We start from the raw sequence: 138021 nt of genomic DNA, 5'->3' as shown, positions 1-138021 counted from the left end.
GAAAAAAAAATGAACATTACATTAATGATATATTTGTCGTAAAACATAAGAGAAGATCCATTAATTATTTCATGAGAAACTGATTAAACTGTCTCACAATATTAAGGAAAATGATTAATAGAAATTCCTGCTTAAACCGGATTCACACCAAAATTTAAGTGGTTCTTTTCTGGCCCACGTCCCATCCCTCCACTCAGTTTAGTGCAAAACACACCAACAGACGGCGGTGAAAACATACTCGGTGGAAGTTTTAGCACATTTTTTGTCTTTGTCAGAAAAAAAAACAAAAAAAAACAAACAAAAAACATCAAAACTCACAGGTACACATTCACACACGCCCAGACTCTCAAACACACATATTATGCTCATGTACATGTTTGTCCATGCAAACATGAAGAGACAGTTGTCTTTGCCAAACTCCAGAAATTCCAGTTCCCATCTTACAGGGAGAGGGCTTGTGATGCTGCAGGTCCGGACATGCACCAGACAGCAGATGAAGACAGAGACAGAAGGAAGGAAGGCTCCATCATTATTAATCTGTCCTTTAAGTCACTGCCTTCTAATCAATACCTGTAAGTGCTTTGTATATTGCATTTTCACTGCTTTCATAAGGGAGGTTTTTTTTTTTTTTTGGTTCAAAGCTGTCCTTAAAGGCTTTCTCTGCCACCAGAGTTCAGCCTAAAAAAACCATTTGAACTCTGCTTTTTAAAGAGCAATGTTCACAATGAAAACATTCAGACTTAAAGGGACAAAGGTTACTACTTAATTCCTGTCCCGTGTGGTCAATATTATTCTATCACCGAGTGTGTTTACATCAAACAGCAACTTCCAGGATGAAAAATTAACACTGAAGCAAAAACTGCAGTTCTTTGAATGGCCGCTTGAGTCTGGCTCCAAAAGTGAGCCAATCCCCATAAACATGTAAAAATGCCCAACTTCACAGCAGAAATAAACATGTTGTAGTCTCTATAGCTAATTTCCCCCTTCATGACAACTGTAGGGGGGGGTGGATTATTTTTAACTCACCATTCAAAATTTTATGACTGAGTTACGGAGGCTACATCCATCATTATTTACAGTGTATAGTTTACATGCACACTTGTTTCCTGGTTATGCCTGGGTTTTTGGAGTATATATGGTTATATTTTGTGCATGTAAACTGCTTCTCACAGTTTTGTAAACCTGGATAAGACCTTATCCCCGTTCTGAGAAACCTGGATAGACCACCTGGAGTGCTCTGATTGAAACCAGACTAATGTGGCATGTAAACACCTTATCCAGATTTGTGAACCATCTCATAAGTGACTGAGATGGTGAGAAGTCACCGCACACCAGCAGTTACATGATCAGAAACCTGGATAGTTATTATCACACAGGAAAATGAATAAGCAAGTTTTCATGTTCCATGTAAACACCATGTCCCAAATGTAATCAAGAACAGGATGAGGTTCAAAATCAGGATACTAATGCATATGTAAACACACTCACTGCGCTGTGATAACAACTCCCGTTAATTTGTGTGGCAGAGGCAGAGAGCTGACAGCACATTAATCTGAAACTTAATCAGCAGGACTCCTCAGAAGAGGCAGAGCTCATCAACATGGTGTTAATAAAATGGCTTTTTAATAGCATGTCTTCCTTCTTTGTGCACAGTCAGGCCATGCGTTTTTTACACTGTGAAGAATAAAGTGCTGGTAGTTTGTTAATCGAGTATGTTGTCATGCTGCATGCACAGAAGGAATTTATAATACTGCTTGCACAGCCTTCTTACAGATTAACTGAGTTAGGAGCATGAACACATAGACACACACATAATACATAGACTCCACTACAGTGGAAGTTATTATCAATCAAGTAAAAACAGCATGCTTTCAATGCACCAGAGTTAGTCATGAGGTGCTGATGATGGCGAAGAGGACTCATCCATCACTTTAGAAACAATGTGAAGCAGTGTGTGGGCTACTGACTGTATCTGCTTTATATGAGCTGTTAGACCATCTTATTTATCTGATTATAAACTAATATTGTGAAGGCTTTATAATAACGAGCTGTGTTCAGGACTGATAACATTTGCTGTTGTAAAGTCAATTAAACAACTACAAAGAGAGGCTAAATGACCACATAAAGAGACAAAACAACCACAAAGAAATGCAGTAATTGTTTTTCGTCTGTTTGAATCTGTGGTCTGTGCCCATTGTCTTGTAATCCGTCCATGGATACGTACTAATAGTCATCCTAGTATCCCGTTTTAGCAGGTTACAATACAAAGAAATATTAACATACTACTACAATTTTATTATAACAGGAACTGAATATATATATATTTTGGTTGTAAATCAAAGTGCAACTTTGGAAAGTTACTGGCAGTTAAACTTCACAAATGCTTTTTGATTTAATATACTTTTGATTTTCAGCAGCAGCAGCTCCTCCATTTCCTTTGTGTATTGCATTATGGGAGAACACTGTCCATAGTCGTCTCAAAAGTCGTGTTTATTATGCATGCTGTCTGGTTTGAAACACTTTGAATCAGTATGTAGTATGGAACTGGGACAGGGAACATCTATACTCATGCTAGTGGCTCTGTGAGGCTGTACTTAGGCTTTGAATATGATACTTATGGCAGCACACGTACACGCTCATGCTGATGGGAATGTCATTGGTTTTTGTCATTGGACAAATTTAAATTTTACTGGATGACGGTGCTATGTGAAACATTATCACAAAAGAATTTTGTGGCTAAAAATGTGAAGCAAAGTGTGGTGTGTTGACTGTATCTACCTGAAATGTTAGACCTTATCATTAGTCTGAGTACAAAGCCGGGAAAAAAAAAAACTGTGGCGGCTTTATAATAAAAAATTTTAAAAACCTGACGTCAAGTCTGAATATATTTCTGTCTCACAAGCTAAACGACAGTAAAATCAATATCCCAAAATAAGATGTTTGTGCTCAATAAGCAGAAAACTCAAGCTCAAAGGTTTAAATGTAAAATATCCAAGATAATGGGTTTCAAAATGAGGAAACGTTCAAGGATACCAAAATGTCTCACTTGTGCCCAATGGCACATTAGATTCTGTTCTCAATTAAAGCCATTATGTGCTCCTTTGAGCCTGAGTGTGCATGTGTGAGAGTGTGCATGTGTAATTTTTCAGTTTAATTATGGAGTGTCTGGTTAGTTCAAGAGTGTGGAGTCGAGCTGGATTTACGGCTTCATACACTGCAGCCTCAGATATTGAACATATTACAAAGCCTCACCACAACTTGCATTTTAAAGGGATAGTTTGACATTCTGGGAAATTAACCTTTTTGCTGATGAGAAGATCTCACATTGTTCCGTACAATATGAAGCTACAGCCAACATGTAGTTTACCACGAAGACTGGAAACTTGTGTAAAATGTATATGGAAGTCATTTTGTGTGGTGTTGAAATTATTTTTCTGTTGGGACTGAATGAATTTATTAGATTTTGGCCAAAGAGCAAAGGTCAAGGTCACAGTGACCTCACAAAATTTGGTTTTGGCCTTGTGAACATGATATCTCAGTAATGCTTTGAGGAAATTTCTTCAAATTTGGCACAAAACATTCACCTGGACTCAAGGATGAACTGGTTAGATTTTAGCTTTAACACTGAGGTTTAAGCTTAAAGTTCAAGACTTCACACAGAAATAATGACCAAATTTCACACAAATGGTTCATATTTTATATGATTCTGGATAAACATGGATGCAATCTGAAACTAGTCTGAGGCATACAACTGCAAGGCGGTAATTCTAGTTTATGCTAAGCTGAGCTAATCACTATGAGAGTGGTATCAATCATTTCATCTAACTGTCAACAAGAACATGAATAGGTGTATTTCCCAAAATGTCAAACTATTCATTTGAGGTGCCTGGAGGCCAGCAGACATTTACAGTCATTCATTCGCTTCAACCTCTTGAAGATCCATAAACCTCCAGACAGACTGTATCTTTGTGCACAGACTTAACGCCTGCTTTACATCTGCACTGTCTACTGGTTGGAGATACCAGCCTGGTATGTAAGCAAAAGTGTTTTGTGTCACATATCAAGAGGCAGAATCAAACTATATCTCCTCTAAAAGAAATCATCTTTCTACTATCTGTCTCTGTCCTGTCATTCCACCACCATCTAACCCTGAACCTCGCCCTGCCTGGGTGTTTCCACAAAATAAAAAAAGATTAAAAAAACGTTGTCATATTCTGGCAAATTCTGATCATCCACATTATTTCCACTGAAGTAGCAGATGTGGGCACATGCTGGGTACTCTCATCTCACAATGGTACATTCAGTCAGTGCGCCCCATTTAGTGAGCCTTTTACCTTTATCTGGTTACACACACACAGGGTAGGCATAGACGTGGGTCCTATTGTAGTCAACTGTAATAAATGCATGTGAATAGCCTGCACTTGATCCAAGTTTTCTTTCTGATAAGTGGCAGCTGTGGTATTTAGTGTAATCCTGTCTAATGGAGTGGCTGAATGGTTTTCTATGCTGCTGCTTGATCCAAATGGATGTCTTACCCCGCTGCCGTTTCCCAAAGTGGGGTCCAGTTTTGTGGTCAGTTTGAGGGGCTTCCAGGGTGTCCCCAGAGAAAATAGAGATCAGATCATATTCCAGTTATTTCTCTAGCCATGGATGGATTACTCAGTGGGTCTACTGGGCTACAGGGGCAGAGAGGTCAGAGGGGCCCTGGGCCAGAGCATTTGTTTGACTGTTAACATTTCTTGTTGCAAAGTCAATCAAACAACTATTGTAAAAAGAGGTGCAAAGAAGGACATAAAATGACCACAGAGAGACAAAATTATCACAAAGACACACAGAACAACCTCAAAGAGACATACAACAAACAATGTGAGATGCAAAACAACCACAAAAAGACAGAGACCCAAAACAACTACAAAGAGTTGTTCAAATACAAATAGACACAAAATGACCATAAAAACAACACAAAGTGACGATAAACAGTTGCATCGTTTGCAATCATTGTCTATCTCTTTCAGCCTGGCCATCTTGCTCCTATGTAAGAGCGGTGGGGGGGCCTGATCTTGAACATGTCTGTGCTCAGAGACGCATTGTCTCATAGTCCACCCATGCTGCTAGCACAAGATCATGTACAGGCAAAACAGATGTTATTTTTCTTGCAGCCAGAGCCACGTTTACATCTGGCATGCTCATGATGAGATTTTCTTGGTTCCTCTGGGGCACCCCATCTTTTGTCCATCTGGTCTAGTGCCTGAATGTTTGTATGATTAAGTGTGATGACCCCTGGACTGTGAAAGTTACAGTACAGGAGGAAAGCAGGGAAACAGCAGTCATCCTGGAAGCTTTTTAAAAGTCCCATCAAAGTCCAAAGTCCAGAAAAAGGTGACAATGGTTTTTATTTCCTGGCTCAGCAGCTGGAGGAGGAGGAGTAATCTCAGCTCCCTAGAAAGTGAACTGTGTAGAGTCATGAAACAGTACGGGAGACTGGGAGAGTAAGTAATGTTACATTAATTGAAATAACTGCACCGCGGAAACAGCCCTGTGGAGAGTGAGGAGTATGAATGACGCAGGTGTTTTCTAAAGAAAATTTACCACAAGTGGCGGCAGCGCTGCTTCGACACAGAGTGGATCATTAGTGACAGTGATCAGTGCGATGGGAACCGGGGGATCCGGTGTGAATTCTTTCACTTGATTGATCTGTCTGTTTTTAATCACACGGGGGTTTTTGATGCTGCCCGGAGAGGATGCAGGCCTTTTTACTTCGCTGCGTTTTTCTCTGGGCGACGTTGCCGCGGAGCAACATGCAAATTACTGTACCTGCCACAGGTGAGTTGATAACATAAGCTACGACACAGATATGAAACAGAAGATGTGCAGATATGTAGCCGAACAAAACATTAACAGCACACATACCTAATACACAAATGCAACGTTTAAAGACTGCAGTCGTATTCGTCTTCAGGGTTGGATAATGAAAAATAGACTTTTTGTAAGTGGAGTCTGGGCTTAAAGTTAAAGACCCGAGAACACGTTTCTTTAATTGTATAAATCACCTAACAGCTCTAAAGCGAGAGCAATCTTTTTCCTTTCAGTGTGTAAATTATTTACACATTGTTGTTAATAAATGTTGATGAGTCAGATCGCAGCAAACCGCAGTGAGACATAAAAACATGATCATTGACATTTAATAAGTAGCAACAGGCCGGGATCATTTGCATAGGCAGTCTGGTTTGAACAAGTAGTCACATGGACAGTGTTGTTCCGGGGGGGTTAATGTGTGGTTATACGTTGCGTAACAGTGGTTCATCACTTTTAATTCAGAACATAAAGAATGTCATTTATATGGGCACAGTTTATTATCTAATCAATATCTGTAATATAAATATAATGAATGTAAATAATGGCTGTTATAGACAACAGTATGAAGGGTCACTGGAGAAAAACGTAATATACTTCAGCACAGCTTTTGTACTTTCTTGAGCATTTAAATTTAATGCTTCTTATGCTTTAACTCTGACAGCTGCAGTCACTGCAGATGATCATTTTACACATAAAACGCTTGATCACTGTATAAAATATGATGCATTATTAAAGATAAAACTACCCAACAGTATATAAAGTAGTTAAAGCTGTCTTCACCTTAATTATCTAATATTAACATGCTACTTTTTGAATATTTTGCTGATAATGCTAGCGTACCTTTACTTAAGTAAGGTTTTTAATTCTACTTCTAATAGAGTATTTTTATATATTAGTACAGCAATTCTTCCCTCGTCTCTGCAGCTGATATCAGATTTATTTCAGTTTAAGCTGGAAAAGAAGCCAGGTGGCTGTAACTGGACTGAAGTCACAAAGTTGTTTTTGTGACTTTCTATGGAACAAATTATTAGAGGGTATGAACTGCAACAAACTATAATGTCATCTTTTCCAAATTATGACACCACTAGAGATATTACAGCTAAATTGGAGCCCAACCAGAAACATATGCAAGTAAACAGTGTGTTCAGTGTCACCACTGGTCTGCCCTAAAACATTTCAGCTGCCTGAGTGACTCTTAAAGGGGTTAGTCCAGCTAATTATTAATGCATGTCTGTAAAGGTGGGAACTTGGAAAGTCTTTGTGGCAGAGGTTGAGATATCCATACTTTTATTTGCTATTAATCAAACTCCAGATCCTATATTTCCCATAATGCACCCCTCAATTTGTAATGCAGGTTTTCTGTTGATTCTTTCTCTCTGTAGTCTCCAAGCCGAAGCCAAGATAACCCTGCTTACTTTTGATTATTTCTGATTACTTGACAAACCACCTTTTGCAGACTCCCCATGATCATCACACTGACCTTTATTTGTAAAATTTGTTGAGTAGCCATTTAAACACAGACCAGTTTGTTGGGTTTAGATGTGTTTTGGAGGTTTGACAAGATAACGTGCTGTAGATGCCTGTCTTTTCTGCAGCGTGCTTTTGATGCTGTTGGGGGGAGGCTGACTAGTGTCATTATCAACATTCAACAAATCATTGTTTTAGACCAGACAAGATGCCCAAATGTTGGGGAAACAAGCACCTACACAGGCTTGTTGGTATATTTATATACTGAGTCAAATCAACAGATAAGACACTGTTAATTAGTTATCCTTCAAACACAATTTGTGCATATTAACTGACCTAAAATACTGAACTAGAATACAGATCTGTTGGGTGTTAATAATGACACTAGACAGCTTTTGTCCAGTTGCAAAAGAAGCAGAGAGCAGTCAGGAAATGCATATGTCCACAGTAATGCACAGTACTGTATATCAGTACATAAGAAATGGAAATAATCAATTGTAATTAAACATACAAGGACACAATTAGAATATTCCACAATAAATCAGCCATGTCATGTCATAACTTTCAAAATGCTAAATAAAACCAATGGTTCTTAAAGAAATAGTTTGACATTTTGGGAATTGTACATACTTTCTTGCAGACTGTTAGATGGGTGGAATAATACACTATGTCTTTACACTAGCAACTACACCAGCATCTCTGAACCTGGAGCCCACAGCTGATTAGCTTAGCTTAGCACAAAAACTGCAAACAGGCAAACAGCTGGGCGGCCAGCAGACACTCCATAAAGTTACTGCTCACAGCCAAGAAGTAGTACAGAACTAGGTAAGCTGCTTCCCCCGTTTTCCAATCTTTATGCTAAGCTAAGCTAACCCAGAGGTTGCCTCCAGCTTCATATTTGCAATGTGAAATGAGAGTTGTTTATCGTCTAACTCTCAACAAGAAAATGTATTTCCACTAATATCAAACTATTAATCTAACATGAGTTGTAAGGGAAGATCTAATACTCTGGGACAAACTGTTCAACAGCCTGTCCTTTAAAATAAAGTGTGTAATGAAGAGCAGTGATTATTTATCAGATGTGAGAGGTCTGAGGGTAGAACAGGGACGAAAGAGATTAGAGATAAAAACTGGTGCATGCCGTGTTTGGATCTTCCACATCATCTCATTAATGCAGGTGAACTGTTTATTGTTCATGTTTAATTCTTCTCCAGGTGCAGTGCATTACGGACAATAGGGATGATAGGAGCTTTGGTCTTAATGCTGACTTTGACACAGAGAAAGTTGTGGTCCTTACAGGTGGCCACAGCTAATTAAAAGAAAATATTTTGACTGATTACCTAAGTTAGAGACCCCCTGACCCCCCCAGAAAAAAGGCCATGTGGAATGTGTGGAATTTTTAATTAATTTGCGGTTTCACTTTTCTGCAGGAAATCTGTAAATGTTTAAAGCAACAAAAAGCAACATGCAGTTTATGTGTAAAAATCAACAGTTTAGTTGCCTGGAATGATTTTGATCTGACAGAGTCTACCATCTGTCTGTTTGATGTCAGTGCATGTTGATAGTGCACTCAGTAAACTTCACAGGAAGCATTAACATATTTTTCATTCATCTGTGCAGCTCTGCCGTGTGGCATATGGCCTTGGCACAGCTTGAAACCAATTAAATGACAGATGACATGCTCAAATCTCCCTCTCGCTCACACAGATATACAAATGCACATGCACTTCTCTGAGGAACGCAAAGATGGAGCAATTCCTCCACATCTCCATCACCAACTCTAATATCTCCTTATCTTTCTGTCGCTTTTCTGTGTTCTCCGTCTCATTTTCCTCTTTTAGTTACACACACACACACACACACACACACACACACACACACACACACAAATATATATACAATATATATATATGTATATAGGTAGGTAGTAGATAGGTAGGTAGGTATAGGTCTGTTGAAACTTCTGCTGTTTCCCCCTGCAGCATCTGTCTCCTCTTGTAATCTTTGTAAGTTAAGATGTTGGCTGACGCCTCTTCATCTGATTGCGCTTTTCTCCCTCATTTCCTCTCTGCCTGTTTATTTTCTCACTGCTTCAATTTCTGCCTTCCTATGAAAGTTTAATGATTATGGACCATTGCTGCAATAAAATAATGGGTGTGTTCTGCAGAGGAGCTGCAAATGGAAAAGACAGAGAAGTGTGAACGACATGGAAGAAGTGATGCAATAAAGCAAATGTATCATGCAGTGGACAATTAATGAATGAATGGGTCCTCAATTCAAATTATTCTAAGAACTAATGTCACAGTATTAGTCATTTATAATAGGTAAAGGTGTAAGACCAATATTTCATATAGTACAGGCACCAAATGTACCAAAGGTCTCTTGCACTTAGCAGGATTTTCAGGAAACACTCATTGTTTTTCTTGGAGAAACAGATGAGAAACGGATGAGTGAGTCACCAGATGCATTGGACATGTATCTGATTGTACAGGATGGTGCTTGTAGATAAAATTGATTCCTTTCATTGAAAGTTATTCCAGTAAGACGACTTTGTGACAACGAAATGGAGCACAATTGCTTCTGAGAAATGATGATGGGTGAAATGGAGAAACCAGTGTGTGTTCGTTCAAGTGGAGAAATCCCATGATGCTGGATGTGCTTTCTCTTCTTCTCTCTGCACTGTTTCTTTTTTACTGATTTATTTACAAAGTAAATCTCACGCCGGTTTCATACAATAAATCGTTTCCTGTGACCAATTCTCTCAGCTCCTCACCATCATAAATCCTCTGATGTAGCTCCATTTAAAGTATTGTCACTGCACTATTTTTGACATGTTTTGATACAGTGCAAGCTGAACAGCAGATTGTACTCAGGACTTCAGCCATATGTATGAAACAAGACATCTCATATACCTGTTATTGCTTCTCGTTTTTTATATTAATGCTTCTCCAAGAACTAACTGCATCTGTGGCATTAATAAGATCAGTCATGTCTTAAATACCACAAATCAGTGTGCCTTTTTATGTGACTGAGATATTACCGTGGTCACGGGGTGGAATGGGATGATTCATCACTGCGAGCAGTTGCTAGTATCTTTGCAGGATGCAGCGTTAGCACCTTATAATTCACCATGGTTTATAAAAATTCTACATTAACCATTAATTAAAACCTTGCCTGTCTGTACCTTGATCCAGTGCCTAAAAAAGGGGAAATTGAAGCTCTTCCTTAAAGCTGTTGTCATCAGTATTCTTACATTAACATGGATCAAATGACGATGTAATGTAAAAGGTTTCACTCATAATGACAAACCCACAGAGAACTATCACTTGACTCTGCTGCTCTCATCAGCATCTTTTCTAGGTGCAGCATGCACCTGCCCAGCATCAAATATCAGGCAGACAAAGTCAAAGACGAGCTTGTGAACATAGTGGCGAATACGGCGGGTAAAGACCCAGATATTTCCCTTTGTTTTGGAGACAAAATAGAGCAGAAAGGAGAGAGAATATATTAACCTGCTGCACAAACGACCTATGTGCTCGTTTTTTTACAGGAGGACAGTCTCATCCAGAAACATGACTTTAAATTAAGGCTAATGTTACTGTGTAACTGCTGAAAGTGTAAATACACCAATCTGTCTACTCAAGTTTGCCATATCAATTTAAAAGGTTTAGAAAAATAGAGTGTGAAGTTCACACAGCATTCACATATTAAAATAGCCTTCCTGTTTTCCCTCCTGTTGTTCACAGTGTTGAACTGCTGTGAAGGGGATATTCTCCTTTTGCTGGACTCCTCAGGAAGTGTTGCAAACTACGAGTTCTCACGCCTGCTGCATTTCACTGCCGAGCTGCTTCGCCCCTTCTCATTGGGCCGTGGGCATGTAAGAGTCGGGCTGCTGCAGGTGGGCACCACCCCAAACCTGAAGTTTGACCTGGACGTCCACAACAGTCAGGAGAGTTTGCAGAAAGCCCTGCAAAGTGTCAGCCACCTGCAAGGAGACACCAACACTGTGGCGGCGCTCAAGGTGGCCCAGCGGCTCCTGACAGAGAAGAACGTCCCAAAGGTGCTGCTGTGGCTGACTGATGGTGTGCAGCCTGGAGACGTGGACAAGCCCATGACGGAGCTGAAGGCGCAGGGAGTTTCTGTGTTAATTATATCTACAGTACATGGTAACTACCAGGTGTTACAACGTGTAGTGACACCTCCTCTGGAGTCCCACCTCTACTCTGTGGACATTGATAACATCGACATCATCACAGAAGACCTGAGGGAGGCCATCATCAGTATGTGTGTGTTTTAAATTTTGGGTTCAGCACGGTACAGCACAGTAGTTCCACGGTAGACATTTTATTTTAAGAAAGAAAAAGTGTCTTGTGACAACAGAATTAATAACTCCAGTCTCTATATTTTATCTCTTTTTCTCTCTCTATCTCTCTTATCCCTGCTCTCTGTCCCCTCGTCTTGTTTTATCTATAGAAATTATTCGTGCAGAACGGCTGAGTGTGGTTCACTTGACTTCCCACAGTGCTGTGCTGCAATGGCGTCCTATTCTCAGAGCAGACAGCGGTTACTATGAGCTCTGGTATAACTCCATATTGAAAACAGAACCTGAAGGTAGACGTACCCTCTCAGGTGACTCCAGCTGGGTAGAGCTGACTAACCTCCAGCCTGATACCACCTATACAGCATCCCTCCGCCCAGAGTCCAACCACAGGCTGTTCAACACACTCTCTGTCGACTTCACCACACTTCCTGGTGAGATGATTTACAAGGGATTTCCACATGTGTTTTTATAGTCCTGCAATGAGCTTCACTTAAGAAGAAATAGCTGACAAGTCCACTCAGTCATGGAGCTTTTGAGCATTTTTCACTATCTTCCTCAGAAGATGGAGTTTGTAGACATTCGAATTTCCATTTTCCTCATATTAGAAAACTGAGCACCAAATCATTCAGCTAGTCAAGAGGGTTCTTGGTTTTCTACAATACAGATATTCATGCCATTAGTGAGCTGTTTATTGCAACATGAGTGCACATGTCTGCACATTTACAGTTTGTAATAACACACAAAACCCTGTACAGCTGCACATCAATCTAAAGCACAGTAGGGTTTCTGTAGTGCGATTGTTTGCTTCAAGTGAGGTGTTCAAACAGGTAACATCGGGCGTGTTTATATTCACCAGATTTGATCTAATCTAAGTTCATAAGAGTTCATCTAAATTCAGTGCTGGTAGTCATAACCTTACCTTTATCCCTTCTTCCTGCGCTCACTTCAGATGTTTTAAGCCCGGCAGTGGTCTCTGTGTCAGACTCCGGCCCTCATCAGATCCGTGTGAGCTGGGGTCCCCTGCAACTGGCTCGGGTCCAGAGATACACGGTGGAGTATGGAGCCATTCCAAGCGGACATGTCCAGACTGTGACGTTAGACAGCCACAAAAACTCGACCTTACTTACGGGCCTGGAGCCAGGCGCTCAGTACCTGGTCACAGTCAGTGCTCTGCATATGAATGGGAAAGAAATAGCCATGTCAGTGAGGGCATGCACTCAGGAGGGTACGCTTTCTGTTTGACATTTGTATACCATGTTTTATGTCTGTGTGTAAGTATGAGCTTGTGTCTTTCCAATGTTATTCCAGGTAATTCAGTTGTCCTTGCTTAAAAGCATCACATTTGTTCTGTTTATTTTCCTTTTGTGAAAGCTGACCTTTTGAAGTTGCCAATTTAGAGTTCCTTTATGAATCACTCCTACTTTTTTCTCGGTGTATCAGCTTCACTTGACTAAACTGTTAAAATCTTGCCCTTGTTTTCTTTTGTTTCTTTCCCTTGCAACAGCTCTGCCTGCTCTGGCTGACCTTCAGCTGACCCCAGTGGAGCGTAAGGAGGTGCAGGTAGCATGGCAGGCCCATCAGGAAGGCTTGAAAGGTTATTGGCTCAACTGGGAGAGAGAAAACACTCACAGGTCCTCCTCAAAGTCCTCTGTCTACCTGTCTGCTGCCTCTCAATCCACACGGCTCACACATCTCGCCCCGAGCAGCCGAGTGTGTGTGTCTCCAGTCTATAGCTCAGGCCTAGGAGACGGGTTATGCTGCACTGCCGAGAGTCACACAGGTTAGCTGAGCTGAATATTATCATCTGCTTTTTTCCTAATTCCTGCAATTATGTTCATACATAGCAGATTTGATTCAATAGAGGAAGTGTAATTTCCCGTTTCTCTGTCTCTGTCTCTGTCTCTGATAGATTCCAGCCAGTAGGGTTAACAGCCAGAGTATGAAAGAGCGTCTGCAGCAAAAAACATGGATGAAATCAAGCATTAAGTGCTGGATGCACTAGATAACTTGTGCAGGACTGAATATTATTTCAAGTTAAGTTCAGTTTTCATCTTAAAATGAATTACAATGACAGAAAAGACTTTATCGCATCACCTCAGCCCTCTGTCCTCACAATGGCTGAGTAAATACCCTGCAAAATAGTCTTTTTCTCCTGCAAATGAAAATATCACCAACTTCATAAGAAGTGCCACGGCACTACACCTTTGTTCAGACATATCAGTTAATCAGGAACATACACAGCTGCAGAGTATGCAGATTCAACATTCAGTCAGTATGAGGAACTACTGTTACTGAAAAAAGTTATTCATTATTCCGATTACCAGTCTGCAATGTCAGCCTTCTCTTAAATTGTACTGTTAATAATATAATTATAATTATAGCTGGTATTTACTTGAAATTAAATGAAAATGTATTTACTGTACCTTCCTACTGGGCCTGGTGTCAGATCATGTAGAGCTAATGCTATGCAATTAAAAATACAAGTACCCTAATGAATTTCAACCTGAGAAGTTGAGCTGCAGGAGCCTGATAATCACGTTGACCTGCATTTCATTTTCACAGCATTAGTAATTTCAGTTGCTACAAAAAGAGACATGGGCATCAATTTGGAGGCCTGGCACTACAGTGGTATTGCCACAAAGTCCTCACACAGGTCACCATATCCCTCAAACCCTTTTAAAACACAGTATTTTAAATTCAATGATGTCTTCATTCACAAATGTAATATCTTTCCACTACTAGTTTTCACATGAATGTTGTTAAATGAGTTAGTCTAAATTTAGCCTGAAGCTGAAGAAACTTTGAATGCTTAGGACTATGACTTTTCCTGTTAATGTTTTTCTCAGATTGGCAAATCACTTGCTCTGACTGTGAATGACTCATCCTTTGAAACGTATGAAAACAGTGTTAATTTGTGAAAATGATCAAAATACATTAATATAACACAGAGTGGTATCAGTGCAAAGTCACTGTCTACAATCCGAGGGCTGCCGACAACAAATCATGATAGATATGATGAGTTGATAGAAGATAAAAGACCAACAAAAAATAATGCTGCATCATAGTCCTTTTGGAATCATTTTCAGTGGCCAGATTTCTGCTTGTTATTTACCACTTTGTGGCTTCTCAAGTGACTCTTCACTAGTTGGACTGTTGATTGTGTTGATTATAGGAGTTTAAAATGTTCTGATTTTAAAGCTGATCACGAATGAGTTAGGAAAAATGTTTTTTTTGCCCAGAAAGAAAAGCTGCATTCATGATTTTTTGGGTTTCACTGAGTGATGGAGATTTAGCAGGCAACAAGCAAACAAGCAGCAAATACAGAAGTCACAGACAGGTGCGTTTCTGTATTGCTGTGAGTGATAAGAAGCAGGGAGGAAGTGATGCCTGCATGAAGATGACTGTGGTATTTTATGTTATCCACTTTTGAGATCAGAGTAAATTCCTCTCTGTACCAGCATCCGGTTTCTGTACATTGTGTGCGCTGCAGAGTGAATATCTACTGTGAACATTCTTTGCTTTGTATTTAACTTTATGTGCTACTGAATTTGTGGCCAGGTTTGTCTGGTGAAATGTTTTTCTTAGCAAATTAAATGACAAGATTTCCAGATTAAAAAAAAACAAAAACATATTTGCACTGTGTCCATATGCATTTGATCTTTTTGTAATTAATAGGGAATAAAAAGTTCTCTATAAAAAATGTGTTGTTCTCTCTGGTGTTGTGGTTTTTGGTTGTTTGTGGGGCCATCTAGTGGCTTTAGACTGTAATCAGATGTTTCAAACTAATATCTTTCACTGTAAGAACGAAATAGGATACACTGCATATACTGTATATTTGTCTGCAGTGTCCTGGATACACCTACTCCACCAGGACCTACCACAGAGACTGTTTTGAGTACTTTGGCAGGTGTCTGTCTGTCGTCAGCTTTTGTCACCAGTAGTTGAGATCTAAATGAAGGTCGAGCTAAAAAATGGGTGGTCCAACCCATGAGTGTTGAGTACCCATGGGTCTAAGTACTAATGTAGTAATGACTACTGAGTGCTCATGGGTCAGCATGCTGACAGGCGTCACAGCGGGTGTGATCTCATTTTACGATAGCCTCTAGTTTTAGTATTTTCTAATTACAATAATTTACGTTAATGTTGAATATCTCTTGCATGGACTCCCTGTCACGGGGTAAGGGTTTGAGGGGTAAAGGGCTGGACCCAAAATGCAGCCAACGCATGGGAGACGGTGCAGACAGGTTTATTAAACTAAAAAGGCTTACACAACACGGGGGAAGACCAGGGAAACACAGGAACTTAAAAAAGAAACAGGTACAGGCAACATGAGCAGACCGAGGGAAAAGCCGACATGAACAGACTAAGGACAAACCCAGAAATCAACAGACGAACCGACACAGACAAAGGGGAGCACAAAGACTATATAGACAAGGGAGGCAAGGGTGATTGCACACAGGTGAAACACATTAGGGCGGGGCAGACAATCACCACACAGAAAACAGGACCAAGACAGGAAGCAAAACACTGAGACACACAAGGAAACCAATTACAAAATAAAACACGAAGTGCAAAAAGTCCAAACAAAACTAACAAAAAGTGTCTGCCATAGCAAACCATGACACTCCCTGCTTATTACAATCCCTGAACCAAGTGACAAGTGGAGGTTTGTATAGGATATGAACTGTGGACTTCTCACACCCCAAGCAACAAATAAACCTCTAGACCCATCACCTGCTGCTAATGGTGGCACATCTTGTTTCTAGTAATGTTAGTGATCAATGTGATTTGTGACTTGTGGTTCATTCAATGCTAAATGACAAGTGTTTCAGTGTTTATGAGCACCCACCTCTGGCCTGCTGACTTTAAGCCAAAATACTGCGTTAAAGTTCCTTCAGTTTTTTGCTCATTTGCTGAAACCCCACCCACATGCGTTACATACATGAAATAATGCAAAAAAGCTTCCACTCCCCAAAGGATGATGGTGTAACGAATTAAGTGGCAAAGAAAGCAGATTTCACTCAGGGAAGCTGATTAATCTCTTGTGTCTCATCGACATGCACCTCAAGCTCCCTGAGGCATAAAACATAATGTTGCTTTGTGGCTTTCTGAGGGCCTAACAGGGGTTGCCTTACCAGAACGTAGCGTAGAGACAGTCCTGCTATCATGATGACACGAGTTGGATTGCCTTTTTCCATTGGCCCAAAAGGGTGTTTTAAATGACTGCACCTGCAAAGATCAAGCAGAACAAAGCACCAAGAGGGGATCAAACTGGTGCTCACCTTGTCGGCAGCATGTTGGAGTACAAAGGCTGAGTTTTATCCACCTGACATACATCAAAAATGATGATGAAGGATGCTTTAAGACTTTATATCATCTGTTAAAACTGATTCACAGACAAGGTTGTTAAATCAGTGGCAACAATGAGCAACACAATGGAGCAAGATGAAGATGAGACGCTTGTTGGGATGGGACTTCGTGTTTCTGTGTCCCCTACACAGTTGTCTTTTTACGTCATCTTGGTGACGTTGGGCATCCTGGGTAATGCCATTGTGATTGGAGTGATTGGTAAGAGTGTGTTTATGGACCGTGTTGGAGGACGTAACTCGGATATCATTATCATCAACATGGCACTGTCTAACGTGCTGGTGTCCGTGATGAGGAACACACTGCTTGTTATTTCAGACATGGGACTCGAGGTACGTAATCTTCAAGATCAATAGTTTTTAAGAGTTCCAGTGAGAAACCCTTTAGCAAGTTAAAAGAGCATGTTTTTACTCAACCTAGCATAATGGTGATCAAAGTGTAGATTGTTGACAAGAAGGTTTAGTCGAGGAAGTTTGTGTTTGCCACAACAAACTTATAGTAGCCGAAAAGTTAAGTTGATGTTACAGGTTTTTATTCATACTCTCATCTTTCTTTTATAGCTGTACTCATCCAAAGAGTGGTGTCAGTTCCTGATGGGTGTGTGGGTGTGGCTGCGATCGGTCAATGTCTGGTCAACACTCTTCCTCAGTGCGTTCCACCTCCAGACTTTGAGGCGCGTGGCTCCCACTATCGGGAATGTTCATGGGCCCCGGGGTGCTCCTAAGCTACTGCTGAGTCTTGGCTTCATCTGGCTTCTCAACTTTATCTACTCCATTCCTGCTTATGTATTTTCCACTAATGGGGGTGTGAACACCACAGAGGTGATTCCAGTGGTTTTGCATGTTTCAGTCCATTGAACTAGCAATAGCACAGTATAAAACATCCTTTTTTCAAGTATATTTCATTTCAGTTCAGACAGATTAGCAGTAAAATGTAAACGAGTGTCAAAAGTAGAACTAAATTTTCTGAAGAAAGTGTATGTTTAGCTAAATTGCTGGTGTATGTTCCTCTCTCTTTCCGCCATGTTCTGCCTTCACTCCTTTCTTCCTCATCTCAGACTCTGATGCTGGTGAGCAGCACAACACGCCCCCTGCTGGGCTGTGTGTGGAACTTTCCCAGCAGCCACAGTGGCCTGGCCTATGCCACCACATCTATGGTGATCCATGAGTCAGTCCCCATAATCTTGATGGCTTTTACCAACCTGGGCTCCCTTTACACACTCTACACCCATGGCAGCACGCGCAGTACGGTGCAAGATGCACCTGTCATAAAACGGGTGCCAGCTGAGCGACGAGCAGCCAAGGTGAGGAAGAAGAGGGTGACTAGAAGCCATGTAAATAAGTTGTAAATGAGTAAATTAAAATGTACAGCAGACCTGAGATTTTATTAATAGAACAGACAAACATAGCCAATATGGAAATTGTTTTAAGAACAGTTTTATTGGACTCAAGGTGACCGTATTTGATCATATCTTATCATATGTTTTTGTGACCTGATTCTTTGTCCTGTGTGTGTGATTTTCAGGTGATTCTTGGTCTCATAATGCTCTTCATTGCATCCTGGGGAACCAGCATTATCTCTGTCAACTATTACAACTACAACCGTGGCGGAGCGGCTGAGTTTCTTCTGGTTATTGCTCGTTTTGCTAACATTATCTTCATCGCCATGTCACCTGTTGTTCTGGCAGTCGGCCACAGGCGGCTGCGTTCTTTCGTCAAGTCTCTGCTCTCTCACTGACAGAGCTCTTGGCCGACAGTTCACTCTGCTGAAGCCATGGAGGTGCATCTCACACAATTCTGCTAACCATAAACTATTCCTAGCCTCATCTTCTCCAAGTAGTTAAAGGTGGTTTGTGGGCACAGGTGTGAATATACTGTATGTTTTTCTCTGTAAACCTCCACATATGTGTGCGTTAATGGAGATGGACTCAATGGAAAGGAAAGTCATTCAGGTTACAAGGATTTGTGCTACATGACCCAGTGAATTCAATTCTTTATGTAAATGGTGCTGATAGTTGGTGTGATAATTTACAATCCAAACAAATGGTCCAAATAAAAATGAAAATCTACCAAAACTGTCAAAACCAATTCATTTAGATTGTATTGCAACATTTTCTATTAGTTTGCCAGCCAATATCTGGGTCTAACATTTTTTTGTATATGTTCAGTGTAACGTTATTTGTTACCTCAATGGCTTCGGACTAAGCATTTCATATTTTGACCATCTATTTGTAAAAGCACAGAATAATATTTTAAGTACATCTCAAAGAAATAAATTATGGCTCAGAAATCCCTGGCACACAATTTGAAATATCTTGGTTTCTGGATCTGTTTGTAGATCCTTATAAGAGATTTTAGTGATAAAAAAGGGGGAAAGCCGTAAGAAAACATAAAGGACAACTTATGATAAATTTATAGTATTAGACCTACAATAATAGCAAACTTTCAAGGATCACTTATTGAGTTACGTCACCCAAGTTACTTCTCATTTTCCGTATGTGCTAAATTTTTGGGGAACAGTTTTACTTTTTGCTATTAGAGATTGGAGATTGACCGGACTGGGTTTGAGCTATTAGAAAGTTGTGTTGGAAGTGTGTGAAGCCTTTAACAAAAATACCCTTGAATTGACGGCACAAACAACATGTACAAGTGAGATAATCAAAACTCAAAGTATTATTAGAATACATCTCAGCTAAAATGAAACAACAAAGAAGCAATAATGTGTTGTGTCTCAATTTGACTTCCATTAAATGGCTGCTTGTAATGACAAATCTCAAAATAATCTAAAATAATACCTGACAACAGTTCTGTCCAGACAGTAAGGGGGAGGATTCAAACAGATAATGCATCAGTGCTTATCTGGGTATACATTTTTTTGTACTTTTCAGTGTTTAAATGAATATCATGCAGTCACACTTTGCATCATTTGCTTGCGTTACCTTTCTCCTCTACTTTTATGACTTTCCTCTCTTGTTGAACAACAGAAATGGTTTGTTCTTCCTTTTTTCCTTTAGTCTTTGGGGATTTACTCCCCTGATCAGTGTCCTCACTAGCACATTTAAGATCTTTAGAACACCCCAGTATCATGTTCGTGATTCTCCTCCTCAGCTTGCCATGTCCTAGGGCCACCACCATTGGACTGAATCCTACAAACAGAGAGGCAGAAAAATGGGCCACGGTCAGCAGCCCTTCAGCATGGTGTCCCCCATCGTGGTTGTAGTACGTCACTGCAGCGACCTGTAGCGCCCAGCAGACCACGAACAGCGACACCAGCGACATGATGACATTAGCTGCCTTGCGTTCAGTGGACACATGTTTGTCCAGCTCTCCATGAGTTCCTCCTGACTCTCCCCCTGAAGTGACAGCTCTGATGTGCTTGGCCAGAGCATGAAGTGTGGCCAGATTAGTGAAAACCATCAGCACCAGCGGCAGCACCTCATTAAGTGCCAGTGAAGTGGAGGCAAAAGCTGAGCCCTGCTGTTCAGAGGGGAATTCCCAGATGCAGCCCAGCAGAGGCCTGGTGGTGCAGCTGATCACCATCAGCTCCACAGTGGCATTGCCATGAACATGGGTGCTATACACCAGAGCTGGAATAGAGAAGGCCAGGTTAGCTCCCCACACCAGCGCCAGAATGATCCATACCCGCCGCCTTTCCCTCTGCTGTGCGAGAGGTCCAAAGGCCACATGCTGTCGCTTCAGGGTTGTGCAGTGGAAGACACTAAGTGCTAGAGTCACCCAACAGCCCACAGCTCGCCACCACACCCAGAGCAGCATGAAGACTCGACACCAGCCCGGAGACAGAGACACATTCAAGCCCAGGTCTGACACAAAGATGGGCACGGTGCGGAAAAGTGAGGTCAGCAAGTTGGCCAGTGACAGGTGCACCAAAATAGTGTCAGAAGGAGGAAGCCTCCGAGCTGGACTCTCACTGGCTGACTGAAACACCTGAGAGTAAAAGCAAGACAGACTGAGAACAATGCTACCAAAAACACTGAGCCCACAACTACAAATATAATATTCCATATCATCTCACCACATGGATGACCAAGATGTTTCCCAGTATGCCAGAAAATACCAAGAGCCCAAACAAAATAGCGTCTACAGTGAGGACTTCTGACATGGCATCATCCTCTGCATGGCGACATAGTTTGCTTTTTCTTTTTGTACAGCATGTGTAAGAGAGTAGAGCGAAACATCAAGGCTTCATTTATACAACCGCTGCTGCTGATATTCCTCGTGATATTTTATATATGCACACACAGACAAACAAATAGGTTCATCAGACAGAAGGTTTCATCTTTGCTGACCAGGTTCAAGGTCGATTTAGTTCAATATGCTGATGTGTTCACTGTATATGCAAAGGCTGGCATTTTCCACATTAGCTTTCTGCATCGCCGACCAACTATAAATGAAACGTCTCATCAACAGGTGTTCATTGCTGTTATTTGTTCTGTTCAAGAGTCTGTTCACATTAAATAAATATAAATAAAATAATTCATACGTTACTTAAGTCTGCTACGGAAATGCATGTTGTGATGGACCAGTAATCCATCCAGGGTGTTTCCCCTGTTGGCTCATTTATTTTTCAGTTCATCTTGTTAACGTCCCATGACTATCTTGGCTAAATAAGAATGTGTGGTGTCAGACAATCATATGTGCCAAAAACTACTGATCACACAGATTTAAGCAATTATCCAACGTGACCTTTTAGGAACAGGTGGTGCTGAGCCAGTCCCACTGATGCAGCATTTTTTTCTCTTATTAGTCAGCTATTCATACTCTCCCCTGATATTAATTGTTTGCTGGGTTGCCAAGTTTCTCCCTTGGGATGAGGCATTGTTCATAATTGTTAAGAATAATCTCACATAAGCACTACTTAATTAAATGTAATGTCAATGATGCATCTTAATCATAAATCAATATTAGATTTATTCTTATTGTGTTTGGTATTATTTATTATCTGTAGATCTTCCTTCATTTTTAAGAACCCATGGACAAAATGAAAGCAACACTTGTACAGCTACATAATGCAATCTGATACAAAAACCCTGCATTTATTACTGCCTTGCAGCATTTGATTTTGTTAAGACTGTGTCAGAGAGGTCTTAGTACAACTGAGCTTTAACTTTTGAGGGTGTATTTAGCATTTTGGCAATATCCTGTACTGTTTAAGTATTTCTGTCATTGCTATCAGAGGGGTGGACAATATGATGAAGACCTTACAACATAATTCACCATTTAGCACATTCAAAAAATACCATAAAGTTGAACATCTAAACTCTGACACAGTCTCAACAAAATGCAAACACAAGCTTCACAAAGGTATAACTGCAGGGATTGATGTAACTGCATTATGCTGTAGTCATTCCCTTCAACATAAACTACTTTTTTACTGAAGTGAAGTTAAACCAGCAAAGAAATCAGTAGCAACCACTTTCTGTTTTGCAATATAGTTAATCCCCCTGTTGTGGTGGATAACTGCAGAATAAAGGGTTTGAAATTGTATTTTATTTTTGTCTTGTCAATTTCTCCAAAGGTATGTGCAGAAACACGCAGATAAGACAATTCATATTTCAGATATGCAAACTGTTTGTAAATACAGGTTTTCCAATACATGTCTTGCTTTAGTGCCAACACTCTGTACGGTATTTCTGCCTGCAAGGCAGTCGTTGAAGGGCACCAAGACATAAGTTTACAGAGAGCATGTGTAGTCAAGCAAGTCATCCTTATCACAAAACTGACCAGGTTTTAGCATTTAAACATATGCATACATTTATAGGTAATATTGAGTCAGTATCATTGCATGAATGTTGAATTAATTTCCAAAACAATGAGCATAACTGATAATTCAACACAAAATATTAATGTTAATTTTTAATATACATTTTTACCTGATAGTCTATCTAAGCAACATTATTTCAAACACTTCTGGCTCTCTGGGACCAATAAAATAATACAGGATTAGGAAAAGGTGTCAGATTGTTTTAGGGAAACAGTTTTGGATGTTGCTGTAGGTGTTATTTGCACTGATGGGCCTAAGAGCAGCACTGATCTGATGCGTACTCCGCCTGGATGTGAGAGACGTGCAGGTGAGCAGCACAGGTGTTTAAACCCTCCATCCATCGGTGTTGTCAGGACTCTGATTGTTGTCTCTGTTACTGACAGACGCCTGAAGCACTGTGTGGGATGATGACTCACAGACCGACTGTTTATAACTACAAATATTTTGTGCACGCACCCACGCTCCCAAGCACTCCGCGGCGCGCGCGCCTCCACGTGCACTCTCACACAGCGGGCATCAAAGCCTTTACGTCAAGCCAGGCAGGAAGAAGAAAGCAAATCTGATGGCACGATAGCCGGATCCTCTCATCCCACCGAAACAAGTAAGTGGTTTTCATAAATGCCTGTGAGTCGGTAGCTACACTGAGGTGACTTGATCACCATTTATCCTTTACTAACATCACCCTGCAAGCTTATCCTATGCAAGGTCATACTCGGATCTCTTACTGTCTGAATGGACGCATGATTAAATGTTATTTATTTCTGTCGTAGATGCAAACCCGCTTCTCTCGCCCATGGACGTACAATCCAGTTTTACACGGATTTCGTCGAGTGCACTGAAGCTGAGCTGATCCTATGGCAGACATCAGCCCGCCCTGTACCGTCGCCAAACTGATCCACTGTGAGAGAAAATAATTTGATGAGAGTGAGTGAGATGAAAAGCCAACAACGACCATCATTGCTCGCCTTATCGGCGCTCCTGCTCTGCACATTACACCAGACAGCTGGGTCCAGCAGATCTCAACGCAGCAGCTCAACATCATCAAGATTATCATCACCAACAACAACCGCATCAGAGGTGAGAGGCAGGAATAATGTGGGGACACTCCAAAACTGGCTAAAAGAGAATAACATCAGCTCTAACTATGGCAATCACAGCCACAAAAGTAGGCCATCGCCAAAGCTTGAAGAGGTAACAGGCCATGTGAAAAGCTTCTCTTTCAACACCAGCAGAGGCAATATTACTACTGTGATATCTGAAAGGTCTGGCAGGGCACCAAGCTGGAGCCCAGAGGAAGGGGTGTCACCACTGTGTGCCTACCGAGTGATTGAGGGCGGCATTGGGGGGCAGCTGTGTTTTCGAGACACACTGTTTGGGTACAAGTGTCACAAGGGAGACTGCAGGACAGTGGTGTCTTTCAGGAATCTGGTGGCAAATATTCTTATCAATGGCAGCGTACTGTTACAGTGGACCCATGAGGGAGAATCCACGACGACTGGCCGAGGTATAAAGACAGAAGAGACTGCAGCTGGTCAGAAGAGCAGTGGGGATCCTGGGACAAATTTAACAAGAGAGGAAACACAACGATCAAACACTGTTTTAAGTGGCCGACGCCACAGACGTGGAGGCTATGAGTTAAGCTGCTGGTGGAATGGAAGCTATACTCAGTTTGAGTGTGCTGGTGTCCATCTTGGATCTGGCTGCAGGGACTTTCTCCTGACCGAGCTGCATGAGAACATCCCGTACCGACTCTGCCTGCGTTCCCTGCCCCGCTCTGATCCAGCTCAGAGAGCAGACCACCAGGACTGTGTAGAGTTTACCCTGCCGCCATCTGGGATGCAGGACATTGTGATTGCCATGACAACGGTGGGGGGAGCTATTTGTGTGATGCTGGTCATCATTTGCTTGCTGGTGGCATATATCACAGAAAACATAATGAGCCCCACAACACAACACACATACTCCTATCGCACTCACTCGCGTCACTGATGCACTGCTAAATAAATAAAATGTCCTACATTTAACATAGTCACTCATTGTCTGAAATAATTATTTTTCAATCAGCCACATAATATGATATATACATCCTGTTATGACTGAATTGAAGCACAATCTACTATGGCTCTGCAAATAACATGCCTTGTCAACCTCTGCGAGGATGCACTGAACCAAAAGTACTGATAACCTACGTTTAGTAAATACAGTAGTTTACTGTGTTTTGTTTTTGTTCAAGGTTGTCTGTGAATAAGTCTGTCAATGTGTGTGCTGGCAGCATTTACACAGCAATACAATTAATGAAATGGCTTTGAGTACATCAGAAAGAGCAGTTTTGCTAAATGTGCACCCTGTGAAAGAGTCCTGACAGGTCCTGTCCTTGTTGGGTCACAGACGTAACTGAATCACATTTTTCCACTTGACCAAATCGTCTCACCATCTTGTTTTGCTTTTAGCTCTGCATACAGTATGTACTTGTACCATTTTGTGAAGGGCAATACAATCTGGTGTACAATCTCCAAATACTGTGCCAAAGTTAGGACGAGTTAAAATGCCTTCATGTCCAGCTGTCAGTGAATAAAAAACCATGAGGTCATTTCTAATACATTGCAGCTGTTGTTATTTTTCTCCTTGTGTGTTTGAGTGTGTGTGGATGTGATAGCTTTCACATCCCAGGCCGAGCTACAAGAATCAGAACAACAGGAATTAAAAATGTTTATATAAACGCAAACCCTTACAGGGCAATCACAAAACAGAAAAGGGGGATTAATCCCATTATTAGCTTGTTTTGTTTTATATGAATAATGCCTTAACGGATAGTTAAACTGGAAATAAATGTATCGTAAAATATGATCAGAGTGGGAATGGGTGATATGATCTATCACTGTACATGTAATATAGTTATATCGCAATACATATAGTGATTTTCTGAAAAGACCAAAAATAATCACACAGAAATGTCCATTTTTGGCCGACCCCGTAAATTAAATACGGAGAAAATCAAAGTAGTCTATCACATTGATCCATGAATCATATCAAAATCCCATTTTGCCATAGAGTGTATTCATTGATTTGCAGCATTGCCTAAAATGGCTAAATACATCCAGAGATAATAAAGCGAGCATTAGACCAATATAACACTGTCGCAAAATTTCTGATGTTGTCTGAGGCTGTGTTTTATCTCTGGGTAAACACATAAATATTGATACTGAACGAGTAAAGGGAAAAATTATGCCATGAAATGTGGCATAAAGGTTTGCACTATGTATTTTTATGTAGTACTCCACTGTAAGAACTGCATCTACTTACATACTACTCCAGGGCCGGAAGCATTATGTTTTCGGGTTGCCCGTCGTTCTGTCCATCCATTTGCCCATCCATCCGTCCCATCCTCGTGAACGCGAAATCTCAAAATGCTGTAACTCAGGAAGGGGAGATTGGGAGATAATTCTAGTTCACTCAGGTATACTGGGAGTCACTCAGTTTGAAACACAAATTAGCCCCAATTTTTTATGTCCCACCACCATGCAGGATGTCATCTTCCTATGCTTCCTCCATGCCTACACCCCAGGTATGGAGTAGATAATCTGATTAGATTTTGGAGCACCTTTTATCAATTAGCATATTAAGGAGGTAACAAAGATTTCCCCAGAAATGCTGTAACTCATTAACACTTCAAGTTAACAAATTCAAACTGACAGCAGATATTTAATATGCAAAATCACACATTTTGGTGTAAAATTCTTCTAATAAGCTACTTGGCTCTAAAAAGGATGAAACAGATTTTTCTTGTGAACACGACCACTAAAGAACGATAGCCTACATAAGTACGAACTTCATCATACACCACAGGTACCCCATATGTACTAGATTATAAAATTAAATTGTGGTGTGTCTTGCTACATTCATTTGCATATTAATTGGGTATTTAAAAAAAAAAAAAAAAACTTCTGTTAGCATCCTTGATGAAAAACTGCTAGTACTATGAGCATATGTTTTATTTTGTCCTGGGGGTCATGGCGGTACATAAGGCAATCCAAGTGCATGTTAGAAAATACCCTGGGTCTTCTCGTAGCCACTGTTACTGTAGTACAAACTATTTCAAAGAAAGTCATATTTTTCACAGAATGTTTGTGTATAGTTTGGCTTGGCAAGTACGAAACCCCACCCTCACATGACATCACCGGATAAAGCCGTATTCAAGTCACAGGACTCCGCCATTTTAACTTCCTGCTTCTAAAGGAGACGAGCACGTCGCACAGTATTTGTTCTCGAACCGCGTTGTTGTTTAGCCTAACGTAGGGGTTTGTCTTGTTATTTTTTTCTTACAGGAATCAAACTAACTACTTTTGTTAGTTTCTGACAGCTTGTATCGGGTAGTTTCAGCCGAAGAGTCGCAATGCCGAGCCACCCGCTGCGTGTAGCGGTTGTGTGCTCGAGCAACCAGAACCGCAGTATGGAAGCGCACAATATCCTCAGGTAAAGACGAGCTGCCGGGAAGAGGAGAGACGAGAAACGACCGTCAAGTGAACGAAATCTGTGCGGAATCGGGACATTTTCTGAGCGATCTTAAGCCATACCGACACGGTTACAGATAGTTCGTCGGGCCTCAGCTGCGTTTAACAATGGATTCGCTCCTCCACAACTACACCGGGGCCACAGCGCACTGTTAACGCTGCTTTTCACTAGGGTTCAGGTTTACTGTTGCCTAAAGTAAACGTCAACACAGATTGTTGTCAAAAAGATTTCAGGGTTTTCAAAATTACCGGCCCAAGTTGTTAGGTAGTTGTCTTTTTTTCCCCCCACATGTTGACAAGAGCGCCCCCCTGTAGGGAAAAATCCGGAAGGGAGGAACTGCAACTTCACAATACAGTGGGGCTTGTCATTTCTGATCAGTCCCCTCATTCCCATTTAGAAAATTTTGCTTGACTTATTAATTTTTAAACAAAGGTGTGTGCTGGTTGTACAGCCTTACAGTGCACACTTGGTCTCATTTCCACATAGTTGTTAAGTTCTCATTGGACATTTGCTGAACAACAGGACCTGACTGGAAACAAAAACCAGGAGTCACAATTACTGGTAGTGTGACTCACTAAGATAAAATGATCTACAGACCAAGATAGCTTGTTGGTGACATATTGTCACCCATGTGATCGTCTGAAATAAAAAAAAATCCCCCCTATAGGGTTTTGTCTGATTCTGATACAGCACGGGAGAGAGGTGGCAATGACAGACAGTGATGTCTTAATTCAACCTGTGACGCACAACAGCCACTGTTTTGCTTACTCATTATGCTTAGGTCTGAGGAGACACCTGAACATGCAGATTGTGTAGGATACACTGCAGGCATGGAAAGATGCTGATTAATGCGTTCTGCTTGTATGTAATATTTTCTTGTATCTAATGTTGATTCCAGAAATGTTTATGTAATTTACTCTGTTGTCTTTTCCTCTTTGCAGCAAACGTGGATTTGATGTGCGTTCATTTGGGACAGGGTCTCATGTCAAGCTACCCGGTCCTGCCCCGGATAAGCCAAATGTGTATGACTTCAAAACAACATATGAACAGATGTACAACGACTTGGTCCGCAAGGACAAGGAACTGTATCCCCTTCTCACTCACTTTTTCCTTACTCACTCTCTCTCACACACACACACACACACACACACACACACAGATACACTAGAAGCCAGAAAAGTGAACATGGCCTATGTACATGTATCTTGTTTAGGTATTAATCATTGTGGGGGTTCACGCACTGTGATGGCGTTGGAGCGACTCAGCAGAACGGAGACCACTGATGGGTAAATCACATGTTGGGATTTTAAAATGGGTGACGGATATACAGTACGCTTTAAGAAACTGAAATACAGGAGAAGCACGTTGCAGTACAACAGCTGTGCAGCAGTAAGTGCAATTTGGTGAAGATCATAAAGTTTTTGCTGAGACCATCTGATTGAAATCTATAGTCTCTTCTAACACCTTAGCTTATATTGTGTGTATTTGCAAGGGTCTTCTTGTCACCACTGTTCCTTTTATAATGCAGTTTTCCTATATTGTCAATATGTTGTAACTTCTCTCTTTGTCACAGTAGATACTTTTGCAATTTGCGTAACGCCAGAAAGTTAGACAGAACCTTTTTTTCTTGTCTTCACTTTGATCTTGCTCACTTGTTTGTTTTTTGGGGGTTTTTTTTGTATTAATTGCACTAAATTAGGCACTGGTGCTTTGTTTAAGATATTATTGACTATAGTGCCCCGAGGTAAGTTAAAGCTTATCAATTACAATCACCTGCGTCACCTGAGCACTCAAACATGGACCATGTTACAAAAAGCCTGTAATGTGCTTGAGGAGTACAAATTGCAGTAGTGTGTGATTTCTGCTGCACTTTATTTGAACATGCATAAGCTGTCTGGTTTGGTCTTCACCGACACCATTCAAAATATTAATGCCAGCGGTTATACCTGCCCCATTAGTTGTTCATTTTGAGTGCTTCTTTTATTACTGCATTATCTCAGATTTTCCTATTAGGTAATTGGTTTGTTTACTAAAATACCAGGCTAAATGTGGAGATGTCCAGGACAAAACTACTTCACCAGATTTTTACTTACTATTGTGCTATTTTTATTAATATTATTGTATTGCAGGTGTAAATGTTGCTTACCTACTATACTATGTTGCAAAATTGTAAACTAGCTGTTACACACTGCATTATGAATAGAGGGTGTACATAAAACTGTAGTGTTCTTGCAACTGTGCATGGATTTCTTACAAATATAGCCACAGTTATAGACAATCCAGCATAGTGGTTGGTCTTTGTTCCTTTTTTTTTTTTTTTTTTTGGGGGGGGGGGGGGTATTTGGCAATGCCAAGCAAGGTGGCCATGGAGGGAACAATGCAGTACAGACACACTGAGTATCTTTGTTGTAAGTCAGCCTAGCAGTATCAGAACAGTTTGATAACATTAATATCAAAACTTGGTTGAATGGATTAATTGCAGTCAGTAAAAGTTTCACATTTTACTGACATTGCACTGAAACGCCTTTCTTCTATCCACCTTGGTTTTTACAGCTGACCACTAACATAGTCTTTTCGTACCCCACTAGAGGGTGCTGCAGTTTGACTAATGCAAACACTGACACTATTCAAATGTGTATGTACTGCTCTTTGTGTCTATGATTTGACTGACGCATAACCCGACAGGTACAAGCAAAATATATAGTCCCATTCAGAAAAATGAATATCTGTCTTACTGGGTGCTGAAATCCTGTCTCTGATAGTGCGGTGAATGTGTTGTATTACCTTGAAATGTTTCTGTTGCACGAGCTGTGTTCCTTGACCTTCCCACTCTTCAGATACACACAGAACGGCATCCTGCACATGCTGGACCGCAACAAGCGCATCAAATCAAAGCCAGAGCGCTTTCAAAACTGCAAGGAGAAGTTTGACCTGGTCATCACCTGTGAAGAGAGAGTGTATGACCAAGTGCTGGAGGGTGAGGCTTCTTTATAAGAAATGTCTAGTCACTGAAGGAATAGAGTTGGTGACTGAGAGCCACTCATACTCACAAATATTGCACTAATACAATCTTTATGGGCATTTTTTTTTTATAGCTGTTTTCACCCCATTAGCCACAGCACTGAGTCATTGCATGGTTACAAACGCCCTCTTTTTGTGTGTAGTTCAAGGTTGTACTCCAACACTTCTGAGTGTATGGCACTTTCTCTCTTATCTGTTGTTGCTCCACAGATCTGAACTCAAGAGAGCAGGAGACTTTGCAGCCTGTACACGTCATCAATGTAGACATTCAGGACAACCATGAGGAAGCCACGCTGGGCGCCTTCCTTATCTGTGAGCTGTGTCAATGTGTGAGTGTCTGCTAGGGTTCTCAAATACTATTGCACAGTGGGAGCAAAGTAAAATGAAGTCACCACAGACTACTGTAGTTATTATATGACAGGCATGTTAAGGCACTGAGTGGTTAAATAACATTTTTAAGTAAATCTATATCTTCAGGTAATATACATTAAATTACTTTTGTGTAGATAATCTAAGTCATATATTTCTAAAAGAAGAGATTCTGTCATCACCTAATGAAAACGCCAATGAAATGTTGGTGTGTCTTTGTGTGTGAGCAGGCTGTGTTTAATGTGTGTCCTCCTCCACCCCTGCAGATCCAGCACACTGATGACATGGAGAATGAAATCGATGAGCTCCTACAAGAGTTTGAGGAGAAGAGCAACAGGCCTTTTCTTCACACTGTCTGCTTCTACTGATGCACAGAAAAATTGCAATAAACACAGACCCAGATCACAAGCAATCAGACAATAGAACACGGACACACACTACCTGCACCTCAATCATCTGTAACAAATACACACACACACACACACACACACACACACACACACACACACACACACACACACACACACACACACACACACACACATAGGTTTGGGTCAGGACCTAACAAGTGGCTGCTGTTGGACATATTGGTGATGATGGGTTTTTCCTCTATGCAGAGGACGGACTCGCTGCTCTCGCTCTGCCTTTATTCCTTCGGATCAAGGTCAGGCCAAGGTCCTCCCTCCATCCCAGTTCAGTGAAATCACTCAGCCATGTCTCCTCAGGGAGAGCCATAACACCCACACCCCAGTCAAACAACTGCTTTACAAGTTCCTCTGATTTTTGTTGAGTACAGCATATTGATGCAGATTTTTTTTTTCTCTAGATGATATATAATTGTAATTCATTTTCAGCATTCAGCATATATGTCAGATTTTTATTTCTGACCTAAGACAGTGTAAATGTCTTTCTTGGGGTCAGATAGGGAAGATAATTAATTGAATTGAATGCGTGTTTTGTGCGACCATGTGTTGTAGATTAGTTAGGAATAAGTTAAAGTGGGTGGGCTAATAATAAATAACCAAACCTAGACCTCTCTGAGGCTCTCCTCCAATGTGTTTCCAATATAATGTGTTGATTCATATTTAAACTCGGATATGCTATCTTTCAGGGCATAGTATTTTTTTTCCTTTGTAAATGTCAAAGAATTGAAGCATTGTAATTATCTGCAAATTGCGAGCTCAGCTCAGAGTGCCTGAATTTTCTGTATGTACATATGAATCCACTAAAGAGAGAAACATCTCTAAGAAACATGCTGTGACTCTTTATTTGCTTTGTGATATGTGGTTTATGTTCGAGCAGTAATACACTTAAACATTAGTATGCTACTTGAAAATACTATAATACAGAAGTCAAAACAATCGCTCATCCGGTTTGATTTTGTTAATTGTTAGAGCTTTGTGTGAACAAGGGCAATAATTTCATTAATTTAAAATATTTTTAACAAATCAATAATGGGTTAAAGCAAAAATATATTTAAACCATAATCATCAGTTTGGCTTTGTTTGGACAGTAATCACTCCCTCTCCATCTTGTGGTTTACAGAAATTTCGTGTAAGTTATTGAGGTGTGCTGAATAAAGCCGACCTGGGTGAAGCATAAGTAAATGTGCATGGACTGACTATCTACCCATCTATCTGTCTATCTATCTAATCTTCATTTTAACAATAAAAACAAACGAAAAATTCAAAAGAAAACTGACGTTAGCTAACTTGGTACTGAGAGTAACCATGACAACTCATTTCATTCGTTTTAAGCATTGACTCATTAAACTACTTCTGACTTGGAAAGTAACAGTACCTTGTCAGCCATCACCGAGTTCACCCCAGCGGCGTCCAGCTCGATTGGGTTGAACACTGAGGGCAGGACCGAGTGGATGCACGGTTTGAACAGTTACCGGTAATATCCCCCTTGTCTTGCCTCGGAGTGCAATAATATGTAAGTTAACTTGATATGAAAACACCTCAATGCTAATGTTATGGTCTTCTGAAGTCGCGGTAATAACTAGTGCCACTTTAATGACAACGACAATTAGCGAATAAATCGATAGTAAGCCAGTTAATCAATATTTCAAAACTCGTTTTACCCCGACTTGTTTTGAATATGTGTCAATGCTGTGGTCTATCTCCGCGTACTCCAGTTATTATTTTGTTTCAGATCGTTACTATCCTAATGGACATGAACGCGCTTCTCGACCGCATTCACAACTTCATCATACCGTTAGTGCGAGGGAGTGACCACGTCTGTGCCTGCACCTGCGGAAGGTAAGATACAATTCAGCAGTAACCTTAGTAAATTTGATCTATCGTTTATATATTGTGTGTGACACTGTGTGTATTCCCAAAATTGTTTTGATGACTGTCGTTGCATTTCAAAAACCAGAGGTCACTCAGCGTTAATTATGAACCCTGGGTATTTATCTCCTGGATGTCAGCTCATCAGTTTTCTGTAAGATGCTCACTCTGTGTCAAAGTTGTGTGTGCAATCAATGCTCAGTTAAACCCCAGAGGGCATGCAGGCCAGCTGTAGGTGATTTCTCTGTCCTGCTATTTCAGATTGTGGCACATTGGTGGAGACCTTTATTTATAGATGCACCAACATATCAGCAAGGGTATTAGCCTATATATATAGCCTATATACTAGAAAATGTGTCAGATAAAAATAATACACTATTCCTCAAGCAAGGATATGTCTCTTAATTTATGAAAAGTTCACATTTTGGAAATTTTAGTTTACACCAAACAACCATAGAAATATTCATGTCCTTATCATTTTTCAGCATCATGGGTTAATTTTTCTGTGTACAAATCTCCCAATGGCTACTGCTCTGTCTGCTGCAGGCATCAAGCCTATCATGTCATTCCATATAATGGGGCAGAGGAGATGGTGGATTCCAGAGAAAATGACTTCGTAAGTGACATCATGACCCGGCAGGAGATGGACGTGATAAGTGGACTGCTGTTGGGCCTCTGCATCGGCTGGTTCTTGTTGTGGCTGGATGGTGTTTGGCACTCGGGGCTCATATACTGGAGGGCAAACCGAATGAACGGTGAGTAATAAGCCAGCTGAAACTGAACTAACATAGAGGAAAAGCTTCGGGGTTCCTGAGGAATATTTAAATATATTTAAGCAGTGCTTTCTTTAAAGTGACAATTTTCATCCTGATGTCACAGCAAATTCATACACAACCATACCTCCCACAACTTAAATAAAACAGAAGTAAATACATTTGTAGGAAATGCACCAAAATTAGAACCACTTTGGGAAACATGTTGAATTGTCTCAGGTATTACAAACTATTCTGTCCTCAAAGAAACACTGGGGAGGAAATTGGTGGACAGGGTGCAAACAAATTACCTTCTTAAATGCCCTCTATTTGCTCCCTCTCACCTCTTCTTGTGTTAATTGCTCTGAGTAATTAAATGGACCACTCCCCTTACACTTCATCCAGCAGCAAACACACTGTAAATATACAGGAAACCCTAAAACGCAGACTTGGCTGTACATGAGGAGTCTTAACTACATCCATGTATTTCCTTCTCATGCCATCAAAATTATATGTTTTCTTTTAAAAATGCAATCCCCTCTTTACCTTTCTGATTTTTCACTTCCTTTAATTTCCAGGCAGGTACTTCCAAAACACAAAGGACTCCAGGGGGAATATAGTGCACCATGATGTTAATGACACTTAAAACATAAAATGTGTATTAAATTCAACAGTTGCTGTGTGCTGTTTTCTGTTGAATAAGCAAATGCCTTGCAGTAATGATTTAGTTTTTAAAGTATTCATGGAAGCATGTGCCTTTATTAAATAGTTTATAGTAGAGACCTGATAGAAAATTAAGGGAGACATGAGAAGTGAAGTGAGACATGCAACAAAGGTCTCCAGCCAGGGAGGTTACAATTTTATGGTCAGTATCTAAAACCACCAGGCAAAGTCACCACTTATTAATCTATCATATAGGAACAGTTACAGGGTTCCTGTGTGATGACCTATGACTGCCCACCCACTTACTGTATAAGGAATTAAAAGATCAAAAAATTGGGGTCAGTCTACTAAGAGAGCCTTAAAATTATTTCTGAACGAGGTGACCTTGTTGCAGTGTTGTGAGCACACTTTTTAATTCATGAAAAAAACTTTCACTTATATATCATACTTATGTTAACACATACGTACATCTTAGTACACGGAGGCATCCTTTAATGTCTGACAGGGAGTTTTATCATGAAGCCTATTCCAAACCAAGGGCAGTTCCATGCCCTTGACTTTGCAGACGCAGACGCAGCTCCCTCAATCCATTAGCTATTAGTGTGAAATATTGAAATTCCTGCATGCACCTCTGCTGTTAGGGTAAAGCAACACAAAACATGTCTGCCTTGCAAAACAACATATACTGCTTGACAACATCATTGATAAGACTGCAATCTCTAAATACTACATCAGCATTTTAAAAAGGGCCTGGTAGGGCTAGACCAACAGATACCAAACCACTGACTGTTGATTTGACAATGTAGCTTTCTGAGAGAAATTTTAACTTCAATTTGTACCACAAGCTACATTGTTGATTGTGTATTTCCATGTAACAACTGTACCCCAACCAGTTTCCAAGAACCATCAGAACCTTTAGTGTTTATAAAAACACAGACCCATTTAATCATTTCAACAGAGACGCTCCACTGTGCACAACATTTATATACTGTTATTACAGACACAGAATCTGATTCCCATGTAAAGTACACTTTTACAATGTATACATTATATATTAGAATGAAAGTCTCCGGCATTGTTTTGTTAATGGATTATCTCCCCCAACCATGTGAACTCATCTTCTGTCATAAAAGACAGTCCAACAGGTTTATGGACATTAACTGACAGAATAGTTAAAGGGGCAGGACACTAATCTTTCAAATCCGGCACCCTGCTGGAAAAAAATCTTGGATTCAAACTGGAGTTCCATCCTTTGGAGGAGAGGATCCAGTCTTGTCTTCCTTTTCCACCTTGCTCTCACTGTCAGTGGAGGTAGCAGGCGGGGCTAAACTCTCCGCTGCTGTTGTAGCTTCTGCTTTGACAGCATCTTCACAGTCCTGCCCAACGGCATTTTTGCCCTCTGCCGATTGGTCGATATCAGAAGGAGGTGGTATATTGTCACCTTCTTGCTTTGCATTTACCTCAAGGACTGGAGCGATCACCTCCTGAGCCTCGGGTGCTTCACTGAGAGGCAGATTGAAGCCCATTTTGCCTCCACTGCCTGCCACCCCAGCTGCAGGAGGGGTAAGGGTCTGAGCCTCCTCATCTCCACGCAGCCAGTCCATCTTCTGAAGGTGTTGCTTGACAGCGTCGTCAACCCGAGCGTCAATCATAGCCTCTGTCAGGACACCATCTTCAGAGGAATATGCTGCTGCCTATGAGAACATGAAGCACAACACGTGTTTTACATCTTTTTTTTTGTTTACTAAATGAAATGAAAATCTTATATAGTAACAGCTTCACAATGACTTCAGGGAACATACCTGCCAGGCCACACCCAGCTTGGAGATCTCTCTTCCCGACATGCCCTCTGTCCTCTTTGCTATCTCAGAGCACTTTTTACCGTAGTCAAACTGTGCCAGCTTCATCCTCCTGCAGAACAGAAACACAAAGATGATAGTGCGATGAGTTCCCACTTTGCTAGCCTGGATGCAATTTCTTTCAGATCTTGTTGTGTTTTTGCAGCTGACTTGAATGACTCCTGGCCGGTGTGTGTCACCCCACCCACCCATCAGCCTCCATCACACATCTGAGCTCACATCTGTAATTAATGCCTCAGCATGGCTGGCCAACCTTCACATGCTCAGCAGGCTATTTCTTGGCCTTCAGCTCAAAAAGGCCCTGAATCTAAACTAACCCTCATTCTGGCATTTAAGTGAAGGAATATAAAACAACACCTTAAAATTACTTTGCATCTACACGTGTGAGTGTGTACACATGGTCGACTGAACCCAATAACTTCTTTCAGTATGCATCGCAAAGCTGTGTTATAGTGTTGGGATTTTACTCACTGCCTCCCTCCAGTGGCGGGCTCCAGCACATATCTGTCAAAGTACAACCGCACCAGCCTCTCCCTCTCCTCAGGACCCGGCAGAGCAAAATTCACTATTTCATCTATACGGTCGTTTATGGCCCAGTCAAACTGCTCTGGTTGGTTACTGGCCAACACCAGCATGAATCTGCAGGAAAAAAAAAAAAAAAAAAAACAGAAATTAAATAGCTTAGAGATGTGATGGAAAGAGTATGAAACAGTTAAGGTTTAGGGTCAAAGCCCCAGTGTGGCACCGAATGTAAATAAATGTTTACTTGTTGCTCTGTTCTCCAGTGCGATACAAGAACGCATTCAAAGTGGCTCTGAGGTCTTCACTGATCTTCTCCTACAAATGTAAAAATGAAGAATACACATTATGTAGTTCAAGATAAATGAAGGGATATATAATTATAAAAGCAATAAACTTCCAAGGCTTCTGTGTCCGGAAATACATGGACACTTACAGTGGATCTCTTGCGAAGGAAGGCATCAGCTTCATCAACAAAGAGCAGCAGCCTGTAACAGAATAAAAACACATTAGATCTTCACTGTCTTATCTTCAGATTATTTGTTTGTACATCATCAATTTCTTCACTTAATATAGTAACATACCCTCGTCGACTTGTGCCGGCCCAGTCAAAAACTTTATGCATGGCGGTCACACCATCACGACCCATGGGTGCTACATCACCACCGGTCATAATTGCATAGTCCATGCCAGAATGCATTGCCAGCTTCTACTCAGCACAAAGAGAGAAGTGTCACAATTAGATAAAGCATCACTGTCCATCTACCGTATGTAACATTGAACATCACTCAGTCCTCAGGTGTACCTTGGCAAACAGTGTTTTGCCCGTGCCTGGTGGGCCGTACATTAGGATGTTCCTGTAGAGGCCGTTATTCTGTCTTGTGTTTCTTGTTGCTATGGCGATGTCACGCACACGTTCTTCAAGGGAAGGCTAAGAAAAAACAAAAAAGTATTTATTTCAACCGGTTACAAAACTTTAATAAATGCAAATTCGTTTCACCTTCTGTGAAGACTTTGAGGTCCACTTACGTTGAGCACGACTCCCTCAAGTGCATCCTGAGGTTTGCTCTTCAGTCGTTTAGCTGTCTAAATAGTTGAGGCGGGACAGGAAAAATTATAATTAACATATTATAATCTGCAGTTACAAAATATAAAAAAGGATCAATATCTAATCAGCTACCTTGACTGGATGCTTGATTGCCTCTCCCACAGTGAATCGGGACGTCTCTCGCACCAGCGACGGCTTCCCGAGCCTCGCCTCGATGTAACGTCCGGCCACCGCTGTTGCGTTTCGGGCTGAATAGACTCCCACAGCTAAAAGGGTCAGTCCTGCCACCTGGTGACATGATAAAACAGTACGACCTTATTCAAATATTGGTCACAGCAAAGATCAGGAAAACTTGTCCAATCAAACCAGTTTTTTTGTTTGCCCATACTAATGGTCCAAACATTTTAATGGAAATTTCTGGTTACTTGTCTATTGGATGTCCTCAATGGCATAATACCAGTAAATACAAATACACCATAGAAGGATTGTAATTGTATGATGGAATCACTACTTTTCTGCTTTAAACTAAATTTTTCTCATGGGCTTAATGTGTGAGAATGAATGATGGTCCAGTCATTTTACACACACTGTGTGTGTTGAACGGACTCTTCAGTCAGTGATAGACATCTCTGTATATCTGTAGTGTATTTATTTGCTGGTACTTATACACCTAACTAACCCTGACTGTATTTCAGAGAACTAATCTGGCTGCCCAGTCTGTCTTTCTATCAGTGAAATCCAGTCCTTACTATGTATTTTTTTAATATAATCTCTCACTAAACCAACTGTGGATGGAAACAGACGTCTCACCGTGGCTGTGACTTTGTCCCAGTCTGACACAAAGGCCCTGAATCCTTCTCCAAACACAGCACCTGCAGTCCTAAAAGCAAATACACATTAACCGTCAGTTGGACTTTACGGTGTTGTGACAGTACGCAACTGTCGAGTAACTGACCATTTCTGTGCCATATACTGGTGTGATGGTGACTGCATGCGTTTGAAATACTCCTTCAACATCTTCAGTTATGACTAGATATACGATTCAGGACACCGACAACCATCCATACACTACATCTAGTCATTCCCATCATAAACACTGTGGTGTGAAATCACAGATGAGACAGTGTGTCTTACTTTATGGACTCCAGGACAGTCTGTCTGTGTTCTGCAGCCTTCAGTCGGATTTGCTCGCGGATTATATCGGCGTTCTCTCTCTCCACACGGCCTCGAGCTTTAGATTCGGCCTCTATGCGCAGTAGCTCGTTTTTGTGCCTCAGCTCCATCTCATGCTCTATCGTGGCTATAAAAACCATGACACAACAAGCACATAAACCACCGCTCGTCAGCTACAAAAGCTTCCACATGATCCTGTCATCAGTGTATAACAGTGGGGACCTCCGCACCTTTCCTCATGGCCTCCTGTTTTTGTACAGACTCCTCCTGTTTGCGGAGGTTCTCCTCATTCAGGGCTTGCTGTTGGAACAAAAGAAAGAGAAACGATCGTCAGTTTGGTACTGCAGCTCCTTTTAAAGCATTTTAAACTAAATATGGAGGAGATAAACTCACCTGTTGCCTTAGTTGGTCCTCATACCGCTGCCGAGCCAGCTTATCTTGGTACTGAGCTCTCTGCAGAAATAATGAACTGTAACTAGTCTAGTTCACTGCCATGATATACTTCTAATTATTCTTTACTTCAAAATAATAAAAGAAAAAGAAACATCTTTTGTGTTCTTACCGCTTGATGCTGCTTGGTCTCCTCATTCAGAGTTTTCCTCCTCTCCTCAGCTTGGACTCGGATCTGGTCGCCTTTTAGCTGCTCAACTGCTGCTTCGTACTCCTGTTGCAGAGGCAAGCAAAGGATGCCAAAACTCTATTAAACCGAAGCAACACACTAGAGCACACTTAACATTCATTGTAAGCCCTTGGTTGACTGGGTCATGCCATGAAAGTCCTCAACAAGATACAGAGGTACACACATGGGGCTAGATCAAACTTATGTTTTATTACACTATACTTCAGTCTGAAACGTGGACACATCCTAGATAGAGCTTAAGTGGAAATGCAAATGAAAACTTTATTTATACGTGCCATTAGTCTGTATTTTTAAGTTACATTAATTATAAATATATGTATATGTATATATATATATATATATATACTTTGAACTTAATTCAAAAGCCATAACAGCAATCTTTAACTCTTGTGGTTAAAATCTGTTCAACTTCCATCTAGATGTAAAGTTAAAGCTCTAAATAAACTTTTGACCCTGTAAATAATGTGCAATATTTACTGTAGATTATTTCTCTGTTCTGTTTTCTCAGTGTTCAACTTTCACAACATAACAGCACACACAAAAATCACTACTGACAAACTCACTACTTTACTAAAATATAGATATGGGCAGTATCCACACTCAGTGTTGCTCCAAAACACAGGGTAAGAAAAAAAAAAAAAAGGATTATTCCAATCTTACTATCCAGCTGATGAAATGACACTAGCAAACTAACTCTAATCCTCTGGAAATCTACCACCGTCCTGCAGAAGATCAAGAGTGAAGTATGATTTAACTCTGAGTTCAGTGGAGGTGTAAAGTGTCTGCTTTACCTTTATTTTGCTCTGGTGCTCCATCTGAGTGCTCTGCTCCTGCATGCGAGCCAAATCCAGAGCTTCTTTGGCATGTCCTGGAAAGAGGTGACAAGGAAAGACAACAACACAAAGTTCAAAGACCTATCTTACACAAAAACGGGAGATTTTGATTCATCTTGGTGGCTCCGGCTCAGTGATCTGCAGTGTGCAGCCATGACTGATCTGACTCTGAATGCTGGGATCCTCTTCATCTTTTTAATGTGCCTTTCTGGTTTTCATTCCCCCTTTTAAAATGCAATGATAAACACACAACACGAAAGCAGCAATTGGTGAAAGCTGTGCATGCATGTGGCACAGGTGGAATTTGGGTGTTGCAAGCCAGAGTGATAGGTGATGACCTTTGAACCCAATCCGCTAGTTTGAATGAAATTGATGGCAGCAGAGGGTTGTTTTAATAAGCTACCGGAAAATTAACAAAGATTAAATCAAATATATATGTTCAGCTGCTGTCTTAGATCATGAGGGTGGGCCTCGTTGCATCACTGAAGCGACCATGAACCAGAGAGGGGCTGGGTGCCGGTGCATCAAGACTTTCGGGCTGCAGTAATGTTGTTAGAAACTGGATAAACCTCCACCGCGGTGGCCCCACTGAGCTCAACACTTACGGGACTTGTCGAGCTCCTTGGCCGCCTGAGCAGCCCGCTCCAGCCCAGTGGGATCAAAGTTGCTCCATTTGTCCTTGGGTTTATCTCCGCCGCCGCTGGAGCCTCCGGCCGGCGGCGGTGGTGGTGGAGGCTGAACCGGGAGGCCGGAAGGCGCTTCAGGCTGCCCCTTGTTAAGGCCGAACAGCCACGACATTTTACTGAGATTAAATAAAGCACAGTTTGGCCGGTTCCGTGTGAAGCGAGAGGAGGCTGCCGCAACAGATCTGTCACTGCACACGCGTGTCACGCCGCAATCTTCTGCGCAAGTGCATCAGAAAGTGCAGGTTTCTCTGAATAACAGCAACGACGATTGGCTGCTGACAAGTACGTCTTCTTCTCATTGGCTGTTCGAACAGCGGCGTTCACTAGAGGTCATTCACGTAGTCCCGCCCAGAGTTAATACGGTAGCCGCAGAAGGTCAAAATGTCTACAATGTATGTGAACTGAGATGGTTTTTTTCTGTGGTTGCATCAGGCCGATTCTGGTTTTGTAAGTCAGAGGGCATTGACTTTGATGTGATGTATTCTTAACACATCACTTTCTAGCAAGGAGCGATCACCGGGTTTCATCTGTGCAGGATCATCATAAATATACACTGGACTAGAGGACTGTGTAGACTTCAAACCTGGTTGTTCCTGCTTCTCAAATACCACTGGTTAATTGAATTTAAATAATGTTGTCCTTGTGTTTTATATTATGCACTATCATGGTTGTAAGAGAAGACCATTTGCAGGGAAATACGAATGACTAGTGGAGAATGAAATACCCCTCAAAACCACACCCTTAAAATAACTATCAATGAGGTGAATCAAGACAGGACAACAGAATATATATCAAAATGTTTAATGAACTAAACATTATGAGGGCAATCTTACCACAACAAAGGGTAAAATACATATAAAATAAAGTAATCACATGAAAAAAATTTGAGGTCATCCTTTTCTTCCCAACCCCAACTCACAATCAAACAGCATCAAGTCATAACTTAGCAAAGGTTGTCAGATATACACAGGGAGAGTTATGGAAATTGATAATCACATCCTCTATCATGGTGGAGGTAATTAGGAGAGATGTGGAGGAGCAGTTTTATAGGTAACGCTGCAGCAGGAAACCTCTGGCACACATGATAGATATGTTGGACTGAAGTCAGTGAATGTAGCAGGAGCAGGTCTGTCTGTTACTATGTTATTTAACGTCAGCTGCGAGCTTGGATTATGATGATGCTCCGGTGATGATTTAAGAGTGCAGAAGTGACGACAGTGTTACAGAGTGTCAGCACTGTCACACAGGCCACAATAAATAATAAGGGCTTTAATAGAGTTGGAAAAGTCACATAAATTTGAGTGAAAACTGAGTTTGAACAGCAAAATCACAGCATGGGTGCAGGGGAACGTAATGAGTAAGGAAACTTTCCTCCAAGGCCAGGGACCAAGGCACTTCAACAGTAATCATCTGTCCTGCTAAAGTGTCCTTGAGAGAAATATTACACCCCTTTCTACTTCAGGGACGTCGCTCTCTTGGCAACTTTTTCATTTTGAAGGACAAGGGATTAGTGACAAGGAAAAAACTTTCTCTACACGTAAGACCAGCATAGAGCTGACCAGTGTGGGACATGCAGGCAAGAGACACAGATCAGGCAGTGCATCACAAAAATGTTGACCCTCTGGTCAGCCAGTGAACTCCTCACCACGAACACCAAGCAACCCACGTTACATTTAGTGGTCAGACCCTGGTCTCAATGTGGGTGATTTATGCGAGTCATTAAGCATGGGGCAACCCAAGCACACTGATCAAGAGAAAAAAAAAACTAAATTAGCCATATATGATTATATGAAAAATACGACTGTAGAGCAAAGTGGTGAGTGTGCGTCTGGTCAACTCTTTCACGATCATCTCAACAATCCAAGGGCGCTGCTCTTTAAACCACACATCAACTGAAAATCCATAACTGTCGCAAGTCCTTTATTGTAGTAAAACAACACGGGAGAAGACACCAGGAGGCTCTTTGCCGTCACCCAGCGCTGCCCGGAAGCCTTCTTGTTTCCGAGCCTGTGCCAGTGTAGCAAGTGAGAGGAACGACCGAGGTTCTGTGATGGCCAGATCACTGATAACACGTCGGTTCAACTGAACACTGCTCTGTACGGAGGAAAAGAGGAAATGTTTTACATACAAATAGAGTGAAACCTCAAAGCTAAGAGAGCCTAGCAAGAACTGGTGCAATGCTGTAATATGTGACACAACCAACCTTTGTAAGGTTGTGCATAAGGGCAGGATACTTCATGCCATGCTCTCGTGATGCAGCTGCAATGCGTGTGATCCAGAGCTGAAGAAATCAGAACACAGGAAGTGATACATCATATTGATTCACTTGTTCAAGCGCAGATCAACAATTATATTGTATATAAAATGTTGTTTTGTTTTTTTTGCAAGAACTAATCAAACTCCCCATACTGTTCATAATTAATACACCCTTCTGCAAGCTGAAGTCGTTAAGTAGAAACAAACCAAATAGTTATTGGAAAGACAGCTGGTTTTTCTTTGGCCTCTAATCATCTTGTGACCCCTCAGATTTACCTTTGGGTCCCATTGAGGATCCCGAGTCCTGTGTTGGAAACCACTGAACTGCAGGGTTGTCCATTTAATGAGTGTCCTAACGTTCAAGGCCTAGAGGTAAACTACCATCTAATTGTGTTGTGTTATGTTTTGAAATGTGAATGTTCCATTCCTCGGAAAGCAGAATTAATACTGATTAATATTAGTTTGGCTAGAGGAGGGAAGGACACCGGTGCAAAACTTGAGTTTGAAGATTTCCAAAGACCAAGTTATTTCAACAAGATATTTCTCTGATATTCCACATAAAATGCAAACAACAAATCCCTGCGTCTTACCGTCCTCATGTTACGTTTCTTCAGCCTCCGGGCTTTGGTGGCGTAGACGAAAGCCCTCCTGACCGCCCGCACAGCCAGACTGTAGCAGCGGTTCCGCCTGCCTCTGAAGTGCTGGTGGAAGAACCGACAAGATGATGACTTGAACAAAACTAACGACGTGATGTTCTTAACATTAGATCAGGGTGATGATGCACCTTTCTGATTGGCCATCTCTGAACACCAACATACAGCAGAATGACTCACTGCATTTCTAGTTTTCTGAGGTGACAACAACACAGATTACAATATTTAGTCAGCGTGGAAGCAGGTTAGCTCACTCTGCTCCAGGAAATAGTCCGGGCCTTACCCGAGCATGTTTCAGAACTTCTTGAACTTTCCAGTATCTGTCGGGTCCACGGCTTCTGATCCAATTAGACAGCGTCAGGAATACCATGCTTGTTTTTCAGTCCACTTCACCACAGTCTCCTTCCTAACAGAACGAAAACACTGATTTGAGTGACCTTAACCCAGTTCCACCTGCAAGGAGACTGAGTTTATTCCACACGCCTCGCTTCGACTGACAGAGGAGCACTGGGTATGTTCGCTTTAAAACACCAGTTATCTGGTGTTAGTGTTTCCTAAGCTCCGGCCGGGTTTGCTGACGGGGACTTTTAGCAAAGCGGTCTGTGGTGTGGGTCAAAAATACGAATCCGTTCATTAACAGAGAGGACTACATGTATGGGTGAAAAACCACTAAACAAAGACAGAAAAGAAAAAAGCACAATTGAGTTTAAAAATCACGGTTCTCTTACGCGTTGCGTGGTTGCGAAGCCGGTAGACGTCTGTGAATGAAACACGCGCTCCCATGAGAGCAGTGACGCAGCCACGGTGGATGCTGGGATACAGGCGGTGGAGGTCAGAGAAACTCCAAGATGTCGGCTGTTAGTCTCGCGTCCTTGAGCCGCTGTGGTTTTTGGGCATTTCGCTCCCCCGCAGGACTGGTGGTATGTTTGAATACATTAGAATAAGTAAACAGTTTACATTGTATGTTACGGCCCGCTCTGGTATTGTCACGGAGTTCTGTGACTTTGTTCAGGGTAACCCATTCCGGTTTGACAACGGTGGGCTCCGTCTATGCTCTGACGTCTTGGTTACGTAGTCCTGCTTTAGCTGCTAACTAGCTACCGCTCACTTTCAACTGCAGTTCGATTGACTCTGCAATAACTTCTTAAATGTTTTGATTTCTTGGTCATTGGTTGGTGTGTTCATTATCAAATATAGACGACAAAAACCCGGCTAATGACACTTGTAAACAGTGTTCAGCAAAGTATAGACTATAACGCAGTCTGACAGTGTCATGTGCGAAATTCAATCAAAACAAACAACCAGACAAAAATTATGACTTCACTCTGTAATAGTAGAGTCATTTTCAGTAGTGTAATAAAAATCAAGTTGCTGATTTGATCTCGAGGTTTTGTGTGCTTTTTAAAATGACATAGATTTTGACCATTGATGTTGTAGCAGTGGTTTCTGTTTTCAAGAGGGGCTGCAAAGAAGAATAGATTAGTCCATAATCGTCTGCTATTTTGTTAATCAGTTAATTATTTCAGTAATCTTTCAAGTAGAAATGTAAACATTTGCTGGTCAAAACTTGTTATTCTGCTTTTCTTTATATTATATAGTATGAAAAACGAAATATATTTCTGTTGGTTGGTCAACACCATCTTTTTTGAAGACATTACAAGGGACTTTGTTCACTGTTTATTGACATTTTATAGACTATATGATCAACTGATTAATTAAGAAAATTTATTTTATAATTAATTATATATATTAATTGCCACTAAAAGTAATCATTGGTTGCAGCCCTAGTTTACAGTAATGCTACAGTTTAAGTTATCAAAATCAGAAGATCCACTGATATCCAAAAGTTGTAAGAGTAGAGTTACTCCAAAGAGCAGGTAATAGCTGATGCTTCAAAAGTACATTTGAAAGCTTGCCGATATGTCTCTTATCATAGTAGTGGAGTACCAGATAAATAATAAACTGTGATAGTCAGCAAGATAATTGAATGAAAGAAGCAAAGATAGGGTACTTTAAATTTCCATTTTGTGCATCATGTTAGCGTGAAGACATTTTTCTTGTCTATAATGAAAATAGTAGAGGGTCAAAATAATCATGATTCTTCTCCCCTTGTCGCTGCTGTCAGGCGGTCCGGTATGCCCAAACAGCAGCAGCTCCAGCATCACAGCCCAGAGTAAAGAAGTTCCAGGTGTACAGATGGGACCCAGACACTCCAGGAGACAAACCCCGCATGCAGACCTACGAAATCGACCTCAACACGTAGGTGTTACAGCTTTTCTCTTTGAAGTGAGGAGGACAAGCAAGGCCAGTATGTGCTACAGTGTGTCAGTGACAGCTTCAACTTTCAAACTGTGTTGGCAGTTATTATCCACTTAAATACATAAGCATCGCAGAGGCTGTCATTGCACTTATACCGTGGATGCTTTATGGGCTCCTGTCAGCCAGTCAGTCAGGAACAACTATTTTCTGTGGGAATTGTATACAAGTGTTTATTGTTATTACAGTGTAGCTGTAGTGAAGGGGACTTTGTCAGATTAAGCATTAACGATTAAGTTAAATTGCAGCTTATCTTTTCTGATGAATAGTGCTGACTCAAGCGATTTTAATAGAGGTCCTATTAGGTCATGCCAATGATAATAACAGATTCTCTTGTTCTAGTCATGTTCACTTGCACTGATGGTGGCTTAGGGCTTAGGGCATTGAAAACATCACCCGAGCACGTGTAAACAGAGGGCACGATTAATGAACTGAGAACAAGCTTCAGGTGGATTTAACACAGGTGGCTCTGACAGCCTGGTATATTTCCGGTCCTCTTCCTTCATCTGTTCCTCTAATCAGCTTGAGGAGACTCAACTCTAGCACCTATGAGGATGCCATGGCAGTAAAACACATCCGAGTTGTCCGTTTTTACACTTATATTTATTTATTTATTGACTCACTGACTGGTTGTGTTCTTCTTCATCTAGTTGTGGTCCAATGGTTCTTGATGCCCTGATCAAGATAAAAAATGAGATGGACTCTACTCTGACCTTCCGTCGCTCCTGCAGAGAAGGTCAGTGACATGGAGGCTGGAGAGTGCTGCCAGAATAATTCTCAACTTTTTAAAGTGTGTCATCAGACATGAATTTAATGCAAAGGTTTACACATGCATTAGTTACATTTGACTTCAGATGATAGAATTATCAATGTGTAATTAACCTGTAGTAATTTGATTATTAGATTATCCCCACAAAAACTTCCAAATGACTCTGTTGTGATGTTGCAGACTACTTTTGTTTTGTTTTGTGTTTAAGGGAATATACCAAAGTTTTGGTAGATGCAGATACATTTTCTTTTTAAGTTATTATTTGTTCAAGTCAACCACTGGTAGATAATGCTGCACAATTGCCTCTTTCCCCCCAAGAAAATTACTGTCTAAATTACACTTCTGAGTTTGTTTTCCAACAAAAATATATCTATTACTACAATACAGTGATAAAATACTAAAGTACAGTATTTTAGTAGAACATTGTTCAGATTTTCCTGTCTCAGAAATGATATTCACAATGTTTTTTATATCTCTTTAATTGTAGGTATTTGTGGATCCTGTGCAATGAACATTAATGGAGGAAACACACTTGCTTGTCTTAACAAGATTGACACCAACATTAGCAAGCCAACTAAGATTTACCCCCTGCCACATATGTATGTGGTCAAAGACCTCGTACCTGTGAGTAACAAGTCCTGAGTTAAGAGTCCACTACACCATGGACGGTTGGAACAGCTCTGACTTGTACCTGATGTTACTTCAGTCATGTACCTCAGTTATGATTGATCAAAGTCATAATGTTAAACCTTGTAATAAAATGTAAAGAGTTTTAATTAATTTATCTTACCTATCATTACTCTGTGTTTATATGGCAGCTAAGATTGAAAATAATAATTGCATTTACAAACTCTATGGTAATATGACATGTTCAAACACTTCCCACAAGTTTTCACTTCTTTGTTGTTGATATATTTCTGGCCTTTTTTGAACCATGTCAAGTTAATCAGTCACATGGATAAATTCTATTATCACATTTCAGAAGCAGTTTACAAAGTTTTTTTTTTTTCAGTTAAGTTTTAGTCAGACATATTTTTTCTTCTGACTGGATCCCTAAATGCACAATTGTGTTTGCAGGACATGAGTAACTTCTACGCCCAGTACAAGTCTATTGAGCCCTACCTGAAGAAGAAGGATGAGTCAATGGAGGGGAAACAGCAGTACCTGCAGTCTGTAGAGGACCGACAGAAACTGGTACACCACTTTTTTTTATTTTGGTAAAGCGTTAAAGAATGGCTTTGTAGTGCTCAGAGTCAAATGAAAATGAATCCCCTTTTCTTGCTTTTCTCCTGTGTAGGACGGCCTGTATGAATGTATCCTGTGTGCCTGCTGCAGTACGAGCTGTCCAAGTTACTGGTGGAACGGAGACAAATACCTCGGACCTGCTGTGCTGATGCAGGTGTGTGTGTGAGCACATAAACATTTAGGATGGCTCATTGTATTCTTAATCACCTCAAAACACGACCATACATATAAATAATAAGAATATATCCTGTTGTCTCTCAGGCGTATCGTTGGATGATTGACTCACGAGACGAGTTCACAGAGGAGCGTCTGTCCAAGCTGCAGGATCCTTTCTCCCTCTATCGCTGCCACACTATCATGAACTGCACTAAGACCTGCCCCAAGGTAACCTGTCAGCACTCATCTACATGCACATGCACACCTCAGGCGATGCTACAGGAACATCTCTACTCTCTTCTTCAAGCGAGATGCAAAAAAAAATATGCCAGAAAGAATGAATCAGGGTGACTGGTTTTTAGCGAAATTCACTATCACACGTTTGTGGACTTTGTTGCATAGACACTTTACTGGCAGCAACACATCTTTTTAATGTGTTGATTTGTATCTGCATTTATTTATATCTGTTGGTAAAATCATTGTTTAATAATCCAGGTTATGATCAGAATACTACTTTATAGAAATAATGAAGTGGACTAAATGTTATAGGGAACATGGAAATTCTTTTAATGTATCTCTTGTCAAAATTTAGTTTTTACCTGATGCAAAAAGATTAAAGTTGAACTTAGGAAACAGGGATGTACCTTTATCTTGTATCCTTAAAATACAGACTACAGATGCTGTTTGTACTTTACAGATGCAACGTCCTGCCTCTCCATTCATCAAATATCAAAATGATTCTTACTGATCTCTCCTTATCCATCTCCTCTTTCTCTCAGGGGCTGAACCCAGGAAAAGCGATAGCTGAGATCAAGAAGATGATGGCTACATACAAAGAGAAGAAGGCTGCTGCCGTCTGAAACCGCAGTCGTCTTGTTTTACAACTTTTCCCTCCATGATTAAATTATATATTGATTAAAATGCTCAATGAGGTCTGAAGGGCCAGTACACCAGTCAACTCCCCCACCACTACACCCTAAACACCACAGAGTCAACTGATGCAAATAAGTGTGTGTGTGTGTGTGTGTGTGTGTGTGGTGGGAGGGATTGGTGTTACACAAACGCACATGTACAGTATAAATGCAGGAGAGAGAGAGAGTGTGTGTCTGAGTCTTACATGTACCGTAACCGAGGTATTTATCTCCAACTCCACTGTGTGTATGTTTGTGCACTAGGGAGACGTGATGCTGCGTATTATTAAAGTAAAAACGAGGCATTTTATTGTGCATAGACATTTTTTTAGCTTGTTGCTCTTCAGGCTAGCAGCTGGTCCACAGACATACAGTGTATATGTTCCCTCAGATCTTCCAACATACCAACAGCAGTCTTTGTTTTAATGGAAAATAAATAGTTTAAATGCCTGCCTTTGTTTTCATTGGGTGTTACTTACTGTCATTAATGCCACTTCTACCAGCCAACCTCAGTCATTAGTAGTCAGTGTCCACTAGGTGCCATTATTGTGCAGCTGTAAATGAACCATCAGCAGCTTTGTTACTGGGTTTACTTGAAGTCTGTCACGAATGCAGATGTTTGTGTTGATGTGTCTGTGTCACAATGTTCATGTATTATAAGTGTGACATTTAGTGTAGACAGGCATCTTATGTGCCCTACACGTGCTGTGACCTAAAGTGAAAGATCAAAGAACTGAATGAAACAGCAAAGCTCGCAGAGCCTAATTAGAAGTGGATACAGCAACACAATCTAATACAGCAGTACTGCAACAAATTGAGAAGCTCATATTCAACATTTGATTTGGGTTATAGACCATTATTTGTGGCATATTTGGCTCATTATATTGTGAGGGGAAACATGTTTGTCTCCTCTCCTATAAACAGTTACATGTTATAGGTAGGACTATGTAATTATATGTACACAGCGTTTTCCATTATGGAAAATTATCAACATAATTTAATCTGGATGCACTTATCTTGGCTAATTGAAGAATTGTGCTGGTGAGAATACAGGACAAAAAGTAAATTCAAGAAACTAAACTTGATATTTGAAAAATAAAAAATAGAACATCTCGAATGAATCATGAGATACTGCACATACATACACGTGAAGTAGTTTGGCTAATCACAGCTAAAAAGTTTGTTAAAGATGAAGGTTGTGTTGCAGTATGGTGGGATTTATTTCTCAGCTGTGGTCTCTTGGACTTGGTGTTTTGAATCTTATAGGATTCAAATAGTCTGAAAAAAATAATCCATCGGTTATTATCAGTATTAAATATATACACTGAGATTCTGAGACCTCAATAAGATTTTTTGTCATGATCACAAGCCAAACTGATTGATCTGATACATAGTTTTCACATCTTCATAGCTATTTATACAATAGTGACACCCTAACCCTAGTAACCTAGCAACAGTATGTATAGCAGTGATTTCAAGCCCACTAATACTAATACTAATACTACTAATAATTAGTTCATTTGTATATGTATGTGTATATATATATATATATATATATATATTACATCGGTGTCTGTTGGCTAACCGGTTTTGGTCTGACCCAGGTCTTGCAGGGACCGGGATTCCGGGGTTGGGGGCTGGAGGCTGGAGGCTGGGACTGGACGGGGAGGAGACTGCAGATGCGGGGTGGTACAATGTGGCGCTGCGAGGTCCTCCTGCACTCAGAGGACGCATGAGAGCTGAGGAAAGTCGGAGCAAACTGAACCAAAGTTAGGTAAGACACTCGGAAAGAAGTCTTAAGTTTGCATTTTTTACTTTTTGGTTTAATTGGATCTTCTTTTTTGGTTTCATTTTATGCACGTGATAGTTAAGAAAACTTGTGCTGAGAGTTATGGAGGAAAAGAAATCAGGAGGTATGAGGAGACAGAGTGCATGCAACCTAGACCTTGTTTCAAGGACATTAAAGCATCCCAGGCGTTTAACAGTCCGCTCAAAGCAGAGCGAATAACTGTGGATAATTAGTGTGCATGTTAATGGCTGTGGAGAGCTGACATGTGGTCCTGTGTTTTCACTGGAGAGAAGGAGGAGGAGGGACTTCACAGCACAGCCTGCAGCAATGGCACTACAATGGAGACTGGGTGCCAAGAGGGAAAACTTAAAAAAAAAATCAGCTGCTTCCAGAGGGTTTGGGTCATTGAGGGCACATGGAAAAATGATTTTTAATTTTTATTTATTTATTTGTCATGGTTGCATAAAATCAAAAGGCGTAAAATAGATGACAGCAGTCAAACCTCCTGTTGCTGTCCTCAGAAACTCTTACTAATAGTGTGTGTGTGTGTGTGTGTGTGTGTGTGTGTGTGTGTGTGTGTGTGTGTGTGTGTGTGTGTGTTATGTGTAATGTATGTACGTGTATGTTGTGTGTGTGTGTGTGTGTGTGTAGGGGGGGGGGGGGGAGATGGGGTCTCTAGCTGGGAAGGGAAGGACTAAATGGGGAGAGGGGGGCTAATCGCTCCCAGATGTGTGCTGTGAAAACATATGGTTTCCGATAGCCACTGTGATGCACAAGAAGAATGTGTGTGTGTGTGTGTGTGTGTGTTATGCTGGGACACAAACACACACACACACACACACACACACACACACACACACACACACACACACACACAGATTTATTGTTACATATGCAGAGCTTGTGCAAACAATGTTTCTGTCACGTTTTTTGTTCAGTGCGGCCTCACAAAAATCTGCATGCAGTCACACAGAGAGAGCTCAAAAGTCCACAGTGTAGGACGTGTTGAAAGCACAAATTAACTGCTTCATGTTGTGTGCATGAAGAAGTCTACAGTGCAGCAGCGGAGGAGGAGCGTTCATACTTTCCACAAAGTGGAAAAGTAGTTTAGTCAGTGCTGCAGGAAGCTAAGGTAATGGATTTTACTGTATGTAACACACTGTGACTTCCCGTATCTCATTGACAGCTTGAGAAAAAAAAACACTGACCAGGTTTGCTAGTCGGTGATGTCTTGGATGTTGTCAGTGTTTTTTCTGTCCTCATGTCATCTTGACTCAACCTGAGAGGCCCTTTTGTTTGGTGGAGTGAAGAAGAAAAGAAAAGGGGGGAAGAAGAGGGGGGGGGGGGGGGGTTTCGAGGAAATGAACGCAGTGAGGGCGACAGAAGGGAAATGAAGGATGTGGAGACAGACGGATAGAGGGAGGGAGGGAGAGAGGGAGGGATGAAGAAAACTCAGAGAGTGGGGTGGGGTTGAGGGGTCCTCTGTTTCTTTTCCTGGAATGCAGCCTCCAGACTGTCTGCTGCAGCGAGGAAAAGTAGGAAAACAGAGAGATTGTTCTTAGGAAGACAAACGTGCCACATTCTTGCTGTCAGAGTTTTCTCCCCCTCTTTTTCTTGCCGTGGCTGTTTGGGGCCATTTGAGGGGGGTTTGGTGGAGGGTGGGGAGGATGAGGGGGGGGGGTTACAGGCAGAGGAAGAGCAGTGGGGGGTTTGAGAGGTGATAGAGGGCAGGGGGAAAGAGAGGACAAGAGAGTTCAGGAGACCAAAGGCATATCCAGACCCAAGCAGTTTATTAACCTCATGTTGCTCTGCTTTGATTGTTCATCCTCTCCTCATGTCCCCTACAGTGTTGAAGTCAGTCTACCTCCCAAAGTGACCATGAGAGTCCTCCTACTAATCTGCATGCCAGGTAACTGCACTGTATTCTTCTTTCAGCAGAATTTGAAGCCTCTGAAAATGTGGTTTCAAATCTGACATATTAAATACTCATTACTAAATATAGAACTATAAAAGCTAAAGGAATAGTTTGATGATTTTGAAATTGCTGTCTTGCCCAGAGATAGAGAAGATAGAAGATTAAACACGAAACGCTCATGTCTGTACGATAAATAGGAAGCGACAGCCAGTTAGCTTAGCTTAGCATAAACACTGGAAATAGATGGAAACTGCTAGCCTGGCTCTGCCCATAGGTAACAAAATCTGACTATCCAACCACCTCTTTCAAACTGCATCCCACCCACTTCAAACCAGTGAGAAGAATACAACCAAAATCAAAAAAATACAACAAAATCTCTCATGTGCAACAACCAAAACAGTTCCAGCTTAGGCAGAAAATTGTTGGACACCATCGCTCATAGTAAAGAAGTTAAAAAAATGGTTTTGAAGGCCTTTAAAGCATTAAGTATTTCTTAAATAGCAGTAAGAGTAGCTGTGCTGAAAATTAATAGAAGCACAAAATAAAAATGGCCGAAGCCAATCAACTCAACTCCACCAGGTCACTACCAAGTCGGAGTGGTTCAGCAAGACTACAAGACTATGTCATTTTCTTCTTCTTACTGATTAAAAAAGTTGAATTTATAAGAAGAAAAATCAGTTTAATACACTCAGACATCCCCTGATGAAAACGTTGAATAAAGCATGGTGCACTGCAGAGGAGTTGTTGAAGGAGTTATTATGTTAATGGACTTAAAAACATTAAAGTGAATTCATGTAACTTTTACTAACTGTGGCCACAGGTGGAAGTTACAGGACAATGGTAAATGCTAAAAAAAAAAAAAAAGAAGTAGTGTAGGAAACACATTTGAAACCTTTTTGTTTAGAGGAGGTGGGTACGTGTTCAGAAATTGAAATTATAAAATCAAAAGTGATTACAGATATTAGAAAACACCTGAAAAAAGGCACCGGTGCATGATAGTGCTACACAGTCACAGTATTCAGAGCATTTGTAATTAGTCACTCTCCACCCCTGCATTTCATTCATCACCTCATCTTTGTGATTACTTTATTTGTCTAAAATGTCGACAGTTCTGCTGCTCGCCCAGGCCCAGTACCAGGAATCGTTTCCTTTTTTGGGTGAGTTCATTAAGAGAATATTGGCCTGGATTGTTCCAGCTCAGCATCGGTTTATATCAGCGCTCTCCACATCTGTTCCTGATCTCCCGTTGTCCTCTGATGTGTCACCTAGCCTCAAGGAGTTCTCTCTCCTCCTCTGATTGTTATTTACCACCCGCATAGCAACTGTTGTCACAGTGTAAAACTTTGACCGCTCTGCATGTTGTTATTTGTAAACATCTTGCATATGAGGTCATGGATTACACCCTCACAAGCGGCTCATTTTCTTCAGCTTTGGCATGCAGGTGGCTCCGTTCATACGGAGCAGTGCTTTTTGTGTGTGTGTGTGTGTGTGTTTGTGTATTTGTGGGGGAAGGGGACAGACTGTAATTGGTTTCACAATGTTGATCTCATGAAACATTTTTCTCTCCTGCTTACTTTATGGCTTCACAGAGGACTATGATCCAGATTATCTTCCAGGTAAAACATTTTCAGCTCCATAGAGATGTTCCTCGATGTTCTCGAAATGTTACTGTGATGTTTAAAAAGGGATTCCTCTCCTTCTTCTTTTAGGGAATCCAGATACTGAAAACCATGATTCCCTTCCTGGAACCTACCAGCAGCAGGTTCGACTGGAGCCAGTGATCCGTCCAGAAAAATCAGGTATATCTGCTGAATTCTCCTCCTGTCACATCATGATATTTAAAATAGCTTTGTATTGTGTCAGTGACTCATTTTTAAATCTGTTCTCCACGTGCGTGTCAGGGTCCGAGTTGGAGACAGAGCCCACCGAGCCCGGGCCTCTTGGTGAGAAAGCTGCAGAGATGAGAACAATTAGAATCAGCTGTTTTCTTTGAGTGGAGATGTGATTTTTCTTTGTGTCTGATTTCCAGATTGCAGAGAGGAGCAGTACCCCTGCACCAGACTCTACTCTGTTCACAAGCCATGCAAGCAGTGCCTCAACAGCCTCTGCTTCTACAGGTATGTGAGCCTAGGACTTTTGAATGACTTACGGACAGACAGATCACCCCCGAGTTAACAGCCAGTCATTATCTCTTTTGCACTTACGTCAGTGACAACCCCTCTGAAGTCTGTTGGACAAACAAACACACTGAGTCACTGCACATTGATCCATTTCAACCTCCTCCCAAAACTATTCAAACTACTGTCCCTGCTCCAAAAAGCACACAGTGTCTGAAGGACTGGGACAAAGAGAATCCTTACCGTCTACAAATGCCATGAAAAGAATGAAACTAATAATGCATTAGCCAGTTCCTGTGTTTCTCAGTACTGTGACACATCTTTTTATTCCTAATGAAGATGTGAATCTTTAAAAAAACTGGTGTGAAGACCCCACCTCTGTTGGCTGGTCACTAATATACATGTGCATGTTTTTGAAGAAGACTATTTCTTACAACAGCCGGGCACCCTAGTTTTTTTTGTTGTTGTTGTTTTGCAAACATTACTCACACAGGCGTAAATAGTACATTTGTTGGGGACTGTTTTCTTTTTCAGTGTTTACAGCAGCAGGCCAGTGTATGTGGTATCTACTTAAAATAAATGACAGCGCCCATGTTTTCGTCGCTATGAAGAAACATGTCACCCGGCGTCACTGTGTGGTTCACGGATCTGTTTTTAATCGTTTCTGGACGACAATGGAGGTTTAATGCGCCGATTAATGAGTTGTCTGGTTTTTCGCAACATAGATACTAAGATCACTGGCACTTCAGTGTTTCAGCCTCACGTGTGACCTCTACATGTGTTTTCACTCAGTTTGCGACGGGTATACGTCATCAACAAGGAGGTTTGCGTGAGGACCGTGTGTGCGCATGAAGAGCTGCTCAGAGGTGGGTTCAGTGTATTGTGTGTTTGTTCATATGTGTTTGTACACAGTTATTTGAACTCGGACTCTTCTCTGTCTGTGTTTAGCGGACCTGTGTCGCGATCAGTTCTCCCGCTGCGGCGTGGCAGCGCTGAGCGGACAGTGTGCATCACTAGGAGGAAGCTGTGGAAAGAGCTGCGGTGGCTGCTGATTGAGCACTGAGATCAGGGACACTACCTGCCCAGATACTGCCGCTTTTCTACCAACTCGTCCGCACCCTCTGACTTTGTCCGCCTTCTTCCCCGTTTCTCCTCCTCACTTCTCCTCGTGACTCCTCTGTACAACTCATTACTCTTGTGCGAAAAGCACCTCTGTACCACTTCTCTGTATCTTTTATTTTTCCACATGTATGTCAGCCCAGTAGATCCTGTGTGTATGGTTAAATATACTCCAAAGAACGTTGATGATTGTATAAATCACTGGTGCTATAAAATCATCACACTGGTGCTATAAAAAGTTAACCTTTAGAGATGCACATAAAACTGCAGAACATCTTTTTTCTATTTTTTTGGCATATTGTATCATATTAATCTCATGCTTTGTGTTTGTTCATATGTTACTGTACTTGTGTTGAGAAGCAGTCATTGTCAAGATGATCAACTCATCAATGGCGGCCACTGTGCACTGACATCAGACAAAACGAATCAATATCCAGCCGTCAGCCGTCTCGTCCTTGAAGATCATGAGACGTGTGAAAGAAACAGGTGGTGAGTGACCTCAGCTTTTGTACTACTGCCACCTGGATCTGTGCTTAGCAACCAAGCAGCAAGCTTATATAAATATATTCCAGTGGCAACAAGTGCTCTGAAAAGGCATCTCACAAACGGCCTCTGTACTACTGCTTTGTTAAACTGTCACTATAAAGACTGAGGAAAAAAATAAACTTTTTTTTTTACTACAGCTGTTCGGTGTGTGTGATTGAGTCAAACATGATTCATTGCGGTAACGTAATCAGAGGCTGCAGCTCAGTGCTGAAAGGTATTTATGGAGCACACAGTGAGTTTATTCTCCTGCAAACATGTGGCCTCCATGTGTACTGTCCATACAAGTCACATTGCTGTTATTAATCATCAGTCCGTCGGCTTCATACAGTAAGTAAAAAGTATATACACCAAATAAAACTAGTAATAACTATTAAAAAAACATACTGTAAGTATACTGTCACACTGCAGCACTCGACTGCTTCTGGTCCCTTTTCTCAGTTATAAAATAGAGTCTGTGCACATAATCAGTAAAATCTGTGTCTGTTTCTAAGAAAAAAAATACAGGGCAGTTGCCTTATTATGCACAATTCGTTTGTTTCCTGGCACTCGCGCTCAGTGAAGACCTTCCTTCTTTCTTTTTCTGTCCTCGACTGTTAATATAAATGTGGAGGAATCGATGCCAAACTGCAAAACTGGCAGAGTTTCCTTCCTGCGCTACATCCAGATTCTGTGTGGAGGAGAATCCTGCGGTGATTTGGGTTTCTTTCTTGAGTAAGAGCAGGAAGTTTTGCGAAGATGTTGAGCAAGGATCAAGTACAGATGGTTGCCAGTAATCAGCAGGCTGCTGGCGTTTTCAGCACAGCTGCGGAATCACATCACTGCGTTCCCTCGAGTTAAGTGTTCTTTACTGTACAAAATATTTAAAAAAAGAAAACGCCATCAAGATGACACAAGTGTTCATTTCAGAGTCACAAAATAAAAGGAATTTAAATAGTTAAGAGTTTGAACACTTTGAGAAACATTTGTGTGGGTCAATATTGCTTTTCAGACATTCGTGATGAGTGGGGTTTTCCCTGGATTACAAGGTGGTGTGCTGGTGATTCTGGGTTTGAGCTCTTGATCTCAGTTTCCTGCCAACAGTAAGGACGATGGAAGAGGAGGTTGCCGCCGTTTCATCTCCTGCTGCAGCTGCTCCTTCAGGGTGGATACCTGGGGGGAAAACAGAGGGTGAATAAACTATATTCTAAATTTCTATACATCTGTAATTTAGATCACATGGTTACAAACTGATGCCAAAAGGTTCTCCCTCAGGTGGCTGCAGATAACAGAGGGATGAGGACCTCGCCGTGTCCCATGTGTTTCCATGTGGAACTGTGTATCCATGTAAGAAGTGGGAATAACAGCTGTGCGGCTGTGCGGCTATCTTATTTAATAGGGACGATGCAATTTAACATAGTTCCAATACAAAAGCATGAAACTGATGTGTTAAACAGAGACACTGATGAGTGCACAGGGCAGGCAGGTTTGACTTGGTTATAACGACTTACTATAAGCCTGTCTCAAGCTAAACAGACTATTGTAATGTAAAAAGGCCACCAACGATTGAACACGCAACAACACTGCAGGTGGACAGGAGTATTTTCTGACCATTTTTTTGGTACAGCACAGATACATTCTTTTATTTTGTTGAAGCTAAAGAAAAAATCCAAAAAGCTGAAGCAAAGCACTGCTGAACCAGCGTGTGTTCAGAGGTAGGTGACACAAACAGTAGAGATCATCGCCTCAGGCTGAGTGACGCTATGAAACCACAGTGAAGTTCTTTAATTCCCTGGTTTTGGTTTTGGTTCAGAATGTTATTGTTCGTCATCTCCATGATTAGAAGCCACCAAACTCTGTGATGTGTGTGAGGACCATCCATCTTTGTAAACAGGCTAGTTCATACTCTATACTGGTCCATCAGCCTCCCACTGCTGCTCTGCTGCTTCATGAAGTTTGTTTTAAAAGAAGAAAAAGTCTGAAATTAGCAGTGATTCGTTCTTGAAGCATTCACCTCAAACTGTAGCTCAACAAAAGCAGCTTTATTCTTTATACTTGTATCATCAAAATCACGACTCTGATCATACAGGTGTGATCACTCATTGCAGCAACAAATAAAAAAGTGTCAAAGGTTAAACCTGAGAGCCCTCAGCCAGTGCAGCGTGCGTACCTGCTCCTCCAGGCCTTTGACTCGGTGTCGGTGAGCTCGCTCTCTGGTGCCCAGCGTTCGCTCGATGTCCCTGAAGCTGGTCTTCACTCTCTCCGCCTCCCGCTGAGCCTCGTCACGCTGTCTCGCCAAACTCTCACACAGACTGTGTGACTGCTCCATCTCAGTAAGCTGAGTCTGTTCATCACACACACACACACACACACACACACACACACACACACACACACACACACACACACACACACACACACACACAGTGTGTTCTTGATCAAACACAGACAGCTTACAACCCGATGACCACGTTGGAGGCTCTGTGGTGACCGAGGGGAAAACCGTACTCATGTTTTCTGAAGTTGCACTTAAGTAAAGCTGTTTGGAACAATATGAATGTAAGCACAAAATCATGGGATTTGCCTTTCCAAACAACTGTGCTGTGATGCGCCTATAGGGAACATTGAGGAGACTATATTTTGCTGGTGTAAAGCTGATCCTCGAGGTAAAAAGCAGCAGCTTCGTGTATTATATTTATTGTACCGTCTCATGTTCTCGCTTCTGAAGCCCCTCCCCAAAAAATTTAAGTATAATAAAAAAGAAGAATTATACATTGCATTACATTAACACAAACATTTAATAATTAGGTATTTAGTCACAGAATTTAAAGATGAGTATATGTAATAAATCTAATGTTTTCTCCTGGTACGGCTAACACCTGGGATCTTTATAAAGCCTGGAGAAGCTTTTCCACCTCTTCCGACTAACTTTCACTTCAAGTTCAGTGGCTCTGATTTTTTTTTTTGTATGTCAACCAGCAGCTGTGTGGTTTAATAATAAGTGAAAGGGAAAGAACTTACATACCCCAAAAACATTCAGTCAAAAAAGTTCACTAACTATGGAATTAATTTGTCGTGGTAAAGAGCAGTTTTTCTCACTGTGAAGTGTGTTTGGTTTTGTCCTTCAGTGAAAGGCGATGGACTCCAGGCTGTGCGCAAGCTGTCAGCTGTAATCGCAGGTGTGAAGCAACAGCTAAGAAAACAACTTCTGTGGCGAGTCGTGTCACGAGGATTCACTTTGAGATAACTTTTTGAGGGTTTTTTCTGCCTTTATAACGCACAGTATGTCGTAATGAGGACCGATCTGTCAGTGTATTGCAGATCACCTCCTCACCTGCAGCATCAGTATCTGTTGCTGTGCCTCCTGCAGCTCCTGCTCGGTGGTGTTCAGCGAGCGATCCAAACGGCTCTTCTCTGCAGACAGTCGCATGCTGCCTTCTTCAGTCTTCAGCTTCTGACGCTCAACCTAATAACATTTGTATTTATAGAAATATAACCAATAGAAAGAGTGAGATCCCTTGCACAAAAAAAAAGTCAAATGTGAAAACCTGATTGTGATTTCAAAGCAGAAAACAGAGAATAGAAAATAGAGAAAAATGCCTGTCGTAATTACTCAAAGCTCAAGTTAATGTCATTAAAATCTTGGTTTTGTGTGACCAACAGTCCGAAACCTAAAGATCTTAAGTTTGTTGCGTTATAAGACAAAGAAGAGCAGAAAATCCTCACTATTGAGAGGCTGAAACTCGCTGAAACACAACCCTAATTAAATAATTGAGCTCTATTGTACAGCAACTGGTGACATTTGTGTATCAGATGTTTTTTGAAACCAGAGGAAAGCTCAGATGAGGACAAAGAAAGCCAACAATACTTTATGTCTTGCGCATAAAAAATGTCTGCTCGAACTCATAAAAAATATTTACTGCATCCATCTGACCCGAGGAGGTGCGTCTTTAGCAACACAATTTGAGAAAAACATGTAGCACACTTTCTCTGACACTGTAAATTTGGAAACTTTCCAAACGGCTCACGGACCTTTGAGTTTCTTAAATCACAAAAGGCTCTTTGTAAAGACAGTGCTGACCTTATCTAGTGTATTCCTCAGTGCATTCTTGTCTTTCTCCAGCCTCACAGCCTGTCTCTCAGCATCTTTTTTCTCCGTCTCAAGCATGGCGACCGCTCGCTGCAGCCCACGCAGTCGCTCCTCTACAGCGGCCCGCTCTGTCTGAGCTGACTGGGCGCTGCGCTGCGCCTCCACCAGGGCAGCCGAACGCTGACGCAGAGCCTGACAGGGGGAAACACACAGATCGCACACGATGACATCAAGCGCAGGAGTTACACTCCTGCTACAGTGAGCCTTGAGTTAGGGTGTTTGCTGAGGACTTTATTTGGGCAGATGTTTGTTTGAGATTATCTACACCTCTTGAGCGTTATTGAGCTCAGCCTCCAGCTCCTCTCGTCTCAGCTCACTCTGGTTCAGCTCGCTCTGCAGGCTTTGCAGGCGCTCAGCGAGGGTGGCCATGCTCCTCCTCGATTCAGCAGATGATGCCCGGACTTCGTCCATTCGTTCCTTAGTGACACAGAGTAATCACCGCATAAACATTCACTTTTTTCAACCACATTGTTTCAGGCTTTGTCTCCTTCTGTTTCACCCACCTGTAGAAGTCGTTTGTCCTGTTCAGCCACACTCAGTGTCTTTTGCAGAGCCACCAGACGACTCTGTGTGCTGCTGTGAGCAGCCGCCGCCTCCTGAAGGCTCTGGTTTAGAGAAGCGGTTTTCTCTTTGAGGAAAGTTTCACCTTCCTGAGCTTTGAGCAGAGCCTGGCTCAGCCTCTCCACCTCTCTCTGCAGCAGAGACACACGAGCTTCTCCTTCTGCCACCTGCGGGTTGTAAAAATCACATTCATGCACAATTCATTCGGCAAACAAACAATAAGAAAGCAATACATACTTCCCTTAAAAAAATATTACAAACTTACAGACCCGTAAAATAAAGTTTTACCAAACTCAGTAACTGACATCGCAAACTGTGTGTTTCAAACCAGAATAAACAGATGCAGCACTCAGATATGAAAAGGAAAGGACTCTGTATCAGCCTGTGCTGTACCTGTTTGAGTAGAGAGTCATGGCGGTCCTGGGAGGCCTGGCTGTCAGCCTCCCGGTCTCCCAGACTCAGTTTGAGTCTCTGCAGCTCCCCCTCCAGACTGCGCCTCCCCAGCTCCACCCTGGTGGCCCGGGCTTCAGCTGCCTCCAGCGCTTCCCGCAGACGCTTCCTCTCTGCCTCCAGACGCATCTCAGCAGCACGCTGCTTATTCAACTGATCCTGCGGAGACAGAGAGAGCACAGAGATGATTTTAAAGACCAGTTGGTCTTTATTAGAGAGCAGATTTCTTTGTTTGTACAACGGAGACCTGAGATTAAAGATGGTCTTCATAAATCCTCCTGAGCCTTTTTTCAAAAATGCCTCTTGTTCTAAAAATGTCTTCATCTAACAAATATACATTTCTTCCCTCACACACACACACACTGATGAAGTTTTGTCTGTCTGTGCTGTAAGCTGCTTCTTTTCCCGAGCGCCTCACTGTCACGCTGTGTCCCTGCTCCTCCTGGAGTCCAGAAGGTGAATTATTATGAAAGGCGCTGGCATTAAGAACAGACATATGGAGAGCTGACATGCGACACCACAAAAGGTGTGACACCGTGTGTGTGTGGCATCTGTTGTTATTACATTCCCTGACCGCTTTTGCTTCTAGATATTGCTCCACTATTGAGAGCTGCCATATGGTGATCATGACAGATCAGCGGCCACTGCTGAGCGAGTCACAATACAAATACATGGTGTTACGTACGTGCACACAAGAGCACGACCGTGCGTGTACCTGCGTGTGTTTCTTATCCGTCTCAGAGGCCTGCAGCGCTCGCTCTAAATCCTTCACCCTGTCGCTGAGAGCTCTCCTCTCTCTGTCTCCTCTCCTCACCGTCTCCTCCTGCTGCTGGAGCAAAATCTGAGTGGTGGTCAGACGCTCGTCCAGACCACGCTTCCCTACAATCACACACATTAACACATAGTCAATACAAGACAATGTACTGTAACTGCTGCAGCTTTTCGTCATAGTTGTAGTTCATGTTAAGATTGTAGTTATTTATGTTTTCATTATTCCTCTTTGTTATTTACCTTTTTGTGACATTGTTTTGATTTAGTGATTCATATGTGACGCTGCTATCTATCTATCTATCTATCTATCTATCTATCTATCTATCTATCTATCTATCTATCTAACAGGAGATATTTGTGCGCTTGTTTCTCTTCAGACTACATGGACAAATAAGACAAATGTTTAACCTTCTTGGTATTCCTGTAAGGTGTTTTGTAGCTGAGTGAGACGACTCTGAGTGGAGTCTCTTTCCTGCGTCAGCTCCTCCGCCTCCCGCTGCAGGGCCCCCAGCTGGCATCGAGCATCATCCTTCACAAAATCAACAATAAACAAAGACTTGAATCACACAAACCAAAATAATTGTCCTTGAATGACCATGAATATTTACTTTGTGTTTTTTGTGTGTGTGTGTGTGTTGTGCAGTTCTTTTACCCGCTCCCTGTGTGCGTCACGCAGCTCCTGGAGGAAGTCTCTGAGGCCGCTTCGCAGAGTCTCGGGGTCCAGCTCTGACTGAGGGAGGGGCAGCGGTGTGTCGCCTCTCTCAGGAGACACCGCCCCGGAGCCTAAAGTATTGTCAGGGGTGCTCACTCGAAATTCTGTAAAAGAGAGACAAAGAAAAAAAAGAAAAGAAAGAGTTTAAATTAACTACTGTTTTTTTATTTTTATTTTGAAACATCTACAGGAGGGAAGGAGGGGTCACATTTGTCCGTCACATTTGTCAATAATCTAGAACAAAAGGCTTTATGAAGCAACTAAAGAGGTTATTCTCGAAGACGGGCCTGCAAAAGATTAAATAAACCGAGATTTTCTTTTTTTTATTTTATTTTACAATTCTTTATTTTAATGTTTTGTATGTTATTTATTCTGTATGTTTTTAATTTCATTGTGTTGGGTGGTTGATTATCTGTAATATGCACATGTTTTTGCTCTTCTGTTGGATGTAAATGATCAATAAAGTTTATCTTTTCTTATTTATTGAATGTAGTATAAGTGTAAACATTTGTTGATTGTACTGTATTTTCTTCAGATGGACCCCTGGAAAAGAAATTGTTGCCAAGGTAACAATTAAATGGGATCTGAATAAACATCACAACAATAAAAACCAAATCATCCAATTAAAAGTTACCATATTATTATTTTTTTAATTATTATTTAATGTCAGAATAAAAGCCTAAATCCCATGTTGCAGAGATAAACCTGCATGTTTCATTCTTACCTTTAGGAGGCGAGAGAGAGGAGCGCATGGGTGAGATGCTCTGGTGGCGTGACATGGTGCAGGGTGATGTGGGGCTCCCTCCCGGGCTCCTTCCCCGGCCTCCTCTGCCGCTCGCTCCGATGCCGAGCGTTCGCGTCAGTGCCGACTGGAGGCTGCTCAGACGAAACTCCAGGTCCCTCCTCCCGGCCTCGGCCCGGGTCAGCTCCGCCTCTGTGGCGGCCAGGCGGCCCTGGGCCTCGCTCAGCTGCAGGCTGGAGTGGGCGGCAGAGTCCTGAGCTGCCTGAGCACGCAGCGACAGGTTCTTAGCTTCATCCTGAAGCTTCTTCTCACAGCCACGCGCCTCCTGCAGCTGAGCAGTCAGTTCTCTCTCGCAGCCACGCCAGCCCGACTCAGACTCCACCAGGCGCTTCTGAATCTGAGAAAGCTATAATGAAAAATAAAAAGAATAAAGATCATGACACAGTGAAGACCGTAAATGTGACAAGAGCCCGGACATCTGTTTTCCCCCTCCTCCATCCTCACCTCTTTCTTGAGGGAGTCTCTGGCTGCTTCAGCTTCAGTTAACTTCTGCTTGAAGGTGAAAACCTCCTTCCCTCTCTCCTCCTCTCTTTGCTCCTCCAGTGACAGGCGAGTCTGCAGATCTGCAACCTCCCTCCCTTTCTGCTCCTTCTCTCCGTCCAGAACCTTCAGCTGCAGCCAAGAAAAGCAAAAATCCCAGCGCCGTCACTCTACCAAGAAAAACCTGAAAACTTCATTGTGGTTTATTTCTTCCCGACTAAATGTGACATTTGAACCGGAAAGTTTTAAAGCAAAGTGAAGCGTACGATCCAAAGCATGTAGTGTGACAGCTTGTCTGACCTGTCTGCGGAGCTCCTGCAGTTCTCTCCGAGCTTCCAGTCGTGACCTCTCCACTTCTCTCAGGCAGCTGCGCAGCTCCATCACCTCTTTCTGAGCGGATGAAAAATTCTCCTCCAGCACAGCCAGCCTCTGCTCCTTCTCCTCACACTGTCGTTTCACACTGACAAACCAAACACAGAAAACACTCTCTTACACACTACTCTTAACGGACCTGCATTTGTCTTCTTTCTGTCTTTCCAATTCATTCAAGCGTTTACCTGATTCTCTCCGTTTCTACACTTCGTAGAGTTTCTCTCAGCTGCGTGTTTGATTGGCTGAGAGTGTCTCTCTCCTTGCTGACGTCACTGAGGTTGCGTCGCAGCTCTGTGCTTTCTCGTCTGTAGTTTTCTGCTGCGTCCTGAGTTTGGTTGTGACGGCGCTCGGTGTCCAGCATGTCCCGTCTGAGCTGGTCTCTGCTCTCCTCGCTCGCTGAGAGAGAAGCTCTGCACTGGTCCAACTGGAGGGTGAAACTCATGTGTGTTACTACGAACTGATGTAACAGACGGGGGCAACAAATATGGCAAATACAGTCATTACATCCACCAGGGAGGTTTGATTGTTTATTAGTTTATTTTTTCAGTAGAGTGAAAAGTTGGGGCACATGCCAAAGAACAAGGGATCAGTTTTTTGGTGCAGATCCTGATTTTTTTTTTACATTTTAATTATCAAATAGATTTTTTTTTTTTTTTTTTGGAACGTTTTTGTCCCATGATGCATGTCTCATATTTTTCAAAGCACATCCAGATCCAGAGATAGAGAGACTTTTATCAAAACAACAGCTGCCTTGATGGAGGTAGGCTTTGTCTCTTCTCATGTATCACTTCCATGTTCTGTGTGTACGGGATCATCTACCTCTTTGAGAGCAACATCAGCGCGGGACTGAAGGTCAATGCAAGTCTCTCGTAGACTGTGGAGTTCACGTTCACGAACAGAGGCCGAATCCTCCAGCTGACAGCGAAGCTCCAGCAGCTCGGCGGTCAGAGCCTCGACTCTGATCTGGAGGGAAAAAAAAAAAAGAAGAGTTCATTTAGTTGATCTTTCTGATGCTTTTGTGTTAGAATAGAGTGATGATAATTCAGCAACAACAGAAGATAAATTCAGACAGGAAGTCGCATCACCTGCTCCTGCTCTTTGTAATGAGCCGCTTCTCTGGACATCCTCTCGGCCTCCAGGGCTGCAGCTGACAGCTCGGCCTGCAGACTGGACAGCCTGTCAGACAGAACTGTTTTCTCCGCCTCTTTCAGAGAGAGGGCCTGAGAAAAAGAAAAACTCTGGTTAACACTGAGAATGAACTTATATGAGATGTGCCAGAGTTGAACCACACTGTTTCTATACTGTATCTAATACGATAATAACCGTTATCATATAATTACAAATTATCGCACCTCCTTGTTTTCATCATTTTAACCTGATATTATGATTCCACTTTATGAGTCTAAATTATTATATATATATAACCCGTCTCTACAGCACCACAGTCCCTCAGTCCTGGCCCCAGATCAGACCTGTTGTTTCTCAGTCTCAGCCTGCAGAAGACTCTGATCTCTGTCGTGCTGGAGACTCCTCAGTTCATCCTGCAGCTCTTCGCTTTCCGTCTGCGCTCTTTGGAGCTGATCGTCCGTCTCCTGCCGGAGTTTCCTCAGCGCAACCTCGTGCTCCATCAGCAGGCCGTGTCGCACGACCTCCTGCGAAACAGAGCAGCCAGGAGCACAAACACAGATTAAAGAGTCACTTGCAGAAGTAAAACATGTCTACAAATAGCACTTTAATTTACACATTGAACCACTGAACCTTCTGACCTTTTCTGAGACCAGTCTCTCCACCTCCTCCTGATGTTCGGAGATGGCCTTGCGCAAAGCCTGCTGGGCCTCCAGCTGTGCTGCATTTAGAGTCTGAGTCAGAGCCTGTTTCTCCCTCTCAGCCTGGGCCAACGCATTCTCCCCATCTGAGCGAACACGCCTCAGTTCAGCTAAAAGTCCATCCAGGAAAACAAAACAGAGGGAAACACAACATTCAACCACCAGGTTGTTATTAGTCATATCACCAACCAACTGGGTTTCTCACTATATCAAATATCTTCAGTTTAGCATATTTGTGCCATTGTTTTCTCTCTTTTGCTTTAGTCCTCTTCTATCTTTGCTTTTTACATGTTTTCTCCTACACGCTGTCTCCTTGTCACTCACCAGCAGCAGTTTCAAAGCGGACTCGAAGGTTTTGGTTCTCCGCCTCCAGCTGCTCCCTGCGAGACTCCACCTGAACGAGCTGCTGCTGCACCTCGAACAGACTGGTCTCCAGGGACTCCCGCTCCGACCTGTGGGGTTGTACAAACACGATGTTACACACACAGAGACGCGCGTGAAAACGTATGTGCCATGGACAAACAACAACACACACCTGAAAGCAGCCAGTTCCTCTGACAGCACGGTGTTTTCTCTCTCAGATGCCGTCAGCTGGACCACCAGAGCTGCTTTGTCTCGGGCCAGTTCTGCCCGACCGCGGCCGACCTCCTCTAAGGCTACCTCGTTCCTCTGGCCCTCTCCTCTGGCAAGAGTTAACTCTGATCCCAGAGAGGTCACCTCGCCACAAAGCTGTCGACAGAGGCCGAAAACAATGTGGGGGGAGAAATTACAGAAATGAAAAGCCATGCGTAAAATTAAAAAACTTCTTCCCATGTGATGCTTCTAGGAAAAACATGCTGTGATTGTGTTATTCACTTTTTTCTTCTGGCATTTCATGCTGTTGAGAAATGACTCCCTTTAACAAGGTCAGTTTCCATTGTTGTTTGAGACAAATGAACATCTTTGAAACATTGTAGCTGCATGAAAGTATTTCTGGATGAGGTCACATCCTCTACTTATAAGGCATGTGACCTAATTAACAATTAAATAGGCCCATAAATGACAGGTGATCGCCCATAGCTAAGTGCTTTTAGGTCGGACTTAGCCTTTCAATGATGATGTAATATAAGCTTTTATGTACCTGGGTGACTTTCTCCTGCAGCTTAAACCTCTCAGCCCTGAGACTCTGGAGCTCTGCCTCCATCCCCACACGGCTTAACTCTGTGTCCTGCAGTGACTGGTGCAAAGTGATGCGGGTAGAGTCCAGCTCCAGCCGGTCCTGCTCCAGCCGGACCAGCTCATCTCTGATGGTCAGCTTCTCCTGCTCCACCTCCCGTTTCTGAGTCTGCAGGAGGGCCTTCTCTTCCTCCAGCTTAGAGACAGAGGTGAGAGTGAGACTGAGTGAGGAGGCTGAGACGTTCACATTAAAAGGCCCTGAAAGCCTGTTTTCCCCAATGAGCCTTTTACCACGGGGGATGAGATCCTGCATTAACACAGCTTTCTTCCAGTGTCGGTTATTTCACATTAGAGATTTCTGCTTTTTATGTTTGTGCTCGTCTCACTGGGTTGAAGTGGACAGGACTGTTCAGCAACATTTCGATCTGAATCTAATGATTGAATTTTTTTGAGTGTTAAACCCTGAATAAAATAAAACAAGGCTGCTGCTTATTCAGTCATGAATATTTAATATCATGGAGAGATGGGAGCTTTAATTAGGGCTTCACTTGGCCAACCATGAATTGAATGAAGGCTGCAACTGATTTTTGTAACTTTCTGGCAATCAAGCCCACTTTACACGGCGAATGGCCAGGTGTGCGGCGGTGTCAAAGTAAGGCAGAGTTTAAACTTCTCTGTAGCTCTTTTCTTCTATCCTAACCAGGTTTTAACCATGAACGCCTTCGAGGACAGAGGGTCGAAAAGTCTGCACCTTCATCCCCATTTGTGCGATTCATTGCGTTGAGACTATAAAAGACATGCAAGAGACACAGAAATATTCAGGTGTGTAGCCGAAGGAGGCTATGAAGGCAAGCTTCTGCCTCACCTTCAAATGTGTCGGTTTGGAACAGGAAAAAAAAACTAAATAAATAAAATGTGATCAAACACGACACAGCAACAGGTTCATTTCAAGCTTATTGACCCCTTTAAGAGAGGCAAATACATTCTTGAAATACCCTTACCTGGAGGATGTAGGTGTTTAGGTCAGCTTTATCCTGGGCCAGGCCCTCATTCATGCTGCCCATTTTGGCCAGGGAGTCTCTGAGAGCAGCCTCCTCAGACTGCAGCTTGTTGAGCAGCAGAGAGAGCTCTGCATTATTGCTCTCAGCCTGGGGGGGACAATAAAGGTCATAAGATATTAAAGGTAGGTATTAACAAGAAAACACAAAATACTAACAACTAAATCAGTAAAAACTAAATGAGTCGATGTTTTCTTACACGAGCAAGTGCCTCAGACAGTTGGGTTTTCTCTCTCTCCAGCAGCTGCCTCTCAACCTCCCCCTGCTGGTGAGTTTCCTTCACCGCAGACAGCTCTCCACGCTGAGCAGAGGCTCGACTCTCACTCTGATCCCACTGCTTCTGTCTGTGTCAAGGGAATGCATACAGTATGTAGTACTGCATCAATACATCTTAAGGCTACTAATGAGAGAGTTCGGCTCTGTGCGTGTGTGTGCTTGTTGCTGTGTAAAGGTTATGGGTAAAGCCCTAAAGGCCCAGTATAAGATATTCGACATATCACAGTTTTACATATTTTATTCATGTTTTCTCTTAAGGAAAAACAATGTGTCCAAAAAGGCGAGTGCTGTCAGCCATGTGACAAAGGAGCGGTCAAGACAGGATAAGAGACTTTCATCGGATCTGTTCAACAATGTTTGTTGGTCAAGGAGGTCGGAGTGTTGAGAGAGGCAGGAAGGCTTTGTAAAATGACGAGGGAGAGCTTTCGGTTTTGTAAGCTCATACAGATCTTTTGAATGGCTCCCTGTGAGCGTATGCACCGTGTGTTGGCTGCACTAGACCTTGTGGATTAGAGCCTACATCACATTCACTTAATCACTATGAATTAGCCGACTTACATCCTCTGAGTCTCTGCCTTCGCCCGGTCTCTCTCCTGAACGGCGGCCTCCTTCTCCTCCCTCTCGTGATCTCGCTCTCGCTGCGTGGACGCCACAGTCAGCTGCAGCTTCTCACAGTCCATCTGCAGGATCTGGTTGCTGCTCTGTGCTGCCTGTACGGTCTTCTCCAAGTTCAACTTCTCACTGCAATGTTCATGATGCACGTAGAAGAGCACATTGTACACTTACGGTTACATTACCGACAGGATTCAAGGATTAGAAGCAGATCGTTAATGGTGATGTAACTGTCTGTAAACCTGGCCAGCGTGTCCCTCTCCTGCTTCAGACGGTCCTTTTCTCTCTGTGTGGTATCTCTCTCTCTCTGAGCGGTGTCCCTCTCTCTCTGCAGAGCTTGGTTCCGCTGTTCTGCATCTCTTTTAGCCGAATCTGCTTCTGAAAGCTGCTTTCGTAACTGCTGTAATGAGGACTGGGCAGAGAGCAGGCGCCCTCGAACGTCCTGCAATCACACAGCAAGACAGTGGAGGAAATGACATGTTATATGCATATAATAATAATTAATAAGACAACAGCTTTAAGCTGCGGTGTGCCCACATAGCTTAGGGGTTAAGATGTAACCATGAATCCGTCATGTCTGTTACAAAGGCTTAAAATGCCCCAAAATACCTTAAGAAAGAGGTTTTAGCTGTGCTAAATGTGCAGATAACAAGTCTACATCTCTCTCCCAAGACCCCTGAGCTTCCCTCATTTACAACATCTACCATCTCATACATTTGCATATGTGTGGTCATGTTAATGTATGTACACAGCTCCTTCCAGTTTAAATCCTGGCCACAGATAAATAAAGAAAAGAGTAATTATTCGAGTGGAGCAGAGCACTGTGTGTGTGTGTGTGTGCGCACGCGTGTGTTGACATGTCACCTGCAGCTGCAGTGTCTTGTTTGTGACTGCAGAGTGGAGAGCAGACAGTGCCGCCTCTGGGAGAGCAGCCAGTGAGGAGGGACGAGAGGGGGAGGACGACCTCCGAGGAGAGGAGGAGCGGTGAGGGGAGGAGCCGCGCATCAAGGCCAGCAGCGGAGCCCAAGAGTTGTCCTGGTCCGCTTCTGATGACGACTCTCCATCTGACAAAACCGTCTATAAAAGAAAATTCGAATGAGGCACTGGCATCCTAATGTTATGAGAGTGTGTGCAGACGTGCGCAGCTTTTTTTCTTCTTTTTTTTTTACCTGAGCAATGTCCCGCAGTGTGTCTAACAGCGTTTCAGTGTGAGCTCTCATCATCTGCATGTCAGTCTCATCATTACCACTCTGCTCCTGCAGGAAAACCAGGGAAATGAAGCACAGACACCTCAGCCGCCTGAAGGAGGAAGATTAAAGCAACGGAGCAGTTACACAGCCTTTACGACCCTCCGCTCACCTCCAGCCTCCTCGTCAGTGCCACGATTTCTCTTTCTCGCTCTTCCATTTGGCCCTTTAGTCTCTCTGCCTCTCGCACTGAATCTGACAACCTGACAGTTGACACAATAACAAGAATGAAACAAAACATTTGAGAAAAAATTGCTGTTCAATTAAGTTGTAAAGTGGGAGGACCTGCAGGTTCTGGAAGTATTTTCCCCCCACTCTGAAATTAACTTTTAATGATACTCAATGTTACGCAACATAGAAAAACAGGAAGGACAATGTAATGATGCCACAGGTTTATGTTGTGGCCGCCAGTTTTCACCAGAAATCATGTGTCAGTTTGGCGTGAGAGGTGTGAATCAGAGCTGTAGGGATTTTAAAATACTTCACGAACAACACACAGCGCAATAGTTACTAAATTCATCCAGAATCCGAAAGTGAATGGATTTAAGATGGATAAAGTTTTGTCAGTAGGGCACTGAAATGAGCTGTGAGGTCTCTGATTGTACGTTTCTTACTGAAATGCACCTTGGGAGCCATGCCAAACCTGTAAGAGAGGTCCACACTGTCACTGACCTGACGTTGAGCTCACTTCTCTCTGCATCTGTTCTGGTCTGAAGATTCATCATCTCTGCCACACGTTCTTTCAGCTGCTGCTCCAGCTGAACCCTCAGAGCTTTCTCCCGCTCCAGAGCCAGAGCTGCTCCTCCCTCGCGGCTCTGCAGCGCGGCAGACAGACCGGCACAGGACACCTGAGAGGAGTGGGACACCCGAGCCAGCTCGTTACGCATGTCCGACAAGTCCCTGAGATTGGAGCGAGGGAGGGGGAGGAGGAAAAACAAACAAACTGTGAATGTGCACACTTTCCAAAATGCAAACAACGTGCAGTTAATGCATGAATCATCCTAACCTTTCAGTGGCACTCTTTAATTCACAGACATGCCTCCTGAACCCGACCACTTGCCGCCACAGCATCAGCAAACGACTGTGCTCACTGCTGAAATAACTGTGGAAAGACTGAAAGGAAGGATGGAGAGAAAACAACGAGTAAACGATGCTGACTCCACATTTTCCTTGATTTTTTAAATGTTTTGCCGTTCACAGCATCCTTCTCCCACCTCTTCTTCTCTCCTCCAGTCAGACTCCTTTTGTTCCAGTTCCTCCCTGGCTTTCGTCCAATCGGCAGTGAGCCTGCGGATGTCCTGGCTGAGAGCCTCATTGGCCAAACCGGCCTGTTCCAACTGCTCTCTCAGCATTGCGTTCACCGCAGACAAACTGCTGCTCCTGAAAACAGAGTAAGTCAGGCAAAAACAATGTGATATTTTGAGATGTCTCAGGAGACTGAAGTTTTCACCAGTATGTTACATCTCTCATGTGATCAGTCACCTCTGCTGTTCTTCCTCCAGGCGGATTAAAGCATCTTCCAGGTTGCTGCTTGATTCGTCTTGATGGCCACCGTTTGACGTTTCACTGTGACTCTAAAATGTCATGAAAAGTGCGGGAAGTTAATGATTGTAGACATAAAAGCTGGCTTCCTTAATGTTAAATAAATAACACTTACACTCAGCCTGTGTTTCTCCTGCTCTGACGACTTCTCCTGCAGCATCTGCTCTAAATCGCCACACCTCTTTTTGTACTGGAGCACCTGAAGAAGCAGCACAAATGTTACTGTATCTCTCACTGATGACATCTCAGCAAAACACAGAATAAAATAGAGTCATACTTTGGCCTGCAACTTCTGCACCAGCTGTGCCTGCCTCTGCTGACCCTCCTGGTACGCCGTGAGTTTACGCCTGTAGGCGGCTTGTTCCTCATCCAGTCGCCTGCGTAAATCCACATTCTGCTGAGCCAGGCTGCGTGACTCAGGTGAGTCATGGTCTCCATCTCCCGTGTCGAAACGCAGCGCCTGCTCCAGCTGTAGGTTGAATTAAAAATAGGACGCAGACATATTTCACACTGTGAATCTAGACCTACATGTATTGTAAATCCCAACATACTTAGTATCTGAGACTGAAAAGTCCCTTTTCACCTTGAAAACAGCAGGTGGAAAAACAATCTCACCCCAAGCTCCATCTAGTCACTGCTCTGGAGGTTTAGGTTCATACTTTAATTGTACTTAGTGAAGACACTGAGGGCAATAAAAGGTTGCTCTTTCAGTTTCATAGTATTTGAAGGGTTTCATTTATTTTTCTTAAAAAATTTCACTAAAAAGTGGTTCTCCACTACCTCCCCACACCTGTGTGTGAATATCCAGCATTGTAATTTTCACTATAGGAGCTAGAAGTCAAGTATGTGTTTCAGCATGTGTTTCATAAAACATAATTCAAAGTTCATTATTGTTCATTAATGCTTTGGCTGTCGAGCTACATCACTTCAATAGAGATTTGGGAACTTGTTGTCTACTCCTCTCCGAATCAGGCTTCGAATGTTGTGTGTGTTTAACACTACATTGTAGTATATATACATTTAAAAACTTTTATGCTCCACTCATAATTGTAGACAAAGTACCGTGAACTTTTTTGTTTTTTTACACTAATGGAAGCTCTTTAATCAGCATCATGTTTAGAGGGGTAATAGGTGGTAGCTGGTGTCTTGACATCTAAACAGAACTAAGTTTCAGTCACTCCCTGCAGTAGAAAGAGTTGCAGCACCAAAGTGTGGAGACCAACTTTTAACTGTGTTAATGTTATTGAAGTAAATTAGTTAATTTCAAAAAAGAAAAAAAGGGCCTAAGACCACTCTATTTCTAAGCAATGGCATGTTGCAGAGAACATGTACGGGTTATTTAGTACAGTGGTTAATATCAATTTATAATAATGAATAGTTTTTGTAAAGGAGCCATTTTATCTGAAAGAGAACGTGTTTTGATCAGAGTTGCCTTCTGGTTTTGGACCTGCGTGTTTCCTTTAGTAATGTTCAACCCAAAATGGGATGTGGTGCCCACCCACCACTACGACACCTCCTCTCCTCTCCACTGAAGCCCCTGTTTACAGTTACCCTGGGTGACAGATGCCATGGCAACATTCCACTTCAGCTCATTCCAGCCCCCATCACCTGGGAGACCGGCAGATCTCAGACAAAGAAACACCAAGAAAACAGGCAAATGGGGAAAAGGGAAAAAGCCCCTCTAGGTATATACAACCTGGAGGATTTTGAAAGTCTTGCAAATGTACTTTTTATACGAAGAGTGCAGATGATCAGTGGTTAAATCATGTATAGAAAACAACATACTTAAGTGGGACGTCATATCTATTATCACTCTGAGCCGTGTTTTTATCTAGTTCTCAGCTCACAGTTTTAATTTGGTGTCTTAATGCACCTCTGCCCATCTTGCCATCAGTGCCAGGTTGTTGCTATCGTTGCTGTTGTTGCCGTCCTGGTGTCCTGCCTTACCCTCTCACTAATTGCACCATATTTGATGGCGAGCTCATCTCGGTCCGCTCTGCTGTGGGCCAGCAGGTCCTCCAGCCTCGCCAGCTCTCCCTGCAGCACTCGGTTCTCCTCCTGGAGGGACATGACCGAGGACATGGCCCCTGCCGCTGAGAGGAAAACGAGGACAGAGGCAGCGGTTAGGGCAAAGAAAAGAGTCCAAACTTTAATTTGATAGGACGAGGAGCAGACTCACAGCTGTCGTTGAGGTTCTTTGTGACAATCTCTCGTACTCGTGCTGGTAGACATGTAGGGGGGTCATCTGGTGAAGGGCCCCGGACTGTCAGCCTCTTCTCCTCAGACAAAACACTCTCCTCCAGCCTCTGATTTAAAAAAAAAAAACAAAACACATTTACCATTTCAGTTTGTGACATTTACATAGAGAGAAATAATAATAACAGCCCCGCAAAAATATGAAGTAGGCCTACATCTCAATATACAGGCAATGACAACTTAAATAAACTGAGAGATGATGGTGATTATGTGATTAAGTCCCACAAGACTAGGTCGAGCCACAGCAGTCACACCAGTCCAAAACTGCTGCCTTATAAAAAAAAACATAATACTGTCCACCAACACAAACAGGCACACACACAGAGGCCGGCAGCTTTATTTGTCACATCTCACACCAGGCAGCAGCGCTTACTGCACATTCAATAAGCGATGGGAGATGGAGGAAGACCCGGTGCACCTCACCTGTATCACAGACTCCAGTTTGTTGGAGTCCGAGTCTGAGTTTTCCGCAGCGCTCATCGCGGCTGGTCGCAGATATTTCAAATCCTCCGGGGATTAACTCCGAGTAAAATACGTCTTCACAAGTTCAACGACCGTGTTTTGCTTCCCAACTGGTGCGAAACAGAAGAAAAGCTCACGACCTCAGCCTGGTTATTTGTTGCTGTTGGAGCCGACCAAGTTTGGTCGCAGAGGAGCTGAGTGTGACCGTCCTGTCGCCTCCTCCTCCGGTACAGGGAGGCACAGATTGAGGACAGCAGGATTAGTAGGTTTAAAGATGCACACCCCTCCACCTCCACCTCCACCACACCACCGCTACACTCTCACTGCTCGCTTTCCTAACCACTGCTATACAGCTGCACAACAAAGAGAAACCGGAATAAAACTTTAGTAGCCCCCTCCCTCTCCACAAAGAGTATAATCAGTGTTTTGACCGCTGTTGTTGTGGACTATACTACTGATTTTCAAAATAAAATTCAGAGAAGGGGAGGACCGGGTCAGGTGTGTTTTTATTTTGTCCATTATTTCTAAATGAACAAATCAATACTAAGACCATATTTCTAATAATTTATGACTGCAGGTATTTTCCATGTGCTATTAGTTAAAGCTTGCCTAACCACTTTAACTAGTACTACCAGTCCCACTCAGTGGCCCCAGGGCAAAAAGTACGCTGCAGGCCCCACGTTTTCCGCAGATCAGGTTGGATATTACAACCATTTTAAAGCCCCTTTCCTTCCAATCTTCATTACCCAGTTAACCAAGTTATCACATTCCCATAACCTGTTGGGCCCTGAGGGTCTGGCGGTCTAGAAAAAACTCAAAAATAAAAGCTGAGTTATCCACAGATTTTAATCTTTGCGTATGGCTTCATTCTTCTTTGGTGGTATAAAACCTTTTTGAGGTTAACTGAACTGTATGTTCGTTATGGCAACATTAAGTCCCCTTATTGATATGAGTGATTATTCATGTATTTGTCAACAACTATAAATGCTATGGACGCCCATAAGTGAAGGCTGGTGCATGAACAGATATTGAATGACAATACCGTGATATACAATTTTAATAACATAAAATATGAAGTTATAATTATCATATATTGTACGTTAATAAATAGGTTAAAATGACCTTATGTCTGCTTACAACTATTATTGCGTGAGAAATGATTTATTAAATGTCTGTATACTTGTTATAAATGCTACATAGGGGGACATAAAGTAACTGTAGTAAGTTAACTACATGTAAGTGTTAGCAACCTCAGAACAATGTTTTCAAAGGAGTCTGTAGACATGTAAATGTGAAACTATGACACCAGCATTAAACATGAGGGGTCTGAGCTGCTCCACATAGTGTTTGGATTGTCATAGTTACAGACAAGAGGATCATTGTGTCAATACCAGACCCCCAACACAGCCTTGACACACACACACACACACACACACACACACATACTCATGCAAAGTGACTCACAGCATTTTAACTGTGGTTTCAGCTCAGTTAAACATGTCAGATATTAACAATAATATATTAACGTTAATGTTCTTTCATATGCTGACCAGGATATGAATGTTAGGTCATTGTGCATCCACGTTCATAACAATGAAACAAAGGCCCACTGTCAGTGCTGAGTTTCCCATCAACTGTTTTTAGCATTACATTTTAGTATTACATTTTAGCATTCATAGAAATTTCTTAACTTTCAATAATGGTCAGCTGCTACTTTAAAAGTTTTTTGTGTGTGTATGTGTGTGTGTCAAAAATTCACTTTTAACTGCTTAACATCTGTGGCGCCCCCAGTTGGTGTGTTAGTATATGACTAGCACTGATTTCAATGAGATCTTGTATCTGATGAACTATAGGCTACATTTACACCTGTTGATCTCTCTACAGACTACAGCCCAAACTCTCCACTGTTCACTCCAGCTGCCATTAAACAGTCAGATCAACCGCTGAATAAACAGTGGGAACTCCAGTCAGTGACCACCAGCTGCCCCCTCTCCACTTCTTGTTTGTCACCCTCATAAAGAGGAACTGTACGACTTATCACCAACATCCTCTTTATCCAAACACACCGGACAACACAGAAATGCATCCAGAAAGACACACCCAAGTTTTCAAAAGTCTGGGTCAAGAGTTGGTGGAGGCAGGAGGAGGGGGAGGAGGGAGGGGGACTGTTCATTAAACTGTGAAACATCCAACGACATTTGCGTGATGATGAATTAAGACTTTGGTTCATAGTAATAGAGACTGAGATGCCGACACAAACCTGCGGGTGTGGAAACAACAGCCTAAATATAAAAGGCTTTACAATCGATATCAGCACTGTCTGTGTGTGTGTGTGTGTGTGTGTGTGTGTGTGTCGTGTTTGCTGCAGCTTTCGCAGTGAAAACATCCACTTCCCTGTTTGATTTCTAACCTCACCTCGTCTGTTCGGTCCGCTCAGCGTCAGTCCGCCGTCCCTCCATGTTTCTGAGCGGGCGTTGAGATAACTGAGGCAGAGACAAACCCCATCCACAGCAGCTACAACGGCAACATCAGCTGCTCTCTGGCGCTGCTGCCTCGCTCACAAATCTTCTCCATGCTTTTTCCGGGGAGGGACTTCACGCCAGCCTGGCGTCTCTGGATCCAGCACAGTCTATTAACACGATGGTCCACTGTCATCACGTCATATGACCGTACGCATCTCGTTCCTATCAAAACATTTTCAATGAAATCCACCAATAAATAATGTTTTTTTTTCTTTCGTACAAATAACTGAGCAGATACAGGTAAAATATCCTGAAGTGGTAAAAACGTATTGTCCCTGAAAATACCCTGAAAAATCTTTTAGTAAATTAATAGTTTTCAGTTATACATATTATATATATTTTTCAGTGAAGAAAAAAAACATTACCTTTTTAAAGTGGCATGCTTCGTTACCAGCGCCAGTGTATAGGCTACTAAACGTGATTCAACAAGTGTCTCTGTGCAGGGAATTTCACTTGTAAGTAGTAACCTAAAAAAATCCCCTCAGATAAAATCTAGTATACCCCTGAGTCCAGTGTCTTTGATACCAAATATATAAGTCCGATTTACCAAAAATAAATAAATAACTTGCTCACCAGGAAATTTTAGGACATTTTTTTAAATAAAAAAAAATAGTAAATTCTGGAAAACAGTGTGGTGGTGTTTCCTGTGTCATTACACCACTGTGTGGCAAGAGGACAAAAGCCATCAGAAGAGTCCTGTAATAGATATATTAATCACAGATTTCCAGATACTATTTTATACAACTATAAATTGTTTTGGTGCTGAATATTTGTAAAAGCTGCACAGTAGCCTACACATGTCAAATGTTTCATTTATGGCCAAATTTCTTAAATAACTGTGAGAACAGGTATTTGGTAACAAATCCTTATTAGATTATTTATTAGTTTATCATTACTTATTAAATTGTTATTTTATTGTTTATTGTTATTGTTTGACTACATACTGAAGAAGTGAAAAGGTGAATGAGCTCAATGAGCTTTAAAAACCAGAGGCATTCAGATTAAACCCTCTCTGTAATTCCACAGAGAGACACTGGTTACACTTTACTGATTAAAATTTAGAAAAAAAAAAAAGAAAAAAAAAGAGCCAATGAAATATATAGTTTATTTACAAGAAGACATGGGTTTACATTTTATACACATTTTAGATCTTTTTCAGAAAGGCACTTAATCAAATACTCAATGCAAATTATCAACAAGATTTAGGAAAATTCAATTTGGTAAAAGGCACATTTAAAAAAAGCAACAGCACACGAGGAAAAGGTATAAGAGGGGTGTACACAAAACCAACCATGAATAAACCAACAAAACATTTTCAGACTTTGAATGACAAAATGGCAATCATGACTTTAGTCCAACACCGTGATTAAAAAAATCCTGGTATTTATGATGAGGGCTTAAGAGCTTTAATGTAAAACTAATCATCAGCTATCAATGTAGCCTTGAAAGATCTCCCAAAACAAGAACTACAAGCAGAAAACAAAACACACACAGACTCACACGCGCACACACACACACACTGGTACACACCTAAACAAAACATGGATACTTCAATAGGTAAACTATTTTACCTTCCCAGATGGTAAAGAAAACCTTGAGATGAGTGGTGTTGGTGCAATGAGATAACTGTATGATAGCAGAAAGAAAATATATGCATGATGTTGTGAAGACAAGGACCAGAGGGATACAATCAAATCTGGTTCTGAACAGATTGAGAGTGAAAGGAGGAAGGAATAAAATACGGGAACATTTGATTTAAGGCAATGGATAGACGTTCCGACCTGGTTAGTGTGAGGAGACGACGTTTCCCTTCAACCATCGGTATGCTCACTTTTCTCACAGGGAGCAGAGGCTCCAACAGTGACAGTTTAGTGGTTACCTGGTGACTAAAAATCAAAAGACAGATCCCACTGCATAGCAGAGAGTGAAAAAACAGAGTAAGATTGTAAAGAATATGTACATTGTACTGTTTGTTCCTCCAGAGTGTGTTGGTCAGCGGGCTATAGTTATACATGAACAGATTCTTGACAGTACAAGTGCAGTGAATGAGCCGGTCAAGTTTTACTAACAGTTCCTCTCTTTTAGTTTCTTTCTGTTTTGCCACAATGGTCCTGTCCATGGAATGTATGGAACCTGAGTGTGTGCACGTTCTCCCACAACTCAACTAAACTGCACCCATCCTGATTTGACAGCATCTTTACTGGAGCTGTGGAGGAGAGGGGGGGGGTTGGAGGATGAGCGTGATGATGGGAATGAGGAAAGACTCAAACAATCATGTAAAACCAACACAAATTTGACAGATGGATGAGATGGATTATTAAACAAGAAAAAGATGCTACGGACAATTTCTGGAAAAACTTACTTGGAACCTGCAGATGTGAAATCTCCCCACACGTCAGAGCTGGGCTGGGCTGCAGGGACAGGGGAACCAAAGTCTAAAAGAGCGGCTGCGTTCGGAGAAAAACAATTATGGAAAGCATGAATGATGTTTACAATATGTGAAAATGTTTTAGAATGTTTTGATCTGCTACAAAAGCAGTGTGATCACCAGTGTTAGACTGAACAGCTGCGACTGTCTGCTGTCCGCCAGGAGGCGGCATGACCCCTCCAGCCTTTGCTCCTGGTGGAGGTGGGAGCAGACCGCCACCCATCGGCCGCGGTTTAGCACCACCTGCATCCTTCTTCTTGATGTTCTGTGGCAGACAGAATCATGACAGTAACTAAATTTGTTTTCTTGTTTAAAAATGTATTACAGTCTTATTATTGTTCTCTCTTTCCATCTGTGATGGCGACATGCTCACCCCAATGCTGATCTTGATGGTCTGTCCTTCTTTGAAGCTCAGGTCCAGTTTAGGTGCTGCGCTCTGAGAAGCTTCCAGTTTTGCGAGCTCACCTTCTTGCTTCACCCACCTTTAGAAACCAAGTTTATTTTAAAAAAAAAATCGAGTTTATTTTAGTAATTTTATTCAAGTAATTTTGGGTTGAGTTAAACTTTAAAATAATGTGAGCGAAACTGAGCTTGCGCAGTAATAGATACAGGACATCAAAATAATTATAAATCAATGGCTCAACATTTTTGCAAAGTTAGTTTGAAAATATTGTTAAACAAATATTTTTGCCTTTCTGTAAATATGTTTTCATTCTAAAAATGTTAAAATATGTTATACTTTTATTTATAGTATTTACTTTTAAGTAAATAATTTTATAACATTATGTGTTAAGTTGACTCAATAATTAACTTAAAATAATTTTTAGGCAGCAGTCAATATGTGAGTGTGCACTTAAGAATAAAACTGACACATGCATGCTATGTAAATGTGCATTACTGTCCACTCACACATAAAAGGAGGAATGTTGCAGTTTCCATATTAATTTAAACATGAAAAAAAGTTTCAAATATGTGTCTAAAAACATGCACAAGTCAAACAGTGATATGTTCATGTACAGGTTGTATGTATAAATACACAACAGGTGCTAAAATGCCTACACAGCAGAGGGTTACTCACTTAAAATGGTCTTGTAAAGCGACATTGAAGTCAAATGAGTCTCCGCGGTCAGCAAAACCCAGACCAATAAAAGCATGACGTCCTTCAATCAAAGCAATTGTAAAGACAAAAACACGTTAGCGTACCCTTTGCATCCCACGATAAAACATAAAAAAAATATTCCTGCAATATCAATACAATAAATGTATTAAAAATCTTCTTTCACTTGACAACGCCAGTGTGAGACTGACTGACAGATGGAGAAAAATAGCTGACCAATGATGCAACAAGCTAATGCACTATTTCACTACCACCATCCAATCTGAATACTATTATTTTGACATGGAGAAATGTAATTCGAAAGTCTGACTATAGTTTGTCGAATTTACAGCCTTTCATTTAAATCATAAATTTAGATTCAAAGAGATTTGTTTATATAAACGTGACATTAAACTTAAGGGATGATTAGCTCAGTATATCTGCTGACTTTCTTTAAATCAAAGTATATCTTTTATTTTATAGATTTAGAGATAGATTTTATACAAAAACTAAGCTGTCTTTATAATTGGGGTTGTCATTACTGACTTCTACAATATACAAGTGTAACATTTTAAATCAATATAGTTGTGATGAAAGTATCTTACCATTGCCATCCTCTATCCGGATCACAAAATACCTGCTGGAGTCTGTGACTGCTTCAACTACACAACCTGGATACTGTTCGACTGGAGCTTGTGCAAACAGCTCTCCTGCAAAGAACAAATTTACACCACATTGTGCCTTAGGAGTATTTTCTGTGTGGTAAATAATCAGGTGAAAAGTGCTGGTGGAAGACAAAGCAAGCTTGTTGACAGGTGCTTTAATCACACTGTGACAAACTGGTGAGTTTGTACATATCTTCTTTAAGGAAATGAAACATGTTCTCTATGATAAATGTCACTAGAACTGAAGGCGAGACAAGTCTGGATCAAATGTGGTGAATCTGGTGACATTCGTGGTAACTGGTTGCCATGGTTGAGGCAAAATGTTACAATAAAATGTGAAAGAGCGGCAACATGCTTGTATTATTTAGTCAGCTGCAAATTCACCCCAAGAGATACTCACCTGTACAACTGCACCACAAAACAAGTCATGTGTCTAACTAGCCTGGAGCGTGTGCTGAGCAAACACGTGACAGAAAAAAATGGAGGGTCAGTAGACTTGTTAATGTGAAGCAAGCAAGGCCAAGAATCTGCTGTAATCCTCTGCTCAGTAATGTTAAATTGTTGCATACTGCGTTTCCTCACACAACTTTTCAGCTCGTCATCTTCCTAAAGGTCACAAACACCGTTAAATGTGGAAGACGTGTTCACTTTCACTTTAAACAGTGCTTTCCTGACACTTGGTACTCTGGTGGTTGTGGAAAGTTAAGAGACTCACTTCTGAGTCAAGTAAAATGTTGCCTAAAGGAGTTGATTGTGAAGCAGTTTGTCTTGGTGACATTGGTCGAGAGACATACAAACATACATTGTGAATTATGTACACACACACATATGCAGAAAACACAACTTCAAATTTAGTTGCAAGGAGATTTATTTACCTGTATTTTTGTCCTCTAACTTAATGAAGGCCATTTTGCCTTTAGCAGTGATTTTCATCCTACCGCTCCATGCAGGTTCATCCAGCTTCCAGTCAGCAGCACTAGAAAAACAAGAAACACACATCTGAATGTGAAAGTGGTTTGTGTAATCTTCATTCAGGGGAACAGCTGACTCGATCAATGTCAGGCTGTAGCTTTTTGCAGCAGAAGGAAGTGAAATTATAAGTTTTTAGGAAGACTAAAACAAGACATTTTTGGAAACAGCGAGCTCTTTTGTTCTGCTGCCAACTGCAGATAAGCAATCCTGTGAGGGACTTCAGCTTAAAAGCTACAGAAAAAGCCCCCCCCCCCCAAAAAAAAAAAAAATCAAAGTATTTTGATAATGCAAATAATTGTTGGTTGCAGCCTTACATTACTTCTATGATGGAATAATGCTGCTTTGGCCTTAGTTTTCTGTGTATTCATTACTTGATAAGCACAAAACAAATAGAATTTGTTCCTTTACAACAAATGAGGACAATGTAAACCAAAACAATTTATAGTTAGTTGATATTTTACTCTATAGTGCAAATGTGCTTTTAATCATATTATGCAGAGGAAACGCCATAGAGTGAAGCTGGAGGTGGAGCCTTGTATTGACTGCCCAGGTTTCATTAACCTCATCAGCAATGTCAGCATTTCTCATGTCTTTCACGACTAACTCGCGGTAACTTAGGATAAAGCGGAGAAAGCGGTTGTTTGTCAGCAGCGGCACTTGTTAGCCACTCGCCTGTGGAGACTATGTCCGTTAATCTAAATACTTTTAGTACTTTTCTGTCTGTGTGGGCTGTAAGCGTCGACAACATCTAGAAGGGAAAAGAGAAAAGTAACAAACATCCATCCTGACGACCCCTTTCCGTTAAGTTAGCTTTGCCGAGCGACACTTGTCTGTTACAACCGTTAACGCTCTCTGTGGTCATCTTACCGATATCCACGGTTAGAGGCCCGCGGCGGGATCCGGTAAACATGAACCTCAGGCTTTACGCAGAGCATTGACTCGTAAGTGTTGTCTTCTGCCATTTTGTCAAGTTTCACTGACTAAAAAAAACAACTTCCGACTTTCAATGGACACCACGGCTGGGGCACAACTAGACGACAACATCCCACAGGAGCAGGGGCGCTGATTCAGACAGCGCCGCCTCTGGTCAGGATGGTCCGAGCACCTGAAATGTACGGAAACAGATGGCCAGTACAAAACTGAGCTAGGGCCAGTGTACGGCTGCAGCAAAGGCTGGACTTTCCAGGGCCTCCAGATCCCCAGTTTCACTTCATATCGTGTTGAGGACACTCAGTGTCAAACTCTATTTCTATTTTAATTTATACAGTACTCATTTGTTGCAGATTGGTTCATCATATTACATCATTTTTTTCAGATTGACTGCAACCAACAATTATTTTCATCATCTATACATCATCCCTCAAACCATAAGTTAACATTTTTAAATTTAATTTTTGTTTGACCAAAAGTCCAATAAGGTGGAGGTCATTTGGGGTCCCTGGGGAACTCAGCAGATCATGACACAAGCAACTCCTCTGACTGATTTGACTCAAACCTGAAGATGTCATCTCAAGCCACTCAATTCTTTCAGTCGACTCACATCATCAGCAGAGTAAGAGGTAAAAGAAAAAGTGGGAGTGCATTATTAGTTAAAGAAAAATACACTGCACATCTTCCAGCATGACTCTGTTAGGAGCAAAAGCATAAATGTTCCCAGCTAAACGACAAATAGATTATAGTGGTCCTGCACCCTAATAGGTGCTGGGCGTATTTGCTGCTGTACATTTTTGTCTAAATTTCTCCCTCAAATCCATAACCTGACCTCATGTCTATACAAATCCCAAGGTTCAATCCCTTACAAACTTATATTCATATCACCTCTTTGTAATGTATGAACACAGGAGGGTGCACAGTCCCTCAATGCTTTATGAGGAATAAATCATACAACTTTCTGCTCAAGAACCAGGTTTCATGAAATATAAAACATACACCAAGCTCTCTCCTTGAAGTGTGTTTATTAAAGGGTATTCAAATTTCATGTGTTTTTCAAGTTTCAAAATAACAATGACATCAAACCAGCCACAAACACAACAGGAGCTGTGAATGTCTGAAACAAAGCATCATGGGTAAAATCACACATGTACAGCATGGTCATTTGCTTTTAGTGATCAATTTAAATTTATAACAAACCCCTCTCATTTCATCCCAGTCCCTGGGAGGAGTGTATTACACGCATGAATAGAAATCAGTGACGTTACAACCTTTCGTGTCACTCCTCCAAACAGCGTATATTATCTCATAAAACAAAAATACCGAGATATTAGAACTGCAACAGAGAACTTATTAGCTTTCTGTCCTCAAACAGCAAAAAAAACTTCAGTTCTACTCTAACTTAAATTCCCAGAGATCATTAGTGAACGATGCACTCCTCTGACCTGAAGTTTCTTATTCTTTGGCAGGTAGTGAGGTTGAATAGGTGGAACAAATGCAGCAGTTTTTGCCATATTGAACAGTTTGCTCTATAGCACATTCGCTCACTGCAAGGTGTTTAATTTACTGTTAATTATAGTTTCAGTTCATTACACTTCCTGCCAATAATCTATTTACCTGGAATTATTGGGACAAATTATGGTGAAAGCACAGCCAAGAGAAGCTTTACTTTACATTTACTGAGTGTGGTTTCGTATTTTCCTAAAACTCTAGGTCAGTGTGGCTATCAACTGTGCATCAATTATCTAGGATTTACATATGTAGGATGTAGGATTTACAACAAAATAATTGGCCTACTACATGTGCACAAAGCAAGATTAACCAGCATGGACTACACATAACTATCCATGGAAAATGTAACCAGGGATAATTGTTATTTAAGGCAAAGTGTTAAAAGGTTAAAAATTTGCTGCAGGTTCATTTATTGTGAACCTTTCAATAACTGTCAGTACTAGCAAGTCATCAGTATTTGATTACATTATTGATTTCATGGTTTGCAAACTTTCATTTTCAATTGGATGCAAAAAAGCAGACAATGTTGTAAAACCCTGGAGCGGAAAAGAAAATCAAAACACACAGCACTGAAGACATTCATCTAAACCAGAAAGTGGAATCTGGCTTCTTTCTAAAAGGACACTGATTAAAAGGTGAGATTTCCATTATTATTTTCATAGTTTAAATCACACTTTTCCCTGACCCCGACAGAATATTTGCCAAAAGGAAGCATGGGATTATGACACGCTGGGTATGAAACTGTTATTTATGAACAATTAACAACCATCATTTTAATAGCACACAGTCAGTCCACATACTCCAACAAAGTCTTCTTTGCTGGACAGATGAATTGCATTTGGCTGTAAGAGAAGCTCCAACTAAGCTATACCGATTAGAAGCAGTGAGACAACACAAACAGGGACAAAGATGCATGATTACTTCTTTCAATTCATGAATAGGTCCAACTTATTCCAATTTGATGAACTTTAATATGACTCTACCAGTAAAGTTTGCTATGCAGACTACATCATCTATTCTGGCACAAACTACTGATCTCCTGACTTAAACAGACTATGACTCAAAAAAAAAAGAAAAAAAAAGAAGAAACACACACAAACATGAAAAAAACTATGTAAACTGTTTAAAACAAAACACAGCACAGGTAATTAGTCAATACATAAAAAACAAACAAAATTCAGGGAGTAATTTCATTATTATTGCTTGAATAAGCTTAGATTTAGTGACACTGTCCTTCCGATCTATAATCTTTGGCCACAGGCTGTGTGCCCACCGGGCGTTTCTCCAATAGCCACCAGTGCCAAACAGAGGCCTATGGACTGTTGAAAGTGCTGGTCTGGGCCACTACAGTATCAAAAACACACTTTTGAGCACAGGGCACTTTTACTCAAAGGGTTTTCTATCACCTCGTTCTGAAGCTGCTGAACACACAGTAAACTCTCGGCACTGTCAAGCACTTAATTTCCACTGAACCCAACAAACTGAGGCCAGCTTCCCGGTGGACACCCAGCCATAATCCACGCTCCATCAGTGGAAAGGCCAGTTTGTTTGTTTGCATGTCTCTGGGGAATTCCCACAGATTCACAAGCTCTCTTTATTCTCCCTGAAGAGACAGACACCTGATACCCTGGCACTCGGCCGGCCAATCAGACTTAAAATCATAGGGCACCTCATGGTACATCGAAGTATCACAGTGTGTAGGGATGTGAGGCAAAAACCTGTTCACAGTGTGGAACAGAAGGGGTTTCAGATCTTTGGCTGATCTCTGCCAGCCCCTTGTAACGATCCACATAAGGGAGAAGACAAGGCGAAAGGCAAAGACCATGCCAGTAAGCAGAGAAGAGAGAGGGTGGAGAAGATCATCCCAATCCATGCAACGCCTTCATATTTCTAATGTCTGTCAAATTTTATGTCATCCCACCACTCTGCTCTTCATATCACAGACAACCCCTTTAACTGCCACCCTTCATGGCCTCTCAGGGAGACAGCTGTTTCCTTGCAGCAGGCAGCTCCAGTTTATCTGCACAGTCGAAAGCCTGAGGTGCCATCTGGGCCGGTGGGCTGGCGGATCACATGATTGTTTGGACGAACTGGTTCTGGTGGTTGCTGCGCACTCAGACGAGTTGGCCTAATAACACAGGGAAAAAACGTAGAATAAATTATATGTTTTTTCTACTAATATTATCCACTAATTTCTATCTACATAATTTCTTCTCCACTTTAACAAATGTGGGTTTTGTAGTTTTTGCCATAATAATGTCTTACCTGTCCTGGCATGGATTGTCCTGAGGAGTTTCATCTGAAGAAGCACTACCCAAAATCCTTCTCCTGGCTTCTGCATACTCCGCTTCCCTCTGGGCCAAAGACTTCATCTGCTGAGAGGGACGAGACGAGGATGCAGGGTTTCCTGTGGTACCGTTATTTGAAGGACGCTTTAAAATTCGAATTTGTGGTGGGGGTGCTGCAGGCAGAGAGTCATCCTGGATTACTATAGCAGTTTGCACAGGTGAACCACCTGATCCCAAGCTGGACTTCCTGCACAGGTGAGAAAGTGTGAGAAAAATAAAGTTATTTAAAAAAATATATATATATATACTGAATGTATATATACACATCATATATTTAAGACTTTTGATAAATCTGCTGTTTACTTACTTTGCCTCCTGATTTATTTTCAGTTTAGCTTCAAGCCTTCTCTCTATTTCCTGAGGAGAAAGACATATTTATCATATTTTTCTTTACTGTACAACAAGTTCATTTTCTGTCTCATTGACAGCAGACATGTTCACGAGATCTGTGTTTCTAAGTTGCTGGCATCTGAGAAAACATACTTCTGGAAGATATTCTGATACAATTCAACCATTACACACCAATAAATGCTATAGTAAGGGATCTATTTAATCTCTGGACAACAGAGAATACAGACTACAGAACACATTACTGCACTCTGTAATACCACATGGAGGGCCTAACATAGACTTCAATTGTGTTGTATTTGCAGCACGTTTGTGTGTTTGGCTGTGTTATGAGTATTTGCAGCACGTGTTATCAAACTGATTAAGCTGTTTTTGAATTTGTTTGTACTTTTGAGCTCTCAGGGCCACCGTAGGCAAAATATATGTAGTTGTAATTGACAAATATTCATATACAGCCTACTAATGCATTTTACTTCTAAATCATTTTAACCTCCCTTTGATGATAATAGATCAGCTGCTTTTAACAATAAAAAGGTATTGATATTGACATCCTGGTCATTTTATCACTTGGAATTGGATTGAAACCAACTTTTTTATTCCACCTGTAGTATAATCTACCAACACATGCTAGAAACCCCTGCTAGAGCTCTCTGGTTATACTACAACTATTCTCTCTCAGTGAACCTGACTCAATACACTGTTATGTTATTCTAATGATTCACCTCAGTGCAGCCTGTCATTTCCGCAATGGGCGGGTCTAAACAATGGTGCCTTTATAGGAAAAAGTCTGCTTTGTAAAAATTGAGCCCTCTTTATGGTTACTACTCCGGTTTTGCACGCATTAAATAAATAATCATTTCGTAGAGCAGATGACAAGAAGCCAGGCTCAGTCCCAAATCGTAGTGGGACAGCGAGGCCTGCAGGACTCAGCCCGGAAGAGAGGCTGCTGTCTTTGATAAGAAAACAAACCGAAATAAATAAATAAATAAAAAACGTGTATTAATTTTCAAGCATTACACCTATCCAGCGTTTCGTGGGTCACTGCTAAGTGGCTGTCGAACTGAACTAGGGTTACAACCTGGTTTCGCACGCCATGTATTAGTGTTTCTCACCCCGCTGTCCGCTGCCTCTTCCCAGCTCTCTGCAACCTCCTCATCCTCCATGTTTAACAGGACTACTGGCTGGTTACCTCCTCGGCTCCACCGGCTAACTATTTCCCATTCACGTCGAGGACAATTGACGGGGAGCAGCTTCTGCACCGACCCACGGAGAGTTCGATTTAACGGGTTTTTGTTGTCAGATGAAGGTTGAAGGACCAGATTCACAAATCTTTCCCTGGCCGCGTGTGTTAGCCTGTTAGCTTAACGCTCCACTGTGGACACCCTCCTCCCCTCCTCCGGCTGCCTGTTACTTTAAATTTGGCGTCACGTCCACCTCGGTAAATCAACCGGTTGCCGGTAGGTCCCACACACCGCTCAGGGGAAAAATGACGACTGTATATGTATACAGTAACCTCTACCTGTCGACAGTTATGTTAGCTGTTAGCCAGGTTTAAGACCTAGCGAAACGACGCTGAAGATCTCTTCTGATTGGGCAGTTAAAGGGAAAGTTAACGGAAACTTAACTTTGGTTAACCGGTTCTCCGTTTTCTGCTCCTCTTACTGTCGAGAACACAAGAGCTGTCTGAGACCGACTCTTGGATTTGTGAAAACTCTATTTTATTTATGAAAGCAAGGAAGAACGAGTTTACTGTTGTTTTTAAACGTTTTGACCACATCGACAATGTTCAAGATCAAAAACCACTACTTACCAAATATGGACTAGATTATGCCAGACAGATTTAAGATACTTTAAAACACGATTTCAGATTGGTAAAAACCTTTATTGTATTTGTGAAAACGCATTGTACTTTTTAATACTATTGTACTACACCACTACATTTATTTGGCGGTTTTAATTAGTTTAGTTTACACATAAAAATGTTCATAAAAAAATCATCTTAAAATATGATGCTTTGTTATAATTTAAACTACCAAACAGTATAGTACAGTTGAAACAACAGAAAATTCATTGGAAACTATTGTGATAATCATTTAAATCATTTTTCATACAAAATGCCAAACAATCATGGTTCCAGGTTCTCAAGTGTGAGAATTTGCTGCTTTTAATAATATTGTAATAATTGGTTGGGCAAGCATCATGTACGTGGGCTCTGGGTATTGGGTAACTATGACGGGCATTTCTTATTATTTTCTTAATTGTTTCAAACCAAATAATTAGCAGATTAATCCATAATGAAAGTAATCATTAGTTGCTCCATCTCAAACAACTGCAACAGTAAAATGCTTTTACATTAACACACGAGTAATAATGTAATGGTGTAAAGTATATAGTTTAACACTCATGGGGGGGATTGAGTGTTAAGTGTTAGGGGGGATGGGGGATTTTGGGGACACGTTTCTGCATTCGGTACATTTTCCTGATTATACCTAGACATTTTTACTCAAGTAACATTTTCAATGCAAAACCTTTTCATGTAACAGAGTATTTTACAGTGCGGTTTTAATGCTTTTTTTTAATTAAAAGATCTGAATACTTCCTCCCACAAGAACACTTTTTATATTTTAATGGGTTTCATAGGGTAATCACAACTTTCCCCTGGGCAACACTTTTGCCTGCAGCGGCTGGGGGCGCAGTGTCTGGAGCTGGGGACCCACCCTGGTACCACGGACGGTCCGCGGCTGCTGGAGCGTCGCTGTGTTGCGGAGGACGCTCTTCACAGAGCGGAAGATGGCGACTGTTTGGAGGCTGCAGAGGAACCTCCGGAGCTGATACCGGGGAGGAGGAGAGAAGAGACACACTCAGAGACCACAGAACACCACGTCTAAAACAACGGTATTAACAAGGCCGGATTCAGGGTTTTCAGTTTCAGGGTTGAAATCCCGACAAAGTGTCTGACATTAGAGGAGCTACCGTTAGCAAAGATTACCAGCAGTACACCTGACTCAAGATAGCAGCTAGCTTGTTAGCTGCCAGGGTGTAACTGAGCCTGATATGATGTCGTGTCATTGAGGTAATTAGGAAGTGGATGTGTTTCCATGCGGTGTCGAGCAGAGGTATGTAAAAGAAAACGCATCAGCTGTGGCTCTTTGCGTTTATCTAAAGATTCGTTAATGCTAACGTTAGCTTGGGTGCTCATGAAAAGTTAGCTAGCGTCGTTAGCCAGTGCTAGCACATATTCTCTGAGGATCAAACGTTAAATTCAGCAACATGTACACGCTGGTTAGTCAGCGAAAAAGTGTTTTGCAGCATAAGCCATTCCTCGTTTAGCTGTATGACATAGCACACGTTCAATGTATTTTTCCTGTGTAGATATCTTTCGGAGATAATTAGCATTAGCAGTCCAACATTTCATTTATTATGTCACGGCTAACGACAGCTAGTTAGATGTAGCTAACGATATAAGAGGGACGTGCTGTGTGCTGGGGCCAGCTGTGAAGGCTAAAGAAAGGGCACCACCCGTTTTAAACAATGGGTGTAACAATTAAGCCTGCTGCCACAAAAATGCTATATTGGTTACAGGTCTGCAGTGTCATTGGGTTTCTAGGGTAGGATCAGATCTTATCCAGTATTTCTCATTAAATTTGCTTTCCAGAAATCCAATAAGGAACATATAGGGCAGATGTGCAACGGGTGAGTCTACCAGCATAAATAGAATAATTGATTTAAAAGCTGTTTTATTGTAGCTAAATGTGTCTAATAGATGCTATACATGCTCCTGAGCATCATGATCATCGGTGCATACATCACTAATATATCTCCGGATGTCTCAACAGACAACAATGTCCCGCTCCCCTGACAATGAGGATGGATGCTTTGTTGCCATGGATACGGAAGACGATGGTACAGAGCCTGCTGGGATAACAGAGGAAGTAGAGGCAAAGATGGGGTCCTGCCGACAAGAAGGGAACATGGACAGTGGTGCCAAAGGAGGAGGGAGAACAATGATGGAGTTGCCAGAGGAAGTTCTTGAATATATTTTGTCCTTCCTCTCACCTTACCAGGAGCACAAGACTGCTGCGCTTGTATGTAAGCAGTGGTATCGCCTCATTAAAGGTATGCCTCTCGTATTTGCATAATCATGTTCAAAACTGAATCACAAGGTGGACTGGATAGTGTCACTGTGGTGTGAGTACACCATGAGCAGAGCAGGGAAACAAGGCTTTAAACAAGAATTCAGTGAAATGTGCTCATACTCCAATTTGAACATTCTGCATGTGGTAACATAACCTCTTGTGTGCCTTTTATTTACTTACATTTTCTCTTAACTAGGTGTTGCTTATCAGTGCTACCATGGTTTCTTGAGAGCTGTCCAGGAGGGAAATATCCAGTGGGAAAGTCGAACATACCCATATCCAGGAACCCCTATTACTCAGCGCTTCTCACACAGTCAGTATATGTTGCCTTACCACAATTAGAGTTTTACATCATATATTCAGTGTTGAATGATACCCCTTTTTTCCCCAATAAACCCATGAAGTTGCTGAGAAATACAGTACTTAAGGTTTTGCATCTAGTGCCTCAAAATGTTTTTATGCAGTTTTATCTGTGGATCAGGTTATGAGTCCAGGGTAGAGCAGATAAATTGCCTTCTATCTTGTGCAAGATTAGTGAGTCATAAAAAAAGAGCAATGTCAGCTACATAATCGGTTTTGTTATGATATGGACTCCAACATCACTTAAAGATTTAGTGTTCAAGTTTATGTTTTCAAGCTGACGCCACAATCACAAGCTTTGCATTTTTACATCTCTCTCCTGCCTGTGTACCAGGAAGTTTGTGAACATTGTTCTTTTCCCTAAACCAATAGAAGTAACAGAAATTTTGTTTATTTGTACTTGCTTTAAAAGCATTTTTTCAATTAACATTGAACTGTGCACATATCCAGTGTCAAAGACTGTTGCTTAATTAATTGAAGGTCACTTATTTCTTAAGCTTATCTTCATGTTGATGCAAATCCCCATGTATGTAATCATTTAAATGCAGTGTTAGTTAACTGGATTTTTAAAGTAATGTGACAGAGACTAGATGGCATTTTGAAAGATCATTTATCGTAAACAACCATGTACACAGATCTGGAAATTTCTTCATTTATCATTTAATTGCAAACACTCTGGTTTTCCTGTTCTTGCACATGAAAAGAAAATGTATATTAAAAAGTAGCAATAAGAAGTATCTGTAAAACACTTGAAGCTCTCACTGTTTGCTGCATTTTGCTGTAAATTTGTGGCTAATTTTTCTTTTTTTGGGGGTTGCAGGTGCATGTTACTATGATTCAAACCAGTCCATGTATGTGTTTGGGGGTTGTACTCAGAGTAGCTGCAATGCTGCCTTCAATGATCTATGGAGACTTGACCTCAACAGCAAGGAGTGGATCCGCCCTTTAGCCTCAGGTATGAGTACATGGGGCTTATGTAAGGGGAACTGTGGGAGGGTGAACTCACAAATGTGGATACAGTACTAAGAGCACGGTGTTTGAGGAGGTGGCAGTAAAAAAGAAAGAAGCACCAGTGAAATCAGATGTTGGCAATAACATATGTCTTCAGTAATCTGATCACAACAGCTCTAAGTGTGTCAGTTCACACATGGCATTAAAATGTGTCTCCACATGGGTCTCGAGTGTCTAGTTGTGATCAGATCTCACTTCCCCACTCTATATTCAAATAAAAAAGTATGCGTTGCTGTTTTTAGCCACTCTGACTCGGACCAGGACCCATTCACGTTCACACTGCTAGAAGAATGTGGCCACATGTGGCCTAGACCACCTCTGAATATGGTCTGAGAGATCAGATATGAAATGCATCCTCAGTGCGCCCTGGGTGCATTCACACCTGTACTCAGAGCTCTCCACTTGTGATCGGATTACCCAAGATGGATGTTAATGCCCGGTCTGAACAGGGCCTAGGTCACTTCTGCAAAGACTATCTACTGTCAGAGACTTTGTCTAATGTATCATAAAATTAATGTTCATGTAATGTTGTCATGTAAAAATTTCAGCCACTTGTATGTGAAGTAGAAAAAGTATTACTTAGTCTTAGTCTGTGCCATGTTTTAAATTTCTGTTCAGACATTTTCACATAAGGAAATAAGTGGGAGTCAACTTAAAGTTTTAGGTCAGTTTGGTCAGTCATTTTCTCCACTAAATTGTTTTGGGGTTTATTTATTGGATTAAAGAATTACAGATATATAAAGCATCATGCTTATTCAGCCAAAAAGCCCCCCCCCCTCCAAAAAAAAAAAAAGTAAATAAATCCTGTCTCTGCTCTTTTCTTTTGCAGGCTCTTATCCATCTCCCAAAGCTGGAGCAACTCTAGTGATGCACAAAGATCTGTTAGTGCTCTTTGGGGGATGGACTCGCCCAAGCCCTTATCCACTGCACCAACCAGAAAGGTTTTTTGATGAAATCCACACATACTCTCCTTCAAAGAACTGGTGAGTTGGATTTCAGTGCCGGGAGCTAGATGCCATAGTTATGACGAATGATGAAGTAGTTGAAGCTCAGTACTTTTCATCATAATTTTTCTCTCTTCGTTTGATTTATTATTTCTTTTGCTTTTATCAGGTGGAACTGTATTGTAACAACACATGGACCTCCACCCATGGCTGGCCACTCTTCCTCTGTAATTGGAAACACCATGGTGGTGTTTGGGGGATCTTTGGGAGCACGTCAAATGTATGAATGTATTACTTGAATTTAATTACACTTTATCTAAAACTGAGCTGCATAGATTAAAGCTGAAGTCTGTAACTTTCTGCAAAGTCAAACTACTGGAAAGATGATGAGGTGTGCATTGCATTGCATTGCATGTTTGCAAAGGTCTTTCACCTCGTTGTTTCTAGACAGTAAAAATGTTATTGACTTCTCAGGTGTCATGTGATTGTGGGTATGTTCTTTACTGTATAAAGTTACATCCCCTCAGTTACATCTGCAGTGCTCAGAACCCATGAACAATCACTGTTGTTAAGCCCATAAAATGCAACACAACAAAAGCAAGAAATATTTTTCAACCAATGTAGTGTTTCATCATACTCTTTGAGTTGAATGTAAAACATTACATATTTAAGCTTTAAATCTTTAACTTTAACAGAAATGAATTTGTGAATGAAACCCTTGGCTGTCACACCTCACTGCGTTGTTCTGCCCTTTGTTGGTTCTTACAGGAGTAATGAAGTCTGGGTTCTGGATCTTGAACAGTGGTCCTGGTCCAAACCACCCATATCTGGCCCTTCGCCACACCCACGAGGAGGCCAATCACAAGTAAGGATTCCTTTGTTGATTCAAGCTATAGAAAATTATCCACTGTGTTTTCAACCATCTTTGATAGTGTTTTTGTTGATAACAACTTTTTTACGTGGTCCCACTTTGGTATATAGTATATGTATATGGTATATAATTGTTGTGAATTTTTAAAGGAGCTATTTCCATGTTTTGCTAACGCTACAAAGCCAATGTTAGCATCAATAGCTGTTTACTTACCTTTCTAGAAGAAACATTCATCAAACTTAATTCATTTACTTGCCAAGAGCTGCCTCCAGCACTGGAAAGCAACAATCTCGTTTTGCTTCTTTTTTTTTATCACTTCTTCTCTTGTACTGAGGTTAGCATTCTTAACAGCTAGCCCTTTTTTTTATATGAAATGAAATGATACCATTTAAATGTTTTCCTATTAGATTGTCATTGATGATCAGACGTTGCTCATCTTGGGAGGATGTGGTGGCCCTAATGCAGTAAGTTTCTTTTTTTTTTTCTTCATTTTAATGTCAGAACAACATACAGAGAGAGAGAGATACAAAAAGTATCTCCCAGCAAAGGTTTCATGTGACTACATGTGACTGCAGTTTTGACTTAACCTTTTATTTTGTGTATTAAAGCTCCTTAAAGATGCCTGGCTGCTACACATGGATGCGCCACCATGGAGATGGCAGCAGCTGCAGGTGGAAAATGAAGACCATGGAGCCCCAGAGCTTTGGTGTCACCCAGCTTGTAGAGTAAGTATCTGTCCTAACTGTCCCGCAATCATAGTGTGTTTGTGAAATCATAAAATCCATCACTAATGTGTCATTCTTTCTTCAAGGTGGGCCAGTGTGTGGTGGTTTTCTCACAGGCTCCATCTGGCCGTGCACCACTGAGCCCAAGTCTTAACTCTCGGCCCTCCCCCATAAGTGCCACACCTGCCCCTCTGGGCCCCGAACCGCCTTCCTTGCGCTCTCAGTCCCCTGTTCGGAGTGGGGCTGCCGGTGTTGTCCTGGGAGCTGTTGAAGAGGCTCCATGTGTAAATGGTCGATGGGGAACATTGAGACCTCGGCCTTCAGCGAGAGGGAGTGCCAGAGATGGAAGCCCATCCTCATCCCAACAGCCATCTCCTTCACAAGGCCCAGACAGCCCTCCTCTTCCACCACTTCCTCCATTATTAAATGGATCCTCCCCTTCACCCCGGACCAGCCCAGCCCAGGCTGCATCTCCTCCTTCCCGCCCTCACCCGCCTGCCTCCACAGACTATGGTTGGGAGTCTCCCCCTTCTGCCTCTCACCATGTTGAGGTCCCCAGCACTAACGGCCTACATACGCCTCCTGTAGGCTCCCCACGCACTCCCCCAGGCGCAGTGTCCCCCGCTGCCTTAAGACGAGGTCTGGAGGCAGTGAAAAACAAATCTTCCTCATCTTTACCATCGTCTTCTTCATCGTCTTCCCTTCAAACACAGGGAGCTTCTCCTGGAGGAGGAGGAGGAGGAGCAGCAGGTCCTCCTGGAACCCCTCCCTCATCATCCTCCAGCCCTCCACAGGCCGCTGGAGCTGATGGACATGCTATCCCACCTATTGCACGGCGTCTCGGTCATCACCCACCTCAGAGCCTGAACGTAGGCAAGCCTCTCTACCAGTCTCTCAACTGCAAGCCCATGCAGATGTACGTACTGGATGTGTCACGGGCCAAATCTGCTGGGGTGGTGTCCTGGAGAGTTTATGGGAACGGGACTCCTGCAGCAGTTACAGGGCCCCCGGAGACCAGCCTTCACACAGTGGTACAGGGCAGGGGAGAGCTCATCATTTTTGGAGGCCTCATGGACAAAAAACAGAATGTGAAGTACTACCCTAAAACCAACGCCTTGTACTTTGTACGCGCTAAAAGGTAATGCAGCTCCAGGTGGGATTGGGAAGACAGACGCTTCGCCCTGTGACCACACGAGGGAACTGACACACAAGGCCTTTTTCCTATAGAGAGGATTATGGGAAAAGAACATAATCATTGTTAGATGTTCCACTTCAGAACTTCACGATCCCCCCTTCTGCCTACTGCAAGCATTCAATATAAAACACTTTAACTACACTTTGATAAAAACATTTGGTTGAGTGAGAATCTTGGCTGTGTGTGTGTGTGTGTGTGTGTGTTTGTGAGTGCAGTGATTAGAGAGAACAGGACATTTCTTGTTGTTCCCCAAAAGGTGATCAACCAAACAATAACATTTCTGTTTTTCTGTGTCACCCTCCTCTGAACTCTTGAAAGAGGAACTATGGAAGAACGGACACTGTTGACAGAAACGGTTGACCTTGCATTTTGTATCACTCTTTAAGCCTGCAATGTTTACATTGAAAACGGTGTGAGTGTGTGTGTGTATGTGTGTGTTATGTGTGCACGGTGGTGGTTAAAAGTTGTTGACTAATGTGTGTCGGGGGCCATGGTGGGTGAGAGAGATGGCACTGTACTATAAACATAGTTAAACAATAAAGGCCTCCATGTCTGCTCTGTCACAGTCTTAACATGCCTGCTTTGTGTGTTTGTTTGTTGTCTATCAGTCATTGCTGCTTTTTTTTTGATGAAAATGCCTCAGGACAAGGTTCATTAGTAGCTGTTGTGGAGCTTTCAATCGTATCACATGATCCTCCTCAGCAGATGCACTTTGTCCAAGTTGTCATGGAAATGGAGAATGAATTTTCAGTCTGAATTTTGAAGCCAACATGAAGGGGAAGTGTGAACGCAAAGACAGGCCAAAATAACTTGAATTTTATAAGCATGTGGAAATCTGTTAGCTTTAATCACTACCCAGTGCTTCATGTTAATATTTTAATGCTATTGAATTCAAAGCATAAAAATATTTTCCTTCAAAGACCATCTGATTTTATTCTGTTTGAATTCCCCTATTTGAAATTTCCTGTAGGTCATTTGAAGTAGTGCACAATCTATGTTTCTTGGTTTGTTTTCACAAATTCAAACAGACAATTTAAATGTCTTAATATCCAAAGATCTATATCCAAGTTGTGTGAATCCAGTTATGGATCTAAAAATTCAAGTGGAGATAGTTTTAGTTGGTTTAATTCAAGTACCAAAATTAAAGATGAAAACTTCAAACCTGAACATCGGGGCTTTTGCCCTTTTGTAATTATACGTTTCTGACTTGTTCATGTTAGTTGGAATTTTTCAAAATTAAACCAATCCAAGTTAAGCAACTCTGTTTTTAAATTAGATATTTACTCAAATGTGACTTTTTTGAATATTTAACTCTTGAGTTTTCTGTCTGAATTTGTAATAAAGAAGAGGAAGGACACATGGTCCTCAATGTCAAATATTTCAATGCTCTAAATTCAGTTTTATTTACATTTTAACAAAGTATTGATAGTGATTCAATTTCACAATTAGGTGTTCAATTTATAAGATTCAAATGACCAAGGCCTGTCTTTGCTTCCATAAGAAGTGACAACTGAGCAAACTTCATCTGCTGAAGAAGATCATGTTATATGATTGAAAGCTCCAGAACGGCTACTAATGGACCCTGTAATAGTAATTAATGTAATTATTTTATCAACTTTAAGAGTGAAGAATGAACTTGCATTCTTAGTTACTGCATTTGATTTACTCGTTCAGAGGCATTTGAAGTAATATGTAATATATTTTCATGTTGTGCTTTATGGAGCTGTAGACCAGCGGCCTCTAGTGGCTGCTGACACAACACAAAAAGAAAAAGGGCAAATACATGAGTCATCTCAACTGGAAGTAGCATCATTTATTCTACATATAATTTACACATTTCCCAGCAAATGCTTCTGAGCATTTATGTTGTTTTTTTTAATTAACAGAGCAACCACATATTATATCCCTGTTTACTAAATTCATCTTTATGCTCAAAACGTCTCTAAAGCAATCATTTACAATAGGAAATATTTAATTAAATGATATGGTGTTGACGTAAAGGTAGAGGTTTGTTTTGTTTCTGAGACTATCCATGCTGTTTGTGGCAGATTAACCTTGCTTTAACACCTATCCCTAGTCAGCATTTGGATCTCTGCTCTCCTTTCCCTCAGACACTCCACCCCCCTCTTTGACCAACAATAACCTTTTACCCAGAGAGCTCCTATAGGACCAGAACAGGGGCAGTTTAGAGTAGAGCCATTTGATTCGTGCAGACTCAGGGATATGGTGAGGTGGCAGACAGGACTGAAAATGTATTGGCTCTGACCCGAGGCAGTGGGAGGAGACTTTGACAATGAATATGCTGAGGACACATGTTTACAATGATGGGAGAGAGGGGAAGAATGGAGCTGCACAGGATCACTGAACACTGTGAGTTTCTCAATGAAGTAACCAAATACAAGAGATATTTTCTAACTTTTCTAAAGGCAAGTGAGAGGAGTTTTTTATTTCAGTGTCTTTGTAACTCATGCTTTTATTGCGCATGTTTGTGTAGTTGTGTGTTGGTTTGAATGAACTTGAGTGGAGTGTGTTGTGTCTATTGATCTTGTGTGCTTGCAAGGATGCATCGTTTAATGTTTGATTTACTATTAAATCAAACTGTTTTCTATCCGTTTATGTATTTTCAGGTGTAGTGGTGTTGCATTTCCGCTCAACACTACTACACCCTGTAAGTTTAGAGTTAAACTGCAGGACAGGTTTCTAAAATATGTTTGTCATGAGTATTTCCTGGAGGACAATAGGTTTCTTCTCAGTCTTCCTCTGTCCTGATACGTAGGGCTGAGCCTTTGTAAACATACCTGCACCTTATATTTCAAAAATGTTGACATAAACATGAATACACTCTCTCATTCTCCTTGCAGGTGGTGCCTTTCTTAAACAGACTGACAGTCTAGGAAGCTAACGAAAGTCACTACAGAAAGACATCAGAGTGACGCATTGTCCTGTGAGACACAGGCAAAACAAATTCAATGAGTTATCACAAAAGCTGATAGAATTTGTTTTTGACATCACTGTTCTGTACCAAGTACAATACGCTCCCTGTTCCCTACCAACTTAGCTAAGGGGGACAAGTCATTTCTCAGGGATGACCAGTGCTCAGCTGCAGAAAACTTCATCCAAAGAGTCTGTGTTTGGTGCCCAACCTTCGCACAGGATGGCGTCCACTGTGTCTGCAGTTCCCCGTGGTGTATTCGGCCCTTCGTCACCCCATCCAGCTGTCTGGCCTCCTTTGGACTTTGCCCTGGGTGCTCTTGCCTGCTGCACGGCCTGTGTGTTCACCAATCCTCTGGAGGTTGTGAAGACTCGTCTGCAGCTTCAGGGAGAGTTGCGTGCACGGGGATCCTACCAGAGACACTATCGCGGAGTCCTGCAGGCCCTCTGGGTAGTGGGCCGCACAGATGGGATCCGGGGCCTGCAGAAGGGGCTCTCAGTCGGCCTGATCTACCAGGGTGTTATGAACGGTGTGAGGCTGGGCTCCTACTCCTACTGTGAAGCTTTGGGCATCACCTCGTTCCATGGGGGGAGTCTGCTGTCAGGGGCAGGGGCCGGGGCACTGGGTGCCTTCATTGCCTCTCCTGCCTACCTGGTAAGTTTTCTAAGGTTTCTCTTTTATTGTTCCTCTACTGCATTGGTTCCTAGTGTCCCGGAGGAAGGCTTAAGGTGGAATCACATCAGCGATGATATTTTAACAAAATATGAAGTAGAGGTTGACTGCTTCAATGGGGGGGGGCCATCTTTCTCTCCTTATAAACTGATTTGTATTTTTGAGGTTGGACACCACACTTACTGGGCCTTTTATTGGTTCACAATATTCACAAAGCAATCTCTACTTGTGACTCCTCATTACAGGGTGCATGTCTGTGAGCAGTTTATTCATTGTATTTTTTTATCCTTTCAGAGTGCTTCATTTTAATAGTTTTTAGAGGTCTGAAGAGGTAAAATTACACAGTATTTGACAAGAAAAAAGAAAATATTAGAGAAAAGTTTGTGTGGTATAATTGAGTCTTATTTTCTACAATAGTTAACACCTTGTTAATTTTTGCATCCTTATATTGCATTCAGGATATATACTGTAGATGTTACTGTTTGTGCATTATATCTTAACAGGAGTCACCTCTTATGCTCCTATTACTTCAGAATATTTTAAGTGTGTCCCTCAATTATTGTGCAGGATGTCGGCCATTATGTCGTTATGCTGGTATCTGTTATACACTATCTGTCAGTGTGTGTGAAATCAAAAAAAACTCATAGGAAATTGAAACCCCGTGTACCATTGAAAGTGGATCTCATCTGATTAGGTTACACTCAGCACACTCATGTCTTACACACAAGTTAAAGAAAACCATATGAGTTAATTAACAGCCAAACAACAGACATAAGGTAAAAGAGGAGCAGTGAGCTAATGTAGAAAGATGATACAGATAATTGTCTTCTGAGTCAAGTATTGGATATATATTACGCTAAAGGTTTCAGCACAACACTGCTTTTGTACAAACAGATGCGTAAGACTGTAAGATTAACTTGTAATTGAACCAGTTAGGTCAACCCTCCCCCAAGCTGTATATCTATAGCAACAAAACACATACATCAGTTTTGTAAACAAATTAGTGACAGGCAGCACACTACAAGGCCTGTGCAGAATCAGTCACCAGTTGACATACTTTATAAGCTACAGTAGGACATTTCTACATTAAAGGAAGTTCACATTTTGCAACATTGCAGTACTCACATGTCCGTATGTACACTGAAACAGTTTCTGCTTGCTGTAATCATTCCTCCTGTCCACACTGATCCTTTATATATCCTTTATAGTTCAGTGATGGGGGAGAAAATCTGTGTCAAAGCATTTTAATGTTTAGCCAAAACTAATATAAGGCTTCAGCAGTCTGTGATATAAAAATTAAAGCGGATATCTTCCAAAGTTATGTTCTTTTCACTATGAAATTCTCTCTTTTTGTTTCCCTGGACTGTTTCCTCACTGCGCAATTGTAAAACAAAGAGGGGATTTTGTACTCAGCAGCCAATAACTATTTCAATATACAATACATATGGGTATATTAATGTTGTTTTAAGACAGATTTGAAAAAAATGTGAATCTGTCCTTCAACAATAACTTTTTTGAGCCATTAAAGAGAAAGTTAAAGGGAGTTAAAAGGGAAAACGTGGAAAACAACAAAAACTGGGTAAAATGAATGAGTGGTAAATGACGCTGTCACACTGGGAGGCTCATCTTCAAGCCTGACATTGTGAACCATCTTCATTTGACTGTCAAGCACAAACAAGAGACTTGAAGGCACACAGCTCAGTTTCAAAGGCGTCTCATGTGTTCTAAATCTATTTTCAGCCAGTTACTGGAACTTGTGAGGAAAAGTACCATTACATTAGTGTGTGTAGTAGAGTCAGTTTAGTCATAGAAAGTGTCAATGTATGTCTTGATATATCATTTCATTACCCATCTGTCCACATGAGATCCACAACCAGGTCCCGCTCAGCTTTGTAGATGCAGATTTAATGTGCATCTATGAAATCGGGCAAGATTTAAAGCGCCTGTAATGTTTGTTTTTTTACAACATAATATCAGAATCACAGTCTCTTAATTTACAGCACATTTTTATGTGTCCTAATGTTGTTGTTTTTTTGCCGCAGCTGTCCATCAATACATTTTAAACCATCTAACCTTTTGCTCTGTCATGGAAAGACAATCTTATGTGATGACATGTTTGTCTATATCTAGGTCACTGAATATACCCTGCATATTGCTGCCGCAAATAGAAAGTATCTTATATCTTCTTGCTGTGTGCCGCTGGCAGTGAATGAAGGAAGGAGTTTTATTGACACTACGAATGAGGTCGAGTGGAGAGGCTTCTTGTTTTTGTTCGGCTATGAGTCTGGTCTGCATGTTGATCCTCTAGGTTTGCTGCAAATGAATGACTCAGGAAATGAGTTTGACCAGTTTCTGGCAAAGTATGTGTTTTATAACTCATGCATGGTGAACATTAGCAGAGTTACCTGTAATTGTTGCGCAACTCATCCTGGCATCAGATATTATCTGACGTACTGACAGGTCTGGTTTATATCTGTACTTAGCTTCATTTTCAGCACAGTATGTAAAACAGTCTGTTGTATAAACCTGAATGCACATTAAACCTTGTGTGCTGCATTTTTATTCATAGGTGAAGACCCATCTGCAAGCTCAAACTGTGGAAGCTATAGCAGTAGGTCATCAACATAACCATCTGGTAAGGCGGGCATATTCAAATAAGACATGTGCATACATTATAAGTTGTTTTTATATGGAATTGTTTCATAGTCTCCATTTTACTTATGTAAAAGCAGCAATACCAAAGTGCAAGTTTACTCCATTACAAGTAAAAGTTAATTAATGCGCTCATTATGCATAGTGGAATCTTTCAGTGTTATATTTTTTATTTTTTTTTGATTTGCTACAACATTAAAGTCCAAACAATATTTTAATTCTATAGCTGGTCTAGTTTTGGTAGTTTAAACTATAATGCTACATCATTATTTATACAGTGATCATTTAGTTTGTATGCATATCCATAGCCCCATATGAGTGTTTTCAGTTTTTAATTATTTATTTACCTCCGTTCCATGCTTTATTTACTTAGAAATACATTATGTTTGGGGTTTAAAAAATTCATATCATCAAAAATAATACAGATGCTATACAGAGAGATTCAGCTTGGAATCTGTATTACATTAATTGGTGTTTTCAGTTATGCTGTCTTGTTTAGACTTCTCAGGAGTGTGTGCGCATGTATACCCGGGCCTGACTGACAGCATCACACTTGCCCTGCCCTACCTCATTACCAATTTGTTGGTTTGGTGACATTATGTAATTTCCAGCATAGCCCCACCTAGTTTGTACCTGACCTTAGGCACTATTATCTGCTACTTCCAATTCACTTTTCACCTTTGTTTTTTTTTAATGTCAGGGAGTGTATGATGCCTTTGTTACCATCTATAGAAGAGAGGGTTTAATTGGTCTCTGGAGGGGTGTGAACGGGGCCGTGCCTCGTGTAATGGTGGGATCAGCTGCTCAACTGGCAACCTTCACCTCCGCCAAGGACTGGGTGTCGCATTCTCAGGTAGGTGTGATGAACAGCTGACATTTTTACAGTACATGTAGCTGAACAGTTGTCATCAGATTCTTTTCTTTCCTTGCAGTGGCTTGGTTCAAACAGATGGCTCACGGCTCTGATAGCTGCCATGATCAGTGGAGTCGCTGTGGCTGTCACTATGACGCCGTTTGACGTCATTAGTACGAGGCTCTACAACCAGCCGGTGGATGAGTTTCGTAAGGTCAGTTTAAATAATCTCTTTTCATCAAATTTGTGCTTGCGCTCAGTAATTGCACAAGGGAGTGTTGTAGGATTAAGATCTGGAGACTAAGTGTTTTCCTTTTCTGCCTTTTAAGGGACGTCTGTACCATGGATTTTCAGACTGTATGCTGAAAGTCTGCCAAGCTGAGGGCCTGTTGGGGTTGTACAAAGGCATGGGCCCTGTCTTTGTGCGCTTAGCCCCTCACACAGTGCTCAGCATGCTGTTCTGGGATCTGATGAGGGATCAGACTGTGAAGGTCAACCAGAGCCAGGGAAGGAGCTAAAACATCCTAAAGGCCTGCTTATAATCACTGGACTCAGTTATAGATATCAAAGTGTCCATCCATCAATGAATGGAAAGCTGGATTTAAAGAAAAGGTTTGACATTTTGAAAAATATACTTATTGGCTTTGTTGCTGAGAGTTAGATGAGAGGATTGATAGCCACTCACGGCTGTATGGTAGTCAGAGCTGGGCTAGCCGTGTCCCTCTGTCTCCAGCCTTTGTGCTGTAGTTTTATAGTCACTGTACAGACAGGAGCACTCTATCAGTCTTCTCTTCAAATTCTCCGTCAGAAAGCAAACTTGGTGAAAATGTCAAACTATTCCTTTAAGTGAGCATGTCCCTGTCCCGTGAAGAAAGGACGGTGGATGAATATTCACATACTTGACAGAAGATGGACACTTGCTGCACAGACTCTGAGAGACGTTTTGAATCACAATCCTCAAATCTATGAAGTGGGTGATGAACTTTCAGGTTTTACTTTAAATTACCTCAAATAATGAATTTGAGAAAAGTGACTCCCATAAGCTAGTCAATGAAGTGCCGATGAATGAAAGAACAAGTCCGGATTATTGAAACATAAACTCTGTATTCCATGGTTATAATCCAGTGTGGGTGCTGTAATCTGTCACAGTTTAATGCATAACTCCTGTTGCCTTGTCTGTTATATGTAAGGAAAGACATCCGATGGAAATGTTTTTATTTACTGCCATATGAACTACTGGTACCTAAAGCCAAGGATGCCATTTGATGTGAGTTTTTTTTTTTTTCTTCAGAAACGGGTACTTAAAGCTTTTGAACAGCAGTTAATAATAATAATAATAATAATAATAATAAAGACATTTTTTGTATGAAATGAATAAATGTATTTGTTTTTGTATCCTCTGGGACACAAGCGCTGCGACTTTGAAACACATCTAAGAGGCATTGTAAGCAAAGTGTGATTTTATTCTGACCCAGCTAAGAGGTGTCTGATTCTTCTGTAAACCTAATCATCTTTTCTGAGAGGACTTTCAGCCTCTTTCATCAGGAAATAGTGAGACTGGCAACTACAGTCAAATCACATTTGACCTTTGGAACTGGAGCATGGAGCGCACTCAGACCTGACCAACAGGAAGGGAACAGAGGCAACGTGAAATCTTCACCAAAGGTTTAGAGGAATTTAGCATAAACAGACTTGTTCTTCACTGCTGTTTGGGAACAGGTTTCAGATTGTGGTAGCATGAGTGAGAGATCATAGCGCTTTTGTCCTTGTGTCCTTGTGAAAACATAAAAATGTTTCTCCCCTTCTCGTGGATCCTGGGAACTTCTGAATGGACGCCTTTTGATTCAAACCCAATTGACTGTTTTCTTCAAGGTGAGTTGACATGCTTTTCTTCCTTGTGCCAAAAAAAGCTTCTATTTTTATTTTCTCTAGATTCTCAACACTTCTGCAAACAGTTTCTTTACATACTTACTTTTTGGTTGTGGTGTTTTTGTCAAAGGTCTTGTGGGTGCGTGTGGGATATCAGTGCTGTGCAATCTGATGAGAGTTTACCACTTCATTCAAACATGCAGGTGAGTTTATTCTTGAAAGGAAGAGACGGGAAATGTAATGAACTTTTAAGAGTAGCAGAGTTATTCTCTAATTTTCTCCCCACACAGTGATTCTGAAATTGAAAGTAAACAGAGGTCATCTTCACTCACCAGTCCTCTGAGAGGGAACTGGAGGGCAGCACTTCAGTTCTGGTCCCTGACACTCCTCCTGTCTCTGGTGGGCTCGAGGGTCTCCTCTCTCATAGTGCTGGAGTTCTCGCTCAGAGCTGTTTCTGCCTGGGCATCAGCAGGACTGGTGAGTTCAGTGCAGCTGATTTACAATACAATGCAGTACAATGGTTTTGTCCTAGTTTACATCTATTTCGGTGTGTACTCGCTGTGTTTTTTTCTTGACTTCAACATATGAATTCTCCTAACACTGAATTTACCCATTTTCATCCACACTCCTGTATTTGTTTTAACTCAGGATGCTGATGGCAGAGGCCTAGACCTTCTCTTGATCCAGTGCCAGTTTTCTCTGGGTTGTTGCCTCACCTGTACTCTGGTCTTCCTCCATCAGGGGGCTCCACACTGCTCCCTCAGTTTGTTTCTGGCAGCTGCACTCAGCTGGGCACTGGCAAGTGTCTGCCACAGTCTGTTGAGCCATGTGGCCAGACTTTACCCACTGCATAGCACAGAGCGTTACTGTGGGAAATGCATCACCCTCCTGACCTCCGGACACACCATACTGGCTTCACTGCAAAGAGTGGTTGTCTTGGCTTTTGCTCTTGCAACTGTGGCTTCCACCGCTACGGTTTATAACCACTTCCTGTCCCAGAAGGATGCTCTTAAGTTTTGGACTCCACTGACACTCTGCTACACTATGCTGGTGGTCTATATTCAAGGTGATGATCAGGGCAGCTATGTGGAAAATGAAGACTTCTGGAGATAGAAAAAACTTTTAGATTAGATAAGTTTAAGAGGGGAAACTGGTCTGGTTACCCATGTACAGTGACAAATAACACACAAGGCAGAACACAGCAGAGAACATAATGAAAGACTTAGTGCCACAACAACAGTACCACTAATACACAAACTAACACATATTACAGCGGCATTAACACATGTGAAATAAGACCTTACAAATGATGTTAAAAACACAACTCATATCTCAGGCACAAGAACATTCAGCATCATCGTGTAACTTTTGTTTTCATTTTATTCAGCGGATCAGCATCGGCAGGCTTCCGCAGAGGGCCTCTTGCACACTGTAGTGCTGAGACTGGGAGCCTTACTGGTGCTCATGCTGACGGTGGGCGAGTGGTCGGATGTCCTCCACGTCCTCATCACTTTCCTGGGAGAAGCGGCCTGTCTGCTGCCCTCTCAGGACCTTCTGCAAGCTGTGTTAAAGGTCTGTATGAAGAAGCTGTTCCACTCAAAAACGATATACAGTATTTTATGTTTCCCTCTTTTGCATCTAAGCTGTCATCTCTAACAACATGATTTTGTTGGTAGTAATGTTGCCCAATGTGAAAATGACAGATTGCATTTAATCGTCATGCTTCGTTTTTAGGAAGAAGAAGAAGAAGAAACAAGTCTGACCAAATATAAACAGAGCTCCGGTCACAAAACAAGGGAATGCACAAGGAGAACATCATCAGACAGAAGTTGATGGTGTAACTGAAGTCTACCTCAAATATCAATGACTACCTCAAATGTTAAGACACTAATATTCAATATTACCATTGATAATAAAAGGATTATTGTGGCCTCACTCACTGACTCTTACTGAATTTTGCAGCTGTTTTAAACAGAGGGGAAAAGACTTGGGAGTTTGTAACTTTGCACCACATCACAGCTGCTGTTTTGTTTCTTGTATTGACAAGAAGATCCAACCCACACTGAGCTCGGAGGATTTCCAACAAATGTGAATTATGAAAGATTTTACTTTACTATGATGTGGCAGATATGCTACTATACTCCATGCAATGGGAGACAAAGGCATGACAGAGCAGTGATAAACAGAACAAAATGTTATTCATATAGGATGTTGTTCTGTTATGACACAGCAGAGTTATACAAAGCTGGAGTCGTTTTAAAAAGCCAGTACAGTGGAACACAGATCAGCAGAAAGCTGATGAGAGGAACACAGTGTAAAAAGATAAGGACTGCACCAGATGTAGAACAGTACTTTATTCATTTATGAGTCTCCAGTATGGTCCAGGGTAAAAAAAGTAACAACTTCAAATTACTCATTGCTGGAACTGAGAAGCCTTTTGATTTATTTCTACATGAAATGCATCATCTTAAATCGATGTTGATCAAATATTCCACACAACAACCTTTGTTTTCTTAGAGAAACGCTTCCTTAATGAATAATACCAGAAAAGCACTGATGACTTTCACAGGGATTGATCATGGCGTCATTCATTTTAAGATGCTTCTCATCGAGATGTGAGGCGACACTGGCCCATTGATGGTGTCCGTGTGTCACTAATTAAAGGGGCCCTCATTTACACATGAAGATCAGTTCAGTCACCAGTAGAAGTGCCCAGCCTGTGGAAGTGGTTGTATAACATCCTCTGTGGGGCAGAAAGCCTGCATTACAAGCTGGATGTGTGGGGTTTTAAAGAAGTTGTGATGTAGGTGGCAGGGGGGTCTAATGAAAGACACTATCCAGTTGCATCATGGGAAATGTAGGATCCATGTTGTTGTTTTTTTAGCTTTACCGTTACTCAGGACTAAAAGACAGATTGTTTCAGCTTCTCTTGCTTCAAGTTTCACCATTTTCTTTTCAATCTGTCTCTCACAACTCCCCCAGCCTTATTCCTGAAGTTCTCCTTTAACTGCTACTCAAAGCTACTTCTGTAGAGTAATTGTCAACAAAAGCATAGTTTTTCAGTATTTCTCTATGTCGAAGTCTTCCCACCCCTGCAGATGTTTACAGTTAGGAAATCAGCATCAGCTGTAATTGTGAACATGCAATTGTCGTTGTTTTCCCTATCTGCTGTGTTTCTTCCTGTTCCTTTCCCTTCATTTCCCTTCATTCATTTCATTCTGTTTTCATTGTTTTCCTGCACATCCACTGAAACTTTTAGGATTAAAGTAAAGCGTGACGTGATGTTGGTGAGAAAATTGAAAAGTCATGCTGCTAGAAGCAGTGAAGAGGTTCAGAAGGTTTAATGGGGATTTTAGCTGCTGAGAGTGGGGGGTGGAGGGGCGGAGCATGGAGGTCTGGGGATTGTGTCATCAGTAGGCATGCTCCCTCCTGCAGCCGTAACATCACTGCAGCATTCCTTTCCACAGAGCTGGAACAACAGAGACCCTCATCACTCTCCTCATCTGCTTGTCCTGTTAACCCTCTCTCACACATTCCTGCCTCGCTCTTCCTCCACGTCGATCAGGAAAGTTTTACTCAACATCAAGTCCCTCACTCCATCCTCCTCTTTGACTCTCAGGGAAGGGAGTAGACCTCACAAAGTTTTGGCTTCAGAAACTAACCACAATATTTGCTGTTCAGCAGACCTGATATTGCTTTGACTCATTCTGGTGGAGAGCAAACACAACAAAGCAGCTTTTTCATAGCTCTCACAGACATCACTCACTGCCCCCCCCCCCCCCCCCCCCCCCCCCCCCCCCTCCTAATATACCAACATCTCCTCTTGCACAATGCCCTGATTCATTGCACTGTAATGCTGCTGCTCCTTGTGCAGCTGAACACAAAAGCTTCAGCAGGAGAGTCTGTTGAGGTCCACCACATATTATCAGACTGTGTGTTCTGCTCCGGACAGTCGGTGAGGCACAAATGGAAGCAATGCCATGAGACGCTGATAGTGAGTCAAGGCTAAAGTGATATAATGTAGTGGGGGAAGGGAAGAAGGAAAGAGGGAGAAGAAAAAAGGAGGCAGACTCAATGAGGGAGGTAGGGAAAATAAAGCTGACAGAACAATAAGGCAGAGCTGCACAGGAGAGAGAGAGAGAGAGAGAGAGAGAGAGAGAGAGAGAGAGAGAGAGAGAGGGCAGTTTGAGATAGAGAGGAGTTAGAAAAGGCAGGTACAGTCACATCCTGCTGGCATGCAGAAAGATAAAGAAGAGGGTGGTGGCGGTGTGTCTACGCTTATGAGAAACTTTATGACATGACATTGCATTTGTTGAAACACAACTGTTGCATAACTTAATGTGAGTATGTGTCTACGTGCATACATGCCAGTGAGTGTGTGTGTGTGTGTGTGTGTCTGTGTGTGTGTGTGTCTGTGAGTGTGCGTGTGTGCATGCCAAGTTTTCATAGTGGATGAATGTGTCATGTTTTTTACAGAACTTTGCCCGAGATTAACTGTTCACCTTTTACGGTTGGGAGGGAGGTGGTATTGTCATTCAGCCAGAGAAGGAGGAGGAGGGGTCGACGGACGGGAGAGTTGGGGAGGGAGGTACAGAAGGAAAAGGAGTGGCCTTCTGCAGATAGTTGCCCTCTCTGCCGGAGTAAAGTCTTCTCACTGTGGCAGCTTGTAGGAGGGAAAACAAACCAGAAGTTTTGAGATACAGAACAAGGAAGGAGAAAGAAGAAAAGAGAGAGCCGTCTTCAAACCACATTTTCTCGCAGGTATGTAATGGCAGCTCGCAGCCAGTGTGAGTGCGTTTAAAGGAAGCAGATGATACAGATTTGTGCTTTCTGCTTCTAAAACCATTCATTATAGGTAGAGAGAGCTGTGAGTGTGTGAATCTACCTCTCTGAAGTGAGAGATAGAGCTCCCACAGGGTTGACTGAGAGGGTGTGTACACTTAAATAAATACTGTTAAGCTGATAGAGATAAAATGTTTGCTATTCATATGTTTTATTCTTATTCTTATTCTTATGATGTGCTTCTATGTTTCTGTTTTATGATTGTCCTTTTAAACAGGTCATAAAACAATATGATAATCATGATAACCATTGTCCTGTCCTCCTGTTAGGCTGTATGTAGGTTATATACAGTCATGGCATCAGCAGCTTCACCAAAAAGGATGGTGTCCTCTGTCTTTATCACTCTGGCATCTCCTTACCGAGCCACTGTGACACAGCAGCAGCCCGCCCTCCAAGCTCACAGTGCCCCTGCTAGAGACAAGCAGCACACTGCTGTGCGAGTCAGCCCAGGTGACAGCATCCCCGCCCTCAGACATAGGAAAGAGGACCATTCACCATCCGACTCTCACAGCAGCATGGACAGCAAAGACCGGACTCGCGCAGGGGCTTCAGCCCGAGCTTCAGGCCAACAGAGTCCCAAACCCGCCCAACCTGGACCCAGCAGAGGAAAGTTGCAAGAAGTCGACAGAGGTGCTGCAGGTATTCATGACAAATTCTTTTTTTTTTAAAATCTTGGATTCAATACAAAATAGTGCACTGGACAAAACGTAGACTACCTTACATGTAAGTGATGCCATCAGGCCCCAGCTGAACTATGATTTTATGCATCAAAACCTGTTTCTTGGTGTTGGAGAATACTACTGCCCCTGCATATGTGAAAAGGTTTAACTGTAAAGCCTTTTGTGGCTCCAGAGGGAATCTCTCGGTTGAGGCTGAAGACTACAAGTTTGAAAATAAAAAATCTGGGGGTGTGGGGTTAGAAAGATGTGAGCTTACCAGATTTCTGTAGCCTGCTCATCATCTCTGCTTGAGGCTAGTGGCTCCAGGCTACAGTAGTTGCATTGTGGGTTATGTAGGTGCCAGGTTTTGACAAGGCAGAAGAATAAGTGAGAAAAAAAAGACATCTCTGGTTCTGCTGCATTAATTTTGATCCTTTTTTTGTTCATCGTGGATTCCACAATGTTGGGAGTGTAAAGCTAAATTGGTGTCGTACTTTTTCTTTTCCAGTACTTTAAACTGGAAAAATTCTTAACCCCCTTCTCACACTTGCTGGGTTCAAGAAGTATTTATGTTATCAGGTCTGAAATGATAAAGTATCATCTGCGAAGAACAGTTGCTAAATCTGATCACAGCTGGCTTCCTGTTTTAGGAACACGCAGAAAAGTTGTTATTTTAGAGACACATGTTTAGAAGACACCCCTAAGCTTCAGTTTCTCCCCTTATTTTATTTGATTATTGTTTCTCTCTTTCTTGTTTTTCTCATTTTTAGGGGTGGAAATATCTTACAATATGCATGCTCATGTATGCATATATATGTGTATATGCAGTATATTTGTATATATTTTGTTGGGTTTAACGTTAATCTTCTCCTGAATTTCAGGAAATGTCATTGCTTACTGGAAACTATTTCGACTATTTTTCTGAAATAAGTCTTTTTCTTGCCAAACAGAGCTCTTCCCTCCTCGTCCTCCTCCTACCCCTCCTGCTGCTGCTGCACTGCCTTCATCTCTGGGAGCAGCGATCCCTGAAGAATCGGCACTTCCACCACCTCCTCCTGTCCAGACACCTCTCTCACACCCTCTGACCCCAGGCCAGCAGCCAGTTTACAACAGAGAGGTATGCGACTTCCCTCACAATGTTGCTACAAATCACATTTTCACCCGCCCTATCTTCATGTTTACCATTGATGTCACTGTTTTAAACACTTGAACCCAATTTCCCTCAATAAATTTCTCCTGAAGTAGACAAGTCACTTTTTCCCACAGTGAAGGATTATAACTTTCCACAACTTTTACAGATACTGTATTATGTTCTGCAGTGGTTGTAAAGAGTCATCTGCAAAACACATTATGAAGGAAAAAAAACAGCTGTCTTTTATGGATAATGATCAGAAGGACTTTATGAACTGTACAAATTTTTCCTTCACAAACAGAGCTCTTTCCAAACTGTTGATATCTTTATAAGAAACTTTTTGTTCCCATAATTTCAGCCCAGTATCTGTGTACAAACACTAAAGCACTGACCAGGAAACAGGCTGAGTATGACTTTTTCCCATCGTCATCTGTGTAATGCTTTATAGATGATAGGATTTCTTGTATACCCCCAAACTTTAAAGTTAGATTTAAATAAAACTATTCCTTTCAACTACTTTTCAGTTTGGGAAAATGTACAGCTTTGAGACTTTAATAGGTGCAGTTTTCCTATATTTGTAATTCTAATGTTAAACACAGAGAACGTAAAGATTGATACGACACTGTGTTTCAACCTTGGGAAAGTCTTAAGGTTAGCAGAGCTTTAAATAACAAGTGACTCAACTATGATTCGTACATCAAAAGAAATGTGACTCAATTTTTTATATCGGAGTCTGTATTTGTATTAAACGTCTCTTGATTAAAAGCATTGAAATGAAAAGTGTATATATGTATACTCTTAAATCGATACTCCGCAGCCTTGATTGTCTTGGATGACTTTTATGTTTCAACCTGTAACCTCCACAGCTATTCTTAACCCCCTCTCTTTCCAGCATCAGACACAACCCCTGCACACTCAAAACCAAGCGTTGTTACATCGTGTGGTTCATCTTATGAGGCCAAACTCAAATGTGAACTTGTCAGTCGTCTCAGTTTAAAGTTTAGTTTTACATTGACAAAGTGCTTTACATTCAAGGTGGAAACAAGCACACCATCTAGTGGGTTAAACCAAGACGAACAGTCCCATGGGATCCATAAAAACGGCCAAGACACAGGCAGTAAAGGTAACATGATCTCTATTTACACATTTACCACTCAGGCTTTAAACTCTTCTGTTTTGACAACACGCATATTATTATAAACCTCTCTGATGTTTGATGTTTGTGTGCAATGCAGAGGTGTGTGGCTTCTGCCGGAAGCCTGTGGCTCTTTCTGAACCCGCGATAGAGGCCTTAAACAGGACCTACCATGATGGTTGCTTCCAGTGTAGATCTTGTCACATTCCCCTGGCTGGTAAACACTACTACAACAAGGCAGGAATTCCACTCTGTGAAGCCTGCTACCAGGTAGGTCCAAGTCAATACATCTTCCACTACAGGATGTTCACATGCAAATCTTTGTAAAGGACAATGTTTTTGCATGCTCATTTTCTTCAAACTATGTATGTTTTACATCAGTCAATGTATTCTATTAACTATTCAATTCTGTCTCTTAGACCAGTCTGGAACTTTGTTGGGCATGTGGGGAAGTCATCACGGACCATGTGATCCGTGCATTGGAGCGAGCATACCACCCTTCTTGCTTCACCTGTACAACATGTAAACAGCAAATTGGAGAGCAAGCTTTTGCTCAGGGAGAAGTTGGAGAGGTGTATTGCCTCCAGGACTACTACAGGTATGAGAGTTAAATATGATTGCAAGCATTACAGGACAACTTTACACAACCTAAGAGATTTTAAACCTCATTTTATTCCATTTTATTTTCCCTCTTATAGTGCTTTTAAATGTAATCTTCATCTTGGGTAAAGCGGCATCTGTAGTAAAAGGTGCTGTACAAATAAAGTTGCCTTGCATTACAGTTTCTTTCTTTCAAACTTTTGTCCATGAAGGAAGTATGCTCCAAAGTGTAATGCCTGTAAGCAGCTAATTATTCCAAAAGAGGATGGTACTGACAGCTACACTGTTGAATGTCTTGGGCGCTCCTACCATGAGAACTGCTACAGATGTGAGGTGGGTGTTCTGAGTGCAAACATTTTACTGGACACACTGACAAGTATGCAAACACACGGATACACACTTATCACTACCAGTTAATCAGTCTTTCATACTGTCTGCAGGTCTGTGTCATCCAGCTTTCTCCTGAACCAAATGAGCACGGCTGCTATCCTTTGGATGGGAAGATGCTTTGCAAATCTTGCCATCTGAACCTGGTTTCTGGCCAGCACTAACGCAGGCCTTGTTGCCCATGATAAACTGCAACCAACGGAAAAGCCGCATGTCCAGGTTTAAAGAGATGGGAGACTGTGCATGTGCGATTAAGATTCTAGCATACGAATGTCACACATCTTTTTTCCAATAGAACATTAGTGAAATATGGTTATTTTTTATAATATATCATGCTTTCTGAAGATCCTCCTATTCCTCTTTTATACTTGATAATTTTGCACTCAATAAACTCTTCAAAATGCACCAAATATATTTATGCAACAGACTTACCACAGAAATTATTAGAAATTTTTGTAAGTCTTAATCAGTATACTGTTTCTCAATCATGTTAACCCTTTATATAAAAAAAAAACTTTATATAAAAAACACAAAAACTTTTATATAAAAATAAACTAATATATTTTATCTCGAGGCAGGCTTCAACATACATAACATTTGTTATATTACACATACAATATCAATAAGTATTAAGATGTGAAAAAACTTTACAATTCAATTCATGATTGTGTAAGTGAGATGATAAACTGCAATCAAACTCATGCAAAACCTTTTTCCTGAATATAGAAGGTGAATTGAAACACATTTAAATATGTTTTTTGTCATCCTAGCAGCCAAGACCTCTGCATTTAAAGCTGCAACAACTTTAGGCAGTGTCCTGAATTCACACTATGCTGGGTTTAACCTTAACAATCAGGTTAAGTAGTTAAAAAAAAAAAAAACCTTCAGGCAACCAATTCAACTCATCTAAACTGCATGAGACATGTTTACAAAACTAAAAATAGGCATTAGAGCTTTTGTACAATAATGTGTGACAATACAACAACTGATTCTAAAGTCTTCATTATAGACCAAAACTTGAAGGTGACTTTGATTTGAATGTCATTACATCAACATTTTTAACACCTGAAGATCTTCACTAGTCACACAAAGTCTCATTCATATCCCAGCTGAATTACTTGGTTATTTATGTTCTGTATCTCAAAATGACCTGTTTGTGGAATTATATTTTTGTGTATCATAAACATTTATTAAAACATTTTTTCTGGAAAAAGTACATTTGCCATTTATGTTTCTGTTCACCACACTTCAGTTTTTACGTTCTTTTATTTGTCTAGGTAGGCCTAAATTTTGTAACCATGGTTTGATCTTTTCTGGCTGGTCTTTAAAGTGAGACAAGTTAACTTTTGAAACGACTAACAGTACAGTACAAACTGGGGCTAGTTGCAGCTCTAGTTTCATTAGTATGCACAATACTTTAACAGACAAACCTCAGCCTGTGGCCAAAAAACCTGACTGGTGGCCCTGGGGCTAGAATTTGCTGTTGTGTCCCTTTTGCCTCTATGTCCCCATCATGTACAGTGCATAGCACAATATTGATGGCAGTTTCTTTTTACATTCTGCACACAGACCCAAAAACCAACCAATACTTCCTATACTGGAATACTAACTTTACACAGGTTTTTCTGTGATTTAATGAAACACAACACAGTTTAGAAAGGCAGGGTTAGGTAGACATTCAAAGTGCTTAACAGAAATAAAAGAAGCATAAAAAAATAGTAGTTCAATGTGCTTAACAAGGAGCATAAAAATATAAATAAAAAGCATAAGAGAAAAGGATAAAAACAGCATAAAATACGGATTAGAAAACAGATAATATCTAATGAAGTAGGAAAATGCACCATATTAGCACAAGTAAGTAGCCTACAGAAAAAGTAACTGATCCTGATCCAGCCTCATGTTTTAAACTAGTTGTCATTTTATAGGCTATACTCATTTTTATGAAATAATTCAACAACGGTTCAATGTGTATCCACTGACTGGATCTCCTTTAAGTCTAATGGGATTTACTCTAATCTATAATCTTGATCACCGCAGTGACGTTGCAGACAAATCTACTTCACGGGCTGCAGTTTGATCCTCGACGAGAAATCGCGTGCTCAGTGTCGGCAACGCGCAGAACACCGGCGCCGCGCAGCTCGCACCCAGAACCGACAGGAGCGAGGCTTGCGCGCGTTCCCGTGGACGACTCGGGGACACAGCAGCTAAAGCTACACGGGCAGCGGCCACCGGGCCTAGATCATTCACGGAATCCACCGTCGTTCATTTTGTTTGGGCGCACCTCCGACCGGCAGGGATTAGAAACGTGCCAGATCATATGTGTGTGAAGGGGGAAAGAATAGCGCACGATGGTTCGGGAAACCAGACACCTTTGGGTGGGAAATTTACCCGAACATGTCCGAGAGGAGAAAATTGTGGAGCATTTCAAACGGTAGGTTACGCAAGAGGGATCCCCTGTCGGAGGAGCAGCGCGGGCTAGCTGCAGCTCTATCGTTAGCTATGTAGCTTGCCACCAATGCTAATACAGCTAACGTTAGCATTTTTAAGTTTTATAAGTCAGCGGATTTCTTGTGTGCTGCATATGGTACATTGCAGCACAGGGGTATTCGTTGAAGCAAAATACCGGGAATAGAAGTACTCTAGTGCAAATGTTTACGATTAATACTGTTTAGCTAACTTTTGCTAACGCCAAGAGGCAAGTTGCTAGGTGTGCTAGCAACCGAGCTACCACCCAAGCAACCATCCGACCATTTTGTGGGAAGTGGAGACGTTTTCATGATCAGTACAAGCCAAAAGGCAGCTAACATTAGCTACACAGCGGGGCAAATAACAACAGATGACGTGTGTTATTTTATCTATTATTTAAGCCACAACGTTATTTCTCTGATCAACAGTGGTGTTAAGAGAAAAACTGAAATGAGAAGCTAAAAATCTGAGACCGATCAGCGAGCTCACTGTGCTGATAATCAAATGTTAGCAAGTAGTTGAGCCGCTTGACCAAGGAAGACATCACTGTACTTAAACTCGGCTAAGATACTCGTTGTTGTCTTGCAAGTTACAAGTAAACTGCGGGTTATGCCCCCACTAGTCAACAACTACTTGGATTTGAAAGAGTGCTAAAAGTCTTAACTTTTGTGCTTTTCCTCGTTCACAGAAGGCTATGTTAGGTTTCATGTCATTATCATTTGCTACGTAATGTAAAGCCCACGCCTGTAACTGATAAACAGATCTTTAACACAACAAACTTAACATCCAGTCACAGTTAATGGGAGATGTTGCTATATCACTTTAATACTGGTCTGGTGACAACTGTGTGTTTACAGATGATGCTTTTTGTACTTGTTTAACACTGACAATTCACATGTGTGAGGTCCCAAAGGGATCTTTTGAATAAAACTATTACTTTTCAGGTGTTGTTCAGAAACTTCAACTGTCCAAACAATACATATGACTCCCAAGTGTAGTCCTCCATCACAATAACTGCAAACATGTTCTAGACGTTCATTCCTGTGTTTCTAAAAGGAAACACTAGTGGAAACTTGTCTTGGCTCATAATTGTAGTTGAATCATTAGTTTGCTTGTCATATCAGTGTCTCTTCTGCTCTTTATTTACCAGACTCTGGCACACATGGAAACAGCTATATTTAACCTATTCTTAGCGGGTGTATATGTAATTGCCTCTTTGTTTTCATTGTAATTTCCTCTCAGGTATGGGCGTGTGGAGAGTGTTAAAGTTCTGCGGAAGCGAGGGTCAGAGGGTGGTGTTGCAGCTTTTGTGGATTTTGTGGATATCAAAAGTGCACAGAAGGCTCACAATGCTGTCAACAAGATGGGAGACAGGGACCTGCGGACTGACTACAATGAACCTGGATCAGTTCCTAGTGCTGTTCGGGGCCTTGAAGACAGCTCCCCCTCGAGCAGTCGAGACGTTACAGGATTCTCTAGGGGAACAGTTGGTCCAGTGTTTGGCCCACCTGTTTCCCTTCACACCAGAGAGGGACGTTATGAACGGAGAATAGATGGGTAAGTGGACACGGCCTCCCCTTAAAATCCAGGGGATTCTAGGTATTGGATAGGTGTAAGACCTAGACAAATAGTGGGGTTATTCGTGAGAGATAGATGCCTCAAGGGGTTACACAAAGGTAATCTAGGGATTGTTCCACTTTTCATCATAATTGACTCGCCATTCCCACGGGATCTAAATAAATTAACTACACATTATCATTTGGTAAGGTAACTATGATTCAAGGTTTGACATCTGGTTTGGATATTACATCTGTGAGGAATATCCTAGTGAGTTTTGGATTTATTACATTTTGTGGGAAACTACCTCGGGAACATTTGGATATTTTTAACATTTTTCTCCTAAAAATGGGATCTAACCTTAATTTTTACTTGGAGTCGCTTGAAACTGGAAGTAAATCCCTACTACTAAGGATGCACTTTTCTCTGAAGAATCTATATAGGTAATATATAATTACTTAAAGGACCTTCCATCTTGGGTTGTCAGTTTTTTTTCCCTTTTGGCAACAACTGATGGTTGGAGTACTTTAACCATTTTTGCCTCTGTGGATACGACTTTATCTGGATTTACGTTTTGAACAAGTGGATGGAAGAACTTTATATTCATTACACATCTAAAGAAAGACAGATTAGCGTATATATCCATGGCTATGTCAGTAATTTTAGGATGAGATTAACTATATATCACAAACACCTTTTGTCCCAAATATGGAAGTTATACCAAGAAGACTTTGCAAGAACACTGAGGATCCACACCACCAGCCATCGAAAGTTTGTGGAGCTAATCTTGTTTTGGATTGATGGCCATGAAGACACACGAAGGCTGCATAGTTGGAATGTAACCTGCTGGATGTACGCAATACAAACGTGATGTTGGATCTACTGATGTGAACCTTAGTATGGATAGGTATAGCTGCCAATCATTTGGATTACTCAAGTGTGGATTTAGCTGTGTAAGGCCTCAGTCAGGAGAAGAGCACTACCAAGTATGATACAGAGAGCTTAAGACAACTTTTTCAAACTAACTTGAAACTTTACTACAAAAAGATGAAGCCTGCCAGTGAGTACGCAAACCTGATGGGATCCATGGATTGTGGAATTATGTCATCCAATGAGCCCATGAGGATTTTATGTGTTGTTATCGTAGTGTCCGCAAGTCTACAAGCTTGTGTGCTGTTTAACTACTTGACATTAACCAGTGGAATACATTTTTGACATTTTTTCGATGTAAAGGTTAATTTTTTGGACATACTACCTCCTCATACAACAAGACAAGACTGATCCAGTTGGATGTATTTTCCATTTGGGCACCATCTTGCTGTGTAGTCAACCTGGAGTCTGCTGAATTACCCTGAAGTTCATCATCCTATTTTTTAAATTCATATTTATTTATTGAGGTTGTATGTTCCTATGTTTTTTCACATGTCCTGAAATCCATAAAGAGGTCCATTTCTGTGGTTGTTTTTGTTTTTCCCTTTTTCCATCCAGTGAAGAGAATTAAGTAGCCTACTGTGGATTATACATCAACAATCTACTGGCCTGGTGCTCCACAGTATTTGAAGATAACGTGCAGTGCGATTCAAGAGAACCGTTTTTGCCTAATTAGATCAGTTGATTTTTCTCCTTGGTTTTTCATTCGGGCTCTCACATTCTGACCACCTAGATTTTATTTGGATTAGTTTCGGTAACTTCTTTTCCAAAAGGTTGGTATTGCTCTGCCCTCTGCATATTTTCTTTCTCTAACATTCCTTAGTGCTTTGTCTAATATTAGGTTTTGCACTGCTTTTAGGGAAAGATTAATTTGATGCAAGACAGAAAAAAAAATATATATAGAATGCATATATAAAATATATACACATTATTTGTAATTTGTTTATGTAAGTTTTTTTTTTTTTTCAGATCACATAAGTACTACATAGTATTGTGTAAACTTTGTATGTGACTCTGTAAAGCACTTTGTGCTATATAAATACATTTTACTTACTTATTTTGTTTCTGATTAAATATATTGATTTGACCTCTGCAGGGCATTTTAAATTTCAAAACCACATATTTCCTCAATAGGAGAATTGTCCAGTTGAATATTTAAGAGAAATGTTTCATTTGTATATTTTATTTTTCTTACCAGCAAAAGTTCATGAACAGTCAGCCTCTGAAATCAACTCCCCTGGACACCCCGAGGAGTCTTTTTGCAAATAAAAGTAACAAATAGACCAAGCACAGCATTTCAACCTTGCTGAATTATGTGGTTGTATGAGTAGATTTTCAGTCTGGGGTGGCTTTGTTTCATGTGACTGTTTATGAATTTACTGTATAGAATGTTGATAGTAGGTCTTGTTTCTTTTGATGACTGAAATGTAATTTAAGGCTGCAGACAGTTAAGATACGGGAGCCGCAACTACAAAAGTCATCCACATTAGTATTTACAGACAGTGCCAGTATTTGAATCAAGTTATTTGGCTTATTTGTCTTATTGTGAGGAATTTGGTGTTGTGTTTCTAACCATTCTTAAATCATTTTTCTTATGCCAAAAACATTGTAAACCCCCAAAACACCACATTTGAATGAAAATATGCAACTACTTGTGAAATGTGTTGCTGTTAAGTTTAAAAAGAAGTTATTTAACATACATTAATTCTCACCTAGTTTTCCTTTGTTGACAAACTGGAACACGTTAGGAGACCCTTTTGTTTGAGTTTGATGGTAAAAAATCACTTGACAAAATTGACAGGGACAGGCTAATGGGTTTTGCCAAATGATGAATGATGGGATCACTGTTTATAATACTGGCACTGATCTATGTATCAGTACTAAGCTACTGAAGTTGTCCCCACATCTGGCCTGTTCTCAGCTGTGTCTCTCAGCTATGTCTTTGCTCTACCGGACATTTGTATATTTGCTATTGCGCATTTAGATGCCAAAATGGCTTATTATACAGTAAATAGGTTTTTTTGCCTTATTTGTTTCAAATCATAATAACTCTCTTTTCCCTCTCTGCACTTTTCTTACTTCACAGTAGCTCAGAAAGCCGTGAACGTGCATATGATCACAGCCCATATGGACACCATGACCGCAGTGGAACTTTCGACAGACAGCGGCACTACAACGCTGATTATTACCGTGATCGTTCTATGTTTGCTGCTGCTGGCCCAGGGAGCAGTGCTATTGGGGGCAGCTTTGAGACATCAGACCCACATTTTGACTCTAGGATTCGAGACCCCTTCACTCTAACTAATTCTACACGACGTGACCTGTATAGAGATGACAGAGGACGACGTGTTGATAGAACTTACCATCACCGTCGAAGCAGATCATCTCATTCCTCACAGTCAAGGCACCCTTCCCCACAACGGACCACAGGACAAACACCCAAAACTCCTCATTCCCCTAAAAGAGCACCTTTGTCCCCTGGGAGAGGCCCAAGATCTCGATCCCACAGCAGATCTTCAAGCTCCGATTCTGTCAGCAGCACCAGTAGCACAGGCAGCGGCAGGTGTGACATTTGTTTTGTCATGATATTAACACTTCATGTTTCATGGGTTTATTGACTTAGACTGACAAGTGTCTGATCATTATCTGGTTTTTAGATTAATTTTGTTTTTTGTGATAACAGTGATTCAAACAGCAGCTCAAGTGATGGGTCGCGTGCACGCTCTGTTCAGTCATCGGCTGCCCACGCCCCTCCTCAGTCATCTATGGTGCTTGACTCAGATGAGCCACGCAGAAGCTTTGGAATTAAAGTTCAAAACCTACCAGTGCGCTCCACAGGTGAGTTTCTACATGTTTGACATGCCTCTCAAAGAGTCCTGTCCATGAAATTTATAAATAGTTTTTGCCTTAACTGGGATTCAAAGTGGACATCAGTTCACACAGCCCATGATATAGATAAAACATGAACCAGATCAAAATTAGGTGGCACAAGCAGGTCATATAACCATGTTCAGAAACTTAGTTTCAGGCTCCTGCAAATGTATATGTTGGAGCACACAAACCTTAGCCAGTGGACATTGTCTGAATTTAAGGGATAGGGGTTCATCACTTGGGCTATTGTTTACCGTAATTTGTTTAGCCGATTATATACACCATTAGCCCTCCATGTGCCACTGAAAAACATACAGAATATAGCCTTAATCATTAGTGTCATTAGTGTCCAAATATATGAAACCCAGTTGTACCTTCCATGACTGTTTTTTACAACTAAATGTTATTTCATAATTGGTGTGAAATATTCAAGAAGTAACACAGAACCGCCTGGGAAGACTTTATTGGATACTGGAAAAGTGCAGGCACTTTGAAAAGAAATTTGTTTGTCATATTTTTGTCTCATTCTTCATTTTGTCTCAGCTACTTCATTATATTCACACAAGTTTTCACTGTTACTTGGTGCCTTGGTGCTTGGTAGCCTTTAACTTTGGATGTGATCCAACTGGTGTAAAGGTCACTCTGCTTCTAATATTTCCATATTTGTGCTCTTGCAAGTTTACTTATAATTATAGCAAAGATTTCCAGACCTCTTTTATCAGGAGTTTTTGTAAATTTCACTTTGCAAACTGAAAACATACTGAATATGTTGTCACTTTGTAATTAATGCTGCCTTCTAAGTCAAAACCTTTGATTTGTTTATACCCATTAAAATCAAGGCAATTAGTCAAGGCCAAAGCAAGATGCAGTGTGTATAACATTAAATAATTTGTACATGCATCAGACAGCCACATCAGTGTCACTGTAACAAAGTGTTAGTCATGTTTGAGTTAAAAACCAGCAATATAGAAAAGTGTAATATGGAGAGCTATGCACAGATTTTGGAGGGTATGATTTCTTCTGAAAAAACCCCAATACTTTTACATAGCGTATAGATTAGGTCATGATAACAGGGTTTTTCCTGGCTCAAAATGAGGTGGAGGTGTTTCCTTTGTGATCATATGCGCGCACGTGCATGTGTACTGCACCTTCAACTGGCTCAAGCAACATATTTTAAGAGAGTGAATCCTGAGGAATTTCCAAAAGGATAAGAAACTATAACAATTTAAGAGATGTCAAAGACAATATTCACCTGTTCACAAAAGTATCAGGGTGCTGCCACCTGACACATTCCTGCTGTAGGGGGGAAAAACAGACTCTCAGGAGGAAATAACTTGAGGAAAGTTGGCTCTTCTCTCCTTCGGCAGTTTTGGCATCATCTTTCCCTGTGCAATGTGCTGATTACGATACAGCGCAACTGAATTTGCAGTGACAAATTACAGAAACCCACTGAGTGCAACATTTTTTTAGAAAATAATGTGTCAGTTTGTCGAAAGCTGGAGGCAGCACAAAATTTGACAGTCGGCTGCCTCATAATTATCTATGCAGGAAAACCCTGTATTATGATTCTTAACTCTTCAGAAAATCTGTGGTTTTCAGTAGGCTACTCTTTTTGGAGACTGAGCATTGAATTATAGTAATCCATTTCCCTTTACAGATACAAGTTTAAAAGACGGACTTTTCCACGAATTCAAGAAACATGGGAAAGTGACCTCAGTGCAGATCCATGGAGCATCAGAGGACCGCTATGGTTTGGTCTTCTTTAGACAGCAAGAGGATCAAGAGAAGGCCCTTAGTGTCTCCAAAGGAAAGCTGTTCTTTGGCATGCTTATTGAAGTCACTGCATGGAATGGTCCTGGTAAGTGATGATAAATATAATTTATTGACATAGTTGTATTCATTCCCCAAAAGTAATTTTACAAAAAGCTGTTTGTATGCTGATGGTGGAGAATACGAGCCTGAACTTGAGTAGCATGTCAGTAATATTAATGGTAAATCTCTTCCTCTCTATCAGAAACAGAGAGTGAAAATGAGTTCAGGCCCTTGGATGGGCGAATAGATGAGTTCCACCCAAAGGCCACAAGGACACTGTTTATAGGCAACCTTGAGAAGACCACCAGTTATCAACAACTCCTTGACATTTTTCAGCGCTTTGGAGAAATTGTGGTAAGCTACCATTTGTGATATGTACTGTATAAGTAAATTTGTACACCTTATATTCTTCTGTAATTGTTCTGTCTCTTCTCCTCAAGGACATTGACATCAAGAAAGTAAATGGAGTTCCCCAGTATGCCTTTGTGCAGTATTCTGATATTGCCAGTGTGTGCAAGGCCATAAAAAAGATGGATGGAGAGTATCTAGGGAGCAACAGACTGAAGGTGTTTTTACTGTAAACAATAATATCATTTATGGTTTGTGTATGTTTTCAGTCGAGTGTGTATTATAATATATATATCTTCTTTCTTCTTGAAGCTTGGTTTTGGGAAGAGTATGCCCACAACATGTGTTTGGCTGGATGGTTTGGCAACCAATATTACAGAACAATACCTCACACGGCATTTCTGTCGCTATGGACATGTAGTTAAGGTAAGGCTTTAGATTTTCTCTTGCTAAAGATTTGTTGTGATTGTTGTTTGTGATTATGATTTCAGCGTTATTTTAAAAATTGTAAATGTGACTTTAATTTGTTTTTGTTTTTAGGTCGTATTTGATAGATTGAAAGGGATGGCCCTCATCATGTACAACAACACAGATTTTGCTCAGGCAGCTGTAAGGGAAACCAAAGGCTGGAAGATTGGTGGGAATAAAATAAAGGTAAAAAAAAAAAAAAAGATAAATGAAAACTATTTATTTGTTGAGTAAAATGTACTTTTCATATGATTGTCTTTATTTACCTATGTATGTGTTTGTTTATTTATGATAGGTTGACTTTGCAAGTCAAGAGAGTCAGATGGCGTTCTACCGATCTATGCAGGCATCTGGTCAAGACATTAGAGACTTCTATGAAATTCCTCCTGAGCGACGGTAAATAGCCCATGTTATTGATTGGATACAATTGTCATTTATTTCATTTATTGCAATTTCAAACAAGTCTTTCAAATTATATTAATCTTGACAAAATATGTATTATCTAAGGTGATGGTGTGTAGAATCAGTTCCATTGCAAAATATGTAAATGATGCAACTTTATAGAATGATTAATTATTTAGGTTAGCAGAATTCATTACTTTTCGCTTCCTGTTCTCTCCTTCCAATCCACAGAGAGGATCGCAGGCCTCCATATCATGAATTTACAGCAGAAAGGGCTTATTATGAGAATATAAGAACCCCTGGTCTCTATCCAGAGGATGCTCGAAGAGATTATGCAGCTCGGAGCAGAGACCGCTTTCCTGAACTGGAACATTATCAGGGGGATCACTTTGACCCACGTTATCATGAAGACCCACGAGACTATAGGGACTACAGAGACCCATTTGAGCAAGACATTCGAAAATACACATATATTCAAAGAGAGCGAGAAAGAGAGCGAGAAAGGTTTGAGGCTGACCGCAGCAGGTGGAGCCCTTCACATCCAAGGCGACCTATTACTCCTACAGTATCACCTTCGCCATCTGAGCGTGCTCCCAGAGACTCAGAAAGACGGGTTTATAGCCAGTCCTCTGAGCGAAGTGGTAGTGTAAGTTCAATGTCACCACCACACTTTGACAAATCGGAAAAGACCTTGCTAGAACATGCCTCTAAGAGTGACAAAAGTGAGAAGAGCAGTCAACCAGATCGTGTGACAGGTGCTGAGAAAACCAAACGTGCAAAAAGAAAAGAGAAAGGTGACAAAGACAAAGCTGAGAAGATTAAATCAAGGAAAGCAAAGGGGCAGTCCCCATCCAACACATTACCTGAAACGGACCTTGAGACTGGTTTTGATGGAGGCTCTGGAAGAGGAAGGGGATCAGACCAAGATGCTCTTGAGAGGCAGAAATGTAAGGGGGATAGTGACTCTGTTTCTGGAAATCAGTTACCAACTGCTCATCACGACTCTGTAAAAACTGAAAGATCTGAAATGAGTAAAGGTGATAATTCAGACTTGGATGGGAAAAATCGACTTAAGAAACATCTGCGGTCTGATGCTGGAAATGACGGGAAAGATTTGTCAGTGAATTCAGATCGCCTTGCTGCAAGAAAAAGGCGCTTTGCTGATTCCGGTGGAAGGACTATTCGCCAGAAGAGAAGCAGGCATGAGGAGGAAGATGGTAATCAGTCCTCTGACTTCAGTGCCAGTGCAACATATTTAAAAGAGTCAGACACTGACAAACACAAAGAATCACAACGGAGAGATTCAAGACTGAAAACTGATAAAAGTGGCAGTCAAAAGGATAGTCAAGAGGACCTTAGAGGACAAAGAGAGAAATCAGAGGGATCTTTGGACGCACTGGAGTCAAAACGACATCCTGGGAACACCACATCCAGAAGGTTTTCACATGAGGGGATTGCAGAACAAAGCAGTACAAGAGAACCAGAACACCATGCTGCTTTCAAATTTGGTGCTCAGAATACTGACACTGACAAAAGTGCCAAGAACAAGGAAGACCATGTTGACATTGACCTGTCTCAGAGTTACCGCAAACAAATGGAGCAAAATAGACGTTTGCACCAGCAGCAGCAGCAGCGCGAGTCTGACAAACCTGACAAACCAGAAAGTCCTCAAGGAAGTGAAACTGATGACTTGGAACATCGCAGTCTTGTGCATGATGTTGGTAAACCACCTGAGGATGTCACAGATAATTTCCCATCTCACAAGCTAAAGAAACTAGACCAATTTGACACAGACTCAGGGATGAAGAGGGAGCGTATCTACAGGAGCTTTAGACAAAAAAGTGAAGATCCTGATTGGAACAACACCTCCTCCCCAGGACATCAGCACTTTTCTCACCATGCAGATGAGGACTTTGTAGATCCTTCTCAGAAAGAGTTAAGTAGAAATGATGAAAAAATTCACCCAGATCTGGAGCATTTAGTCAAAAGGACGCATAACACACAAGTAAACAAACCAAACACTCCTTTACTTAGTGTGGAAGAAGAGCATCAAAAGAGATGGGAGAGCAGAGTGAAACAAGACTTGTTACCTGACTTGAACTTTTCCAGAAGTCTAAATAAAAACATTCACAATTGCAAGCGTTTGGAATATGGTATTTGGCATGACTTGGAGCCTGGGGAAGTGAGATCTGACTCTGAAGAGGACAGAGAGCCCAAACCCCACTCCCCTGTGCCCTCAACATCTGTGCCTTTTTCTGAGAGGCCAAGGGTTGATAGGTTTTCAGATCCCAAACTAGCACATCTTGAAAGGAACAAATTCTACTCCTTTGCACTTGACCAGACCATCACACCTGATACAAAGGCTCTGCTTGAGCGTGCAAAATCGCTCTCATCTTCCAGAGAAGATAACTGGTCATTTTTGGATTATGATTCTCATTTTGCTAGATTCCGTGACAGAAAAGATACTGAGAAAGTAGAATCAACACCAAGACCTACTCCTTCCTGGTACATGAAAAAGAAAAAGATTCGAAGTGGATCTGAAGACAAACTTGATGACAGGAAGGAAGAGCCTAAGCCTGAGGAGCAGGAACGCAGGGAATTATTTGCATCCCGCTTCCTTCATAGCCCTGTCTTTGAGCTGGACTCTAGACGACTTCAACACTTGGAACGCAAACATGAAGAACCTGAGCATACACAAACTCAACAACCTGGTCAGCAAGGGACAGTAGATGGAGAACTTGACTCAGGGCCGGTTGTCCTTTTCCATAGTCGTTTTTTGGAACTCACACGACTACAACAGAAGAATAAAACCCCACAGCTGCAAGAGGCAAAAGGGGACGCCGTGGTTACGGATGAGAATAAAGTGGAAAAAGCACCTGTTCAAGAGCAGCAAGCTTTGCGCTCACCTGAAACAACAGGACCTATCATGGAGCCAGAAATTAAACCCATCAGTCCTGCTGAAGAGTTGACTTCTGAACCGAGACTCACACCTACTTGTGTCGCCCAATCTGTTGTCAAGGGCTCTCCTCCACGAGACGACAAATGTGTTGCGGTAAATCCAGTCCCTGATCCATATCCCCCTGTGACTTTCATAAAGGAAGAGGTAAAGGAAGAAGTAAAAGATAACAAACATGTACCTATGCACCACCCACCAACTGAGATGACATCAACATCTGATTCTGAACCTGCACCTATAGCAGCATGTGAACCCACTTACTCAGTAGATAGATGTAAACTTTCTCCATCTGAAGGGAAATTGGATATTGTTACTGAGGATGTAAAACCTCCAGTTACAGAACAACCATGCCGCCGTGATTCTCATGATGAGTTTGTTAGCAGTTCAGAAGCAGAGCTGGATCTTGAAACGACACAACCAGAAGTGCCTGAAGCCACTAGTCCCATACAATCTAGTTTTACAGAGGAGGTGGATGTAATCAAGAAAGAGGCACATTCCACTTGTAAGGCAGAGCCTGAGGCAGAGAAGAAACTTCAAGTTAGTAAAGTGCAGATGCCTATTGATAATGACACAAATGATGAGCCAGTCTCATCTCAGAAAGAGCATAAAACAAAGGAAATAAAAAATAAAAAGTGTAAACAATCCCCTGCTCAAGGTACTTCTTTTCCTGTCATGTCTGCCTCTGGTTCTGAGAAACAAGCTACACGCAAGAGCGAGCGCATTGACAAAGAGAAGCTGAAACGTGGATCATCCCCTAGAGCTGAGCCAAAGTCCACAGGAAAATCTCCCATTCATGGATCAGATCCTGATGTATCAGAGCAGAACATACCATTAGGCAGAGCCAGAAGAAGAAATGTAAAATCTGTGTATGCCACCCCAGTTGAAGATGATGCACCAGTTCGTTCTGGAAAGGAAATTACAGAGTCACCACGCTCTGCACGAAAGCGAGGTACAGACAAAGATGCAACACAACAACAAAATATTGAACAGGATCCACCTGTGCCAATCCCTCCAACTAAACGGGGCCGTCCTCCCAAGAATCGCAGACAAGGTGAGGAGACTTCAACCATTAAAGTAGAAAAATCTAAAATGGACAATAAAGACACGGACTCAAATGAATCTGAAAGTGGAGAACGAATTCCAAGAGTGTCAAAAGGGAAAACATCCCCTCATGTCACAAAGGGTTCATCTAATCAGATGTCCACAGCCCTAGGATCTGGATCAACAAGGAAGAGAGACAAAACTGAGGTGGCTGAGGACGATGATCAGGAAATTGATTTCACAGATGAAGATACCTTGGTTTTGCAAGATTCATCAAGTTCATGTAAAGAAGATCCATCCAAAAAAGTTGACCAAACAAAAGAGGAGAAAGACAAACAAGGTAGAGAATTGGGCAAAGATAAAGATGTTCTTCATGAAAAGGCTTGTGAAGGCAAATCAAATGGCAAAGAGACAGATTCCCTGGTCATAGAGGAGAAACCCACCTTGGAAAAAGAAAGGATTATTAGAGGAAAACCAAAGTTGACAAGGACTCCTAAGTCTCCTGTCCTTAAGAACCTCAAAATAAGACTAAATGTCACCGAAGTGAAAGATCTTCTTCAATTAGGGGATGATGAGCTTGGAAATCAAGATGATTCTTCAAAAAAGATCAGACCTGGTGACCATAGTGATCAGGTTTCAAAGTGCACTGATGGTCCCAAGGGAGACTCCAACAATGAAGAAAATGAAAATGCTGCCTTGGAAAAAAAGGAGCTCCTTGAAACATCAAAAAGCTCTATTTTACATGAGTTGGAATTAGAGCAGGCTGTGGAGAACATTGCCAAACTTACAGATCCAGCTTTTCCAGCACAACCACCGATACCACCTGGCCCACAATCAGAAGTAAAAAGTGACCCAGATGAAGGAAAACCTTCTAATCCTGCCAGCGAAACAGAACTCATGGCTGCTATTGACTCGATAACTGCAGAGGATATACCTGTACCCATAACCCAGCCACCTCCAATTGGTGCAGCCGTTGGTTCTGAACCTGAGATACAAGACTTAGTTCAGTCTGCTAAGGAAGATGAAACTGAAACAAATTCATCTGCTATACAGGAGGAACCTGTCTTTCCAACCACACCCAAAAAGGGAACTAAGGGAAGACCTAAAACACCTAAACGTAAAGGCCAAAAGCAAGTAAGAAAGGATTTAAAGGAAGGACAATCAGTAAGTGAGGAATTGACAGCTACAGTAGCAGATAGCATAGCTTCTGGTGTTAAGATTGTTTCTGAGACAACTCCATCAGCAGCAGCTGCTGCAGTTATTACTCCTACTACTTGGAAGTCAGAACCTGAGCCTTCAGCTCCTAAGGCTACAGATGTAAATGCAGAGTCGGAGTCAACTTCTGAAGAACAGATTCAACATCTTAAATCTGTTTACCCACAGTCTAAAAGTCCAATATGCCCAAAGCCTCAACAGCTGCCGTCTGAGTGCATCTCCCCTTCCCTGTCTCCACTAGCAAACAGGCCAAATATCAGGCCCATTCAAACAAGCAGAATTCCTGTTTCTCCACCAGATTGGCGCCATCATTCTAAAGACACAGGCATCTCCACTTCACCTGTCATGCCATTAGCTTCCAAGGAAAACCAACCTTTGCCCTCAGACTCTGAAAACACAGAAACTGAGCATGGCACAAGTGACTTGAGACAGATTCTCATGAAACACAAAAATATTTCACTGCCAGGCAGTAGTTCTCTTTCTAGTAATCTGCCCACTCTCCGAGATCAGAACCCATCTGAAAGTAATACTCCATCAGCTGTTGTGCCAAATAAGTCGCCACTACCTGATAATAGAATGCCAGCTCATTCAGCCCCTCCTATTGTGCGACCTCCAGCCTCACTACCATCGCCCGAGACAAAGTCTGTGATCTCTGTTATTGCATCCACTGCAACTTCTGTTATCAGTCGTGTTTGCAACCCTCCTGAGCCTGAAGACAAAGTAAATATGAGCATTGGAAATCCCTGTATGGACATGACTCTACCCAAATCAACCTATAGGCCCAGCAAAGATGACACTGGATCATATCATAGTTCATCTGTTGCTGATGAGGGGGGAAGTGCTGCACGATGCCTTGTTGAGAGTCCCACTCTTGGTATGGGATCTTGCCCTGGTCTCAGGGTAAATACGTCTGAAGGAGTGGTCGTATTGAGCCACTCAGGGCAGAAAACAGAGGGACCCCAGCGGATAAGTGCGAAAATAAGTCAGATCCCACAAGCAACAGCAGGTGACATGGAATCTCAGCAGTTGGTATCAATGCCCCAGATTAAACAGGAAATGTATGGTCATTCTCAGGCAGGACTTCAAAAGGGGCCTTCGTCGCAGACTGATCATGGGCATCCTGGAAAGACGCAGTCAGCTTTGTCTTCTATTAAACAAGAAAACTCTGGTTTGGAAAAGATGGAATCTACTTACCAATCTGGACCTCAAGGAGTAGTGAAGCGTCTCACACCAGGTAACCAACAAGTATTGAGTTACCATCAAGATTACATGCCATTAAAACATCAAAAGAAAATGGACAGTGCTGATCCTCATAGTACAGATGGAGCTAAACCACCTTGGACCTCTGCTATAAGTCCTGCAATTAGCCCCCATTTGCCATCTCCACCAGGCAACCATGTAGGATTTGTTACAGCAGCTGGTGACAGAGCTACTTCACATCTCAGTGGAGTCAAACAGGAACCACGGTCCCCACGCAAGTCAGGTCATCCGCACTCTCCATTTACTAAAGTGTCCTCACCCATAGGCTCCTCATCACCCAAGGGCATACCAGTGATGTTATCCACTGGCCTTCCTGCCATGCAACAGTTTATTACGGGTGTACATCATCCAGAGCAGTCTGTTATCATGCCACCTCACAGTGTGCCTGGAGGCTTGGGGCGGATGTCTCCACACTGTGTTACCCAATCAATTCCAGTGGGCCATCTTGTCCAAGGAGATGTTCGAGTCAATACTCCACCTCTTTCTGTTATGAGCTATGGGATGCATAGTGAATCTCTCGCCTCTCCCTGGTCTGGTCCCATGCAGCCACGGCCCTCCTCACCCCAGGCTGTCGGCAGAGACAAGGTTCTCAAAGTAAATCCTGGTTCTTTGAGGAGTCATGAGGGGGAACAGGAAGAAGCCAGACACTTCCACATGACAGGAAGACAATCAGCCACACAGCTAAAACCGGAGACTATGCAGTCTGATCCGCGTGGATCTCTGCGGAGTAGTGTCCAGTTGGAAACATACATGGCACAGAGTAATATTCGTGTGCTCTTGCACCAACAGGGGGAGCGTTCAGCCACAGACCCACACTCTGGACACATTCAAGAAACTCTTCCCCCCTCTTCAACACCTTCCAACATACCTTTGTCCTTGTCACCAAGATCACATGTTTTGCCTAAAGGTGTGTCTGAAAAGGATATAACAAAGCCATTAGATGCAAAGAGGTCCCACTCCCCTCTTCCTAAAGATGGAATGATGAGTATCCGACAATCTGGGCCAGCAATGGCGTCTCCCCAGAGAGTTCAGCTAATGCCACCGGGACCTAGTGGCTCATTCCCAGAATACTCGGGGATGTACCAAAACCCAAGAAGCATCCATTCTCAGATACCAGAGACGTCTCCTGTTGGACTTAACCAGCCACCACTGAATGTCACACCAACTATGGTGAGTTTACTGCTGTTAAAATGCCAGTTAAATATGTATTAAGCTAAAATTAATATGACATTCCTGCATTAAAAACTACAATCATGAAGGTTTTACTTATTTTTTTACTTTTGTGGACTTGTAAAGCATCAGTAATGCATAACAGCTCATCAGCACCAAAATCTGCTGCCTCAAAAATAATTATTCAGTTGAATCAACACCTCTTAAAACAATTTATTATAACATTATAAGCATTATAACCTTTGTGAAGGTAGAATTTATTGCATGGCTATTGTATTAGACTGCACTCAAATCCACAGTCTGTTTTGGTATCCTCTTGTGACAGATGAAACAATGCACTATTTTGTTGCATCCTTAGGGTGCAGACCTCCAGGCAAAACCAGATGGCAAGATGACGCAGCCTGTCAATATGGTGCAGTTGCTCACGGTAATACAGAAATTTTACTAACAATTGTGTCCAGGATTGTTGGGCTAAACAAGAGTTAGCTTTGTCTGACAAACTTGTCTTTGTTTTGTCTCATACTTAAATAGAAATACCCTATTGTGTGGCAAGGCCTGCTGGCACTGAAGAATGACACAGCTGCAGTCCAGTTGCATTTTGTCTGTGGCAACAAAGCTTTGGCTCATCGATCACTCCCCTTACAAGAAGGAGGTGCACTGCTTAGGATTGTCCAGAGAATGAGACTAGAGGCTTCACAACTGGAGAGTGTAGCCAGAAGAATGACAGTACGTGTGTTTTCTCTTACTCCTATTGAGTAATTTTCTGTTTCACTGAACTTTGTCTGTTAACACTTTATTTATTTTACCTCTTCAGGGGGACAGTGACTACTGTCTTCTCCTTGCGCTGCCATGTGGAAGAGATCAAGACGATGTCCTAAACCAAACTCAAGCTCTGAAGGCTGCTTTCATTAACTACTTGCAGACAAAGTTGGCTGCTGGTATCATCAATATCCCCAACCCAGGTTCCAATCAGGTGAGACATAATGGTTGATGTGTTGCACTGTCAAGTGCTACTGCCATTACTATGATGGCAGTGGATTTATTATTTATTCACACTGAAGAAAACTCACATTTCTGAGTTGTTCACAATTGTCAGTCTTCCCCTTTGCCAGATGAAAATAGTCTGTGAATGTGGAAGTTATTCAGTCTCAAAGCACTAATCGGAAATTGGTATTCTGGGGGAAAATAACATTAACATGCTGCTTCTGTACAACTTCCACAGTGTGGATGTGAAAGTGTTGTGTGCAGTAGTCAATTAAACCCAGCTGGGATTATATAAATCAACAAACTTCATGATTCCTTGCCCTTTCATCAGAAGAAATACATCATTTAATAAAAATCAGAAAAGCATGATACTGTAGAAGTGGTATTTTCGCAGGGAAATGTAGTAGCGAGCTAACAAGATGTGTAGGGTAGCAGCTCACTGTTGGCAGATTGCTATGTCTTTAGCTGCGCCTGGTCGTACCTTTTGTCGGCAAGCTGCTCAGAATGTGATTGAAACATAAGAATTTATTAATAATGGATATTTAGGAGCGACCTGATGGTCGAGTGGTTATGGTGCATATCATATGGGTGTATGGGCTCTGAGCAGCATGTCCCCAGTGCGACTCCTGGCCGGCATGTCTCTCCCCCACTCTCCCTCTCATATTTCCCGTCCGTCTCCACTTTCCTATCAAATAAAGACATAAAAAAAATAAAAAATAATGGATATGTAGTAAAGTAAAATTGAATTCATGGAGTTGAGACTAGTGGTTTTTACTTAAGTGTGTTTAGTGTGTTTGTTGCACAGAACAGGAAAAACATCCAGTTGTCATTAAATCTAGGCGACATTTTGTGGAAAGGTTTTGTAGATTATAATCTTCATTTTAATGGCATTTGATGACCTTGTTTTCAACATAACGAGTTCTACAGGATCTGCTGAATAGACTTATAAAACTGGTGAAATCCTTTACATACAGTACAGTGTGAAGAGAACAATGTGGGTTTTTCTTTTTTTACCGTTGATGGGTTGTTGCACAAACAATGCACATAACCAGGTATCAGATGTGTTGGTTCTCTTTAACTTCACGTGTAATTGAGGCTCTTGATTGTTTTTTTTCAGCCCGCCTATGTGCTACAGATTTTCCCACCGTGCGAATTTTCAGAGAGCCACTTATCCCAGCTCGCCCCCGACCTCCTCAACAGGATCTCCAGCATCTCACCACACCTCATGATTGTCATCACCTCTGTGTAACCTTCACTGCTGGGAACTGTCCCATGGATGAATGTTCTCACTGATGAGCCTCAGGAAACCAGAGGAATATGAGAACTTTTTTTCCCTGAACACAATGGGAATGTGTAGGATATATCCTATCAACACTTTTTGCTTTTTCCCATCAGTCCTTTTTTTTTCTTTTTTTTTTCTTTTGTCACTCCTGTCTGGTATTTTTGTCCTTCTCAAAAGAACTCAGGGATGGACCAAACCAGAATCAGTCTTATTTGACCATCTCTCTGCTGTATTTCTATTTATTGGAGTTTTATTTTAATGTTCGGAGATGCTCTGAAGAAAAATGTTTAATGAACAAGCGTGATTATTTGGGTGGCCTTTTTCTTTCATCTGTCTTTTATTGATTGTCATATTAAATTCTTCACAAGAGAGGATCATAGATGCTGTTGTACTACAATGGCTAAAAAGACATTTCAACATGTAATTTTAAATAATTATGTACAGACTTCCTCACCCAGGCTTTCTTTAGAGGAGGAAGAATTACATTGTAAAACTATGGAGACCCTGTAGAGGACCACGTTCGTTTAACAGCTCCTTTAATTCCACCAGCTCTGCTCATTTTCTCACACTACTGAAGCAGTTACACGTCTGGCACCTGCCTTTGCATTGAACAAGCTACAGTATGATTTGGGAGTTTTTGAATACAGGACTTTGTAAATATTTTAAATATTTAAACTTGACTATGAACTTGGACAACAGAGACGTGAAGTCTGGGACTTACCAGAACGCAGTGTGAAAATTTAGATGGATATCCTTGACTTTTGGGTGTAAATACTTGTAACACAAGAAGGTTGGCAAACTCTCCTGTGGAGTCTGCTGATGGCACTTCATATTTTGTAACTCAAATAAAACAAACTCCAGAAAACTTGAATATTTAATATATAATCCTTTATTTTTTTACGTTGTGTGTTTTTGGCAAGAATATTACCTTTTCTATTGAGCTATGCTCATACTTAGTTGCCTGTTTATTAGATATTACATCTTGCTAAAAATAATGCAGTTCAGTTCAACAGTCCTGCAATAAACCTTCCCTTCATGAAGGTTGCAATGTTAAGTTTTTGTTGAAACTGTTTTGCTTGGAGGTGCTGAATCAAGTGGATGATCATTTTGGAGGATGTAGTTTATGCTGTTGCTGAACTGTGTTTACAGAGAGGTGTTTTGATCATTTAGCCTCACATCATTGATATAAAAAGTGTGGACAGAATATCAGGACAACTCTAAAACAGTTTCAACACAAACTGAACATTATAATCTTCATGAAAGTAGGATTTATTGCAGGGCTGTTGTATTAGACTGCATTATATTTAGCCAGGTGTTCCTAATAAACTGCCAACTGAGTATATCTAGGTTTACATGAACAACTTTTTTTGCTGAGTGCAAATGGAAATGGCACAGCACCTTGTATAATTAAATAATGAAGGCAGTGATTGGCCAGAACAGTAACAGCAAATGAACATGACAGTGTGTATGTGCACAACAATTGCAAAAACTGTAACTAAAGTTACAGTGGAACTGAGCCACTGTTGCAGTTATTTTTAGGTCTGGCTGGTCAGTGACAACGTGGCTATTTGGGCAGTTCAGTATTTTGTTCTTGTGAAAGCTTGAGCTAATTTGAAAGTTGAAATTTTCAAACCAGGAGCTTTATAAAAGGATCTGATGAAAAGCTTCATAAAAAGTTATGACATTTTCTTGCGATCATCAACCAGTCCAGAATTTGAAGGTAAGGTACTGTATAATGGGTTATGAATCCCTCCCATTGAACTGGACTGTCAGTGGGTTAACTGGAGTTTCACCTGTTTGTC

The 138021-nt window shown here is 41.5% G+C and overlaps 18 protein-coding genes across 22 annotated transcripts in view; 11 read left to right on the top strand and 7 right to left on the bottom strand.

The window, feature by feature from the left end:
* Nucleotides 1-5429: 5429 nt before the first annotated feature.
* Nucleotides 5430-15316, top strand: vwa1 (von Willebrand factor A domain containing 1). The gene is made up of 6 exons (XM_022745644.1): nt 5430-5823; nt 11070-11603; nt 11797-12075; nt 12594-12869; nt 13149-13424; nt 13554-15316. The coding sequence occupies exons 1-6, from the start codon at nt 5742-5744 to the stop codon at nt 13565-13567; spliced, it is 1461 nt and encodes a 486-aa protein (XP_022601365.1). The 5' UTR covers nt 5430-5741; the 3' UTR covers nt 13568-15316.
* Nucleotides 15317-17067: 1751 nt separating this feature from the next.
* LOC111222084 (bombesin receptor subtype-3-like) lies at nt 17068-18748 on the top strand. Its single transcript, XM_022745647.1, has 4 exons — nt 17068-17343; nt 17572-17832; nt 18069-18314; nt 18536-18748. The coding sequence occupies exons 1-4, from the start codon at nt 17068-17070 to the stop codon at nt 18746-18748; spliced, it is 996 nt and encodes a 331-aa protein (XP_022601368.1).
* Nucleotides 18749-19932: 1184 nt separating this feature from the next.
* LOC111222075 (tachykinin-like peptides receptor 86C) lies at nt 19933-21130 on the bottom strand. The gene is made up of 2 exons (XM_022745637.1): nt 21044-21130; nt 19933-20955 (listed from the first exon to the last, which is right to left on the bottom strand). The coding sequence occupies exons 1-2, from the start codon at nt 21128-21130 to the stop codon at nt 19933-19935; spliced, it is 1110 nt and encodes a 369-aa protein (XP_022601358.1).
* Nucleotides 21131-23302: 2172 nt separating this feature from the next.
* Nucleotides 23303-25359, top strand: fndc10 (fibronectin type III domain containing 10). The gene is made up of 2 exons (XM_022745645.1): nt 23303-23393; nt 23563-25359. The coding sequence occupies exon 2, from the start codon at nt 23711-23713 to the stop codon at nt 24779-24781; it is 1071 nt and encodes a 356-aa protein (XP_022601366.1). The 5' UTR covers nt 23303-23393; nt 23563-23710; the 3' UTR covers nt 24782-25359.
* A 1648-nt stretch (nt 25360-27007) lies between these two features.
* On the top strand, nt 27008-31945 carry ssu72 (SSU72 homolog, RNA polymerase II CTD phosphatase). The gene is made up of 5 exons (XM_022745703.1): nt 27008-27265; nt 28246-28389; nt 30142-30281; nt 30536-30654; nt 30961-31945. Exons 1-5 carry the CDS (start codon nt 27186-27188, stop codon nt 31060-31062), a joined length of 585 nt encoding a protein of 194 aa, XP_022601424.1. The 5' UTR covers nt 27008-27185; the 3' UTR covers nt 31063-31945.
* Nucleotides 31946-34878: 2933 nt separating this feature from the next.
* On the bottom strand, nt 34879-41379 carry atad3a (ATPase family, AAA domain containing 3A). Its single transcript, XM_022745710.1, has 16 exons — nt 41081-41379; nt 40434-40510; nt 39565-39666; nt 39396-39455; nt 39233-39302; nt 38964-39129; nt 38640-38709; nt 37962-38117; nt 37811-37867; nt 37587-37712; nt 37366-37490; nt 37218-37269; nt 37029-37099; nt 36734-36901; nt 36206-36314; nt 34879-36097 (listed from the first exon to the last, which is right to left on the bottom strand). Exons 1-16 carry the CDS (start codon nt 41271-41273, stop codon nt 35636-35638), a joined length of 2064 nt encoding a protein of 687 aa, XP_022601431.1. The 5' UTR covers nt 41274-41379; the 3' UTR covers nt 34879-35635.
* A 567-nt stretch (nt 41380-41946) lies between these two features.
* Nucleotides 41947-44582, bottom strand: mrpl20 (mitochondrial ribosomal protein L20). Its single transcript, XM_022745660.1, has 4 exons — nt 44354-44582; nt 44008-44118; nt 43365-43442; nt 41947-43255 (listed from the first exon to the last, which is right to left on the bottom strand). The coding sequence occupies exons 1-4, from the start codon at nt 44438-44440 to the stop codon at nt 43082-43084; spliced, it is 450 nt and encodes a 149-aa protein (XP_022601381.1). The 5' UTR covers nt 44441-44582; the 3' UTR covers nt 41947-43081.
* Nucleotides 44583-44882: 300 nt separating this feature from the next.
* Nucleotides 44883-49917, top strand: LOC111222093 (succinate dehydrogenase [ubiquinone] iron-sulfur subunit, mitochondrial). The gene is made up of 8 exons (XM_022745659.1): nt 44883-44990; nt 46196-46329; nt 47037-47122; nt 47643-47779; nt 48233-48349; nt 48453-48554; nt 48662-48784; nt 49336-49917. The coding sequence occupies exons 1-8, from the start codon at nt 44919-44921 to the stop codon at nt 49414-49416; spliced, it is 852 nt and encodes a 283-aa protein (XP_022601380.1). The 5' UTR covers nt 44883-44918; the 3' UTR covers nt 49417-49917.
* Nucleotides 49918-51159: 1242 nt separating this feature from the next.
* mfap2 (microfibril associated protein 2) lies at nt 51160-57076 on the top strand. Its single transcript, XM_022745636.1, has 9 exons — nt 51160-51241; nt 53104-53165; nt 54281-54328; nt 54761-54787; nt 54881-54970; nt 55073-55114; nt 55201-55288; nt 56081-56154; nt 56237-57076. The coding sequence occupies exons 2-9, from the start codon at nt 53135-53137 to the stop codon at nt 56338-56340; spliced, it is 504 nt and encodes a 167-aa protein (XP_022601357.1). The 5' UTR covers nt 51160-51241; nt 53104-53134; the 3' UTR covers nt 56341-57076.
* Nucleotides 57077-57141: 65 nt separating this feature from the next.
* Nucleotides 57142-78190, bottom strand: crocc (ciliary rootlet coiled-coil, rootletin). Of its 2 annotated transcripts, none has more exons than XM_022745635.1 (37): nt 78077-78190; nt 75123-75249; nt 74891-75036; nt 73221-73412; nt 73059-73142; nt 72884-72975; nt 72616-72781; nt 72408-72514; nt 72074-72301; nt 71514-71604; nt 71324-71410; nt 71019-71231; nt 70397-70596; nt 70101-70283; nt 69466-69610; nt 69210-69356; nt 68174-68404; nt 67589-67782; nt 67378-67505; nt 66994-67163; nt 66700-66879; nt 66313-66447; nt 66047-66190; nt 65413-65651; nt 65156-65315; nt 64820-64987; nt 64298-64721; nt 63514-63677; nt 63270-63390; nt 62806-62969; nt 62034-62249; nt 61583-61807; nt 61347-61496; nt 61011-61211; nt 60264-60395; nt 59100-59273; nt 57142-58102 (listed from the first exon to the last, which is right to left on the bottom strand). In XM_022745635.1, exons 3-37 carry the CDS (start codon nt 75023-75025, stop codon nt 58016-58018), a joined length of 5877 nt encoding a protein of 1958 aa, XP_022601356.1. In that variant the 5' UTR covers nt 75026-75036; nt 75123-75249; nt 78077-78190; the 3' UTR covers nt 57142-58015. The 2 variants fall into 2 exon arrangements, with proteins under 2 accessions (XP_022601356.1, XP_022601355.1); XM_022745634.1 differs by lacking the exon at nt 78077-78190 and adding an exon at nt 75623-75865.
* A 1081-nt stretch (nt 78191-79271) lies between these two features.
* Nucleotides 79272-84334, bottom strand: necap2 (NECAP endocytosis associated 2). Of its 2 annotated transcripts, none has more exons than XM_022745669.1 (8): nt 84212-84334; nt 83248-83348; nt 82313-82417; nt 81690-81771; nt 80985-81093; nt 80732-80876; nt 80546-80594; nt 79272-80389 (listed from the first exon to the last, which is right to left on the bottom strand). In XM_022745669.1, exons 1-8 carry the CDS (start codon nt 84304-84306, stop codon nt 80344-80346), a joined length of 732 nt encoding a protein of 243 aa, XP_022601390.1. In that variant the 5' UTR covers nt 84307-84334; the 3' UTR covers nt 79272-80343. The 2 variants fall into 2 exon arrangements, with proteins under 2 accessions (XP_022601390.1, XP_022601389.1); XM_022745668.1 differs by having other exon boundaries at nt 80546-80630; nt 84212-84333.
* Nucleotides 84335-87679: 3345 nt separating this feature from the next.
* Nucleotides 87680-90059, bottom strand: szrd1 (SUZ RNA binding domain containing 1). The gene is made up of 4 exons (XM_022745711.1): nt 89595-90059; nt 88442-88491; nt 88052-88321; nt 87680-87914 (listed from the first exon to the last, which is right to left on the bottom strand). Exons 1-4 carry the CDS (start codon nt 89643-89645, stop codon nt 87803-87805), a joined length of 483 nt encoding a protein of 160 aa, XP_022601432.1. The 5' UTR covers nt 89646-90059; the 3' UTR covers nt 87680-87802.
* A 1193-nt stretch (nt 90060-91252) lies between these two features.
* fbxo42 (F-box protein 42) lies at nt 91253-98307 on the top strand. The gene is made up of 10 exons (XM_022745661.1): nt 91253-91377; nt 92319-92598; nt 92815-92931; nt 93799-93933; nt 94819-94972; nt 95103-95213; nt 95702-95798; nt 96212-96268; nt 96413-96529; nt 96616-98307. Exons 2-10 carry the CDS (start codon nt 92325-92327, stop codon nt 97669-97671), a joined length of 2118 nt encoding a protein of 705 aa, XP_022601382.1. The 5' UTR covers nt 91253-91377; nt 92319-92324; the 3' UTR covers nt 97672-98307.
* A 1742-nt stretch (nt 98308-100049) lies between these two features.
* On the top strand, nt 100050-106158 carry slc25a34 (solute carrier family 25 member 34). Its single transcript, XM_022745706.1, has 6 exons — nt 100050-100094; nt 100586-101310; nt 103898-103963; nt 104681-104833; nt 104913-105047; nt 105163-106158. Exons 2-6 carry the CDS (start codon nt 100810-100812, stop codon nt 105349-105351), a joined length of 1044 nt encoding a protein of 347 aa, XP_022601427.1. The 5' UTR covers nt 100050-100094; nt 100586-100809; the 3' UTR covers nt 105352-106158.
* Nucleotides 106159-106266: 108 nt separating this feature from the next.
* LOC111222129 (transmembrane protein 82-like) lies at nt 106267-108587 on the top strand. The gene is made up of 6 exons (XM_022745704.1): nt 106267-106705; nt 106833-106905; nt 106993-107179; nt 107351-107768; nt 108090-108274; nt 108437-108587. Exons 1-6 carry the CDS (start codon nt 106624-106626, stop codon nt 108533-108535), a joined length of 1044 nt encoding a protein of 347 aa, XP_022601425.1. The 5' UTR covers nt 106267-106623; the 3' UTR covers nt 108536-108587.
* A 2733-nt stretch (nt 108588-111320) lies between these two features.
* On the top strand, nt 111321-116342 carry fblim1 (filamin binding LIM protein 1). 2 transcript variants are annotated; one of them, XM_022745672.1, is made up of 9 exons: nt 111321-111463; nt 111558-111632; nt 111814-112183; nt 113154-113320; nt 114371-114458; nt 114571-114740; nt 114890-115068; nt 115283-115403; nt 115511-116342. In XM_022745672.1, exons 3-9 carry the CDS (start codon nt 111838-111840, stop codon nt 115619-115621), a joined length of 1182 nt encoding a protein of 393 aa, XP_022601393.1. In that variant the 5' UTR covers nt 111321-111463; nt 111558-111632; nt 111814-111837; the 3' UTR covers nt 115622-116342. The 2 variants fall into 2 exon arrangements, with proteins under 2 accessions (XP_022601393.1, XP_022601392.1); XM_022745671.1 differs by lacking the exon at nt 111558-111632.
* A 1463-nt stretch (nt 116343-117805) lies between these two features.
* On the top strand, nt 117806-137450 carry LOC111222065 (msx2-interacting protein-like). Its single transcript, XM_022745623.1, has 15 exons — nt 117806-117888; nt 119166-119480; nt 122497-122973; nt 123094-123248; nt 124939-125139; nt 125296-125447; nt 125534-125659; nt 125754-125867; nt 125982-126095; nt 126205-126305; nt 126543-133953; nt 134312-134380; nt 134485-134679; nt 134768-134926; nt 136055-137450. Exons 1-15 carry the CDS (start codon nt 117806-117808, stop codon nt 136184-136186), a joined length of 9804 nt encoding a protein of 3267 aa, XP_022601344.1. The 3' UTR covers nt 136187-137450.
* A 99-nt stretch (nt 137451-137549) lies between these two features.
* LOC111222141 (mitochondrial carnitine/acylcarnitine carrier protein-like) overlaps nt 137550-138021 on the bottom strand; it is a 21232-nt gene continuing 20760 nt past the window's right edge. For both annotated transcript variants that reach the window (XM_022745718.1, XM_022745719.1), the window contains one exon: nt 137550-138021. This exon is cut by the window's right edge and continues 333 nt beyond it. The gene's annotated coding sequence lies outside the window, so the exon portion shown is untranslated.

This window comes from Seriola dumerili, unplaced genomic scaffold (genome assembly GCF_002260705.1).
Source record: "Seriola dumerili isolate Sdu_G_001 unplaced genomic scaffold, Sdu_1.0 BDQW01000089.1, whole genome shotgun sequence".
Taxonomy (NCBI): Eukaryota; Metazoa; Chordata; class Actinopteri; order Carangiformes; family Carangidae; genus Seriola; species Seriola dumerili.
The sequence above is the reverse complement of the archived record's forward strand: the minus strand, read 5'-3'. Positions and strand labels throughout refer to the sequence as shown.

Coding starts and splice junctions, on each gene's coding strand:
- szrd1 (XM_022745711.1), bottom strand. CDS start 89,645: ATGGAGGATGAGGAGGTTGCAGAGAGCTGGGAAGAGGCAGCGGACAGC. Junction 88,492..89,594: donor AAGAGGCAGCGGACAGCGGG/GTGAGAAACACT, acceptor CTTTCTCCTCAG/GAAATAGAGAGAAGGCTTGA. Junction 87,915..88,051: donor GACAATCCATGCCAGGACAG/GTAAGACATTAT, acceptor CTGTGTTATTAG/GCCAACTCGTCTGAGTGCGC.
- LOC111222129 (XM_022745704.1), top strand. CDS start 106,624: ATGTTTCTCCCCTTCTCGTGGATCCTGGGAACTTCTGAATGGACGCCT. Junction 106,906..106,992: donor CACTTCATTCAAACATGCAG/GTGAGTTTATTC, acceptor CTCCCCACACAG/TGATTCTGAAATTGAAAGTA. Junction 107,180..107,350: donor CCTGGGCATCAGCAGGACTG/GTGAGTTCAGTG, acceptor GTTTTAACTCAG/GATGCTGATGGCAGAGGCCT.
- fbxo42 (XM_022745661.1), top strand. CDS start 92,325: ATGTCCCGCTCCCCTGACAATGAGGATGGATGCTTTGTTGCCATGGAT. Junction 92,599..92,814: donor GTGGTATCGCCTCATTAAAG/GTATGCCTCTCG, acceptor TCTCTTAACTAG/GTGTTGCTTATCAGTGCTAC. Junction 92,932..93,798: donor TACTCAGCGCTTCTCACACA/GTCAGTATATGT, acceptor TGGGGGTTGCAG/GTGCATGTTACTATGATTCA.
- ssu72 (XM_022745703.1), top strand. CDS start 27,186: ATGCCGAGCCACCCGCTGCGTGTAGCGGTTGTGTGCTCGAGCAACCAG. Junction 28,390..30,141: donor GTCCGCAAGGACAAGGAACT/GTATCCCCTTCT, acceptor CCCACTCTTCAG/ATACACACAGAACGGCATCC. Junction 30,282..30,535: donor GTATGACCAAGTGCTGGAGG/GTGAGGCTTCTT, acceptor GTTGCTCCACAG/ATCTGAACTCAAGAGAGCAG.
- slc25a34 (XM_022745706.1), top strand. CDS start 100,810: ATGACCAGTGCTCAGCTGCAGAAAACTTCATCCAAAGAGTCTGTGTTT. Junction 103,964..104,680: donor GTCATCAACATAACCATCTG/GTAAGGCGGGCA, acceptor TTTTAATGTCAG/GGAGTGTATGATGCCTTTGT. Junction 105,048..105,162: donor CGGTGGATGAGTTTCGTAAG/GTCAGTTTAAAT, acceptor CTGCCTTTTAAG/GGACGTCTGTACCATGGATT.
- crocc (XM_022745634.1), bottom strand. CDS start 75,679: ATGAGCGCTGCGGAAAACTCAGACTCGGACTCCAACAAACTGGAGTCT. Junction 67,506..67,588: donor GAGGAACTGGCTGCTTTCAG/GTGTGTGTTGTT, acceptor ACAACCCCACAG/GTCGGAGCGGGAGTCCCTGG. Junction 64,722..64,819: donor GAGACTCCCTCAAGAAAGAG/GTGAGGATGGAG, acceptor TTTTCATTATAG/CTTTCTCAGATTCAGAAGCG.
- LOC111222093 (XM_022745659.1), top strand. CDS start 44,919: ATGTCGGCTGTTAGTCTCGCGTCCTTGAGCCGCTGTGGTTTTTGGGCA. Junction 44,991..46,195: donor GCTCCCCCGCAGGACTGGTG/GTATGTTTGAAT, acceptor CGCTGCTGTCAG/GCGGTCCGGTATGCCCAAAC. Junction 47,123..47,642: donor CCGTCGCTCCTGCAGAGAAG/GTCAGTGACATG, acceptor CTTTAATTGTAG/GTATTTGTGGATCCTGTGCA.
- mfap2 (XM_022745636.1), top strand. CDS start 53,135: ATGAGAGTCCTCCTACTAATCTGCATGCCAG. Junction 54,788..54,880: donor TGATCCAGATTATCTTCCAG/GTAAAACATTTT, acceptor TTCTTCTTTTAG/GGAATCCAGATACTGAAAAC. Junction 56,155..56,236: donor GCATGAAGAGCTGCTCAGAG/GTGGGTTCAGTG, acceptor GTCTGTGTTTAG/CGGACCTGTGTCGCGATCAG.
- necap2 (XM_022745668.1), bottom strand. CDS start 84,306: ATGGCAGAAGACAACACTTACGAGTCAATGCTCTGCGTAAAGCCTGAG. Junction 82,418..83,247: donor GTTAGAGGACAAAAATACAG/GTAAATAAATCT, acceptor TGTTCTTTGCAG/GAGAGCTGTTTGCACAAGCT. Junction 80,877..80,984: donor CCATCAAGATCAGCATTGGG/GTGAGCATGTCG, acceptor TGTCTGCCACAG/AACATCAAGAAGAAGGATGC.
- fblim1 (XM_022745671.1), top strand. CDS start 111,838: ATGGCATCAGCAGCTTCACCAAAAAGGATGGTGTCCTCTGTCTTTATC. Junction 114,459..114,570: donor CCAAGACACAGGCAGTAAAG/GTAACATGATCT, acceptor TGTGCAATGCAG/AGGTGTGTGGCTTCTGCCGG. Junction 115,069..115,282: donor TGCCTCCAGGACTACTACAG/GTATGAGAGTTA, acceptor TTGTCCATGAAG/GAAGTATGCTCCAAAGTGTA.
- LOC111222065 (XM_022745623.1), top strand. CDS start 117,806: ATGGTTCGGGAAACCAGACACCTTTGGGTGGGAAATTTACCCGAACAT. Junction 117,889..119,165: donor ATTGTGGAGCATTTCAAACG/GTAGGTTACGCA, acceptor ATTTCCTCTCAG/GTATGGGCGTGTGGAGAGTG. Junction 134,381..134,484: donor ATATGGTGCAGTTGCTCACG/GTAATACAGAAA, acceptor ATACTTAAATAG/AAATACCCTATTGTGTGGCA.
- vwa1 (XM_022745644.1), top strand. CDS start 5,742: ATGCAGGCCTTTTTACTTCGCTGCGTTTTTCTCTGGGCGACGTTGCCG. Junction 5,824..11,069: donor AATTACTGTACCTGCCACAG/GTGAGTTGATAA, acceptor TGTTGTTCACAG/TGTTGAACTGCTGTGAAGGG. Junction 12,870..13,148: donor GAGGGCATGCACTCAGGAGG/GTACGCTTTCTG, acceptor CCCTTGCAACAG/CTCTGCCTGCTCTGGCTGAC.
- fndc10 (XM_022745645.1), top strand. CDS start 23,711: ATGAGAGTGAGTGAGATGAAAAGCCAACAACGACCATCATTGCTCGCC.
- LOC111222075 (XM_022745637.1), bottom strand. CDS start 21,130: ATGTCAGAAGTCCTCACTGTAGACGCTATTTTGTTTGGGCTCTTGGTA. Junction 20,956..21,043: donor ACATCTTGGTCATCCATGTG/GTGAGATGATAT, acceptor TTTTACTCTCAG/GTGTTTCAGTCAGCCAGTGA.
- mrpl20 (XM_022745660.1), bottom strand. CDS start 44,440: ATGGTATTCCTGACGCTGTCTAATTGGATCAGAAGCCGTGGACCCGAC. Junction 44,119..44,353: donor AAGTTCTGAAACATGCTCGG/GTAAGGCCCGGA, acceptor TTCTTCCACCAG/CACTTCAGAGGCAGGCGGAA. Junction 43,256..43,364: donor TTATGCACAACCTTACAAAG/GTTGGTTGTGTC, acceptor TCCTCCGTACAG/AGCAGTGTTCAGTTGAACCG.
- atad3a (XM_022745710.1), bottom strand. CDS start 41,273: ATGTCGTGGCTGTTCGGCCTTAACAAGGGGCAGCCTGAAGCGCCTTCC. Junction 36,315..36,733: donor CCCGCCACTGGAGGGAGGCA/GTGAGTAAAATC, acceptor TCTGTTCTGCAG/GAGGATGAAGCTGGCACAGT. Junction 36,098..36,205: donor AGCTGGGTGTGGCCTGGCAG/GTATGTTCCCTG, acceptor ATGTTCTCATAG/GCAGCAGCATATTCCTCTGA.
- LOC111222084 (XM_022745647.1), top strand. CDS start 17,068: ATGAGCAACACAATGGAGCAAGATGAAGATGAGACGCTTGTTGGGATG. Junction 17,344..17,571: donor TTTCAGACATGGGACTCGAG/GTACGTAATCTT, acceptor TTTCTTTTATAG/CTGTACTCATCCAAAGAGTG. Junction 17,833..18,068: donor GGGGTGTGAACACCACAGAG/GTGATTCCAGTG, acceptor TCCTCATCTCAG/ACTCTGATGCTGGTGAGCAG.